Consider the following 143,862-nt stretch of genomic DNA (forward strand, 5'->3'; position numbering starts at 1 on the left):
CTCGTTGCCTGATCAGTAATGCGCCTGGCGCGATGGAGGGACCTAACCTAACCTGGCGCACAACTGATCAGCAATTGAAGAAAGCCTAATGGCTGCAAAAGGGGCCAAGAGGGAGAGCCGGGGCATGGCATAATAGGGACGGCGGTTTGCGCTTCTGCCCGTGGAGTGCGACAGGATTATGCCAGTGCTGCAAATAGCAGGGCAGGTTTAACCCTTTAGCGGGCAAGCATTAAAATATCCAGAAATTAAAATTTCATAAACCATTTCAAGAAAGTAAGAAGTAATATACAATATATTTATTTATACGAATTTTTGCAAATTTTGCCTATTGAAGGTTTAAATTGCACTTGAAGAATTCAATAAATGCGATCAGTACACAAAATTTTTCTTTATAATTAAAATTCAGTTTATGCAAAGATGGTCAGATAATTAGTGATTGACTGAGGCATTATAAGGATGCCTCAAAAACAAACAGGATGCCGTGGTGAGGCTTTTTGTGATGCGATTTCAAGTGATCATATATGGTAACTTACCCGTTAAAGGGTTAAGGTGATGGTGATCCAGCTTGGTCTGCGGCCAGTAAGGCTTACGGCGTGTGTAAGAAGTGATAGTATGGGGTGAAATTCTGTGGATTAGGACTTATTGACAATTAACTATTTGATTCAGCAGGCTGTGGAGTGAGGTTAAAGTGTTGCTTAAAGTTGGTGTGGGGAGATGACTCAGTTACCTACAGCTTCTTGGGTGTGAGGCACTGTGAGCTGAGTTTAGTTATTGCATTACAGGGTAGGCATTGGCGCTACGCACTAGGGCTTGTTTATGAGCTAAATTTGTGGTGTAGGGCTGCGCTCCTGATGTCCGGAGAGATCCAAGGCATTTGATTCAGGGCTTATTGGTGTACAAAATTGGTGGTACTACTGGTACATGGCTGTGCTCCCCAATCCCCATTTGACTTTGGCGTCTTGATAGTCATCTACTGAGGCAAGCATACTTATCTGTGTAGGTGTAGATAGCAGTGGGCAATGGGCATGTAAAGCAACTGTGTGAGCAGAGCATGTTTTCTACAGCCAGGAAGATGCATATCTTCTGTGAATTTTACTCACTGAACCACCCCACTTATGGTCCCAAATTGCAATGCACACTTAACTGACTAAAGTGGTGCTGTGTAGGCAGTGACAAGGCTGCATAGGCTGTGCAAGCTGCACTTTCTTAGCTTGGAGCAATTATTACCCTTTAATGAATCGGTATTATTGCAGATTAACTACATCCAAAAAAAGGGCGATACGTAACCCCCATGTTAGTAAGTCGCGAAAAAAATCGGTTTTCCGATGCCGACCGCCAAAAATGGATTTCAGATTCGTAATCTACACCCCAAAAAACATATAATTAAAAAAAAAAACACCCTTTTTTTTGGATGTAGTTAATCTGCAATAATACCATTAATAGATTAAGGTTCATAATTAGTGCTGGTGTTCCAATTTCATTTTAGGACGCATTCTACATAGTATATCCCCTTGACTGGAATGTCTGGCAAGACTGCAATGTGATGTCAGTTTAGACTAAAAAATATTTCTTCATAAATATAGTTTCCATTATTGTTGTACTATTGAAGAGATATTAGGAAAAAGAGATAAAACCTATCTGTATAATCTGCTTACTTGATAATTTTTTCCAGTTTTAGTGTGAAATTTGAGTACCTAGGTAACCGTTCATCTTTGCTAACATGGCAAGTCGAATTGCTTGGAGCAGCCCTCCTGAAGATGAGTGGACATCAGAAGAGCTTCTAAATCAGTTTACAAAAGCTGTACAGTTAAGTGGCACTTGCCCAGAAGAGTTGCAGCGTGCTAAGGAAGAAGCCAATGAAAATTCAGATAATGAAGATGACGATCACAATAGTGATCTACATGACAAGGAGAATCCCAAAAAATCAGAACCTTACAAGAATAAGTATTCAGCTCGCCTGATGCTCCTTGAAATAAAGACTTTCCTGGTTAAGCAGCTTGATGAGATGTCTGTTGACCAAATTTCACAGGTATCAATTACGGTATAGTATATTCTTTATTACTCAGCTTATCAGTTTTGTGTACGTGAAGGTCCATATTAAATATGCTTATATACGTATATCATTAGTATGCTTGAATTGAAAGTTCATCAAGAATTCAAAAGCAAAGAAAGCACCATGTAAATTCACCCTATCTTCATTGGAAGCGTTTTGAAAACCAGCTCCGTCATAAGTTAAAAGCCTTAACTGATGATGAATCTGGTTGTTGCAATATTTTCAATGAAGATTTGGTAAATTTACTTGGCTTTTTTGATGCTTTTAAATTCCAAATTAATATTTTATAATAATGTAAAATTTGCATTTTCTTGAATATTATAATTTATGCACGCATTTTCTTATCCAAATAATGAAATCATTGTATTTAGTAATTTTTGTCAAAAATTACTTCATATTGCTTTTGTTGTCCTGGATTGTAAGAGATGTTTTTCATTTATATCAGGGCCTGGATAAGCATGTGCTGCAAAGACTTCAAGCTGTGCATTACCAACTGGGTGCAATAGCTGTGGCTGTAGAAGAGTCATCAACTGGAGAGTTACATTTTAACACGATAATTGAAAAATTGAAAGATGATGCAATGAACCCTCGATGCATTAATCTCCTTGTTGCTGCTTACAACCAACTTGGCCTTATATGGGGAGAACGTTATGAGCATGAAAGGGCAAAGACAGAATTGCTCAATGCATGCAAAATTTACAAACAATATAAAGAAAAACATAAAAATTTGGCTCCTATCTCAATCAATGACCTTTTTTTAAAAGTCAAAGTGGAAAATATTTCAAATCAAAATTCCCAAAATGGATCAATTGTGACAGTAGCTGATGAACAAGAACCAAACTTTGATGACCACATGGGCTCGTGGGATGACTTGGAACAATATCACACTTACACCTTGTACTATCTTGCCCAGATTTGTGGCCATCTAGGTAAGTAAATATAAAATCTTGTCATCCATCAATTAGATGCAGAAACAATACAAGATGAGCAACGAAACTTGTTTGACTTGATAGCAGTTTATGTAGCTATGTTTATGAGTAGCATTTCTGTTGTTTTGCAGGAGAAACTGATGATGCTGCACGCTACTGTCACTCCACTCTGCACCGCCAGCTTGCTGATGCTCATGTCTTTGAACCTTTGGAGTGGAGCAAAAATGCTGCTATCTTGTCTCAGTTCTATTCTAAACAGAGCAATTACAAGTTAGTACAACATTTTTATGGGAAGACAATTTTCCACTGAGGTTGAAAATTTTTCAATCTTATTGGGATTCCCTTTTTTACTTCAAATTTAGAAATGACACCTGAAGTATTATAATAATCTATTATACCGTTACAATTCTATATTCTTTCAAATGGAATTTTATGAGCAGACTGGCACGTTATTTGCTCAGTGCAGCATGGGCTGTTCTAACCACAAATTCTCCCACCAATGATTCATCTAAGGCATGGTAAGTGTTGTTTTTAAATCAGTGAAAATTTCTTGAGTCTTCATTATTATTACTAATCAAGTTGCAATGGAGATCATGAATCTAACATTTGCATTTTTGGTAAGTTGTTTGACATTAAAATTTTAACTACCATTTCAGTTGTGTCTTGATTAGTGCTGATGCATAACTCCTAATCTGCATGTAAACTTCCTACTTTATGTAAATATATTTTTAATTTTTTGTTCCTTTTTTTACATTTGGTCTGCAAAACAATAAAGACCTGTATCAAGAAATGAGATAGCAATATAATGCATCAAATGAAGTTATCAATCAATAATTAATAGATATCAATATAATGTATCAATATAATGTATCAAATAAAGTTAATTTAAAAGTGAAATTAATCACTCTATCATCAGGACTGAGCGATATAATACTGCCAAGGCAGAGGTTGGCAGCACTATTGGCAAGTTTTGTGTCAAGGTGCTACAAGACTCAGAGGCTGCTCTAGATGTGAGACTTCTATTTTCTATTATTCACTCAGTAATTATTCATTCATCTGTTATGCACTATTTTAGTATGAATTTCTATAAATTTATAAATTTCTTCAAGAGTGCAGCTTTTGACGATAAAGTTTAGAAATTAAAATCATAATAAATGAAATGTACATTCTTTGTATTCTTCTTAGTTGAAGGTTAAAATTATAATGGATCATTTCATATGCGCAGAACCCTCCTCCAGGCGGGGAGCCTGCTGACAGTGATGAGGCAGCTGAAACTCGGGAAGAGAAGGTACAAAAAAACCTTGATTTTCCTGCCGTTCATTGAATTCTTGTAGCCATTCTTTGATTTTGAATTTTTGCAATCCTATTCTAAACTTTTTTTACTCTATAAGCTTTATTTTTCCTGCAAGAAACTAAACTCAAGCTCATTTAAGTTGAAGTTTGAATAGATTCGTAATGATCAGCCTATCTACCAGTACATGCATATGTACATTACCATGAGCAAAGGAAATTTTTTTACACATTCTAACTTTTGTTCATAAACTTAATACCACTATCAGTGCTGATGAACCAAAGAAGTATTTGAAAAATCAATGCATGACATTGATTTTTTGAAAAGACATGTCAATGAATGCATGTCTTTTTTATATTTATTGACATTCATCATATTGATTTGTTCATTTACTTATAATGAAAGATAATAATATTAAAAAAACTTATTTTATTACAAAAACTTTTTATTAAACCTTCTAATTTAAACACCGCAATTATATACCCAATTACGATCGTGTGACACTATCTTCTTACGCATTGGTCATAAATACTGGTGAATGTTCTAATTCAAAATCAGAGAACCATGTTATGGTACGAAATTTTCATTCTATTTTATAATTTAATTTAGTTAATTTTCTCTATAATAATGCACATAATGATTTTCTCTCTCTGTGCTCAATTTTCCAGATTATGCTACTTGCATCTTGGTTTCCATTTTAAATTAATATTTATGCTGGCTGATGGCAATGATTTCATTTGCTACTGCAGAAGCTTTTTCAAGGCCTTGATGAAGAGACCTTGAATGACATCCAGCAACGGTTGCCCAGTGGACTGGTCCGTGATTACGAAGGGGCTCGTGCTGTCTTCCTGGCCGGTCTTGAGTTCTTGGAGAAAGTTACCAGCTTCTACACATTAGAGGACTACGCTTCACTGCACACAGAAGCTGTACAGAGCATCAGTAGGCTCTACCAGGGACTTGCTGTGTTTGAGCCTCACCCTGACAGGTGTGATGTCTTGTTGTAGTTGTTGTTGTTGTAATTGCCCATCCTGGTAGTGGCAACTAGGTAATGGAGGGGGTGATACCGTAGGTCAGTTTTTCCGGGCACTTGGTGCAACTGGTAATTCCATGACCATCACTGGCTCGCTGACCCGCCAAAACCATTTTATTGCATTACACAACATCCTGGACAAGCCAGGTACTCATTTATCAACCAGAGTTGGATGAATGGCGGAGTTGACCACGAGCTGAGCTTCATGAGCATGAGCTGGGTGCAGTACTTATTATTTTTTTATGGGAATAAGTGCCAATGTTATAGTCCCTAAGCTGTGAAGCTTGTGGAGGCATTTAAAAAGCTTGTTTTATCAAGTAGCTTAAGAAAGTCAACAAGAAAATTCCTTAGAATTACTACCCTTACCCCTAATTTGATAATGAACATCCTTAAATGCGTTCATAGATAGAAGTTTCACACTTACTTTCTGTATATCTAGATGTAAGAAAATTATATAAAGTAGATCTTACATAGTTATTGGCCTAGTAGCAAAACGCAAACGCTTCTGAGTATCTCATGTAGAACCTCTGTTTGTTGATGATTAGGTCATGAAATCTGCTGTATCAGCAGGTACTATTTTTTTTGTGGCACTTTAATTATGTTCTTTACTCACATTTCAGGCAGAGCAAGATGCACAAGAGACGCGTGGACATGCTGACGCACCTTCTGAACGAGCTCAACCCGCAGTATTATCTTCAGGTTAGACTCTAATAAATTCCTGCATATTGCATATGTCTGCTAATATAAGATATATATTAATTAGCCGAAAAATTCTGGTGAACTTGAACAATTTCATTTCCTAAATTACCTGTTGAAGATTTAAAGAAAATATAAAAAGAAGTTATAAATGCTGGGATTAAATTCAATTGAATCACTTCCAAGGCGCTCCGGAAGTACCGTAATACCTACTCACAGACGCTGTTTTCTCCTTTGTTCAACAAAGCGACTCTAGCTGCGGTTTATTAAAAATTAACGTAGAACTAAGGATGAAACTTCTACGCAAGTGGACATTCTCTTGCCTCTACTACTCATCGCTATGAGATCGATTTTAGCCCGTTTCCTGCAAAATTGATTAAGTTGATGTAGATTAATTGTCATATTTTTAATTCTTCAGCCGAGTATATTTATTCCTACAACAAATTACCATGTGTAATTATTTCTAATTATTCAGCAAATTATGTTTAGTAATTACGGGCAGGTGTGTCGCCAGCTGCGCTACGAGCTAGCCGAGACCTACTCCAAGATGGCGGCCTGCAAGGAGCCGTCTTCTGCTGCCGGCCAGGCCTCCCTCACCCCCAGCCAGTGGGCCAAAATAACGTCTCTGAATCTCGAGAGTATTTCATCCTTCAAATTATTCCTCAAATCATTCGAAGACTCCAGGTACTTCATCTCTTGTTCTGCTTAATTTCATGCATGGTTTCCTATGATGCAGACAAAACGCTGTGGTAGTTTTAGCCTCTCAATGTTTTGATTGCATGAACTTTATCCTTAGTTTACTGGAGGTAAATATTTTAATCAGGCTTTACAGTATGAACGACAACAGGTGATCTTCCGATAGAAAAAGCGTTAAATAAACGTGATTATTTCGCGACTTCTTATGAAGGCAACCGAACTTCCCACACCATGCGATACGAAACGCTTTGACGACGGTAGATTTTTCTGCAGACAAAGAAGTAAAGTTCTTAGTAATTTCAGAACCTGATTATTTGACTCCCTTATCCCAATGATTCTAATATACCTAATATTATTTGTGCCAATTGCGTTGCAATTAATTTTTTTATTTCTCACATGACTTTGACAAACCTAAGGTCGTGTGATCGTTATTTATATTGAGTTGCATGATTCAGGCGTGATTTTTTAATGATATACTGAAACATTGACGTACGTAAGTTCACGTTTATTCGTTTTCTATTTTCTTTGGAAGCTTTTGCTTACATCTGATGATAATTATTAAGAGCAAACCTGCTTTTAACTCAAATGATCATTTCGAACATTCGTTTGTTGAATAACGCCCAAAGATTTCGTAATAAAAAAACAATAGTCTGATATTATAAGGTTACACTGGAAATCTACGTTAATTAGCTTCAGAAGATGTAAAATATTCAAAAAGTTACATCAAAGTTTGTGAATGCTTGCTCACCCAGTGATTAACACTAAGTTAATATTAGTCGCGTGGGATGCGTTGTCTTTGAAATTTGCAGGTTTACCTGAATTTTGCTTTACTCCCAGTGTTTATACGGTAGTTATTTCAGCTGACAAGGCCGCTCATACTTTAAATGTACATTTTTTTTCAAACAGTGGCAACGCGCCTTCCCGCTACCCCGAAGAAGCAGAGCGCGCTGCTGTTGTTGCTCTCTTCTACATGGGGCGCTTGTGGAACAAAATGAAAGTCACCAGTCGCCCGCAAGCCATTCAAAACATCAACAATGCCATTGATTGTTTCAAGGTACAATTTTTCATTAATTTGAGACCAAAAATTTATTTCATGCCAGTACTCGTACAATCTTTTGTTTAATGCTTTGAATCAGTACGTTTTTTTTTTTTTGCCTCACTTTGTGGTGGAATTGATGTGTGTCAAACTAATACGGATCAGGCCTTCGATTTGTACGTACAATTTTTTAAGTGATTACTTCTGTCAGATTGTTGGGAAAGTATGGCATTTAATAGCAATTTTGTTTAACTGGAGACAAATATAATTGTGCAGCAAGTGCTGGAGTACGTGGAGCGCAACCCCGAATGTCGTGACAAGCTGACCGACGAACTGGAGCTTTGTGAGGAACTGGTGCAGCTGCTGCCTCACAAGTTAGCTCAGCTGCAGTAATGTTCGGACTGCGGGAACTGGTGCAGCTGCTGCCTCACAAGTTAGCTCAGCTGCAGTAATGTTCGGACTGCGGAAACTGGTGCAGCTGCTGCCTCACAAGTTAGCTCAGCTGCAGTAATGTTCGGACTGCGGAAACTGGTGCAGCTGCTGCCTCACAAGTTAGCCCAGCTGCAGTAATGTTCGGACTGCCGGAACGGGGCTACAGAAGAGCAACCCCTAGCACTTCACAGGCTGGTTTTGGGCCAGTATATAGATTACAATGATGAACAGTTTAAAATATTACAATGTTACGGAATGTGAAGAATTGCGTAATTCACGAATGCCTACTGTACTTGTCATTCCATTTATTCATATATTCAGGATGTATTGATAATTTGCTTTTTCTTTAGAAGTGACTATTTAACCACGAATTCCAATGCTCCAATCAAGCACGTTAAAAACTCTTAAGAATGGCGTTTGCTTTCCTTTTAATATAGGATAATACCGATAAATATATAAACCGGTGTTCCGTTTCTCAGCCACATAGCATGTTGGCAAATTTTAACCAAGGAATGTTACCGACAAGTAACCAGTCATTAGGTACACTGTTTCTGTGATGTCAAGGATACAAAGATCTCAAGTTAACTTAATTAACCAATTATACTTTCAAGTGTAAACCCTTATGATTTAGGCATTATTTTCAGTTTTGTGCTTACTTTTTTGTCATTGATGCACAATTAGTTTAAGATTGAAATAGTTGGAGGAACTATGTCAATGTGTGTCACTAGCACAAGAAAGAGCAAGTAAGCGTATTTAAAGTTATAATGCATCCATCTTGCATCTTCATTCATGCTCCCAGTATTTTACTCGAATGATGGAACGAAAGCCTTATAGAGAAAGTTTATTGCGAATTTATATTAACATATTCATATATCCCCTGACACTTTGAGTATAAATAAAATATGAAGAAATCTGTACAAATCATTCTCAAAAGTCAAATTTCATGTGTTCAATCTGCAATTCTGCATCTTGAAAAATTAATTTCTATTCAATCGATACTTTTCATGCAAGACGATCGATTTTTAAGTTATAAATACGTGCCTATATGAGTGAGTATTATTAATGCACTGATACACTAATCTAAAACCTCCAGCTGAGCATATCCGCCCTCAACAGTAGCTTCGCTCGTTTCTGAAATATTAAGATCATCCAGCACAATATCAAAATCTTTCTCGTTTTCCTGGGGTTTCCAATCTTTTCCTAGCTCGGCGCCAGCAGGACGGCCAGATTCTAACTGAGTGCCTCTACCTCCACGAGAGCCGTCGAACCCTTCGGAGCTATCACTCGCAAGCAGGGCATTGCCAGGCTTGGATTCATTCTTCAAGGAAGTAAAATAAGCTGCACGCAACGTAGACGGAGCCATAAGACGGCGCACCATGTCTTCCAAGTCCGCTGGACGCATCTCTAATAAGGCAAGTCTGGTCTCCACCTCTGCTTCGGCTGCAGCCTGTTCGGTGAAAGCCTCTCTCAACTCCCTGCAGCTCAGTGCAACTCTAGACAGAAAGTAGTCATTACATTAAATCTTGCTGGAGTTTCACGGGACGATGCAATTTTCCAACACATACTCGTTTGTACGGAAATTTTCAAACTTAGTTAACAATTACGTAGATTTTAATGAGAATTCGAAAATTGGGGACTTTTTAAGTAATGAACTTCATTAACGAATCGCTGCACAAGTTTATGTAGAATTAATATTTCATTAACATACGCCTAAGTCATAAACTCCAGCCTGAGCTCGACAAAGGCGACAAACGAACAGGGGCAAAGCTATTGAGCCTTTAGGCATAGGCTAGCAAAATACATAATAGTTAGCCATTATATTAGATACACGCATATACAACTAAGAAAACTATAGAAAAGAAAAATTGGAGTTATAACCCACAATTTAAGCAGGACAAGCGTGACCACCGCCCATTGTGCAGGTCGTAGGTGCAGGTTGTGTTGTGTCAAGTGCAGGGTTTCCACCACAGCGCGCAGCCGATCGCGCACCAGCTCCCTGCTCAGCCGTAGCTCGGACACCAGCGCACGTTCGCTGCAACGAAGATAATCATTAAATCGCTCATGATTATAATTAAATTCACCAGTCCATATCATGAAAAACGTTCCAGAGCTACAGTTACTAGCGGATTTGCAAAGCTCCAGCTTCTAGTAAATTCTCATAGCTCCAGCTCCTTGCAAAGAAGAATAGAACAAGTCGCTAGCAATACGTAAAGCTACATTAATAAGTATTTGCGTAGACTGGTTTGGAAGATGTAAGCTCTGCCACTGACCAGGGTGCAATTTTCTCCATGAATATATTGCGTCGCCAGGAGCAGGCGTTGTGTTGGTCAATGAGGGGCAGGGAAGACAGCTCCTCCTGCCCAGGGTCCTCGTAGCAGTCAGCGCCCTGCAAGAACGCCTCCACCTACCAGGGCAGCCATCACAATGATCACATACGCAGTTATTGGCAGTTTTACTGATCACTCACAAGCGTTCCAGTTGAGATCGATTATAAGCAATCACAATTTTTGCTTAACCCTATACCGCGTGACACGAGTAACCGGAGCAATATTGTCACACGCCTACTTCCCAAAAAGGATACGATCTAGTGAGCGCAAAATGACTTGCACTGATGGTTGCCGCCACGTACGACAACTTTAAAATGTTCTCTGTTGCATACAAACATCCTCAGGTTGCTATACCCAATAGTTTACGTATAATTTAAGCTGAATTTATGTTTCTGGAGAGTGACATAAGGCGGTAGAGGTTTATTATGCAAGTTGTAGTGTCTTACACTCATAGAAGTAAAAAGCTCGTGTATTATAACGCAATTTTTAACAATAGACCAAACAGTATCTCATTTACTAAAGTTCTGTTCACTTCATTGCTTGTATATTCTTTCCAAATCCCTTGTTGTATTTGCATTGACGTAGGTAATCATGACTCACCACTGAGACAAAGTTACTGCCTCCAAGCTAAACTGACACAATTTAAATAACTTCAATGTGTTCAGGAGTAGTTTTTGTTATGGAGAATTAGTTTTGAGCAAAACTTGACGCTTGGTACATTTTCATGGGATGGTTCCTATATCAGCATCATCCTACAGACTGCACTGTAAGTTCACAGGGAAAATATGAAAACAATTTACTCTACAGGAATATTGTTGAGTGATAAGTTTTTGGCGAATAAATTTGGGATTACGAAGCAGTGAGATCATAATTAATGTTTATTACCTTAGCAAGTGCTTCAGCCTGGTGACTGCGAAAACGAGCAGCTCTTTTTAAGAAGGTCAAATCTTCTTCTGAAAAAGAAATTTCATTGACAATCATATTTTCACGTATTTATTATTGCCAGTATGGAAACTCATGAAGTAAATATATTTCCACAGATGGCTTTTTGTGATGATTTGCATTCGAAATGATGCACTGCCTTTGCGAACAAAATTGAGTTCATCTAACAAAATTGTAGCGATGTCAATGGTACATAAACACGTAATACTTCACCTTGTTTGACTGTGGAGTGACTGAGCTTTTTTATAGGAAGCATCTAGTCAACAGTCAAAAATATTTGGAAAACCACGAGAGCACGAAAACACACACAGGCATCGTAGCTACCTGAACCATTGCGTAAAGCTAATCCGCATTTCTGTCTCAAGTTATTCTCTCCCAGCAATAAAATGTATGATGGCCAACACAGCCACTGCCGCAGGTGCTCCTCAACCTGAATAAAAAATTAAATAATTGCATTTCATAGTGTCAACTTAGCCCATCCTACATATACTAACAATAGAAATTCTTAATTATCTTGTTTGATTCATTACCAGAAACAAGTGATGAATACTAAAACATTTATCAATCTTCATAATGTACATTTTTCTAATAAGTATACAATTTAAAAATTTATAAAAACTTTAGTTATTTCAGCAAATGAAAACAAAGTGCATTAACTAAACATCAACTATCTATGCTAAGCTGTAAACCTCTGTAGCAGCATTAACTGACGGCAACTTCTGCAGTTTGGCACGTGACAGTTTGTCGTCCTCCTCCTCTGAAGGGCTGGTAGTTGGCAGGATAGCAGCTGGTGATCCATCAGCATCGGGCTTATTTAAATTCCCTGACACTGAAGTGTCCTTGGTACTCAAGTGAGTGTGGGCTTTTGATAATTTACCACTATTTTTCCCAACTTCAAAGTCTGCAGACAAATCTTTTGTGGATTGGTGGCTGTGTTTGTCTTTTGATTGAGATGAAGCTTGTTTATCTGATTTCCCACTTGACTTGGAGTTTAAATTTGAAGATCGCTTGCTCTGTGTAGAACTTTTTCTGGAACTTGAGTCATTCACTGTGGGTTTCACACCTGAAAAGTACATGAACATCATCTACACTTTTATTGACTTAAAATTTGTTCTCTCATTAAAAAATTTACAATTACAGAAATAAAAATAGCAATTTATTAAGTTCCTCATCAAATAAACTTGATAACCCAAGCTAATTCCTTCTTATTCATTGACCCTAAAATTTTTATTTGCCTGAGCCCTCAAATTTATAACAAATCCACTGCTGCTGAAATGAGACGCTCTTTTGTACCCACTTGCAATTTCAATTCTGTCGCCATGCAAGCCCTTGAGCTGAGACACCTCGGGAAGCTTGATCAGGTTTCTTTCATTAACATCTTTCCATTTGATGTATAGAGGAGAATCAGAAATTTGATTTAACACCAGCAGACTAGCTTGGAAACAAACATTGCTGCAGAAATTCTGAAAAAAATACAGGAGGATAAAGTTTAATACGTAATTAAGTTGTTCATATTTCATGCAAATGTGTAGTTGAAATTTAGATACTTAAACATTTATTAATCAAGAGAATTATGTAAATGAAGATCAAACCCTCAAGTCCCACATAAGATGAGCAAATAAATAAAACTGATGAATATATTTAATTTAATGTAACTATACATTACTTATGGTGAACAAAATACATATCAACTAAAACAAAGAAAAAGTTTTCACACTCACTCTTCTTCTAGAAATATCATAAACAGCTTTACTCCTTATGATGTATTGTCTGGAGCCAAGGTTGTCAGAATACTTGTTGTTGCACAGAGGATAACCACACACGCCTGATATGCAGCGCTCCAAACATACATCCTCAAACTGAGCAGGAGTGATGAAGCAACACTGAAAAAAAGGGCCTATAAGGATTATTAATATTTTAATGGATAACATGCAGTAACTTATTTGATCAAATTGAATTACAAATTATCTATACATCCATAGAGGCTCATATCAGAGTGCATCATTCTAAACAATAACTTCAGCTCATTTAAATCTCATGTTAGAAAATATTGTTCAATATTATGCTCATGTAGGGTATTATTATTATTTTGTATGGTATTTATTATACATCCATATATTTTAAGTGCTTAAACCAGAATATCAAAATTTTGATTGGCATCTCTCAATGATGTGAAACAATATGAATAAATGAACAGCAGCAAAATAAAATATCCATCAACTCAGAACTGGATAAGCATTGATCAAAATAAATAGCAAATTATATTTGATTGATTATTCTAGTTTGTAGTTAAGTGTTCAGTGTCCAAATAAGCTTATCTAGTTTCTTAAAATCAAATAATACTTACCAAGTGCTGTAGGTCCTTGCCAGTAACTGTTGATTCAATGAGCTGCAAGACAATCTTTTGCGACTTCCTGGAACATTCTTGTGCATAATTTCCACTTGAATTCATCATGAAGTTTATACACTTGAATTCACATTAGTTACTCACAATAAAATCTGGAGAATTAAAAAAATTGTAATGCAATTTAAAGGTGCAAACTTCAGTATACTACAATTTGAACTAATTAGAGAAGAGAAAATAATTCATGTTCAACCCATTAATGCCGAGCGGTTCCATTTGGAACCAGCGGAAAAAATGGATTCATAATAAAATTGTATGGTCAAATCAATATACTAGTGGATGCGTAGGTTTGATACACATCTTGGACGTGTTCTGGCAACGTTTGGTTCTGCTGTGCCAACTACTCCCTGCTCAGTTAAAATTTAAAGATTGTAAGTACCGGGTGTCAGACAGAAGGGCTTAACATCATTGCAGAGAAAGGTAAGTAGTTCGTTCTAAGAATATATTATTTATAAGTTAGATGCAGAATTTTATCGATAAAGAGAGTACTTTTAATTCTGTATATGGTATTACGTGATATAATGTTTCTAAAGTCATTTGGATCATGAAATATTTTGTCTGGTTCCAAATGGAACCACTCGGCAGTAGTGTAAGCATTCCGGTCATATCATTTTCCCAGTAGATTACTTTGTGATATAGTTACGCATTGTATTTCAAAAACTTGTCTGTATTTAGAAATTATTTATTTACATCTTAGATCTACAGTTTTTCTGTTATTTGTTAGTGAACTATTATCTTTAGAGCTGTTAAGAGTATATATATCCCGAAAGTTGATATATTTGGAAGTAGGTACACTATAAGATTTTTCATCCGAGGCACTTTTTTCTAGTTGTATTTTTGGCAGATCATCACATGAAATAATTGAGATTTCGAGAGAAGAATAACACGAAGATCAAATATTTGCTACTGAACCTTTCACAGAAGCAGCAACAAACGAAACATACTGAGATTCAGATAACTCAGATGACGCAGCCACTAGCAATTCAGAAGTGCAATACAACAATCAACAACATCGGCCAGTGAAGAGACGTCAGAAGCACTGCAAATGCAGTGCTTCGTAAACAATGTTGACAACGCACCCACAAACATACGTAAAATGGGCAACCTTCCTATTCATTTTGAATGAATAGAAGCATTCTATGCTAAAAATTGAATTGTATTCTGCCATGATTGGTTTATCATCAGTATTGTCCATTATGAATACGTATACTATTACGTATTATCGATTATGAACAACCTTGCTTGATTTACTATTGGAAAAAGTGTTGTTTGAAGAAACGTTATGTTAATGCCGAGCGGTTCCATATGGAACCAAGCTATAATTTTTCACATACAACGAAAAATAAATATATGAACATATTTTTTGCTTATTACCATCACAAATGATAATATTCTCACAATGAACCGAAAAAAAATTCAGAAAATAATTCTCGTCATTAATGGGTTAAATACTACCTAGCAAATAAATTGAAATAGGTAACAATTGCAAAGCAATCTAAGAATGCAAAATTAAATAAATAAAGCTGGTTTGATGTCAATAATTGAAGGCAAAGCTGCTCACTATACTGACTATAGTGACCATAGTCACCATACAAGCTCCACACTTGATTGCTTAATTTGCTCGTCCTTGAGCTCGATCTGAATCTGACCACTGATGCGTGAAGAAGAAACACTTTTAGTTTTCAGTACTTGCCACCACTACTCATTTCTTGGAGGGAAGTCTCTTATAAAATGGAGACCAGGGAACCACAACAACAATTTTAACAGGCTTGAAGTGCTTCTATATTGGCAATTGGCATCAGTTTTTACCAGTGAAATAACACCATAAAAATATTTTGAATAGTTTGGACAGGAGCAGCTTACATAATGTTACATTCCAGGGACCTAAAGTTGTTGCAGATAGTATATTAATATTTTTCATGTTGTTAGAATTCTCTACCTCAATGGCAATCAGGCTTTTCCTCAAATTTACTCTTAACATCCTTGACAATGCTGATGGAGTATGGTGGGGTGGCAAATGCAGTGCAAAGCATAGCTGAAGAGGTCAGCATCTTGTGGGAGCCAGCATCACTCTGCATCAGCAGGTTGGAGTTGGACCAGGACTCTAGTTGTCAATTGTCATTGCTGGTTTGTGTCAGCCCAGGTAGGATATATAGGCGAATAGAATAGCAATTTCCCCAATCCCCATCAGCCCCAGCAGTTTGAGTTGCAGGCTGTCCCTCACAGAGTCAGACACTGACTATGTTACTGCAGGTGCAGGGTCTGTTTGTCTCTGGCTTTGGTCTTTCTGTTGTAATTGTTCTTGCTTCCTGGTTTGTAAATTTTTCTCTTAGAGTTACACTTGCATTGTTTAAATTTTAGCTCCTTTTCTGTTGCAAACCGGAGGCAGGGCCCCAGGAAAAGGGGTCATGTCATCTGAAGCTTTCCTCTTAGCCCTTAGGTAATCTTAGTTCTGTCTGTATTGGTCTTTACTATTTATAATGATGACATGGATAAGTTACACATACACTGTACACAGACCATAGATGACTGTACGGTCACTACGGTGTATGTCAGAGTCAGACTGTCAGTACCAGTGTCAGTGTTGGCACTTGGCAGTGTAAAAGGACACAAGGTTACTCAGCAAAGTTACACATGACATGAGTTAACATGACATGAGTCACATGATAGCTATCATGACCATTGCTCCTCAAAACTAAGATAAGATTTGATAGTTAAATTGGATGGATTAATATGCATACTGCATAGGCCGTAGGATGACATAGATTATCATGATTATGCAATTCAATGATTGCATGTAGGTACACATGCATATACAATATATGTACATAGCATAACAAAGATACACTGATTACACTCATACAAGGCAATAAACTGCATTTCGTTTTTTAGCGCCCATCTAAAGTTGGCTGAGCCTGCCCGATTTCAAAATGTAAACAGTCAAAAATTGAAAGATTTTCCTTTGCACATCATCATTAAAGATCCCTCCCCAAAAAGTTTGCACAGTAAAAATTATAGGTACATCTTAAATTAGTTCCCACTTCTTGTCTGGGCTGCGCATGCCGCTGAAAATGTAGCATATAGTGCTCGATTGCGTCCACTGGGCACTCAGGCACTGTGTACGAGATTTGCAACACACGTCTTCACCATGGTTGAACTACAGCAGTACGTATCACACAGGCCACAGCGAGTGACCAATCGACACTGCAAACGTTTCGTTGCTATTACGGCTACATCGAGGAATCGGTGATGATGATGATGTCTTTTTTCAGGCGTCGTAAAGGACCCCAAACAGGTCAGTTGTCACACCTGGACACGGCAATTTCAACGCTTCTTTTCAAGTTTGCTTAGTCGTCACTGGTTTCTATGATTTCAAGAGCAGTAAACTTGGCAGGGCTTTAGCTTCACAATGTCCCCATCCGGCCGGTACTTGTGAGAAAGGTGATTACGGCCTTGATCACAAGGTGTTGCTCCTGTTTTGTGAGGTCACTCCCTCCCAGCAAGATTTGCACCGTCATGGTCTGTATGCCAATATTTTGCAAAGTCCTTCTCATGAGTTGGCGAGCATTGTTATATTGGGCGCANATGCAGTTCCATCAATCTTTATGCATTCTCTTAGTGTTTCCACACTGGCTTCCACATCAACTGGGGATACTACTCCATATAGGTATTTTGCTTGATTTGGTCTACTGCACGTAACGTTCCAAGGTCCCAGCTTGGTACATGAAATCAAATTTTCAACGCTGCCAGAGTTGGCAAGTTCAATAGCAATCAACCCCTTCCTTAAGTTTACCCTGACATCTTTAATTACCTCAGATGAGTAAGGAGGGGAGGCAAGCGCTGTGCAGAGCTTGCCAGGAGAGGTAAGCATTTTATGAGCAGCATTGTCAGTCGGACGGACAAGTAAAACACAGTCATCATTTTGCTCTCTTCTCGATGTTGGAACATTGTCAACCTGAGCAGGCAGAACAGGTTCCTTAGTACCAGCATCCTTCTGCACGATTGCCACTGGCACCGGCAGAACTCGGTGGGTAGCTTCAACAGCTTTCTTTGGTGCAATTTCAGAGGTCATATCCTTAGATGCCTTCCTTTTCCGATTTCCTTGATTAGCAGACTCGATGTTATCATTTTCTTCCACTGCCCTCAGCTCCTGATCCCATTCTCCATCGGCCAAGATTGAGGCTATTTGTGACGCAGTCAAGTTGCCCTCCGATTGTTGGGAGTTGGCGGGAGGTCCGGGAGCGTCATAGCCTTCTCTAGACGTCATTGCTAGAGAGGTTCTTTCTAGCTTCTTGATTCAAATGATCCAATCGTTAACCTTTTATCAGTTATCACTTTATGTTTCAATTGCATCAAGTAATATTACCGTTACTTGTGTGAAAATTCTTTGTTTCTTTCAAATTTAAGTACAACCACAGGTATGTCTGTCACCGGTCAAAGCTGACGAAATACTTCCCTCGAGGAATCGGCTCCACCGCGGTAGTCCATAGATCAGTTGTTCGCCACTTAAGCCTACTGGGGCGCATGCCGGAGGCCAGCTTTGCCAAGCTTCATACTTTGTTCATATTTTATCCGTTTGTAAGAACATTAAGAGGCATAAAAGCCTATGAAGTAACCTGCTTAGAACCATAGTGTCGGATGTCCACAATCATAACTTAAGCTTGCTAAAGGTATACATGGCTAAACTGCGTCTGGCCGAATCTCTTCCTGCTTAACTTCTTCAGGTTTAACCTACACAAATTGCAACATTTCTCCACCCAAAACAAACCTTATCCGACCTAACCTATTTTTTTGGCCGCAGGAAGTTAGAAAGTCGGTTGGGAGGCGGCTGCAAGAAGGTTGGGAGCCGCGGAAGCGTGAATAGGTTAGGCTTGAGTAGGTGCAGCCCGACGAGGAACTGCGTACTTATATAATAATAATACAGTGGTTGCCGCGTTTATTATGCCGTAGGCCTGTCGACGATTCTTAATATTGCAGAACATCCACAGTTTGTTGCGGTCTCGAACTCGCAACTCGCTGCTCCAATTCTACTTTGCTTAACCCAGTGGTTCCCAAACTTTTTCAGGCTAGCGCCCCCTTTGGCCCCCTAGTGAATTTCTAGCGCCCCCCACAGACATACGCCATTTTCTTGAAATTTAGTACGCTGAAATTTTAAAAGATAAAGGTTAAACACAAATGTCTATTTCACAAATAGAATCCCATTTAGTGAACCAATATGTTTTTCAGCTGTTTTAACTGTTCCCGCACTAGAAACCTAGGACGTCTCGGGCGAATTTACGGCCGGACTCGTGGCCGGTCTCACGACCAATCTCCAAATTCAATTATCAAGAAAATATCTCCCAAACAAATGAACGCAGCTCTACTAAACTTGGAACATGCATTCATCAGAACCTAACGGTGATGTTTAGCTCGTAATTTTTATTTAAATTTCACCTTCATTCGTGAGTTGCGCGTATATTGCGAAACAGGCCAAAATTCGCATTGATCAAAGAATTTCTTCCAAACTATTGAACAGATTTGAACGAAATTTTGAATATACATTCCTAAAATAAAACCATCGCTGGGAGTCATGTGCTGCACGTGTTGTGTACAAATCGTCTAACAAACGTTCGAACTTCTGACATTGACTTCGGACAGCCGCCCTCCATATCGCCCCCCTACCACCCTCTTCTTCCTAATCGCCCCCCAAAATCTTTCCATCGCCCCTAGGGGGGCGATATCGCCCACTTTGGGAACCACTGGCTTAACCGCATGGCCTCCTCGCCGATTCTGACCAGAAGCTGTTGTTGTACTTACCAATCCTGGCAGGGTCGAATAAGGAGGGGGGGGGGTGATAGGTCAGTTTTTCCGGATACATAATGCCACTGGTAGTTCTACGACCATCTCTGGCTCGCTGACCTGCCAGAATAATTATTTTGCATTACACAACACCCTGGACAAGCCAGGTACTCATTTATCAACCAAGGTTGGATGAATGGCTGAGTTGACCATAAGCTGAGCTTCCCGAAAGAACTTGTCGTCAGTGGGACTCGAACCCGGGAGCTGGGTGCGAGAGACAGAGCCTCTCACCACTGCACCAGAAGCTGGCACTCAGGGCTGGTATCGAACCCGCACCTCTGCTCCAATCCTTGTAGGTTGGTTGGTTGGTTGGTTAGTGGCCACATGTTTACTAGCGCTCCAGCCAATTAGCTATCTCGCACTGAAAGTCAAGATGAAAATCGCCAAAGAGGTTCAAAGTCTCAGTTATCGGGCGTTTCTCAAATCAAAAATTATTCATCACTCACAAGGAGCGGAAGGTCTCAATTGTCCAGCCCGCTGAAGCTGGCTCGAAAGAAGCAGAGTTAGCATCTCAAAGAGACGAAGTGACAAGGAGGGACAGGTGAAAAGCAACAGAAACTAAGACACTCGAACAAGAGGTCGCTTACACGGGACGTCGGCCGCCCGCACGAGAGAGACAGAGAAGGGAAATGTAAGGAATCCTACCAACATAATAACTTCATGTAAGGAATCCTACCTACATAATAACTTAATGTAAGGAATCCTACCTACATAATAACTTGATGTAAGGAACCCTATCCGCTATCCTACATAATAACTTGACCCCACAACCGAGACCCGCAGTCAGGCATCGAGAGCTCAGCGGTGGGGGCGCTCAGGAACAATCCCCCTAGACGCGCGAAATCCCATAGGACTTCTGACGAGCACAGACACGCGTCAGAAGCCCCCCCTGAGGGGGTCAATCCTTTTACTGTGAACTGTAACCACTGGGCCACCCTGCCCAGTGGTTATGTGCAAACAACATGCTTCAAGTATCGGTTAAAGACCTACGGCGCTATTATCTTAAGACAGTGTGTCACTGGTCAGGATTACGGTGTTCTAGCCCAGTCAGCGGCTTCAAGTTTTGTGACAGAGTAAACGAAAAGCATGGTGAAGCTAGGCTTTGGCTCCAGGGCTTATTTATGAGTAAAATTTGTGGCCTACGGCTGCGCTTCCTCCCAACTCAGCTTGTGTAGCGTTTAGTAATGCCCTCAAGATCATGAGTGATGGAGTAGCTACGTGATGCAAAACCCTTTATATTCACAACATTATCATTTAACCATAGAATAATAAACTGGATACTGATGATGAAATTAAATTAATTTGGAGAGCTCTAAATTTTAAAATGGCAGTTATAATAAACTTTTGAAGACGATCTTCTCACAAAATCGTTTAAACTCGACGCTAAATATTGCTGTTTACTTTGGAATTGGCTTTAATATTTAAGAACACGCTAAAACAATTAAGCACCACCAGTGAAAAACCTTTACTTTAACTAGGAACACATTTTGACACTCGACATTGGTTCAAAAATGTTATAATAAAAGAAATTGAGATAAACAAATGTGGTTTCAAATGGCAGTTCTGTGATACAATGTAGTAATGTTGTAGTTGAAACACGTTTCAAATCCACTAATGTGACCTCAATAGGATAAGAAAGTGAATCTTGGCAGAATTTCGTGAAGTTTAGTCTTAGAAAAAAATTATGAATATTTTGACAGTTAAGAGTCTATTGGCAAAATAAATAAATAAAATTCTTTGCCAATGTGACTTTCTAGTTAGACTTGTTCTTCCAGAAAATAATCACAATATCGAAGCATCCTACTATAGTTTTAAAGCATAATGCTTCATGAAGCATAATGCTTCAGTATAGAGTCAAACACCGTAGCATCAATTCCTCACATGTAAATCTAGCCAACAGTTTTTGATATAAAAGCTTGATAATTCTGAACATCTTTCATAAATATAAGAATCCACAGGTTACGCTTTATAATTTATCGTGACCGTAGTCGTCAGGCGACTAGGTTCTTACGTCTCTGACACTTTTATGGCCGGTTCCGGACGTTAGTAACGGCAGCTGTCAGAGAGTCCACCAGCGACTCAACCTGAAAATAATGGCACCAAAGTAATATAAATAATGCATGAAGAAAAACGAAATGATAATAGACAAGATCTATTATACATAGCAAATCATTTTAAAAATAAAGTTGACGCAAGTAACAAACAAACGATATACCTATCATGTATGAAGAAGCCTAATCATCGCAGTCTAATTATACGTCATGAAATCCTATAACATCCAATCAGAGCCCATCTAACTACGAATTTAAGATTTAGTCAATATTTTCTGATGTTTTTTCTAAGTAAAGCTAGCAGATTGACAAGATTAGGTTAGGTTAATGTCATGGTTCAACCATGGATTAATGCTGTTACGTTTGCTAGTCGTATAGCTTCGAGTCCCAGCGTAGGAGGAAGATGGGCAGAGACGAGAGTCACGAGACTAGAGGTTTGGGGAACTGTATTTGGTGGAATCTGGTAGTGGTATATAAAAATATAACTGAAGGACAAAGGCTTGCTGGCCTAACATTGACATACTATTGACAATATAGTAGTTCTACTTGAATTTGATGATAATACGTAAACACGTAACACTACTCGTAAAAGTCGTGATGTTTGTGCCTTTGTGGAAGCTGTGAAGTCACTCCACACGAATTATCGCTAATACGTTACAATTTATACATGCTGAAGAAGTAATCCTAATAATGAGATGTAAACGATGAAATATTGAACAATAAAGCTTCACATTTGTTTCCAAACAAGTCATCATATTACCTTAAACGTTGCGTTCTCTTTGAAGTTGGTGACATCTTGTAGTAGCGTCGACAGCATCTGCAGTTGCTGCTGCTCCCGCATCATCACTTCGGCCCACTCCGCAGCTCCCTCACTGGCCACCGCATTAACTTCCTCTTCTAAGCTCCGGCGAAGTTTGATCATAAAATCTGTAACATGCAAGTAATTGATAGCATTTTGTATTAAGTTGAACAAAATAACATTATTAGTAAGATGATAATCTAAGTTAAAAGCAATATCAATTATCAAGTGTTAGACTTTTAGATCACCGAATTACAAGTGATGACTGATAAATAATAGCTACGAAGAGCGGAAGCACTACATCGCAGGAAACTTTCTTACCTTTCCATAAGCCATTCAATTCGTCATGTTCCTGAATGTCAACATTGTTGTCGGAAGACATGTTGCTTGACACAAATTTGTACGATTGAAGAATAATTAAGAGTATAAAGAATGACCGCCACCGCACCACATGCGTGAAGCTCAACTGTCAGGCATAAACTGACGTCGTCAAATTGAGTCTGACGGGTGACATTTTACGGTAAGAAAATACCATCAGAACCCAAAACTCGGTTGCAGTTATTTTTATGAAAACATTTTGCATACGCCCAATTTATCAATTTCAGAAAAGTTACAAAGCAAAAATGAATAATATGTAAATTAATTTGGAATTTTTCACTCAGGTTATTTGAAAAATCTCGTTAGATTCTCATCGCTTGTTAACACGGCAAATGGCATCAGAAGGCATAATTTTATATATTTATTTTTTGTTGATCCATTTATTCGATTCGGATCTTATTATCAGTCTTAATGTATGTAAATATATATTTTAAGCAAAGATAAATAATTTTACAGAAACAGAAAATGAAGTGGATTGGAATGATTTCCAACCCAAATTGTGATGGGATTTTTCCGCTATTTAACATGCAAGAGAATGAAAAAGGAGAAATAATTTTTCGCTTTCTTTAAAGAAGAAGTTTAAAGTTTCAGTTTTTCAAACCTAGTACCAAATACGTCTGATTAATTATATCGTACACCTGTACAGCTTTGAAGTACAAAATCCAAGGCATTTATATGTTTCCATAAATTTTGCATGTCACCATCTTCATTGAACTCCAAGTAGGAACATAACAATTAAGCATGACTCAGCAGGTTTGTCAAAAGTAAAGTATATATCAAAATAAACTTGATTCAAATTGAAAATGTTCAATGAAAAGTCGGCTGAAAGCCGATGCGAGTAATCAATGACTCAAAATAACGACATTTGTGGGACGTTAATCTACTCAACTTTATTAGCATAGTATTTAAATTTATGCAAATATAGTGGGCAATAGTTGTGATATATTTAACAATAACTCCTACGCAGTTATGACTGTGGTCAAGTTACTGTTATCATATCATATACCATATCATAGTGATGTCTGTGCTGAAGAATATTCCTGGTGTGGCCTGTCGCTGATTCTTGTCCTTTTCGCGACACACTATATCTAGAAACAGGGCCTTTGACCGGATCTTTTTCCAAACTGACGATAGTTTGAAATAGCTACTAGACTTCCACCAGGTTCAATATGGTGCTAGGCATTTCAAGTCTGAACATATATTTCTCCATAGCTTTATCTCGTCTGTTCTGGAACGCGTCGGAGCGTCAACGATGTAATCGGGGAGGCTGTTCCACATGTCGGTGACTCGAAGCGAGGAAAAATGTTGTCTCGTGGATGAGTTGCAGCGCAGTTTTTAGCGCATTTTCTCATTTATGAAAAAAATGCACTATTGTGCTCGCCATGTCCGTCCGTCCGTGACTTTACGTTTTCGTCGACGAGAAAATGCGCTCTCTGTCACTCACTGCAGTGGGTACTGAGTTATATATTTTTTAGCTTATAGCCGTGGCCCCTGGTGTTGGTCCTTGTTTCAAATTCTAGTAATCCTTCTGGGACCTTGTATACGCCATGAGTATACATGTATACTTCAATGAGGTCCCCACGCAGACGTCGATTACTGAGGTTTGGAAGCTTCATAATCTTCAATATTTTTAATAAGACTTGCCCTTTAAGTCTAGAATTATCCTTGTTGCATGTCTTTTAACTCTCTGGACTAAATTTTTGTCCTTTTCAAGTTTCGGTGACCACACGGCATTTCCAAACTCTAGGTTTGGGCTCACGGCAGCCACGTACAACTTCATCGCTTCTGTATCAAGGAACTCGTAGGAGCATCTGATCAGTCCATGAGGTTTATTGGATTTATTAGCTTGCGTTTCAACATGTCTAGAAAATTTCAGCTCCTTGTTGACATAAACTCCCGGATCTTTTCCTACCCTCAACTTTTCAATCATGACTCTCTCGTTGCAGCCATGTCTCCTCATACTGTAATCTTGCTGTTCTGCCTGTTCATTGTTCTTCTTTAGTTCTTTACACTTGCCGCTTGTCGGCATTAAAACGTAGCTGCCAAGTATCAGCCCAATTAACTGTCAGGTGACTTGTGCATACGTCACCACACATGCTGTCAGTAGCGACCCTCACGTCACCTTCCGTGACGTCATTGTGGTAAGCGTCTATATAAGCTCTTCAAGCTAACCGCAAGTCAGTCATAGGAAGACAAAGCCATTAGCTGCAGTAATTCGCAGCTAATTCTAGACGCATCCACTACTAGACTCGGCATTCAACTCGTATTGTCGTAACCTTATGCATCTCCTAAACTACCTTGTATAAACTACACCCAGGAGCCTTTATCCTGTAATCCTATCTAGTGTATAATAATTACTACTAGGTACACGTCTTGTCATTTATTCCTTTCCATGCCAATCAAAAGTTATTCGGACATATATATACAGACCTCAAAACCCATCAGATTATTAACTATTGATTAGACGGTCTAGAACTGATTAAACAATCAATAAACATTGAGGTTGCCACCGAAACGGGAACCTGACACTGGCGCCCGAACAGGGACACGAACCCTGGAGCCTCAGGTCCAGTCAGGTGGCCATTTAATCTTGCAATCTGTCTATTTTCTATCAAGATCATCTTGCAGTTTTACTATGTTTGACGCTTCCTGAAATGCATAATGAACTTTTGCGTCGTCGACATACATGGAGCACACTCTTGACACCTCAATATTCCATGACATGGTGAATATATAAACATGAGATTCTTTGCTTTATTGAATTCACTTGGGAAGACTAAAGTCTAAATTGTCTTCGCCTCAAAAAAAAAAAAAAAAACAGATATGCAGGGATTAAGAACTAGTTTAATCTTAGCTTATAGTGGCACCAGCAATAACATTGGTAATATTGTTAGACAATATTCAAGTTGACAAAATCTCCATTTGTAAATTCATAGCTAGAAGCACTATAATCTTCAAAATCACTTAAATCTATGCTGAAATAACGTGCAATTGTGACGAGTACAGCCATGAAGCGCTCCCTCAGAAGCAGCAAAATAAGAAAAACTAAACCAAATAACTTTCAAAATGAAAATTTGTACAAATAAGTCATTTTGTACTATAAAGAAAGTTTGTACCAGTAGAAAAGATTGTACAAGTGCAAAAGTTTGTACCAAGAAGTAAAAAAAAACAATTGGCGCACGTCAAGTCTCCTCAATGGTCGTATAAATACGAAAATGTTACCTTATGAGCTGAATAGCCCATGCCAGCGAGTAGGAAACCCCACAACAATGTCCTTACTGTATAGGTAGACTAAGGTAGTCTACCGTGGAATGACGCTCCGCCCTCTCGAGGAAGCACAACTATACGCAGTGTCTCAGTCTCTCAGAGACAGCCAGTTCTGTCCGCACGAGGACCGCATGCAGTTGTGTGCAGTACATAAAATTCTCTACTTTAATTAAATTCTCACGATGGTGCATTTAAATATCACGCTAAAGAATTCGTAAGGAACTACTTAATGGTTTTATAGCATGTAGTTTAGAAATAGGATAGATATCAGTTTCCATATATGAAGGAGAGTTTTGGGTGCATCGTAAAATTCAATATATATTTCGGAATATAATAACAAAAGCAACAATTATAACATTAGAAAAACAAAGTTGCCGTTAAAAGACATGTGCATTGCTCGCGTGCACTGTAAACTAGGTGGCTGCCAACTGAGGCGCTCCAAGTGAATATGTTAGCATCTGTGCAACTCCTGACTGCTTAATTTCTCGAAAAAGCCATGCATCCGTTCATATATTGATTAAAAGTGCTTCCATCAAGGTGCGAAGTTTTACGGACTCGATTTGGATGTGGGGATGCGTAAAAGATTGCTAGGGGGCTTTGTGTTAAATTACATAGGTACATCGATAAGGAATAGTGCTGGTATGGATATTCGTAGTCAAAAACGTCTTATCATCGTAACAATGGCTTCCAACAACGAATCTAAGATTGCAGAAAATATGTATTGAAATTGGTGAAGGTAAATTTTGCGATTGAAAGATCGTATTTAACATAATAATCTACGATAATTGTGTTTCGCAAGAAATCAGGCTGATTTTACAAATGTACATAGCGTGTGTGTATGGTCATTTTATAATCAGAAAAATATGGCATTATATTCCGGCGACACACCTAACTACAAACTCGTTTTCGACCCGAGTCAAGCAACAACAAGGATCCTAAAAGCAAAGAAAACGCCAAGAAAATTCACCATATCGATATTGAAAACGTTTTCAATATCGATATGGTGAATTTTCTTGGCCTTTTCTTTGCTTTTAGGTTCCTTGTGAACTTGCGATGTAAGCAGACTAATAATATAAGTACTTAAGCAACAACAATCTTTGCCCCGTAGTCGCTTAAACTGTACAGTGATGGCTGGAGCTTACAACGTGTGCCTCAAGGTCAGCTTCTTCTTGCTGGTCCCTCAGCACTGACGGCTGGCGCCGAGTCTCAGGTGCACCATTCATGTATGAAAGTGAATTTAAGTCAATGAATACATTTTCCAACCTTTATTACAATGTATTTTCTTCAAAATATTTTGCACTTTCAATATAGTTTGAAAATAAATTCATTCATTTTATATGCTTTTCTAAACTTAAAAGCAATATTTTTTAAGAAAAAGACTCCAAACAGTTAAGGCTCTCTCTCTACAACAACTTACCTTGAACTAGCCGCAGCATATAGCGAAGTATATATACAGTAATGAAGTGCAATAAAAAAACGAACCAGGAAGTGCACAGCATTTATCGTAGATGTGAGGACAATCGTACGACTGACGAAGAGTGTCGAACAACAAATTTTATTAATGTCTATGTCCTAGGAAAATATATTAGTTTTCAATTGACTGTTCGTTATTCGCTTTTAATTGACAATGCAAAAGATATGGAAGCTCAAGTCGCAAATTAAATTTCAGTTGCATGCACAATAACAATGAAGGTAACTGTACAAATCAATAATGACATGAATGTACTCGAACACCAATAAGCAACTATATGCATTCTCATTGCAGTTCAAGAAGAAACGTTTCATGTGTTCGTACAGCAAATCCAGTTTACGTGATTATACGCGCAGCATATTAAAGTCATAGACACATAGATTGTACAGCAGCCCAACATGGATGACGACGTAGAGAGAAGAGAGTCTCTGGCTGCCTACAGAGCTGCCCGGATGCCTCAATTCGTCGCTGCAATATCAGGCAAGTACCTTAATTATGGTCCAAATATTATGTAGATTTTATAATTACATAATGGAACGAATCATAATGTTTTTGCAATAAACGGGATACCCATGTTATAAACGCCCATAAAAACACTTTCAAAAGGAATTATAATGGTAGCCGGCAGCAGAAATACCTAGTTTGTTTCTTAATTATATTGGTAACATATATAAAAAATAGTCATAACGAAGAATATGCAACAAGGTATCCTGGAAGCATCGAAGTTCCCAAGCCTAAAATAGCAATTTTACTTGTCTCAATAATTTTAATTTTTAAGTTTCAGCAATGATTCACAACATATAGCAAATTCAATTTATCGCTCTGTTCGCAATTTGTTGAAACTTTATTCTCTCCTTTTAGGAGTAAATAAGCATAAAACTATGCTGAAAAGAAGGATGACATCATAACAGCAGACAAAAGGTTTCTCACACTGAACGCCCATACCAGCAGATGAAACCGTAGGCGATAGATATCAATGGTGGACAATTAGAGCATAATTATCAACAAGCGGAAAGTTGCTAAGTTTTAATACTTATTATTGAACTGCTACCGGAATAATTAAAATATTTTGGAGATTTAATCGCTACTGCTGAATTTGACTGCAAAATTCACTTGTATTGTCGACCACACATAAATTGTAACCTAAGTGTCCGCGAAGTATATACCCTTCGGAAGATACGCGTTCTCAAAACATTTTTAATTTACATGCCAGATTGATAAATGTTAAAGTAAATATGATGGAAATTAATTCACGTCATCCTGACTGATTAATGGCAAGGCAAATTTAACCATCCCATACTGTGATGAAAAATAATTCATATCATCCTTAATGATGAATTGTAGAATGAGTATATAATACAACCTCATATTTTAGTAAAAACAAATTCACACTATCCTGATTGATAGTTGATTTGAAAATGCGATTGTGACCACCTCATATTTTTTTGCAAAAAAATAAAAATAAAATAAAGTTCCATCATCCTTCAGCTTGTATTGGCGCCGTGGAGGTGGGCGCCATCTTGGGGTACTCATCGCCTGCGGGTCTCCAGCTCACCTCAAGAATGAACTCCACGACGTTCAACGCTACTGAAGGGATCCACCTCTTCGACGACACGTTCTTCCTCAGGAAGCGGCAGATGGCGTGGGTGTCGTCCGTCGTGAGTCTGGGGGCGCTATGGGGAGGACTCATGGGAGGAACTGCCCTCAACGTCTTCGGCAGGAGAGGGACAATGCTCTTGTCACTCGTACCGGCCGTTATTGGATGGCTTCTGATTGGTGATGAACTTTTTATGTTATCTAAAATTGTCATGAACTAATAACTATAAAAGTTGCAATAATTTAAACTTTTTGCTAGTTTTCAATTTGGCAACTATGTGAATTATTACGCTGTTTAATATCTTACTCTACTATTATTAAAAAAATAAAGTGTTAAGCAACCGGAATAGTAATCGACACTGCAGCATTCACAGAAATAAATAAGTATTAATTTAAGATAAGGAACGGTTTAGGCTGCTTGTCGAATAATAATTATTAGTCGCTTACACTTGATTTTGATACATAATGCAACTTTCAGGTTACGATGAAGTTGCTCGGGCTAAAGAAAATATCTGAAATTTAAGAATCCCGTATTCAAACTGACTTCTCTGCTTTCTAATCATTTTTAGTGAACGGAAAATTCCAGTAAAAACACGGAAAATCCAGTAACCCAGCGTGAAATAAAGAAAGAACTGTTTAACTTCATCTTCAACACAGAACCCCGGGGCCTGGTGTGTCCTGCAGCTCTGGCAGTGAACTTCACGGTGCCTTGTTATATGTCCTGCAGCTCTGGCAGTGAACTTCACGGTGCCTTGTTATATGTCCTGCAGCTCTGGCAGTGAACTTCACGGTGCCTTGTTATATGCCCTGCAGCTCTGGCAGTGAACTTCACGGTGCCTTGTTATATGCCCTGCAGCTCTAGCAGTGAACTTCCCAATGCTGCTGGCTGGCCGGATCGGCACCGGAGTCTTCGTCGGCCTGACGTGTGTGAGCGTCAACACGTACATCGGGGAGATAGCTTCGTCCGACATCAGAGGAACACTGGGTGGGACTGCCTGCCTTCAATTTACTCGTTAATTTTGAATTAAGAGATTCGCAATATTCTCAAAATGCGATGCGATTCAGCACACACATGGAAAAAAGTTTGATTTTTGATGCTATGCTTTATGAAATATCAGGTGATTACTTTAATATGTTTCAAAAAAATATAACTCAGTACTCACTGCAGTGAGTGACAGAGAGCGCATTTTCTCGTCGACGAAAACGTGAAGTCACGGACGGGCAGACAGACGGACGGATATGACGAGCACAAGAGGGAGATGAGAAAATCCAAATCCATTCCATAAATGAGAAAATACTTTAAAAATAATAAGAGATGATGTCAATATCATCAAGAAGTCAATCTTAAGACTTCCTTCTCAAATGTAATAGAAAAAAGCCATTTGAGTTTAATACTGATTATATTAACGTTTATTAAAACTCTTAATTCTCTCGATAGGCTCAGGCTTCCAGTTGATGGTGAACGCTGGTTTCCTGGTAGCCTACTCGTTCGGCATCATCTTGGACTGGTATTACTTGGCGTTCCTGTGCATCTCGATACCGCTGCTGTTCACGGTAGCCATGTTCTTCAATAAAGAGTCGCCGGTCTACCTGCTCAGTAAAGGCAGAGACCAGGAGGCTCTTGAATCTCTCAAGTTCCTAAGAGGTGCTCGCCTTGAAGAGTCGAATAAAATTTTGGCGTATGAAATATTTATCTTGGTTTAAAATTAGCAAGTGCCTAATTAATGTTTTTTCGACTATTTTTACGATTCTATAATTCTCGTGTTTGCAATAATGAGCTTGTTATCGTTACACAATATCGTTCGTTTCAAATTTTGAGGTATGAAATGGCGTCCAGTGATGATGAACAGACTGGAAAAGGTTCTTATGTAAATCGCCAGATTTTGCTTACATTGGATGGGATTCGCGTACTACTGAGTATCAAAATTATTGTATGAATGAAATGAGTACGGTTTCTTGGGGTGAAACCGCATTCCAAGATAATCAAATAATTAAAGAGTGTGGTCTTTTTTGCTGCGGCAACAGGTCCAAATAACCGAAACGACGGTGGTTTCTTTTGCTCTGTACCCCGGTCCGAGTAATAAAGTAAATGAAACGTGTAAAATTTTATTTGCTTGGATCGCAGGTCCCAATAATTAAAATAATCAAACGAGTGCGGTTTCTTTTGCCGCGACAAATGATCCCATTTATTTTGCTGGGATCGCAGGTCCCAATAAATAAAAAAATCAAACGACTGCGCTTTCTTTTGCCGCGACAAATGATCCCATTTATTTTGCTGGGATCGCGGGTCCCAATAAATGAAATAATCAAACGAATGCGGTTTCTTTTGCCGCGACTAGTGATCCCATTTATTAACTAAGTGAAGCGTGAACGATTATTTGTCCGGTACGACAGGTCCCAACTACCCCGTCCAGTCAGAACTGCGCAACATGCGCCTCGCCCTCCACGAGCGCAACACCAAGCAGGTTCACTTCACGGAGCTCTTCCTCACGCCCCACCTCGCGCGCCCCTTCATGGTGTCGGTCACGCTCATGTTCTTCCAGCAGTTCTCGGGGGCCAACGCCGTGCTATTCAACTTATCAACCATATTCAAAGTAAGCACGATTGCCTATGAATCAACGGTAGAAAATTGGCACAGTATTTTGCATGGCTGCAGTCTGCCGCGGAATTGTTCCTCATCCAGTTTCTCCTGAATTTCAATCTTTTCATCTGCGTTTTCATGAACGAATATTGTCCTTTCAATTCGTGAGTGATGCAGTTACAGAACAAGTTTATTACGAATAAAAATCCACTATGCTTAATTATATTTGCAGCGAGTTACTGCGTTGGAATAATATCTCAGAGTGACGAATGCAAATGAAATCATTGACAGTATGATATAGCAACGATTGCAACATTTAATGAAAGGAAAGCGTTCAGAACCTCTAACACTTGAGATGCACCTTTTTGCAAGGTTTTTATATTGCCAGAATTTTCAGCATAGACTAAACATTTTTCGTTTACGCCGTGACACTCTAGTGTGTGTCTGTCAATACCAATACGTTTTAAATGCACTGTATATTGCATTTTTAGAGTGCCGGAACAGACATACCCGAGTCCCTGAGCTCGGTCATCGTCGGCATCGTGTTCATCTTGGGGACGTTCTTAAGCTCCATCGTCATCGACAAAATTGGACGTAAAGTCTTGCTCAGCATCTCTGCTGGCATGATGTGCATCTCTCATGGTCAGTACATCCTAAAAGTTATCTTTATTTTGTATAAATAGTTTCTTAATTGTAAAGTTCGACAGTGGAATTTAACAATTAAAGTTAAATAAAGAGGTCCTTAATAATTAAGTTACTGTCGATTTACTCATAACGGAGGTAACAGAGTTGTTATTAGCCATTACCTTCTTATCTCCAAATGGAAGGCTTCAAAGCAAATTTTACACAAGCATCGTTTTCAGTTCATTACGAAACACTTCTTTAGTTCATCAAGATATGTTGCCCTTACGGTCATGATATAGTTGTGAGTTATTGAAAAATTATTCTCTCTTCCAGTTGGCCTGGGCTACTTCTTCTACCAGTTGGACTACGCAGAAAAATGGACGTTGGAGACAATTCCCTGGCTGCCGCTGTTGGCTCTCGTAGTCTTCATGTTCGGCTTCGCAATCGGCTTCGCGCCCGTGCCCTGGCTGATGATGGGTGAGGGAATAGGTTGTACGCTTGGGAAGTCAGTGATGAGGTACGGGATGTGATTTGCAGTAAGAAAACTTGCCAGATCCGACCATAGACAAAGAAAATAGCGAAAAGATTTGATTGTGGCCTACATACGTACATCATAACAAGTTTCATGGTTTGATAAATTTATTTAAAAAAAATCAACGCTGACTGAGAGTTTTATGATGGTTCATATTTTTTTGTTAATTTGGAGATGATGGCTTCGTTTGAACCAGACACCTTTTTGTGCACGCGACTACACTATTATTATTGGTGCTAATTTCTACATCAGTGTGTCGTTTGAATCCATATGCGTGATAAGTGCCTGGGATTACGATATTCTCATTACATGATAGAGATTACAACTTAATTTGGGGCATGGTGGGAAATATGTGCGTAATTTAATAATTCAATAAATTACATAGCAAATGTTGATCCCAAATAGTAAATTGTCCATAATTGGGGGCAGGGTGGCCCAGTGTTTAGAGTTCACAGAGTACCAAGATTGGCGCAGAGAGGCGCGGGTTCGATCCCAGCTCTGTGCGCCAGTTTCTGGTCAGAATCGGCAAGGAGGCCGGGCGGTTAAGCACAGCAGAATTGGAGCAGTGATTTGCATGTTCGAGACCGCAACAAGCTGTGAATCTTCTGCGCTGTAGAGAAACGGTAGCAGGCCTACGGCCTAATGAAAGCCGAAACCGCTATATTTCTTTCTATTCTAAATCATTAAACAGAAATTCTCAAAATTACCATCATGAGCGGCATTCATAAAAGTTCTCACAGCTCTGCTATGTACACGCTTGCACCGGGTAAGATTAGTCCAAAACCCGCGCATTAATTACGTCATTTTATTATATTATTATTTCACTTCAGGAGAATATTATATTATATTAGAATAATTAGATTCTCCTGTGTAATAAAATATTATATTATTCCACAAACAGGAGAGCTCTTCTCTTCGGAGACCCGAGAGTTAGCCTCCTCGATGGTGACGGCCGCGAACTGGTTCTTCAGCTTCGTCGTCACCGTCACTTTCGAATATATTCAGGTGAGGTGCCAATTAATTATTCACTATTCATTATTTATTCATGTTATTTATGTCAAATATTCATGATTCATCATGAATCAAATTATTCATGATTCAACACTAAAAGATTCAAAACTCAAGGAGGAAGTCAACGCACTCTACTGCACTGAGACTAAGTAACTAAAAACGACTATCACTTACAATAAGTGCGTTGAATTTATTAATAATGAAACATTCGACTTTTTCACGTTACTGAAGGATACGTGTTTTAAACTGACCAATCGAGGCACTAAATTTTAACGGCCAATTGTACGATAATTGCACGTTGATATAATAGTTAGAATAATTTCATTCAATTTTCTGACTTCACACCAGTTTTTGCTTCCAACTCTCATCATCTCATACACAGAACTCAAATGTATTTGAAGATTTCATTGCGATTTTCCTAACAAATAATTTTCGTTTCTTCGTTTAAACATAACATGTCGGATTTATCAATCGGCCAGGCGCGAGTCAATCGTTTGATAATAAGACAGACACTATAGATGACATATGATATATATTTATTCATTTATTTATCCTGCATCTAGATTGTCATCTTGGATTTCGGCGATTGTCATCGGATTTTCTGGCTTCACACCAGTTTTTGCTTCCAGTTTTCATTATCTCATACACTGAATTCAAATGAATTTGAAGTTCTATGAAATAATAAGAGATTTCGTTGCGATTTTCCTAACAATTAATTTTCGTTTCTTCGTTTAAATTTAACATGTTGGATTAATCAATCGGCCAGTCACCAGCCAATCGTTTGATAATAAGAAAGACACTATAGACGACATATGATATCAATTTTTGATAATAAGAAAGACACTATAGGTGACATATGATAGGTATCCATTTATTAATTTATTTATCCTGCGGCCAGATTGTTATCTTGGATTTCGGCGCATATTGGATGTACGCGACCATTTGCATGGCGGCGCTCGTGTTCTCTGCGTGCATCGTGAAGGAGACCAAAGGCAAGGACCTGGAGCAGATCATGGAGATGTTCGGTGGTCCTAAGGTGGTGATGGTGATGCCTCAAACTGCTGAGGCACGCACTGCACAACCTCTCTTGTCGTGAAATATTAAGACATTAGAATGAACTTACACCGCTGAAGGTTAAAATAAAATAAGATTAGAGTTGCAACTTTTCATTTAACCTTCATATACTCGTCCAAGAAATTGTAGCGATTACATTAAACGGTACACGAACAAAATCCCGATTAATTAATTATTCAATGAACTTTCAAAGACTCCAACGAGTAGAATTATAAGCGAATTTTAGATACGACGAATCCAATCCAGGGAGGAAAATAAAGTAATTTGTTGTTACTGTTTATTGAATAGCAATATTTTGATTGTACAAACACTTAAAGTTGTAAGTGTTCATTTCCTGCTAATGGGCAGAAGATAAGATTTAAGATAACCATGAGCTGCAAATAAAGATGTGACTCGGTAATAAAAACCTTAAGCAACGTTTTTCACGGAGCTATTGTTGGATTCATTACATAGAATAATTGTCAGTATATGCCACATAGGACGTACAAAGTGCGGTTAGTAAACTGAGACCAGCTCAAAAAAACATACAGGGATAATTTGAGAAGGCGATCAAGTCAAATATGGCGAGGCATGCAATGATGTATTCATATGGCAATGATGGTATGGCAAATTATGGCAATGATGTATTCATATGGCAATGATGGTATGGCAAATTATGGCAATGATGTATTCATAATACATAAATTTCTCATCACGGCTCTAAGCAACGCGGAGATCAATGCAGGAAACCATCAATTAAAGGATGACTCGTAATTTCTATATCACAGACAATGAGACATTAGTTGCGTTAGCTAAATGAGTGCAGACAAACTTGATCATCATATAGCGTCATACATTAAGATGTTGGAATGATAGGAACGTCTTGAATTCTTAGTCAGAATCGTCGTCGTATGCGACACCCCTCCTGCCTCTAGACGAACTGGCTGGCGCTTTGCTCTGAAATGAGGAAATAATAATGAATACAAGATGTATTGTCAAGCTCATGGTTTTTACTCATGGGTAAGCTCATTGTTTTTACTCTGAAATGAGGAAATAATAATGAATACAATATGTATTGTCAAGCTCATGGTTTGACATTCGGATGATTATCCCTTATTTCAATAATGTTGCTCTATTTAAGTATGCTAGAACTTTTATACCTCAAAATGATTGACAATTGGAAAATGTGTGGCAATTGATGGACATCAAACGAGCCAAATACTACACAAACCGTTTAAGAATGCTTGCTTGCTTGATAGCTCTTGCTTGTATAATATTGGGAACAATCCTAATATTATCCAGAAAGAAATTGTTTATTTTCTTCATTCTACGTGCGAAAAATCAGAACCATTCATTTGGGTACATAGCCCGTCACCGCAGCCCAACTGAGAACAACAAACATACGAAGATTTCATTGATATTAATCCAATTACACACGCATTATCTTGGCTAGCACGCGATAGGTGTCAAAAATTCTAAAAAGGCTGTAACTATGAACTGTTGCAGAGTGAGAACCTAAAGAAGCAAGAACTAAGTTTATCTGTACGCAATAATTGATATAGGTGAAAAACTAGCGTGATCGCTAAGGAAGCAAGAACTAAGTTTATCTGTACGCAATAATTGATATAGGTGAAAAACTAGCGTGATCGATCAAGCTTCAGAAAAATTCACATGTTTGAGTCAATAATAATATACAGAATAGAATTAATAAATTATCTACATAGTTGGGAAATTAATATTTACCGCAGAGCTGCTGAAGCTGGAGCTGACGTTTGGACTTCGAGTGTTCCTACCGAAGTGAAAACGTCAATATCAGGAAAATTTATTAAACCGTGCATAACATGGATAAAATATAATGATTAAACATAGTAATGATCGAGTTAGTCACGAATTTATGGAAGCTGTGTTCCGCTGATACATTATAAAATTGATTAATGAGGCAAATTATAAAGGCTTCTTCTAAATGATGGGCCCAATCAATAAATTCGTATTTATTTAAATTTAAATTCAAAATAAATAATTTCTACACCAATTGAAAGAGAATCATTTAATTTTTTCACAAGTTAATAAATGTTTAATATGTGCTGCACGGCAAACATGTAAACGGTAGCAACATAATTGTTAATATAATATAATATAGTATAATATAACATAATATAATATAATATAATATAATATAATATAATAATATATGTTACTTCCGAGGTCAATGCGTGTACAGCGGGCAACTAATTCTTTAACAACAAATGTTTATTATGTTTCATTACGCACTATGGAATTAATTTATATTAAGCGTCAATACGCATACTAAAATATATAGTGTCACTCACGACGCCAGCCCTCAGCACTCACCACGATGAGGAGCTACTCTGCACGGGGGCGGCGCCCCGCCCCCGGGCGCCCCTCGTACCCCTGGCGCCCCTCGTACCCCTGCTGGCACGGGGGGCGCGGGCCCCTCGGGCGCCCCCTCGTCCCCTGCCCCGAGGAGGGGCGCTGTAATGGTCGTCGTCGCCGCTGCTGCACTCCGCGACGTCGTCTTCATCGTCGTCATCGTCGCGCGATCCTCTGGTGGGCGCGCGACGGCGGCTGGCTGCCCCGAGCACCGCCTCCGCCTGCCGGTAAATGTGGGTAGTGTTGAGGCAGTAAATGAGGGTAGTAGTAGGGAGAGGTTTCTAGCGCTTCAGATCAGTGTCGTCTATTTCGCGCCGAAGGTCCAATATTCGTTTTGCAGGGTCGGCAGGCTTCTTCGTTGGTTTCAGGCTCGTAGCCTGATCCATCTGGTCTAGGGTGTATGCTTCTTTATTTCCAAGGCGCAGGTTCTATCCGTCTTCTGCTATTTCATCTCAACCAGTAATATGATGACGCGAATATGACGTCTTGTCGGAGGTGTGGGTCTTTTCTGACCTCTGTCAAGGTGCCGTGCTAGATATCTGGCAGCAGGTTACACTCGATTAGGTATTGTCTAAGGTTGTCAGTTCTAAAGGTGCTTCGGGGAACTTCCCTGAGCATAAGTGTTGAGGCAGTAAATGAGGGCAGTGTTGAGGCAGTAAATGTTGAGGCAGTAAATGAGGGTAGCAGTGTTGAGGCAGTAAATATTGAGGCAGTAAATGTTGAGGCAGTAAATGAGGGCAGTGTAGAGGCAGTAAATGTTGAGGCAGTAAATGAGGGCAGTGTAGAGGCAGTAAATGTGGGCAGTGTAGAGGCAGTAAATGTTGAGGCAGTAAATGCAGGGTAGCACGGAGGCACATTTCAATGCAATACGTTTAGTTACGAGAGCATGAATGGATGTTAAAAAGCTTGACAATTATTTAAGCTCGCACTGATAGCTTGCATATTACTCAGCATGGCAAGTATGAACGAGATTCGCTATTAAAGGCTTCAAATTTGTTTGTACATAAATCATTAAAATAACATAAATAAAAATGTATTATCATTTTTGTTCAAAAGCATTGCTTTTAGTGTGCGACTTCTGTCAAATTTTTTGTGTGATTTTATAATTTCAAGAACTCGTTCAGTTAGAAACATCGAATGCCACTCAAAGTTGTCCTCACCTCAGCAGCCTCCTGCGCCTCGTTGTCTCGACGCGCCAGCCTCTCGGCCAGTAGGCCACTCAAGTTGTCCTCACCTCAGCAGCCTCCTGCGCCTCGTTGTCTCGACGCGCCAGCCTCTCGGCCAGTAGGCCACTCAAGTTGTCCTCACCTCAGCAGCCTCCTGCGCCTCGTTGTCCCGACGCGCCAGCCTCTCGGCCAGTAGGCCACTCAAGTTGTCCTCACCTCAGCAGCCTCCTGGGCCTCGTTGTCCCGACGCGCCAGCCTCTCGGCCAGTAGGCCACTCAAGTGCCACTCAAAGTTGTCCTCGTTCACGTCCTCAATGGCGGACAGCTTGGCCATTGTTCGTTCCACTTGGTGGCTGAAACAATCAAATTTCGGTATATATACTAAACCTTCCTCGAAAATATATGTAATGCAAAAATACAAAACGAAAGTTTTAATTTTTTAACTGTTAACTAGACCCATGTAAAATTTTAACCCAAAAAATAATCTCTTGCTAAACTCAACCTGAAGGAGCTATAGTCACTTTAACTCATGTCACGGCATTTAATGCAGACCAAGTAATCGTTTTGCTGGAACTATCTGATGCCCATTTATGGAATGTTTTGGTGAATGCGAAACGTATGTGGATTCATAATAAAATGATAATCAAATCCGTCCAAGAACAATTTGTCACCATCACACGGGAATGCGATAAATCACGTACAGAAAGAAAGATACACGAAGCTCAAGAGAAACCGTGAGAGTTCGCGTTGAAAGACCAACTAGCTAAGTTTGAAGTGATCTAAAGGCATCAAAGCAAAAAAATTTCCAGCAGTATTCGATTAAGAGAGGTCTGAAAGAATTGCCTTCGTTGTCTGTCGGGTGGTGAGAGGCCGAAAGAATTACATTTGGTCTCAAAAGAGCCATAAATTATATGTAGAATATCAATTAAGAGCGATTTGAAATCTATAAGAATAAGACAAAATATGACAGAAAATTGAGCTCAAGACAACGAACAAACGCCTCTGCAATATTTCTGTCAGTATTTTTGAATGAGAAATAGCAATATTTTTGATGATAAATACCTAAAGATAATTTGAAAGATACGATGATAATAAATACCAAATAATACTACCGAAAGAAAGCTGTCACGTGACCGGCATAAAAAAAATTCACAAGCCAATAAATAATAAACAATTCAATAAAGAAGCCGCCAAACAACAAACACTAGTTTGGGAGTTAATTCAACCATTGAAGTTTACGGTGCAAAGTGAAGATTCTGAATTAAATTATGAAGTCAATAATTTGGATTTAAATGCATATACTGACTTGAGAAAGATAGAACAAAACAAGATGGAATGGAAGAATACGTTATTTCTTTGACGTACATCAATAATTAACACACTACACGTCACCAACAACCATAAACTACTAAATCTTGAGTAGAGGATTCTGAAGTGTGACAAGCGTAGAAAAAGCAATAGATTGAACTTGAAGACAAACGTGGATAGAACTGTGTTTTATGTGATAAGTATGTCTTAGCTATAAATTCCGTATTAAATACCTTAGTTCTCTAAACACACCAATTAAGTATAAGAAAGATGAATTTACATGTAATAAAAACTGGTGAAGCTGAAGATGAAAAACGTATCTCCCCAATCATCTCGTTAACTATAAATAATAATAATGTATATTACTTGAAAATTTCAGCAATGGCTTCTTTGTCATCTTTCTCGACAAAGCTGGAGAAGGCTTCGGACAGGCCGCGTTCAGTCAGGAGTTGCAGCTGCTGCGAGCTGTCGCTTGACAGCTCCAGGAAATACTGCCGCACCAAGTCTTCAACTTTGCTCTCGCCCACCTGCTCACATATAATAATGTTAGCTCCAGGAAATACTGCCGCACCAAGCCTTCAACTTTGCTCTCGCCCACCTGCTCACATATAATAATATGCAAAAAATATATAACTCAGGACTCACTGCAGTGAGTGACAGAGAGCGCCTTTTCTCGGCGACGAAAACTTGAGGTCACGGACGGACAGACAGACAGACCAACGGACGGACATGGCGAGCACAATAGTGCATTTTTTCCATAAATGAGAAAATGCGCTAAAAATACCTCACACCAGAGGGACGATGCTATTCTAGTCTCATTACTGTTTCTTACTGCTTCACGATAAATATTTTGCAAGATTTCTTTTGAAAGATAATAAATATCCAGTGAAACATTATATACATTTTTTGCACAATACTATTCGTTGAGAGATTCTGATTTATTTTGAGGGATTTCCTTAGAGAGGCTATTATTTTGTAGCATAAAAAAGTTACAACTGAAAAAAGGGAGAAACTGAACAACCATGCAGTTGAATTGTTCTATACATCAATAATTAATCAAAAAGATAAAAGCTTGTCGACATTTCTTAAATTTCTGAAGGAAATATTGAGAAACAATTGTGATAAAGATATGTTTCTGTTCTGTCGCTGTATCAGGGAGCAACATGTCGCTTTGAAGACGTTCAGTCAGCGCTAAGTCTCAAATACAACAGTATTTCTGAAGGATAAATCTCCTTTCAACCCTTTCCTCTAAATGCCGAGTATAAGCTCAAAACTCGTAATCCTCCAAGACTCATTGGTATAAAAAAAGGTCTTTTTTGATACCTCAAAAAATGTATCAAAACTCAGAATCCTCTAAAAGAAGTTACCTTTTTTATTAACAAACGTGATGCTTAGTTGCTTCTTTCCTGGGGCATTAATGCTAGTTTCATCACATGACATCTGGGCCTATACTTTCAAAAAAAGTTAAGAGATCGTAAGTTCATCAGCCAATCATTGACGGCCTTTCAAGCAAAATCCACCAATCATAGACAAGAAAATAGAGCGTAAGTACTTACGTTCACTTAGCGAGTTTTGAAAGTATAGGCCCCTGCAGGGGCCGTATTATCATAACTTCGTAAGTACGCAAAATCGACGTACGAGTGGCGTTGCTATGACAACGTAATACTAGCGGTGGTATTATAAAAACATTTGCGCGGGAAAAATTTGCGCGGGAAAAAAATTTAGGCTTTTAGCTATGACTTGCGTACGAAAGTTTTGATAATGCCAAAATTAGGGTGTATTTACGTACCACAGAACTTTTTTGTCGTAAGTACAAAAAGTTACGAGGTTTTGATAATCCAGCCCCTGTGCAAGAATCAAAAGGTAACTCACGTCTTCGAGAAAGACGGCGTCCATGGCTTCGTTGTCGATGCCTTCCTTGCAGGCTTTCTCGGTCTTGCGTGCCTTGCGGAACAACAGGATCTCGTAGGCGTTGGCAACTTCTTCTTCAAACCTAAAGAACAGACAATTTAGTTTTTATTATGAACAAACAACACAAAACTCTTAACTACATGCATTATGAAATGGCGAACAAAAATATTTGAATAAGCCTTCAACTTTGACACTAATATGAAATTTTTACATGTTTGGCATTGAGCTCAATGATTGTTCAGGATAAGTTTTGTATCACAAAAAACATTAGAAAATATGATAACGGAACAAATAGGTATATGAGGAATTAAAGTATATTAATGAACTTAGGTTATAAAGGTTTGAATTACTACATTACATAAATTGAAACGACCTTTAAAGTGCTTGCTTCACTAGAACGCTCAACAGTTTTTAAAATTTACATGGTATAAAAGAATGCAAACTAATATCCGGTAATCCAAAGACATATAAAATACTATGTTTCTCTCGGTCAACAAGGGAGGACTGAACTATCGGCATGGGCATAGAATATTCAAAGCAGGAAATTGAGAAAAACAATAAAAAATTATGTTTTTCTTTTGAATTTGTTACCCCAGCGAGAAAATTATGTTTGTGTTCAGTAGAATAGAGTAAATACACCGAAAAGACTATTTTAATGGCCAGATTCTTGTTCGCATGGATGCTCACGCTATCAACTCTCAATTCAAGAGTTGAACTGTCATGCATCCAGAAGAGATTTGCTTGTATAGCTAATGAGAAAGGACACAGTCTGGTCAGTAAACACTTTACAAAATAAACAAAATAGGAAGAAAGCAAGTCCTGTGGCCACCTGTGCCCAGATCTGATGACATTGATTAGGTCTCGTTCGTTTGTATAATCTAATAGCAAAGACATAATAAAATAGACATAATATGAGGAACCAAGGAACAGAAAAGAGAGCATAAGCAACCTGTGGCCAAATCTGATGACGTTGATGAGGTCTCGTTCGTCTGTATAATCTAATAGCAAAGACATAATAAAATAGACATAATATGAGGAACCAAGGGTCAGAAAAGAGAGTATAAGCAACCTGTGTCCAAATCTGATGACGTTGATGAGGTCTCGTTCGTCTGTGTAGTCCACCCTGAGTCTGATCAGAGGCTTCTTAGGCTGCCGGGGGTGTCCTGAGCGAGAATATCAGAGTGAACAAGAGGCTATCAACGCATCAGAGAACAGCGATTTATAACAAATTCTTCATCACTTTCTCAACATATTAAATTAATTCACAAAAATTTAAGAATCAATGAATCTATGTATATAAAAAAAAAGAAATTATCCCTTCTTAAATGACAAGAACTTATAAAATAAAAATTTTTGAGCCCTCATTGAGCTAAAAAAAAGAAGAATTATATGCCAAACTTGTTAAAAAAATTTGTTACCAAAGGAAATAATTTCTAAAAACTAGTTCTATGTATAGGACGAAGAGAAGCCACTCTAGCAAGTCTGACCGGTCAACTGCTCAAGCGACTCTGTGATCATTTCCTTCACGGTCTTCTCGAGAAATTCTTCCACCAGCGAAGCTCTCACTTGATCAGTAGTTCTCACATCCATAGGCACGTTGTCAGCTAGGCTCACAGTCTGTAGAGTGTCATACTGGGCATCTTATTTATATCATTACATATACAAGATAATTTTTAATTTTCTTTGCAGTTTTTCTCTTTAGAATGAAGACAGCGTATGTTCTCGTCATGAACTGAGTTGTGGCTTACAACCTAATAAAAATTCAAAGCAGTACATCTTGACATACTAGTATTTTTTGCGCATTTTCTCATTTTAGTCGTTTATGGAAAAAATGCCCTATTGTGCTCGTCATGTCAGTCTGTCTGTCCGTGACTTTACGTTTTCGCCGACGAGAAAATGCGCGCTCTGTCACTCACAGCAGTGAGTACTTAGTTACATTTTTTTGTGCTAATGTGGGAAAAAATGCCCTATTGTGCTCGTCATGTCAGTCTGTCTGTCCGTGACTTCACGTTTTCGCCGACGAGAAAATGCGCTCTCTGTCACTCACTGCAGTGAGTACTTAGTTACATTTTTTTGTGCTAATGTGCGATGAAACATCTCTTTTGAAGCATATTATATAACAATTTTTACCTTAAAAACGAATGGCCGCACAGTCTTGAGTGGCAAGGCTGTAGGTTTAATGCAGTTTTCCTCATTTATTTCTAGGAGCGCCACGTGCTTTTGAACAGCCTCCCCCTCACACAGCGACGTGGCTACCGAGCTGCCTGCGTGTATGTATTACGCTTCATTATTTTTAACTTTTCCGTACATGCGCATAACTTTCTTCATATTAGCTCGCTCATGACATCAAGATTGTAGATCAAAGGAAGTAAATCAAAAGTACATACCAGATGCTCATCCAAAAATTCAATGTAATTCATTTGTGCTTGAAATCATTTATAACGTTTTAGCATAATATGAACAGAATGAAAATGAAGCACTGAATTGGGAATAGGGTTTGGTTAACAGTTCAACTCAGTTATATATAAAATTTGTATCCTAGAAGACTCTTTTTCTAAGTAATATTTTATTTGACATCAAAAAAATCAAGAATGTAAGAGCATATGCAAAGCAGCAGACTTCATACAGAAATTTTAAATGTTGGTAAAATTTCATTCAAGCTCAGAGCCTAAAATTCTTTGCAAGGGTTTAATACGAAATAATCCACGCCAAAAATAGGCAAATATTTCCATTTTCGACAACCTTTCACCCGGATTTGGCATTCATCCAAATGCATGGAAGTAAATCAAGTAATGCAATAAAAGCTGAAGTCTGATAAGCAAATATTTCCATTTTCGACAACATTTCACCAGGATTTAGCAGAATAAAGGCTGTGGCATGACCTGGCTGCATCACATGATACTGCTGCGCAGACTCGCGCGGCAGGATTTTACACTCGTGCTCGTGCCCCCAGATGACCAGGTCCAGGAAGCCATCAAGGAACTCCTCTCTGATGTAGTTATAAGGCGGACGCTCGACATGGTTCTGGTGCAGCACCAGCACGTTGTACCAGTCGTCGGGGAACTCGCGGGGACGCAGCATACGAACCTGAATTAGTAACATAAATTAGAATTTTGAACGTATATAAGTAATAATGTCACTTGTTTGCTTTAATCGCAAATTCACTAAAAACTTAAAAGCAAAGAAAACTCCACAAAAATTCTAGAATTTTCGAACTGACGATGGAGCTAGACTCTGAAACGTTTTCTTTAAAGATACTATGAATTTTTGTGGAGTTTTCTTTGCTTTTAAGTTTTTAGTTAAATTAGAATTTATTGCAGAAGGTAAATGTCATGTTTATAATGTGATTTGAGGAGTATATCAATAACAATGCACAGCGGCAAATATTGATAAAATAAGTATATAAGGTAAGAGACTTGGATCTTCAACAAGCTGTGTATTTTGATGTTAATTCATTCTGAAATTTCTACAGGCATTATAGATACAGAATGCTTAACCTATTTCTAATATACTGAATAGCTAATTAGATCTCACAAACAGTCTGTTTAGAAAAGCGACTACGAAATAAATGTGTATTCTACATATTTAATCGCCATGATACAAAAATGTTAGAGACCCCAAAGGGAAATAAAAACTTTCAAGTCATGGGCCAAACAAAATTTAAATATCACCTTTTCTTCTCGGAAGAGTCTGAAGAGCCTGTCATCCTTGACGGCCGACAGCCCGTACAGAGCAAGTTTAGCTTTACCCTTCACTAACAGAAGCGGCGAAATGTTTATCTCCTGAAGATTGTTTGCTCTTCCAAAATAGTTAACAAGTCCTGCAGTGGATATCATGTCCAGGGCACAAAAGTGTCCCAAACCTGCACAGTAACACCAAATGTTAGATTTTGTTTGTTCATTAACTTGCATAATATCATCTTATATGTATAATAATGAAAATTTTCCTACTCCATGGCACTGAAAGAAATATAAGAAAACAGAAGTGACATTGAACTGTACAATTATTTGCATTGAGAATATAAGACAAAAAAACTTTGTCTTCAGTAGTACAATATTGAGAATGTAAGACAAAAAAACTTTGTCTTCAGTGCAATATCTTTGAAAATATCTCCAACTTTATTCAAGCCATGCAAAATGCACGAGTTAAAATGATGATAATAACTGCTTACCAGGAGATGGCCAACATATTTACTCCTGAACATATTCATAATAAACAGAATAAATATGAATAAGATGAGAATAATATATTAAATTAAGAAAAATATTTAATAAGAAAATATATTACATTTAATGCAGCAGTATTTATGCTAACCATAATAGTATTAAGTGTCACTCAAACACTACCCAAAAAGTAGAATGACATCTGAAAAAAATGCATAACGAGAGAAAGAAAAATATAATTTTTCATAGGAGATGAAATCCAAAACCAAAGGCTAGAGCGAATTTTGCTTGGGCAGAGTTTTAGAATTTTAAGCTATGGATGAAATATTTACACTTTGAAAACCATTACAGCACTGTGAACAGATAACTGTTTGCCTTTAATCATAATTAAATTATCTTTTTAGCAGCATAATTAATTATGTTTTTAGCTGCAGCTAACAACTGGCAGTTTGGCACGCTTTACTAACAGCCAGCCTCAAAATGCTTCCCTCAAGTCTTTCTCAATATCTGTGTCATAAGTCATCTTGAAAATGCTTGTAAGTAGACAAATTGAGAAAACAAACTGCAAGAAACAAGAGATCATAGAATGCCATAATTGTCACCACAGTTTTTCTAGCATTCCCATTCAAACAGAGAGAAACATATACACGAGAGAAAGTGTTACAATCTTAATTACACAAAATTGTCAGTAAGGCAATACACTGCAATCTAACTACCCTATGATAGATATTATACACTGGGTATGCAGCACTAAAGGATGGTGGAGAAAATGGCCACTTATATACCATTTAAAAATGTAACTTCTGGAAAAATAAAAAATATAACTCAGTACTCACTGCCGTGAGTGACAGAGAGTGCCTTTTCTCATAGACAAAAATGTGAAGTCACGGATGGACAGGCAGACAGACGGACAGACAGACAGACGGACGGACAGACAGACAGATATGGCAAGCACAATAATGCAATTTTTTCCATAAATGAGAAAATGCACTAAAAATGATAAAAAATTAGTATAAAGCATTCCCATTCAAAAACAGAGAAACATAAACATAAGAGAAAGTGTTAGTCTTAATTGGTACTCACAATCTTAAGTAATGCAACAGAGTGCAATCTAACTATGACAGACATTATACACTGGGTATGCAGCCCTAAAGGATGATGAAGGAAATGGCCACTTATAAATCATTTAAAAATGTAACTTCTGGAGAAAAAAACATTAAAAAGAACTAGTATAATAAGAAAGTCATCATACCAACAGGGTCGTCGTGATTTCCATGGATGGAGAACACTGGGATGCCAACATTCAAGTTAGGGTTGTGGAAATTCACCATAGGCTCTCTTAGATGAGGGAAATTTTCAGCAGGATCACTCACAAGCTCAAATTCAACTGATCTGAAAACATAGAATAAATTAGCACCAAGATGAAGCAGGCAGAAAAACAAGATTGCATGCATGATACTACTAAGGGACTGTATTTGATTTCATCTTTTACATACATTTTTTCCCAAATGAAAAGCATCCTGTAGAAGGCAAGTCAGATTTAGAAAAATTAAAACTAGTTTCTTGATAAGGAGCCCAGAAAAATCATCTCATTTCATTCACCTTATTTCATAAAAGCGTAATTACTCATTTCAAGAATAAAACTTTTTTCTGACCTCAGAAATTTAATTTATTATTGGAAATTTTCTTCATTATTAATACAATGTAAAATTGCAATATACATACTTGTCGCCAAATGAATAAGTTTTGAGAAGCTCCATGCACTTGACAAGGCACTGAGTGGAGGGCTTGTTGTCATGGAACAGATCTCCACCAAGCAACACAAAATCAACATTCTGCTCCACAGCCAACTCCAGTACCTCTCTGAAAGTGTTGAAACTATCACCACCTGTTGAATGAAGGGAGATGAAAGAATTAATTTATTTATAACATTTTAAATTTTAAATAAAGATTAATTTGCAATGTATAATGATGCAGTTAAATGAAGATGAAATCTCCTACAGTATTTAGACATTTACATTGATTTGTAATGTTATTTTCAATAGAAATAGAATGCAAAACCAACTAAAATATCTGTTCCTCATTTTTAGCAACACATTAAGACTAAATAACTGAATCAAAATGTACATTTTGATGAACCATAAACATCCTTTATAGTAATTCAAAATCACCAATTACCTCTTTCTGCATCCTTCTCAGCATATCCCAGGTGATTGTCTGTTGCGACAAGTATGCGAAAAATATTTTCAGAAGATGTGGGTATCATTATAAATCATAAAGGTTATAAAAAATTCAGTAGTTCAAACTGTCTGTAAACAAATTGAAGAGACAGTTAATCAGATCAATTACTGTAAATGACATACTATATATAAGTTGCCACTCAGCACTCAGCCTCACTCACTTGCATAGCAGCAAACAAAAAATTTTTACGACCTTCCCTATGACTATGAGTGGGTGGGTCACCAATATTGCCATCCATAGGATATCGAACAAAAAATTTGGTCCTAGATCAGTCAATTACAAATGAACTGAGCATGAAAGTTCCCAACACTACATGTTTCAACACAAAACTGATCAAACAAAACTCCTGTGCAAAGCTGGTGGCCCGGCATCCTTAGCATCCTGCATGCACACTTAGTATCCTTAGTATGTGTTCTGGACAGTCCAGCAGTCCCAAGCCATGCTGGAGCACCACCTTTGATGACTGTGCATCAAAAGTGGTGTAACTTGGGCCAACTGATGCTTGATGCAGTGGTTTGTTTCTAGCCCTTGATTGGTGACTGATAGCAGAACAGGGTCAGATGGTGGGAGATTGTGCCCAGGAACACATCCAGTTGTCTCTTGAAGGTGATGGTCTCCAGGGTAAATTCCATTCCTCTTAAATCCTTTGGCAAGACTTTCAACAGCCTCAGCCCTGCAATGGAATGAGATCCTTCCTGCAGACACTGAAACTGCACTGCGACTCAACTGGTAACAAAATTAGTTATATATTTTCTGCTTGCTTCACTTTGTATATCATATTACAATTTTATGAATGCACTTCAAAATGGGTATTATGAAACTGTACGTAATATCAATGAATATACTCAAACAATTGACAATTTCATTAGAAATCTTTTTACATATTGGTTAGAATCTGCATTCTGCAATCAAATTACTATACAATAAAAATTCAATTATTTTGATTTATTAGTTTAGGATATATTATGATAATTTTATCTTCACAATCTTTTGTGTTTCTGATACCAATAAAATAAATCAAAATATTCTATAATTTTTAGGATTCTGATCTTTTTCTTTGTAAACCCCATTGAAAAAAAAATAAAAAGACTAATTAAGATGATTTATTTGACTGCCCAGGTCAATAGTAGAGTTATTTTGCTTTACCTCCTCAACTTTCCACTTTTGAGTTACAATTTTTTTTAAATTGGCCTACAGCTTTTCTGGCTTTGTTGTCATATACTAGTATGATGTAAAAACTTAATAGCAAAGAAAACTCCACACAAATTCATAGTATCTTTAAAGAAAACGTTTCGGAGTCCAGCTCCATCGTCAGTTTGAAAGTTCTAGAACACAGATAAATCAGTGATTAGTACAAGTCAAGAATACAACGAAAATCCTAAGCTGCAAAACCTACCTATTTACAATTTCAAAGGAACTGGAAGCTAAAACTTTGAAGTCACTGTCAGAAACTGGAACATCGCACTGTTCGGCGTGAACCCGAACAGCCGAATGAGGTGGGCGCGACAGTAAGTTACCAGTTCTACAACTCCTGCCCCTATGTTCTGCGACCCGAGAATAAAGATTGCGAGACGTCATCCCGACATACGCAGATGCACATCGTGCACAACTATATTTATAAACTAGGGACGCTCGCATATGCACAGGGAGAGTATCTTTGTACCTAAAAAAAGAACCGATTTTAAAATGGTTGACTAATATGACACGAAATTCGTGTCATATTGGTCAACCGATCAAGCCTGAGCTTTACTGCAGATACGTAGATGACATTTTTGTTGTCATTTGAGACAAAGAGCACTTGATTAAACTGCGAAGAGCTTTGGAACATGAATCAGTCTTGACTTTTACCCATGAAATTGGACAAAATCACAAATTACCATTCCTAGATATATTAGTGCAAATTGAAGATAATTCCTTTGTCACTAATGTTTACCAAAAATCTACCGATGTCGGGAAAGTGCTTAACAAAAAAAGTGAATGCCCGCAGCGCTATAAAACCAACACAGTGCGCGCTCTCATACAAAGAGCATTCAAGGCCTGCACATCTGAGAGTGATTTGAAAACAGAACTCAGATTGTGTAAACAAATTCTAGTGAATAATGGGTTTTCAAATAGAACAGTTCCTTAATTGAGCGATATTTATTTAATATTTTTTATATAATTTATAGATTATATTGTGGTGCAAAGTTGTATTGGGGGACCAATGTGGTTTCCTATTCATGGGACATGCCTACATTTAGGCATGTCCCATGGAATTAAAAAAATTTAGGCGGAAGTCCCATGCCTCTAAAATTTTTTACTGATTTGGCGGCCGAGAGTGAACTACAAGTTGGACGTTCATTTTCCACCCTCGACGCCTATGCTATACGCCAACATGCCAGACGATCTACGGAAGCATTCAAGAAAATTACTGCTCAGACTCATCAAAAGAAACTTCATAACCTCGGCATCCACAATGAAATTCATTCAGCTTTGAAGTTAATTTTTGAATGAATAATAGCAAAGAGTTTTATTATAATGATACATTTTTTCCGTTCAACTCCACTTTAGCATTAATGCTCGAGCCTTCAATCAGCCCAATCTTTAGACAAAAAAATCCCGTGTCGACACTGAAGCAACAAAGACCTTTAGAAAGTGTCGCGTGTTTAAAAGTCTATGGTATACTCTTAGATGACTATATATATACACACACAAAATAATTATTGTAGGCAAAAAATAGACCAATTTCGCGTATATTAAGTGTAGAAAAGATGGTTACTTACTTGGTTACTTGGTTAAGATGAGGCGCGTCACCGACTCAGTCCGACTGAAGTATTGGCGTCCCCATTCAGCATCTTCGTAGATTACTAAATTTTGTCAAGCATGTTGGTGTCTTGGAGTTGGAGGTACTTGATAATTATATCAGCAGGAAATTCAGGGGCTATGAGCGAGGACAGGCTGAAGGAGACTCCGAGGCGGATGCAAGCAGCTTTCAGTTGGTTGCGATGAAGAGACAGTGCAGGGCAGTTAATGAAGAGGTGGTCAAGAGTGAGCCGGCATTGACATGAGGAGCACTGGTATGGGGGTGAGCTTGTGATTTGTGAAGTGATGGCCATGCGTCAGTAGGCAGACTCCCAGTCGAATCCGTGTGATGGCAACTTGATGTGGACGAGGAAGGGAATGTTGGGCTAGTGGGCCCAGTATTTGCTTGAAAGATGTGAGTTCTTGCGGTTGTGCAGACCATGCTCTTTGGGAAAAGATGGAGCTGGAACCTGGAAGTAGGACGATGCCGTCAAAGAACAACATATGAAAGAGAGAATCGGAAACATATTACGGGTAAATTTTTTTATCTGACGTGCATAAAAGTTTTCATCGAGACTCAATGATTTTATTATTCTGAAGATTTTATTGTAACAATTCTATTGCGTATAATTGCTGAAATTCTTTAACGTGAAGATTCCAACCGTCGGTATATGTATTATGTATTGCCTTCTTATGGGCTATAATTATACGTATATATTCAAGTTTGTGATGCACGGCTATCCTCTCCGTGCTCAAGACTTGCACCCACGCATGCCGGAAAGGGGCGGCTTAGGTTGAGGACGTAGAAGGAAGGTTGGAAAAGGGGAAATTTCGGCATAAAATGCGCGAAGAAAGATACGAGAACTGCCCTGAGCTGTCACTTAGCAGCAAAGAGCAGCAGTGAAAAAATATGCAGAAATGGTTGGGAAGGACCGAAGTCCCAAGACCTTCAAATAAATATTAGAGCACGCTTTTCGGCGCAGATGCACGTCTCGGACAAAAACGCGGCCTCTCTCACGGCCGGTCTCGCGGCCGTGATTCCAAATTCAGTGAGCGTGGAATATCTCGCAAAATACTGAACGTAGCTCGATGAAACTTGGTACACATAATCACTACCGTTAGAGCCTAACGGTGATGTTTAGCTCGTGACAATTTTTCAAAATTCGCCTTCATTCCTGAGTTATTTGAATATACGTGGTGAAAATTGCAGTGAGCGTGACATTTCTTCTAAAGTACTGTACAGATTTGAATTAAATTTTGAATATAAATTTCTCAATACCCGACGGTGATGTTTAGCTCGTGATATTTTTTTCACTTTTGCCTTCGTTCGCGAGTATTTTTCACTTTTGTCTCATTCGTGATTTTAACAGCGATATGTGTTGAAATTCACAGTGAGCGTACGATTTCTTCCAAAATACTAAACAAATTCGAACGAAACTTCGTATATTGATACCTTACCTCTCAACGGTGATGTTTAGCTCGGGACAATTTTTTCGAATTGGCCTTCGTTCGTGAGTTATATGGCAATACAGAGAAAACTGCTTACATTTAAACAGCTAACCGTGCATAAATTCGCAGTGAGCGCGAAATTTCTTCGAAAATACTGAACAGATTTGAATGAAATTTCGAATACAAATTTATGAATACCCAACGGTCATGTTTAGCTCGTGTAAAAATTTTCGATTTTGTCTTCATTCATGAGTTATATGGCTATACCCAGCTGAGAAATGTCAATATTTCTCGGTACTGCGGGTGGGCTTCTGCGCTTGGCCCGACCCGTGACGCTCGCATGAAAACCGGATCGCGGTGCAAGTCGGACTATTCCCACGACGCGGACGCGGCAGAGGCTCGGTGGTAGTCCTGACTCCTGACGTAGGCCGGGAGCCGGGGAGGAGACAGGAGAGTACATTCAGCCCATCAGCCGTTAAGGTGCCTGTACACAGAGATAGTACTAGCCGCTAGTTCATCCGGCGCTTGAACTGTCCACGCTACTAGCCTCGTGTATAGGGGTTCAGCCGCTTCAGAGGCATGCGCCGGCAAGTGCCCGAGGGCCGAGAGAGACAACGATGTGTTGATATCTTGGCTGGAGAAGTGGCTAGTAGCGCTGATGCAGCCATGGTGAGAGCATCTGACATCTGTGGTGACATCTGTGCCGCTCCTGTGAACTTAAGTATGTTGGGTCACGTAAATCATGGCTTGTTTGAACGATAATGTTTCTAAGATCCAGACGATATTCAATTATTCTTTGAAATATTCCAAAAATATGAATTAAAGTATAATGTTTTCCATGATGGTTACTCCAACAAAATGAAGAGAGAAACAAGTATTTTGAAACGAAAAGAAGACCTTATTAGTTAGGGACACTCAGGGTTTAGTTGTTCCCGACGCTGTATTTTTAAGGGCAAGAATATGGAGTATAAAAAAGACGTACAGACTCGAGTTGTTGAAGGTGATCACACTATCCATCTTCACAGACCTCACTCGACGGCTTCTAACGACTCACTGGCGGGCGCGAATGAGCAGACAGCGGCACCTTATACTCTCCTCGTGTGTACAGGCTTACTAGCTGGATAGTCACCAAGCGACCAACACTAGCCAGATTTACTAGCCCTCTGCACTATCCCCGTGTACAAGCACCTTTAAGCACAGGTCGTTTGGAAACGCTGTGAAGAGAGACCATTTGTTGGGGTCAACCTTGAAAGCAGGGAAACAGCGAGCATTATCCAGGCCATTTGGAAGTAGTTGCTGTTCCACCTGCAAGCCAATGAAACTCTTCTCAGACTTCTGCTGCAGAGGAAGAGACCCAAGAAACTAGAAAGCCTTTAACACTGCCATGACGCCATCTCCAGATGTGACAGTTGGCCCGCCGCCCGCAGGACTCACGGCAGGAGGTCATGATCTGGTCATCTACACATCTCAAACAAAGCTAACAACAACATTCAGCCATTGACAGAAAGTCAGTTGCGTTCACGGCGATAGCACGTCTGTCATTAATCATTTGAGCTCTCTAAACTAAAGACCGGTGAATTTATTTTTGAAGTATTAGCTTCTGCACTTGCTTAAAATAATAATTTTCAAGTTTATTTCTCTATAAAACATGACTGGCTTTTTCCTCAGAGGTTTGCCAGTCTGCTTCGCTTTATTTTATTATTTTTGTTTATTTATTTTGTTGTTCTTTCAGTTTTGTTTACTAATTACTGTTTCAATATTTACATTTATTTTCATTTTATTGCCTTTATTTTGTTTATATTTTGAGTTTTGTGCCGGAGGTCTTTTCATAAGGGGTTGACTCAGTTAAACTTAACCCTCTAGGGCCTTTACTGCCTGAATTTCTGGGTCAAAAATTGCAAATTTCACTTTTCCAGTTTTTAGTCTCACCTTAAAGCTGACATTCTGGCCTATCCAACGGTACCAAAATCATCTCTGTACGTTGATTTATGCATTGAAAGGCTTGATGACAGTTCATACTTCATGAAAGGGTTAGGGGTGCTGGGGTGGGAGAGTTCTTTCACATTTAGGATAGGCAAAAATTACCGGCTGGTCACAACTCACAAGTCACATAAATAGGCGACCTGAAGACGCTGATCTTTAGTTACCTGGCTGCTGTCATGAGGGATGGTGCTCAATAACTGCTCATACAGTTGTTCCATATTGCTTCCCACCATTCTTGACTGAATTTCAGCTCAAGTAACGTCTAGTCTTGTATCCATGCCAGTAATGTATTTTTTGGGGAATTTTTTCTACTGTTCCTACTTATCTTGCCAATGTATCTATTGATTTTTAAAATTGTAACATTTGTTATTGCTTACTTCAATGCCTCTCCTTTTGTTTAGCTAATTTTTATAACTTTAAAAAAAATTGCTCTCAGAATTTTCGAACATAGATGCAAGTCAGCAATGCACAATAGCCTCTATTATGCTTGTTTTGCTTAAAATTACATTTAGTAGAAACTTCAACTTTATAATTTTAAAAAATGAACTGTTTTTGTTTCATTTGATGCAAAAAAATTTGTTACCCCCTGTTAATTTAATGAATACAGCAAAAGCCAACCTTGGAGTAGTCATCTCATGTATATTGTAGTGGTCCTCATGCAAATAATATTTTTTTCATTGTTTTATTCAGGCTGCTAAAGAGAAATGCATTTATCCAAACCAGTAGTTTTAATGCAGAGATGGAGATTTTCATATCGCTGCATGGCTTCACTTGCTTCACACTACCCCATCAATGACACTTTTTATGGACTTTCAGAAGTGCAACAGCAGGTATGAATGTAGTTTGCTAGAATGTTAAACCTACCTGGTGATAGCTTGTGGTTTAGGTCATCTGCATGATGATTTTTATTCTAATATTTGGAAGGTTTACATTTTTCCTATTTGTTTATTCTGTCTACTTACAGCCCCTTGGCCATGGAATGACAATCAGATATTGTCTTTGGCAAGATCCATGGATTATATTAATGTAGGGCAAATGCAAAATGTAATGTAAAGGGTTATCAAGTATATATAATTTTTGTTTTGCATTGTAAGTGTACAACTGTAAAACATATCAATTTCTAATAATCACTGATACCCATTGTACTGTTTATTTTTGTCATTTCGATTAAAAATTGAATTGATGGATTGAATTAATTTTTAATTTATCTCTCTTTTCAGTTACGGAAAACGGTGTTTGATTTTGCTCAGAAAGAAATAGCTCCAAGAGCAGCTCAAATTGACAAAACTGATGATTTTCCAGAGATGAGAGTGAGTTATTGTCATTGTAATTGATCTTACTGCATAACATAATTGAACTGCCTTAATGCAATACTTATTAACTTGTCTGGAAATAAGTATTAAAACTAGCTCCAGACAACTTAGTGAAGGTCAATCCATTAGCTTGTGCAGCTAAAAACTTGAAATTTTTTCTCAATCTGATCCATATTCTGAGACATAATTTAATTATTTATATGTGTAATTTGATGGAAGAAGGAACTGATGATGATTATAATCTTATAGAGAAGCTGATGATAATATGACTGAAAATGTTACAATGTAATAAAAATTCAATTTTGTAATTGGATCAATTTCAAAAATATCAGCAGTTGTAGCTAGAATGTCTACCTTTTTGTTTCTAATATCTCACCTTTAAATTCAGGAGTTATGGTTGAAGATGGGCTCTCTAGGACTGCTAGGGGCTACGGCTGATGCTGACTTTGGTGGTTCTGGGATGGGCTATTTTGAACATGCTATTATTTGTGAAGAAATTGGCCGGGCCTCAGGTTAGTGTTGGTCACTATTTTATTTTCTGGTTAGAACTTTTATGCTTTGAGTTCTGTGAGTGAGATATTCACTCGTTCATAACATAACTATACTTCCGCCAGTCATGGACATTGTGCATCAACTGTTAAAGCTCCTTGAATGTAAAAATTTTCAGAATTCAGTGTTAAAATTAAGGGCAATTTTGAAAAGTTTGCCTTCAAATATTTTCCAGCCATTTACCATTGATTCCACATTTGTATGTGAATTTTTTCTACAGCTCCAAAGTATTGGAGTGGAAGAGGCTTGAAATGAGGTTGAAAAATATATTTCATTTGTATCTTATGAAACATTTGGAATTTACAGGAAGTGTGGGCCTCTCGTATGGTGCTCATGCCAACTTGTGTGTGAATCAAATCAACAGAAGTGCGTCTGAAGACCAGAAAAGGCGGTACCTGCCCAAGGTAAATTAAAGGTAAATAGTTTTCAATTCATTCTTCTTTTAGTGATATTTCCCCTCACTAATTTCTTCTATTATTGTGGATGCACTCAATGAACTTGGAGCTACTGGTTTGTCTGACATAAACATGCCAATAACAACAAATTTGGAAATAAATGTTACATTTATTTGTTATTGATTGATTGATTGCAACTGTGTTAAGTTTTTATCTATCTTTTTAACACAGCAGAACTCATTTTTACACAGCACACTTTCTTCTGACTCATTTCAATATAGCACAACTTCTCACTAACATCACAAAGTACTTGAATTTTGTTCTTCCCCCCACAGGCATTATTTAAATTTTTCCAAATTCATGCCACTACAAAAGTACTTTAGCTCATTGCCTTGGCAAGAATATCGTTCTGCTTTCTCAATGCCCAGGCTTTGCCACTTCATATTCCCACATATATTTGTTAACATTGTGCTTTGCCACTTCATATTCCCGCATATATTTGTTAACATTATGGTCAGCTGTGCAGTGGTGAGCATGTGGGGGCCATGGCCATGTCAGAGGCAGGCTCTGGCAGTGATGCCTTATCAATGAAACTCAGCGCCGTGCTGGACGGTAACTCCTACGTCCTAAACGGCACCAAGTACTGGATAACCAATGGACCACATGCCGACGTCCTGCTAGTGAGTTTGAGAGGGGGATTTCTTTTTAGCGCATTTTCTCATTAATGAAAAAAAAATTCACTATTGTGCTCGCCATGTCCGTCCGTCTGTCTGTCCGTCCGTCCGTCCGTCTGTGACTTCACGTTTTCCTCGACGAGAAAATGCTCTCTCTGTCACTCACTGCAGTGAGTACTGAGTTATACTTTCTTGTTTTTGTAATGGTACTGAACTTTTCATTCAGTGGTTTCCTGTATTATGAAACTTTCCACATTGATTTCAAAATGCTAATGGTTATTGTTAGAGTTTTACATGTGGAAAAAGCTTGCTGCTGATCTCTGAGATAGAATGTGGAACTGCTGAAAGGCTGTCATGCAGTGAGTGCACACCTGCTACACAGCTCCAGTGAGAGCATCAGGCTCTTGTTAAATCTAACACTGTCCATTAATATTATATAAAGATTCAAACTTATTAATGTGCAGATTGTTTTTTAGTTTGGATCTTCCATGTGTTTCACTTGCTAGGCACTTCTCGTTACATCAAAATGGAAATGTAAGCAGGAGAAACTAATGACGTTAATCTTAGATGCAATTTGAAGGCAAGATACCAAGGCTTGTGGCACTCCAAATTCTACTTTATGTTCTGAAATGCTTCTGGATTACTCTGACTTGAGTTTTGGCTGTATGTCACGTAACAATGAGTGTAACTATTTTGTAGTTCAATGATCATGAAAACAAAAGGAGCTTGACCGAAATCTTTCGATCACTTGGTGTGATATCACATAATTATTCTTTGATTTTTTTACTGGTCAAAATCATCTTCTGGAAAAACAATTGTTCAGCATGTATCATTAACATTAAAGTTATTACTTACAACTGCGCAGGTTTATGCCAAGACTGAACAGGCGCACAAGCAGGGCCTGAGCGCCTTCATAGTAGAGAGGAACTCGCCAGGCTTCAGCAGCGGCCACAAGCTCGACAAGCTCGGCATGCGGGGCTCTGGCACCAGCGAGCTCGTCTTCAATGACTGCAGAGTGTCTGGTGCGGCCTGCAGGGATCAGAAACACTTTCAATATAAACTTAGCATCAAATAAACTTTAGAGCAATGTATGCTCTAAAATAATATGATGTTTTGACATGATTATTACATATGTAACATAATGATGTGTGATGTGTCACAAGTGATGTCTCGTCTGCAGCAGAGAACGTGGTGGGCGGCGTCAACAGAGGCGCTGCGGTGCTCTTCTCTGGCCTCGACCTGGAGAGGCTGATGATCGCGGCAGGAGCTTTGGGGTGATAATGATAGCGTGTTGGGTATTAATGTTATCATCGAGTGATAGTGATAGCGTGTTGGGGATTAATGTCATCATCAAATGAAAGTGATAGCGTGTTGGGATTAATGTTATCATTGAGTGATAGTGATAGCGTGTTGGGGATTAATGCTATCATCGAGTGATAGTGATAGCGTGTTAGGGATTAATGTTATCATTGAGTGATAGTGATAGCGTGTTAGGGATTAATGTCATCATTTAGTGATAGTGATAGCGCGTTAGGGATTAATGTCATCATTTAGTGATAGTGATAGCGTGTTAGGGATTAATGTTATCATTGAGTGAAAGTGATAGCGTGTTGGGGATTAATGTTATCATCGAGTGATAGTGATAGCATGTTAGGGATTAATGTTATCATCGAGTGATAGTGATAGCGTGTTAGGGATTAATGTTATCATCGAGTGATAGTGATAGCATGGTAGGGATTAATGTCATCATTGAATGATAGTGATGGCGTGTTAGAGATTAATGTTATCATCGAGTGATGGTGATGGCGTGTTATGGATTAATGTCATCATTGAATGATAGTGATGGCGTGTTAGAGATTAAAGTTATCATTGAGTGATGGTGATGGCGTGTTAGAGATTAATGCTATTATGAAGTGCTCCTTATGAATTAGGAGCACATTTATTCTAGAGCTTGTCTATCATTAAGTGAATGTAATGACATGTTCTTTATTCATGCTTCCTAAGCTTGTCTGTAATGAACAATTAGCAGTATTAAGAAAATCAGTAAATAATTGTTGGAATAATTTCTGGTGCGTTCCTGTGAAGGATTATGCAGGCAGCTTGTGACGTGGCGTTTGACTACGTGCACTCGAGGAAGCAGTTCGGCAGACCTGTGGGGGAGTTCCAGCTCATGCAGGTGCAGATAAAGTCGGTCACTTATTTGAGTTATATTATATTGACATTAGACTTAGTTTTCCTGTAGGCTGAACTTGTAGCCACCGTTCCCGATATATTAACGGGCTAGATTGTTGACATAATGGCTAACATTCCCGGTATATTAACGGGATAGCTTGTTAATACAACGGCTAACATTCCCGGTATATTAACGGGCTGGTTTGTTAACATAGCGGCTAACATTCTCGGTATATTAACGGGCTAGATTGTTGACATAACGGTTAACATTCCCGGTATATTAACGAGCTAGATTGTTAACATAACGGTTAACATTCCCGGTATATTAACGGGCTGGTTTGTTAATACAACGGCTAACATTCCCGGTATATTCACGGGCTAGATTGTTAACATAACGGCTAACATTCCCTGTATATTAACGGGCTAAATTGTTAAAATAACGGCTAACAATTTACTCGTTTCTCTAATAACGTAAATTTTGTTGCCCAAAGACTAAGTTTTTTATAAGCATCTCGAAGAATTTTTGTTGCATATTTTCGACTTAAATTGCCATCGGGCAGCTTTTGTAATGTTCAGATAAAAATTTTTTTTGCGCAATTAACTTAAAACACAAATTCGAGAATATTGGTTTTGGTACAGTATTAACTTGGTGCTAATAACTCAAACGTTGCGCGTATTATTTAAGTTGAATAAGTTTTGTTGAAACAATTTTCGTGAAACTGTTTCGTAAGAACAATTTTGCTGAAAAATTTTTGTAGAAACAATTCTATTTAAATAATTTTGTTGAAATAATTCTGGTGAAATAATTTTGTAGAAACAATTTTTGTTGACTTGCAGGGCAAGATAGCGGACATGTACACGAAGCTGAACGCGTGTCGGTCTTATGTGTACACGGCCGCCCGGGCCGCGGACGACAGCGGCGTCAGCAGCAAAGACTGCGCGAGTGTCGTGCTCTTCGTCGCCGAGTGCACCACGCAGGTCGCGCTACAAGCCATCCAGTGCTTAGGTTGGTAACTTTTTCTTTTTTGCGGACTCTTATCATGAGTTATGACTAATGTTTTAGTGGATCACTAAATTAAATGGATCACTAAATTAAATGGATCACTAAAAAATTAAGTGGATTTTTTAGTGGATCACTAAAAAATTCTGTCTCTCATTGAATGCTGTAACAGTGTTTACGACTGAATTGAGTAAATTCGTGATTAAAGCAAATAATGTATCGGTTCTCACTGAGTTCAAGCTCCTACCCAAGTGTCAACCTTATTTCTTGTGTAAGACGGCTTTTATAGTCAAGAAACGTAATAGACAATTTAGACGTTTTTGAACTCTTTTTGTTCACATAGCTGTGTTTGTAATAAGTCACGAACCAAGTATAAACGTCTTTATTTAAGAACCTGACATCCAAGTCCTGAAGCCGCTGAACTATGAGCTACTTCCTACTGAGTATGTTTTGTCCATCAGTAGCGGTATAGCAAATTGATAGCATTTCAGGCGGCATTTAGTATAGCATTTCAGGAGGCAACGGTTACGTAAATGATTATGTATATATGGATAAAACTGATTATGATTATGATGGATAAAACTGAGTATGTTTTATCCATCAGTAGCGGTAGAGCAACTTGTGATTCAACTCTTGCCATTTCAGGAGGCAACGGTTACGTAAATGATTATGTATATATGGATAAAACTGATTATGATTATGATGGATAAAACTGATTATGTTTTATTCATGTAGCGGTAGAGCAACTTGATGCTTCAACACTTGCCATTTCAGGAGGCAACGGCTACGTAAATGATTACCCAACGGGCCGACTGCTGCGGGACGCAAAGCTTTTTGAGATCGGCGCCGGCACCAGCGAGATACGGCGGCTGGTGGTGGGCAGAGCCCTAAACGCCGAGTACAAGGACTAGGCAGGAGCTTTCTGTTGACCCGGCAGTCTGTACACTATGACTCCTAACTCCATGTTGACCTTGCACTAAGTCCCTTAAGTACAAGGACTAGGCAGGAGCTTTCTGTCGACCCGGCAGTCTGTACACTTTGACTCTTAACTCCATGTTGACTTTGTACCAAGTCCCTTAAGTACAAGGACTAGGCAGGAGCTTTCTGTCGACCCGGCAGTCTGTACAATGTAACTCTTAACTCCATGTTGACTTTGCACTAAATCCCTTAACACTATTTTTTTTCTATCCACTCTTGCGCTTAAAACTATTATTCTGTACACTTAACACCATTTTGTCTAGCGTGGCCTTTTGTACTCAACAATTAATCCGAAATATTATTTACACGAAGCTGGGCTAATGAGACGGCCCTTAATTTACACTGTGTGCTCTACAACTGAGAAGTTGTAGAGTGCCACAACAACTTAGAAGTTGTAGAGTGCCACAACAACTGCCCCGGGAGTGCAAGCCCCGCCTGTACGAGGAGTTAGCGTCGGAGCTGCAGACAAGGTCCTTGTGGTACTATTGCTCCCTCTTCTTTTGAAATCTTTTGGCTTTTATTTTCTCATTTGCTGAAACTCATTATGTTTTCATTTAGGCGATCTATCATGTTATGTCTATTATTAATTTTTGAGAATTTTAGCGTAGGTCTTCGTTGGGTGTTTTTGTAGCCTAATATTGTTTTTTTATTTGAGATATTTTAGCGCGCATTCGCCTCATATGTGTGGTAATATCCAGTAGCGTTTCATCAAGTAAATACTAAAACTTTGATGCTCTTGAAGCATTCCTAAATATCATTTGAAAGGATTTATTTTTGGCAAACAATAATAATTTGTCAAAAGGAAACTTTCGAAAGGGGTGAGACTTTACAGTTGAATAAAAAATTGGGGGGTCACTGAACGAGGTCTGGCTTAAAAAATTTAATTTCAGCTCATTTTAAAATTCATCCAAACAACATTTTGCCTAATGTGAGAAAAAATAAATATTAATTACACGCGGGCAATGACTCTAGGACAAGCATAACCAACTCTTTGACCGCGGGCAGTGGGGCATGTTCCCATACATGATCTAAAATTAGAGGAATCTTCTGGAGGATCTCGATGACAACGAAAATTTATGTCGTTTGAAACTTGATGTGAAAGTCGATGCAATATGCCTCAAAATATTGCTTGTAAGATATAGTGGGCCATAATTTCCACTTGGTTTCATTTGGTGGTTCTAATTGATACTACTACTATAACACTAGCTTTACTACCGATAGTGATATCTTCGACAGAGTCCTCGTTAAACATAGGTTCTCAATAGAATATGAATTTACGAATGTGAGGCTCCGAAGACGCTTTTGGTGACTAAAAGTCAGTCTTTTGTTTCTCATAACAGTGGAATCGTACTTTTTGGAAACTTTTGCCATGTTCAGTGTTTTATAGATCCTTTTCTAAATACCAAACGGCTTTACGATATATTACTATCTAATTCTTTGCCTGTCATTGCTACGAAAAGTGAAACTTGACACCTCAGAATCTGAATTTGAAGTGCGCTAAGTATGAATGGACGCATGGTTGAATGGGTATCAACCATGAATGGACGTATCATACCAGCGGAATAAAACAAGAGTAGAAATGTGCTCTGTGTGCGGTAGGGCAGAGGTTTGGAACAATCAGGATATCTGAAACAAAAACTAGAAAGGAGGCGAGGAGAAAGAATGAATGGGATACAGGATCAGAAGGGATTTTTCTTATTGTCTCCAATGGCTAAGGCCATGAACAAATTGTTCTACTTTTCGTTATTTTCCGTGCCGTCGTAGCTTTCGATCAATCGATTCAATCAGCAACCGTGTGTCGCTTCATTATATACAATTTCCACTACAGTCACAACAAGGGCCCCTCTGGGGGATAGGCCCTTGTTAGCCTGCCAATGGGAGTCATTACCTTGCACTAGGAATCACCTTTTTGAGCAGTAAATCTTGTTCTAATCGCATTTTATGAGTGGTAAATATGTTAAAAAATTAAAGAAATGGTATTTACTTTACATTCCGTCAATTACTGCTAAATCTATGTGGTAAACCTCATTAAAGTCTAATAAGAACCCAGACATGCAAAAATTGTATGCTGTATGTCCATGAATATCAAATAAGCTCTTGTTATATACTGCGCTCAAGTAATTTAAATACGGTCTGAGGTCGATTGGCTTTCAGCATGCTTTTCAACTATTTTAATGAAATTTTTCATCTCACTTTCCTCCAGGAAATATGTATCATGTATGTCGGGACAAAAATTTAATTCGATAATTACAATAAAAACATTCAGGCTTATGATTTTGGAGCATGGAATTCTAACGTATCGTCAACTGTTTTTAATTTCCGCATTTTCTGTGATTTCTAGATTTGGTCCGACATTGTAGTTCCGGCTTATTGGCTCAATTGGATTATTGTTATCGCAATTACATTGAAACGTAAGTGAACTTCCTGGAGCAGCAGCCAGCAGTAAATAACCAATTTATTTCGTTTTATTTTGCGTCAGTTGACTAATCATTGTCTACAACTGCTAAATCATACTAGGTGACCGCGCAATTATTGCAACATGGGGAAAGGATACAACAATTTCATGTGCAAAAAGTTTTTCCATCCGGCATCACGAGATAACTTGAAAAGAGTAAGTACCTAGGCTACCTTTGCATTTTTTATATTGATGTATGACTTGCAAACTAAGTTCAGTATTCCATTTCTTCTTAAGTTCTCATGTTTATGTAAATGATGATCTGTAACTTGAAAATTTGAAATTGTTGGCTATGGTCATTCTGGATTCTAGAGCAGAACCAAAAGCAACTCATGATTCATGAGTCAAAGTTAATTAGATTGAGTTATGAGGCCTAGTGTAGAATGTGGATAACATTAACATCTAGCTATCTCTCAAGTCAAAATTCAAACCATGACTAGAGCTTTCCTGCAATTTTGAGGACTGCAAAATGCCTGTTGGCCAGGGTGCAGAGGGTGGATGCAGGGGCAGGATTGGAATTTTTCTATTTGTTTCTGAAATCTCGCGGCTTCAACATGACGAATTTTTAATACATTTGGAATCTCGCGGCTCGATATTGCACTTTTGTTAACATTTGGATAGGAGGTAATTCATCTGACGGAAATCTCGCGGTTTCAGAAATGGCGAGAAACCTCTAGTTGCGGCCCTAAAGGCAGATGTTTTCAATGCTTGTGCAGGGGCAGGCATCATGCAGCGTTGCCAATATATGGGTTTTTAAGCCCTAAGCGTTGCCGGGTAATTTTAAGATGTGTCACCAGGTAATTTTTAATGTAATGAAAAACTATTTACAAGCCATGAACTTATTTACAAGGTTGCATGCACGTGTTACCCATGGTCAGGAAGGTGCAGCACTGCAGCGTGTACGTCGGAGGTTCGGTTTGGGATGTACGCCAGTACCCCAGGGAAGAAAGTTGCCAATATGCTTGCTAAAATCGAAAGTGTAACCCTCGCCAATGCTGCATGATTGACACTGGCACCCAGTCTGTAGCTAGTCTGGAAAAGTCCTATTTTTGTCTGAAATATCGCGGCTCTAATATCATATAATTTCAGTATGTATGAAATCTCGCGGCTCGAATGTCATAAATTTTTGTTTGATTAAAAAATCGAGCACTAGATCGTAATAGAACGCACTAGATCGCATTAGAAGGCCCTAAATCGCCTTAAAACGCATTAGTATGCAATAAAATGCTCAAAACCAGATGAGGTTAGACGTCGGGACAAGCCAGATCACCCAGATGTTGACGTACGCCAAGACAAGCCAGATGCGGATGTACAGTATGTCGGGACAAGCCAGATGCGGACGTACGCCGGGCGTGTGCGCCAATAACATTACTTTAGCTCTTTGTACGCTGCGTTGTACGCCAGTAGAAGGGCTTGGAGCCTTGTTTACGCCGGAGTAATCCGCGGAAAACGGCGCCATCCTGGGTATGGTGTGTTACCCCAAAAGGCCCAAATAACTAATTTTCCCCTTAAAACAGTCTGATTGTACAGCAAGTGTAAACTGAACATGTGATAATGCAGTCTGACCGCTCTAATGTGACCGCAACTATGTAATTGTAAACCTGATGTTTACATTTTTTTGGCGGGAACTCATTGCAACTGATTTCCGGACAAGCTTCACTGCATCCTGATCCATCTAACATACCGGAAAGTGGAAACCTTACTTTTTTTCAAATAATTGGCTGAAGACTGACAAATATATTAAATGCAAGAATTTCAATCTAAATGTGTCGGCAAGATCTTCTGAAGGCATAAATTTTGCTACTGAAGCATCGCCAAAGATCTTGCAATATTCATCCACTCTGCACAGTTGCCTGTCGGATCCAAACTGGGCAGAAGTCATCTGTGAATTCTGGATTGGGGCATTGGACCAGAGCTGGAAATGTCCTATTTTTTCTGAAATATTGCAGCTCTAATATCAAATAATTTCAGTAGTTATGAAATCATGTGGCTCTAATGTCATAAATTTTTGTTTGATTGAAAAATTGCGTTTTGCACTTTGCAAACATGTCATTTCATAAAAGTTTCAATTTCTGCAATCCGCAGTATATATACTTCAGTGCTCTGGAGTCCTGCCTCCCGCCAAAATAGTAACATGCAGAACGTAATAACCAGTCAAATCAAAATGTTTCCTCCTTGAAGATCACATAGTTGAGGTCATGTCAGCCAGGTCTCATAGTGTGGCACAAGAGTCATAAAATTATCTCCAGGTCAATCTGGTTGACGAACATCCACATGTCACTTGGTAGCCGAAAGTTTTATCCAGTCGTCAGTTGATAGGTTTCTTCAGTTGTTCAGGACTTTTGGTAACTTAACAATGAAACACAAGTCATTAATAATGAGATAAGCAGATAACCTTTAGTCTATGTGCATTGGATTGTTTATATGCAACAAACCTCACATATAATGCATTAATGGTGTAATTGTTTCAAACCAGCGGTGCCTTTATTTCTCCTGAATTCACCACTTCTTCTCTTATCTGTAAATATCATGTGTAATTAAATGCAAGCTTTCCCTAAAATACAGAGCATACTGCAATACAGAAAAATGATTGAAATCTATTTCTGCTCCTATATATTTGCATTATTCCTTGGTTCTCAACCACATCAAGTCTATCTTGTTCACCATCATTTCATGCAATCACACCCATTCCATGCTAAAGCCTGTTACTGCCACACCTTTCCATAATTTTTTTCCCACTTTATACATATTCATTCTGACTCTCGCAACAATACTGGATTCTTTACGTCACCCAGAATCATAGCTTATGTTTTCTTGCAATAATTTTGGTTTACACTTCTTCATAAGTATATTAAAACATTTCTCATAACAATCACATTTCTTCTTGCTATTTCAGCATAATCTCTTCAATTGTTAAAATATTTTCTCAGCCAGAAAGTCTTGAGTGAAACATAATTCATGTTTGAGACCCCAACTTCTGTAAAAATTATGCCATCAAGCATCAAAAGATGAGGAGATTACTTAGTTTTGTTAGGAAGTTAACATTGGCTGCTTATAGATTGTTCAGTATCAACTCCAAAAGCTTTTGCTTGGCCTAGTTCTACAGGCTCAATATCAAATTATTTGACCTAATTTTGTAGCAAAATATTGATTCTAGTTTCTTAAACCTCACTGACATGGTATTATTCTATACTGTTTCAATTGTTGTTTCCTGTGCCATACAAGGAATTGACCACATTAATATTGTGGATAAAATTAAAAACAACTTGAATGCTGTTGCTTTATTCTGTGCTTCTGTTATATAGAGGTGATAATTTTAATGATTGTTTTTGTTTACATGATGAAATTAAATGTCACCTCACTAACACCCTAACATTTTATATTGCAGGTTTGGATAGCTGAACAAAAAGCTGAGGCTAACCGTAAGAAGCAAGAAGAGCTGCGTATACAGTATGAGAAGGAGCAAGATGTCTATACCAACAAAGCTCTGGTTTCTCGGAGTCAGGCTGACAGAGATAAGCTTTCTTTGGGCTTTATGTACGACCCTCCTGCTGGAGTCAAGATGAGGCAAGAGAAAGAAGAAGGCGAACCTGAGTACAAGTTTGAATGGCAAAGAAAATTCAATGCCCCTCGTGAAAGGTAACTTTCGGCCTAGTGGTTGATTGCATTGAAAAGAATATTTGGTTTTTCACAACTCTCAAAATTCATTATGACATAAGTTGTGTGTTTCATCTCAGTCTCAGTTCAGATTTCTTGTAATTGAATAGAGATGCCCATTACTATCAAAAATTTATTGTTTTAGTTTGTTAATAATGCATTCTCATACAGACTGTATCTTGAAGTAGTTATATGTGATGATTGCACTCCATATTATGGGCACTTTGATTTTCAGTATAAAGTTATAATTTTACCGATTTATTTAAATCCATCAGATAAATGTTACAATCTGAAGTAAAGCTATTTTCTGCTATTAATTGCTCTAGAGTTAAACAACCACTCATTTGCCCACTGCGGTCCTTTGTTTTTAACTGCCTTTATCAATGTTTTTAAGTAATATGCGTCTTTGACATAAATATATTGTTATCCTAAATATTTTATCTTTTGATTAAAGCAACAACTAATATTTTCAGCTACTGCAAGAACGATTCAAGCATCAGAGATCAGCCTTTTGGTATTGCAGTCCGCAATGTACGGTGCATCAAATGCCGCACCTGGGGACACATCAACACTGATAAGGAGTGCCCTCTTTATGGAAAAGTGATTGAGCCTTCCAAGGTAAATATTATACATTAATTTATTCACCATTAATTGATTTATTAAATATTCATATTTATCTTCTCACTTATTTTCTTTCATGAACATTTTTCTGTGAGGCTGCAAGCCTCACTGAATAATAAGGGCCTAACTCACTAGGCTGCTTCTCTATTTGAAATTCATAGGAATGATAGCCAAAATGAGTTAACCTTCCGGTATATTTTCAGGAGGAAATGGAGAAAGAAGTGGACCATCAGACCCTGAAGTCAGGCATGCGTGAGAACGGACTGCACTTGAAGACCTTGGCGTCCATGGCAACGGGCATTTACGGGCGTAATCAAGATCCCTCTGCCTCCAACCAGCAGCTGCTGCCTGACGAGGAAGACCATAGACCTAGCACTTCAGGGCGCTCGGATGACGATGTCGAGGAGATGAGGTTACTGGCGAGCCTCACCACCAAGCAGAAGGAAAAATTACTTAAGAAACTTGAAAAAATGGACAAAAAGATGCTGAGCAAGAAAAATAAAGCGAAAAAGAAAACTGCTGAGATTAGTTCAGATGAAGATTCCGATTCTAGTGATTCAGAGATAACAACCAAAAGAAAGAAGAAGAAGTCGTCCAAAGATAAATGCAAGAAAAGGAAACGTGACTCCTCCAGTTCTGAGAGCAGTTCTTCAGATTCTGAAGAAGAAAGGCCAAAGAAAAAACAAAAGAAGAAAAGTAAGACTAAAGATAAGCGAGAATATTCCAGTTCTAGCTTAAAATGTGAAGATACACGGACGAAAAAACACAAGAAGAGTAAATCCAAGAGCAAGAGTAAGGATAAAAAAATCGACACCCAAGAGTTATTAAGGGAGATCACTCGCGGACTCAACGTTGATTTTGTTGGCGCTGGTGATGTTTTTGCCTCCCGTAAAAACTGAGACGATTGTGGTTGTGATTAAAGAGCAACCATGGTTGATAGTTTCACGCATTGCTTGGTTGCAAGAGTTTCAGTGAAGGCTGAGGAATTCGATGTAAGATGATGTGTATATACTAAATCCATTAATCAAAAAATTATAGAATGTAGCTGTATATTGGCAATTTATGGTTTTAAAATGATTTAGATGTAGGTATCGATTTAAATTAATTTCCTCATTTTGCAGAATCATGTGTTACACTTTGTCATTTATTGTTCATGTGTACAAATTTCAGTTTCGTTTTTTGTAATAATATTCTGTACATACATGTAGATAATCAAGCACATTTCATTAACCTGTAAGACCTGCTAATTGAAAGCTATTTTGATGCGTCCGAACCGTCGAGGATCGAGTTCGAGTCACTTATTCCCACCGCAACATATATGGTAAAAGACGCTGGCTTGTTAAATCTGTATAGTGTCGAAATTTCTTATGCCCGCTAGCCGTTCCCGTCCATTTCCTCAGATACTAATAAGTAGAATGTGTTGACTGCTGATTATGTGTAGCGTACTGACGGCCGTGTTGATTGCATTCAATTTACTCGATAAAGCACATCATAAACACTGCCATCTTGAACCAAGTTCGGATGTGGCAATCTCTTATTTGTTATACTAATGAACCGTGGTTATCGTGTGTAAGCAAAATGCAATCATGATGTTCAAGTTCAATGTGGAGAGCAATAAAATCAGTCCAGGCTAAATTATCTCAAAGATCTAGTAAGTAAAGGAATGTAGGCTTTCCTAACAAAAATAGGAAATTCAAAGGACGAGAATTGTGTGAATGATTCATTATACGCGGACATTCACCCATTTGCGAACGCAAATGTTTACTGAAGGCACGATGCTCAAAACTTATAAAGTTATGAGCAAATTAGTGACATTTTTAATTTATAACTTGAAATTTATGTAACGAAATAGATTTACCACTTGGATGGCAGCTCAGCTGGAAAGAAAAAAAAACTACCATCGAGCAATGCAAGCAAGGCTATCAGTGAAATATACCGTATGCTAAGACTTAAATCAGGTACCTTATCAAGGCAGACCCTAAGTAATAATATTATGAAAAAGTACAACGTAAGCTCCAAATTGACTCTTCTCGTACACTGGCACAAAATAGGATAGCTAGACTTGCACTTGGAGCCCCCAGATGGACTGCGGTGGAGGCTTTGAGAGGAAATATGGGATTGAGCACGTTTAGAGAGTGAAGAACGAAAGCAGCTTTGAGATACGAAGTACGACTGGAAAGAATGGATGATGAACGTTCGTCGCGAAAGATGTACCTGTGGAACTTAAGAGTGAGCAAATAGGAACGTAAGTGTCGTGCAATAGCACGCAAGTGTGAGTTACAGGAAGACCAATCCTGGGCATAACAGACCACGAGAGGAATGATTGATGACAGTACAGGGTATAATAGGGACCGAAATGGGATGTCAAAGAATGGAAGAAAGAAATAGAAAGAGCGTAAAATTATGTTCTGTAAGAGTATGGAATTAATGAATGACAGAAGGGACAGTGCGAGATTGTACAAGATAAGAGCTGTCAAAGTACAAATATATATATGAGGGCAGTAAAGGTGGGGACATAGGTAATGTTCTGTGTGAGAGCAAATGCTTTGAGTGTGAATGCACGGACATACAGGTGAAATGAGAGAAGAGAGAATAGTTGTTTTATGTGTGACAGGACTCACAGGAGAGAGAAAACCGTGGAGCATCTGATGATGGAGTGTGATGCATATGAGAGGGAGGGACTGAGAATGATGAGAGCTATACTTGATAAGGATGATGGTGTGATGTATGAGCGAACGAGAGACGAATGGATTGCGATGATAGTGGGTCTGTCAACAGGGGTAACTGCAGCTATGACTGAGAGTGGTAAGCGATATTTGGAGAGTGCATGGAGAATGAGGGAGAGGAAGAGGTTGGCAAGAATGGAGGCCTGAAGAGTGTGATGAAAAAAAGCCTTTTTATTCCCTGATTTCATCCTACTCTTAACACGAACTTTCCCACCTCTTTACCATCTGTACCAATGTTGCTCCTACCTCAATCTCCTTTCCTCTCCTCTTATATACACTCATGAATATGTGACGCGTGGCAGTTAGCCGATATAAAATCCCGGCCATTGAAAGTCGTTTTTTTTTTGTGAAAGTTTGAAATGCAGGTGAAAGTTTCATCGAGCTGCATTCATCAGTTAGGGAGATATTTCATATTCACTGCAAATTTTACAATCGGCCGCAGATTAACAAGTCGTTCCTCCGTATAGGCGTATAACTCGCAAATTGAACCTTAATTGAATATTTTTGCACGCGCTTTACAGCACTGATAGGTGATTGGGAATGTATATTCAAAGTTCTGTTCAAATCTGTTCAATAGTTTAGAAATATATATAACTTCATTGCAAATATTGGAGAACGGCTGGAAAAGTATCCGAGAGGTAAAATTGAAGTCTTCGCGATCGAGATGACGGTGGAGGTATTATATTACTGGGGCACACGGGAAATGCATACAGAAGAAGAGGGCAGGGCGGTCCAGTTGTTAAGGTTCCAAGGAGTACCAAGATTGGAACAGAGAGGTGCGGGTTCGATCCCAGCTCTGTGCTCCAGTTTCTAGTCAGAATCGGCAAAGAGAGCGGGCGGTAAAGCAAAAAAAAAAAAATGGAGCAGTGAGTTGCGAGTTCAAGCCCGCAACATGCTGTGGATGTTCTGCACGGTTAGTAATCGGCACCAGGCCTACGGCCAAATAAACGACGTCTCGGACAAAAACGCGGCCTGTCTCACGGCCGGTCTCGCGGCCGCGCTCCAGATTCAGTGTACATCGAATATCTCCCAAAGTACTGAATGTAGCTCGATGAAACTTGGTACACGTATTCATTATGGCCTGACGGTGATGTCAAGCTCGTGACAATTTTTTGAATTTCGCCTTCATTCGTGAGTTATATGACGAAACGTGCCGAAATTTACAGTGTACACGAGATTTCTTCCAAAATACTGAACAGATTCGAATGAAATTTTAAATATAAATTTAAACGCTGAAACCGTTATATTATAAGACATTTGCCGATTTGCTAACAGCTATTTCAATGTTATGCCACTTCTTTCTAATGAATAGTACTTAAAGTTTGATGAGTAAAATTCACTATATTTCTTTCTCTTCAGTTGTAGTTCCAGTAATTATGAAACATTCAGAATTATCTTCTATTTGCGAAAAACTCGTTAGCGCTAACAATTTACAATGCAAATCTTATATATTGTAATTTAAAATAAATCATCCCTGCAATTTTGATTGAACTAAAATTCAATTATTAACTGAAATGTTTAAATTGTGCGAATGCATTCATCAGCTCTAGCCATAAAAAGTAGTTGAGACGCTACCGAATGAATTTGAACCTAACCTGTTGCTTCATAAGTTCATTCACGCGCTCTGTGAATGGGCGCGGCCGATGATGCACAGTTACAGAACGTAAACAAAATATTTGAAACGTGATATAAAATATTTGAACATGTTGTTCCGTAATATATTGGCAGGAGTTTCTATAAATTATTGGCAAAAAAATTTTCAAGGGTGATTTTAAAACATTGTGGGTGAATAATGGCTGTTCATCCCATTTAGATTTTAGGCTAGGCCATAGTGGCAAACCAGTGGTTTTTTAGAATCAGTTCATTTTTAATTTCCTCATTTACTCAAGGTTTTAACAGATTTCTTATGTATGATGATTCTGGTATCCAAGATACTTTACTGTTCTACTTATAGGACTCAAAAATGAACTTGAGGAAGAGTCTAAAAAACTCTCTGCTTTGCCACTATGGGCTAGGCTACAATTACATTAAACCAGTGGTTTCCAAAGTGGGCGATATCGCCCCCCTAGGGGCGGTGGAAAGATTTTGGGGGGCGATAAGGAAGAAGAGGTCAGTAGGGGGGCGATATGGGGGGCGGGTGTCAAAAGTCAATGTCAGAAGTTCGAACGTTTGTTAGAGTTAGACGATTTGTACACAACACGTGCAGCACATGACTCCCAGGCCCCAGCGATGGTTTTTTCTGTTTTTTTTTTAACCTAGCTCTCCTGGCCGGGTTTACGTCTCGGACAAATTAACGGCCGGACTCGAGGCCGGTCTCACGGCCAACTTTCAAATTCAATGATCAAGGAATATCTCTCAAACTAATGAACTTAAGGGGACTGCCCTAGCTAAAATTTGAAAATTTTGAGTTTTTCTGTTTCTTATTTCATCTTAAAGGTTGTTTTCTTGCGCATCAAACGGTATAAGTATTGTCCCTGTACGTCGAAAAATGACTTTGTGACAGCTCCTCAAAGGGAGGCGGGCCTTAAGTAATTCCTAAGGCACTAATTACGGGGTGTGACTACTAAAACTGCAAGCTGAAGCCAAACCTCTCAGTGCCCATCATGACAGCGACGTGAAAGGTGTGCAGCCAGTTGCTCCTTCACGTTTTCTATCAATTTTTTGAAAAATTCATAGGAGCAAAATGTTTTTTTTTTACATTTTACGTATGTATGTGAAGTTTCATGACAATCGGATAATAACTGTAGAAGTTTTCGTATGCTAGGGCGGTCCCCTTAACTCGATGAAACTTGGTACACGTATTCATTAGGACCTAACGGTAATGTTTTGCTCGTGAAAATTGTTTGAATTTTGCCATCGTTCGTTTTTGCCATAGTTATATGCCAATACGGACCAAAATTCACAGTGATCGAGTAATTTATTCCAAACTACTGAGCTGATTTGAACAAAATTTTGAATTTACAGTTCTAACTAAAAATTTTTCGATTGTGCCTTCGTTTGCAAGTTTTTTTTTTCATTTCACCTTCATTCGCGATTTAAACAACAATTTGTGCTTAAATTCGCAGTAATCAAGAATTTTTTTTCCGAACTACTGAACAGATTATTATTAACTCGCGAACAAAAGCAAAATGGAAAAATTGTCACGTGCTAAACATCACTGTTGAGAGGTTATATATTTTTGTACAAAGTTTCGTTGAAATCTGTTCTGTATTTTAGAAGAAATTTCTTGATCGCCGCGAATTTAAGCGACAAATTACCCGGCGATACGGGCCGAATATCAGGAAGTGTGAAATCAAGAATGACGGTGAAATGAAAAAAACTCGCAAACGAAGGTAAAATAAAAAAAAATTATAATCTAAAAAATCACCGTTTGGTAGTTAGGAATGTATATTCAAAATTTCTTTCAAATCTGTTCAATAGTTTGAAGAAATTCTTTGATCAATGCGAATTTTGGCCTGTTTCGCAATATACGCGCAACTCACGATTCACGAATGAAGGTGAAATTTAAAAAAATTTACTAGCTAAACATCACCGTTAGATTCTGAAGAATGCGTGTTCCAAGTTTCATAGAGCTGCGTTCATTTGTTTGGGAGATATTTTCTTGATAATTGAATTTGGAGATTGGTCGTGAGACCGGCCATGAGTCCGGGCCATAAATTCGCCCGCGACGTCCTTGGCTTCTAGTGCTGAAACAGTTAAAACAGCTGAAAAACATATTGGTTCACTAAATGGGGTTCTATTTGTGAAATACACATTTGTGTTTAACCTTCATCTTTTAAAATTTCAGCGTACTAAATTTCAAGAGAGTGGCGTATGTCTGTGGGGGGCGCTAGAAATTCACTAGGGGGCCAAAGGGGGCGCCAGCCTGAAAAAGTTTGGGAACCACTGCATTAAATGATTAAAGAAATTGTGAAAAGCCTTGGCCCTTGGGAATGCGTGAAATTGGCCAATGTCCAGGGTCACCATCATTTTTATTCAATTTACTGCAGGCCACTGCCTAATTTTCAATTTAGAGGTCATAGTTTTAAAGTTTGAAATTTTAACTTTTGAACTAGCTACTTTTAACCCAATTTAGCTAGATTATTGGGCAGAATTTTCTAAAAATCTTGTAAAAAAATTATGGATTTACACTTGACTGACAATTTTTATGACTCACAAGTCACAGGTAAAAATGTTTCATTTTTTATAAAAAAATTAGGCATGAGCTATAAAAGAATGACGAGATATTTGCTGGAAGGCTGGAACCATCATAGCTACCATGGACATTTAGGCCTATGTCCTATTCACATTCACAGATGAAGGCGTCTCACATCTGGCCAATTTTCCAAAATTGCTTTTACATTTTATCCAAAGCTAACCAATAAATTTTGTCCTTCTAACAACATAGGGTAAACGCGTGATATTCCGACACATTAAGGATGCATCGAGAAATGAAAAACTATAAAAAAAAATGTATGCGTTACGTAAGTTCTGTTGCCTTCACTGGCTTCACATGACTCTCAAAACACTTCACTACTCATCAGCAATGATGAAACGTCACAAAATGTTGCCGTATTTATTAAAAAGCCTTTAGAATGGAAACCTACCAAATCCCTATATTCCGTCACTTTGTGTGGCAACATCCTAACGCATGGAACTAAAACAAAGCTTAATATAAAGGAAAAGCTGGAGAGGTGACGGAATTACCTACGATGTCGGAATATACCACGTTTACCCTACTGACATAGGCCTACTAGCAAAATAGTTTATTTAGTTTGTTATTTTTGAAGCTGGACCTGAAAGCCTGTAGGCTAAGTGGAATCATGATTTAGCCAATCACCATTTTGAAAAATTTGGGTAGAAAAAACTTGTAAATAAGACAATAATGGCTTTTTTTTGGTCAATTTCACTCATATTTTGATCTTTGCCTTATATATTTTATAATATATCAATGATAAATGGCACATTTTTTACTGCAAATTAAAAAAAATTGTCCTAAAGCAATATTTTTCTGCCCTTAATTTTCCAGAAATTGTGGTGGTGCTCCAATAACTGCTATAAACTTGCCACCAATTGTGTTGTCCGTTATTATACAGTCCAGATACTGGAGAATCCTTTTGGCTGTGACCTTCTTGGACACCTTGATCACCTGCATGGTCAAGGTCATTAGTCTGTAATTTTAGGATGTCTCACAGTACTCATTTGTGAATTTGCATTATCAGTTCCCCTTTGAGGCCTTCAGGAATAGTTCCCTCCGTCAATGAGGCTTACAGAGCATTGTGAGCGTGGCCTTCAGCACTCTTGACACACTTCTTCCTTGACACTTTACCAACATTATCAATACTTTTTGTGGCAACAAGTTGCCCCAACAGCAACAATGCTGGAACACTAATGGATCCTAGAGCTGGAAACCTTGGCAGCTCTTTGATGCTTCTATCCATATCTTTTTGTCAAACTTAATGTTTTCCAACCTTTTCTCCTTGCCTTCTTCATTAAAGCTTCTCAAGGACTTCAAATTCATTTCCTTATCTTCAATAGCCTGGGTTATTGAATATTGATGCCAACTGCACTCCCAGCAACTCATATGTGCCCTGGTCATCTCCAGCAAGGACATCATTATCCAGCAGTGGGCCCACTGTTGTTTATTTTTGCCTTGAGGACATTTGAATATATCATTTTTGTTTTCTGATGATCCTAATTACTTACTCCTTACAGCTGGTTCCTCTGTCAAATGTAAATCCCATAATCTGCATTTGATTTCTTTGTGAAGATCTACTGTTCTCTGTCTCCTCCAATCAGTAAAAGATTTGGCATTTGGTTGTTGATTTTCCCACAATTTCTCATCAGAATTTGTTGGTCTCTCTAAATGCTACAAACTTGAGAACCAATTCTTCTTGGGGTTTGATCTACACACACCTGTGCTGTTTTCTCACTTATTTATGATTAAATTTCCCCTGCATTCCTCTCTCTCAAAACTCTTATCTTGTCAATTTTGATGCACTCATCATCAATTTTGTGGGCATCTTGGTGTGTGAACATAGTTTGATGCACTCATCTTCCATAGATCCAGATCTATGCAGCTCTCGGTGGACTGTCTTTATGGAAACTGGGTTCTGTATGTGTCCATTAAAGTCTGCAGTAATTTTAATAGCTGTTTTTAATTGATTAATCCTCACAATTCGACTTAGGTAATGACGGCCTCTCTCCAACAACTTTAACTTTTGGCCAAACCTATGCTTTGCTGAGGACGTTTTTCCTCCTCTTTCAAAAGCAGTCATTAAGTTTCTGATGTAAGAAATGTCAAACATTTGGGAAGTTTCTGTCACACTAGCATCTGCCATATATGGGCACCTACAATTTGGCCCTTTGAAAGTCAAGGAGGCTTGCTATAGGTTATAAGTTAGGTATAGATAGAAAAATTTATTAAAAATATCTGCAAGGATAAAATATCAATTAACAGCAGCAATAAACAATAAACCATGAAAATATGTTGCATTTCATTGATGATAACTTATTCAAAAATTATGTTGTAAAAATTCAGGTGTTTTTCTTATTATATAGGTATGGTATATATGTGTATTAAGCATGGTTATCAGCAAGAAATAATTATTTCAGTTTGATGAACAGTCACTGTTTTATATTCCAGGCATATTCTACAGATTACTAAACCAAACAGTTATGAGTAAACATTTATAGTACTTAAGAGAGCTTAAGTAAGTTATTTTATGTTAATTTTTACAATACTTAAGCACTGAAAGTTGTAGTCATGTCTGACTGCTGCATCAAGTGGTGGGGAGTATTATTATGGTTTGTCTGGGTTCTCATGGTGGCAGCGCAGTTCAAACACCATGAGCTTGATGAGTTTGATCAAGTGGAGGCTCTATACCACAGCATTACTCCTGAAAACTGCCACATTAAACCAAGAGTAAGTAATAATTGCACTTATAATATCAAATTTTGAAGTTATTTTGTAAGTGAAATAGCTTTATTGAGGATTCATTTCCATTTTGATAACATACTTTTTTATATTTCTCAACAATTTACATTCTCCTGGAAATTATCTGGTGAAAATTCATAAATTTTGTTGCTTAGATTCAAGGAAGCACAACTGTTTGATTTTGGTTCCAATACATGTGTATGTGTGGTTGTATTAAGGAAATATAATAGATGATTGTAATTACATTGATGTAGGTATTGGGGTGAATACTAGCAAATCTTTACTATTCATTGTAAAATTTTAGTTCCTAACTCTTGCAAAACTGGTTAGCTACTCTTGACAGAACATTGTTCCTTGAGTGGAATTTTTTATTTATTTATATATTATTGTGAAGCCTTTGAATGGAATGATAAGCAGGCTCACTCATGACCATATTATGATATTTAATTCAATACCAATTTATTCATTGATTTCAAAATTCTTTTTTCTGATGCCCACAACCAACTGGTAGTACAGAAGATTTGCTAGTTATGACTCTGAATTATTAACATTATTGCTTGACAATTTTATATGATAGATCATAATTAATATTCATGCTACATATTTCGTTTTATGTCATGCATATTTGTAAAGCGTTTTTCAATAAGTGACTTACATTAGTTTCTAAACTTTGATCAATTTGGTTTAATATACAATACATTATATATGGTAATGAAGAAAACGTGTTACAAAAATAATGCTCAGGATTTTATGCCTTTGGATATATTTTATTTATGATATGCCAATTTTTATGTCTGAAACTAATTGGAACTTTCACAGAGCAACTTGTTCCTGCCGGTGGACACAGTCTCTCACATCCCCGACATCCAGGATGTGAACATCAACCCAGTCTTCCCTAACAGGACAGGACTCCTGCACCTGCACAACATGGCCCATGCCAGAGCTTTCTTTTACTCCTATATCCTGCAGACCAGATTCAAGAGACCTCCTCCTGGTAAATATCCTGTATACCAGTTTCAAATTCCATTAATTTTTCTTGTTTAGGAATTGAAATAAGTTTCTGCAAGAGATTTCCGGTGGACGTCAATTTCATTTTGTCAAGGACTATTCTTCCTTCCAAGTTAAGGGTAAATCTGAAGGCTCTCAAGGTGATGATAAATATCAACTGGATATAGCTATAAAATTATATTTATATATCTGATGAAAATATAATTTCCTGGAATTATAATGATGAAATACCTTGCATCTCATAATGATTGATTGAATTTTGCCTTAATAAATGGAAAAATTATTTGCATATTAAACTTCCTTTAAATATTCTTAACGGCTTCATGGTTGGCTTAAGCACTCATTTATGCATAGTAGAGAAATGGTAAAATGAACCTCAAATGCACACAAAACTTTTAAAATCTCATCCATGTTCTTCTTGAAATGGATTTAACTACAGAAACGTAGTTTTATTACTTGTTTAATTTGTGTTGTGAACGATGGAAAACTGCCATTCCCAAAGTTACATTCTATTTTCATTTTGCTTTGTAGGATTTTGAATTCATCACCCTGTGAATAACTTCTAATTACAAGGTAGCACACATTTTTTTGTCGCGTCATATACATTGCGTTAGGACCTTTGAACTGCCAACTGCTGTTGGTCTTGTTGTTGTTGTAGTACTTGTTGTTGTTGTAGTAGTGCTGGTCTTGATTGGCGCTAGCGGTGGCGGCAGCAGCCAGTTGATTGCCTGCTGTCAGCCTGAATGTTCGCGTTTGGAGACCTGTCTGTACCTAAGCTGTCTAGTTCGGAGAGCTGTCTGTACCTGAATGGTCTAGTTCAGAGAGCTGTCTGTACCTAAGCTGTCTAGTTCGGAGAGCTGTCTGTTCCTGAACGTTCTAGTTTGGAGAGCTGTCTGTACCTGAATGGTCTAGTTCAGAGAGCTGTCTGTACCTAAGCAGCACTGTTGCAGCCAAGTCTGCCAGTGGCGACCGTTAATTAATGCTGACAATTGTTACTGTGTGCAACACTTCACTTCATGCAATTCAAAGTGTCTTGTGACTTGCCGAGCTCATCAATTTCAACCGGTGAATGTCATTTTAATTGAAGTTTGTTGAAATATTTTACCAAGTGCATATTACAATTTTAACAAAAGTTATATAAATTTAACTATTTTAAGCATTGTCTATTTTGATTTTAATCATTCGTCATTGAAACCGCCAAGGACACGTGAGCCGTTGAATAGGTTTCTCTCAGATTTTGACTAGTGGGTATAAATGAGACATAGCTTAAATTAAGTAGCACAATCGCCTCAAATTTTCATACTTGTCCTGTTGATTTAACTGTAAATGTTCGATCGTATCCTGGCCCAAAGCTGTAGTAGGTAAACTAAGAGACTTTCCTTTTTATTCAACTGGGTGATTTATCACCCGTTTTATTCAACAGTGTGATAAATCTTGCTTAACTGCAAGAGTTCTGCATGGTTTAATTTTTTCAATAAAAATTTGCCTCATTATTCTTCTCCACAGCAAATGAGTCCGAAAATGCATACGAGTTGGACCCTGGGTTCATGTACTACTTCCTAAGCTGCGTGGCTGACGTTGCTGCAAACCCCAAAATCAACTCATCAGCCATATACTTCCAGCCTAACATGGCCTACACATCGTCGTACTCTGGCTTCTACAACAAAACTATGCCACTGTTTGCTCCCAGAGCTTTCAGGTCAGTGGATTCTTTTTGATTCCACCCAAGATTCCAACTATTTGTGATCAATTATTTTGTGCTCTACAGTTGGCTAGATTTTGATTCTATATAAATTTTTTAGTGGTTTTACATAAATTTTCAAAATGTGTTCTTCAGTAATGATGTTATTGAATCATTTGAAGTTTTTTATGTCGTCCCTCTTGTATTTGGGTACCTATTAAAAATAAAAATGGGCTGCAATGTTGTTTTTCAAAGATTTTTTTTTTATTTTCAGGATGGACGACTTCAATGATCCAGTACACATGGAAAGAACTTCTACGTTGAATTTCTTTCAAGTAAGATTTTCCTTTATTAAACATGGTACATTAATTAGAAATTCTGTGTTGTTTCTAGAAAGGCACATTTGTTTTGACAAAACCTACCTAATGAATGTGATGAACAATTGTACTATCTATTTTTTTTAGAAGAAGATTGTAGCACGTTACTAATATTGATTTAATATTTAGTATTTTTCTTCTACATTTTAATTTTGGATAGTAATCTAGCTACCTCAATATTGCCGTGTTATTAACACAAGTGTTGCTTTGAAACTTAGGTCGATGACTTGGGCGCCATCTTGCCATCAGGAGAGACTAGTAAGAACTACACACTGGAGGACTACTTCATTAATGAGTGGTTAGTGGATACTTCATTAATGAGTGGTTAGTGGATACTTCATTAATGAGTGGTTAGTGGTAATGCTGGTCATGCAAGTATGAGTTGTTTGTTGAGTGTTGCTAGCCTTTGAAATGCACTTAATAGTTCTATATGTATATTCCAATTATAGTTAAATCAACTTTATTTTGGTACAATAGAAGATAATAGATTTGTTCAATAATTCTATTATAATGAAAAGTAGGTTTGATACAGGGGCTTGTTTTGACCCTAGAATTATTGTCTTTTGATATTATGACTGAATATTCAGTTGGAAGACTTAGCAAATTTATTATTATTATTAGCCATGCTAGTAATGCGCCTCATCAACAAATTTCAGGTATTACTCCTGGCTCCCTCACACCAACCAGCGGCAGGACGGCATCACCACTTTCCAGGTTTGCTGCTGTGATCTTTAATTAGAAATGTTAATTACAGTAATTATGATGCTGAGAAATATTCATCTTTTTGAGATATGTTTTACTTACATGGCAGATTTGCAGACTGTAATTTCTGTATATTGATACGAGATACATGGCTGGATACTGCTGAGGTCTTTTTCATGTTCTCTATGCCTCAGTCTTAGTAATGAGTGTGACAAAATTCTTTGTTATGGGTTACGTTTTCACTTGTTGGTGCAAATTGGTATCTGCGTTCATTGATCCAAATTCTATAATTTTTTTCATGACACCAACCCCATGTCTTCTCTATCTATCGAGTTTTAATGTTGCTCCATCTGTCAAACATTCACCTATTAGCATTTTCAATTTGGTTGAACTTCAATCCTAAGTAGGAAGGACATCAATTTAATGAGAAATCGATGTTGCCATGTATGTTCACTAGACTAATTAGTCTCAGATTTGTCCTACTGGGTCTGATATATTTAGTTAAATATATTTTTAACTTGAGAATAATGCTATACTTACTAGTAATGATAAAAAAATATTACTTACACTCACAAACATTGCTTTGTATAGTGAAGGCTGGAAATACAATACCGTATCCAGGGTATTTTCAAGGCACATGTTTTCACAGAAGTTAAACATATTAAATTATACCATATGGTCATTATATTTTCTTTTCTATAAAATTATAATTCTACAGGAATGAACATGTGTGCTTTATCAACCTAATGCTAAAGCCTCCACAATGTTGTGATTCAGGTGAAGATTCGCTACGCAAACAACACAAATGAGACGTACGTGTTCCATGGCCCCAATGCTGCTGATGAAAAACCTGGCCCCGTGAAGTTCAACCGTCCGTATTACGACTGTGGCCGCAGCAACAAGTGGAGCGTGCCTGCCGTGTCACCTATTGGTTAGTTCTGCTAATAATGTGACTCCAGGTCCATCTAATAATGCAACTCGAAGATGAACCTGGAACGGTTATTTTTACACTGTAATATGTTTAGTAAATTGTAAAATCTCCAACGAGTGTTAAATTAAATTTCACAGACCTAATAGATATTGAATATGGATTAACTGTTAAGTTTCTGATCTTGGAAATTTTTACTCCTTGCCATCGTGTAGCTAAATGGACTAATCTGCTGTATTTCGCCATTATGCTGAATTATTGACCTGTGAATCTCTTTATTCAGCCGACCTGTACCACCGACACACCGCTTTCCGGCACATCGAGTATCCGACCTTCACGGCCATCTCCGTCATGGAGACGGACTTCGAGAGAATAGACGTGAACCAGTGCCCGCCCTCAAAAGGCAATGACGGGCCCAACAGGTTCTCTGACACTGCACGGTGCAGGAAAGACACTACAGAGGTTGGTACTGCTGCTCTAACACTGCACGGTGCAGGATAGATACCACAGAGGTTGGTACTGCTACAGTACCGCTGCTCTGACACTGCACGGTGCAGGAAAGACACTACAGAGGTTGGTACTGCTACAGTACTGTACTGCTGCTCTGACACTGCACGGTGCAGGAAAGATACCACAGAGGTTGGTACTGCTGCTCTGACACTGCACGGTGCAGGAAAGATACTACAGAGGTTGGTACTGCTACAGTACCGCTGCTCTGACACTGCACGGTGCAGGAAAGACACTACAGAGGTTGGTAGGTACTCCTACAGTACTGCTGCAATACAGGCTTACTCGTGCTCGTTATCGAACAGTAATGTTGTTTTTACCAGCGTCATGTACGGTTAAAACGTGTATTTCTCACAAGTTGTAGTGAGGTATGAAGTGGATGCTTGTAAATACCATAAAGGTTTTAATATTTTTACTAGTTTCAAATTTTTCCATGCTTAGCAAGCATGAAGTTATCAGGTATCGCTTTAAAAAATGGCCACGTCATCAGAACATGAGCACTCGGTGTTTGGAATAGCAACCTAATTGAGGTAACACAGCTAATACGCAAAAAGAGTCCCTAAAATTGGAGCTATCAGGAAGGATTCTGGATTGTTTTCAGAAGATTAACTGAAAAGGTTATGGAATAAATTGGTTGCAGTGCGAGCCACTAGATGGCTACGGGTTCAGACGAGGTGGCTACCAGTGCCGCTGCAAGCCAGGCTACCGCCTCCCCAACGTGGTGCGGCGTCCCTACCTTGGGGAGCTCGTCGAGCGCGCCACCTGGCAGCAATACGAGGAGAGCTTCTCCTGCCAGAGGATCGGATGTGAGCCTCCACTGTTTGTTGATCATATATTTGAACTTGCTTATCTATTATGAATGCGTGTTCATTTCTTCATTACGGTTATACATTATATATGTACGTCTTTAATCAGATGAATCTTTAAGATATGTGTCATTATTACTGTCATATGGATTTATTTTATTGTACCTTCCTCCCAGGGATTCACAAGCTCCCGGTGACATACAATCGCCTAACGCAGGAAGAGCGCAACTGGTATGTCACGAGTCGCTTCAACAACGCTACGGGCATCAACTCCACGTTAGGCCATAACCTGAACGTCAACAACTTCATCTGGTTCCTAAAGTCCGTCACTCCAGAGACATGCCAGAGCTACACCAAGGCCGAGCTCACGCTCAACGGCGACGTCGCGTATGGCGCCGATAAACAGTTTGAAAACGAGGCGAGGATGGCGATACGGTTAGCCAATTTTGCCAGCGCATTTCTTCAGGTGAGCCGTTTAGAATTGTAGAATAAGTTGATATTTGTTTATATTATCAGTTTGTATTATCTGAAACCTTGGTTTCATCCAAAACGCTGCCGCAGCGTTGGCTTTTTCTTGCTCTACATGCAATTTTTCAAATGTAAAACTTGTCTTGAAACTTCAACTCTGACGCTGCTGGGGTTTGGTGTGTAAACCTTTTAAACAATAAAGTTGAAATTTATTTTAAAAGGTTGGTTGTCATTTTCAATTTTGTTTACTTGTTCGTGTACTTGTGCACGACGCCAATTGATATAAGTAGTTGCTTCTAAGTAGTGCTGCTCTAATGACATCACTGTTGTCTCCTGCTCTCCAGATTGTTGACCACGACGAAATCTTCGCCGGAGTTCGTGTGGTGGACCGTCCCTTTACTGAGGACCAGATGATGGGCGAGGTGCTGAGCATTCTGCTTGGCAATAACAGGGTATGTCCATTTGTCAACTTCACCACTTTTGTTATATATCAGGTCAAGTACAAAAGCTTTACGGCTCCCACACTCAGTGCTTCTTTGAACTTTTGTGGTTATTGGAGTGCGTGTAGTGTTTGAATCTCCTTAATTGTAATTGTTTGTGTAGGTACGTGGGCTGCCCCCTTGGAACATAATTCCTTCGAGCATCCTTGCCTGCAGAATCTTGATCATTTTCTGACTATTCCTTCTACAAAAAATCGTTCTTACTGAACATATGATTTTGTTAGATTTGTCACGCGAATATTAAATAGGAGTAACTTGTAGCCCTGTAGGAATCTAATTTTTTATATATGTTAAGCTTTATTTGTCTCTCAGGTTTGGTCGGCTGGGATGTACTGGGACCGAAATAAATTCCCAAACCGTACGCTCTTCGCTCCATTTGCTTTCAAAACGCAAGAAAACACCCGGAAGTTCTCGATGGAAGACTTGGCTCGTATCAACAACACGAGACTAGCATACAACAACCAACCCTTCTTCAGAGAGCTCAAGTCTAGGTCAGAACTGTGTATATAGCCACAGTCTGAGATACGTACGAAATTATTTATTACATTTAAAATTATTAAATTCCCACTACTGCATTGACTTGCACTGAGTTGCACCTTACCCATTTCATGAAAACTTTCTTAAGATGTTTTTTTACAAAGAAATTGCAATTAGGTTCTGAAATTTGTTCAGATGGTCTACAAACTTTGATGAGCTGGAGAAGTATTGGGTTAAACTAAAACTTCGCTTCAACGAGACCGGCATGCAGCCGATCCGTTACGAGCGCTACCCGACCTTCTACAAAGCGGCTGACCTTCGCCACGGCATGTGGTCTGAGCCTTACTATGACTGCTCAGGCCCCGTCAAGAAGTGGCTCGTCAAGTATGCTGCTCCCTTCTTTGGATGGGATTCACTCCGACAGAAACTAGAATTCAAGTGAGTTCGTGAGCCATGTTCAGAACATTCAACTTAGCTATATTGCCTCGTCACCTGACAGCATTAATGGATCATCCAACTGCAATCAGCCGTGTTGTGCAGCGTGCCTGTACTATGTCACGTTATTTCACTAAAATTACGGAAATACATTATTATCGCCTCAAAATCCGTGTGTTATTTATTTTAACTGCAATTTTAAGTGCTGGGGCACCGTTCGTAAACTTGGTTACTTCGTTATTCAACAATTTGTTACAAGTGTGTGTCATGTCTTGTAAAAATTGTTCGATGATGTTGCCCTGATGACCGCTCAGAAGTTGGGTTCTGCCCGTACAACGCCGAGCTATAATAGCGGAAATCCTTCATTAATTATTTTGCGATAAATAATTATTTCGATTGAATTGCCTTACATCGTTAGCTTAGTAGTGCCAGGTACCATGAATAAATGCCTGGTTTGTCCACAACTAAGATTTATTAATTCATTTTGCATGTTTATTCTGCCAGTATGTTTCTTAAATCATTTGTAATCTTAGTTGAATTTGCCTGTTGAAATTGTTTCAGGGGAGCCGTGCAGGTCGCGGTAGATCTTCTGAGAATGGACATCAATCAATGTCCTGCTGAGTACTTCGTCCAGAACGTGTTTAAGGACACCCACCGCTGCGACAGAAAGACGTCTTATGTAAGCAGCCTTATCGTTACGAATTTCTTTTAAATTTCTATTTACTTTAAATAAATACTTTGCTTCATGACAAATTGAATATATTTTTCCTGCAGGTTTTCAAGAACCTATCTCATAGCATCGTTAATTACCCTTTGTTTATTTGTAAAACGGTTTGCAGTCGGTTAAGTTTATTACATTCTGCTATGATGACAGCAGCAACTAAGAAGATAAATTGTGTACTGCTTATGAATAATATGAAACGCATCCAATAACTGCGCCACTCTTGGTGATATTATCAATACCTACTGACTCAGTCACAAGCCATTAATAAAATCCAAGTTTCTCACAATGAACCAAGATACTGATCCTACGAGTTCACGATTGCCTGCCTCTACAATTTATACATCTTTGTTTGATATCTGATTTAGATTGTTCATTGCGAGGATAAGTTTGATATTTCAGTATCGAAATCCATTTTTGTTGAGATTGCAATGAAATTGACAGGCTTGCATATGTTCTGAGTTATGTTATTAACGGCTGATGACCGCATGTTCAGTGCGTACCCATCCAAGGCCGGAGGTTTGAGACGGGCGGCTACAAGTGCGAGTGCATCCAAGGCTACGAGTATCAGTACGAAGATCCAATCACTTACTTCGATGGCCAGCTCATGGAGGCCGAGTTTAACAACATCATCAAGGATACAAACTCAAGGTACCATGTCCAACTCATGGTTACAAATATGAAACTCATATCGGACAATTTGAGACATGATTCCACGTACAGTTTCTTCTCATTGGTTCGTTTGCTGCTATTGCCGGACCAATCTTCTGTCCTAGATATCGTTTTAGTCTATTTTTTCCAAGAATATTTCTGATCTGATGAAATCAGGAGACCACATTTAATGCAAATGTGGTGTTTAATTTATTACAATCATTTCAGAAGTTTTTATCTTCGTTCAACAGAAATATCCAAAACAAAAGCATTCAAGCTAACGGGAGTATTCATGACAATTTTCTGTCAAACAAACAATAGTGTAAATCGATTTGCCACAGGTTCGACTTCTTGAAGTGCCGGTTGGCGGGAGCTGTGAGCACCTCGTCGAGCTCGCTGTTGTTGCTGTTCGTGGTGCTGGTGCAGCAGGTGTTCAGGAAAGCTGCGCGCCATTGATGCCTGGCCTAATTTCTCACATGCGGTCTAAATACTTCGCTTCACGGAATATGCCTGCTTGATCTGTAACGGGCACAATGAAGGACTTTGTCTTGTTTCGGGATTTACCTGTAACCGTAATGTTCTGAATGGTTGTGATTCTTTGATGAACACAGTGGAAAAACAGCATTTCGTATTAGCAAAACGTTAGCTCCAAAGCTGTTTTTTTCAGCACTGCATTGATTAGTTGAATAGAATTAGCCTTTCACAGTCATGCCTCAAAGCAGTAGGTGATTCGGTCATTCGTGCATCCCTCAGGTGCTCCTGGTCGCCATGAGTGCCTTATATTGCTGGCCATTTATGTTCTAAAGAGATAAAAGTCTTATTTCGTCAGAATTTTCCAGTTGAATTTATTATCTGTTATAATTTATATAGGTACTCAATGATCAAAATATTAGGTGATTCGAATTAGGTTTGTGAGCTAATTTAACTGGTTGCTTAATTTATGTACCTATTAAGTTTTGATCTATCCGTCCCTTGAGCAGAATTTACTCTGCTTTAGATACTTAGTATTTTTAGATACCATAGTTTTATTATATTTTTTATCGTTGATGACGTCTAATGAGAAATATTTCATTGAGTTGGCTTGTGCTGATAAAATCGGAACTGAATTTAAATAACTTCGATTCAACTTTTAGATCTCAAGTTCTTTATTTCTTTCAAGGACAACTTTGAATTTTTTTAGTCCTAGAACAAGCGCTAAGTTTGTGATAATCATTGAGGAATCATCTGAATGAATTATTCCGTCCTTCGCTGATGATATCTTATAATGATTTATAGTGAGTCTTGCGCAAGTTTTCCGAACAACCCGTGGGTTCTTGAAGATTCAATTTATTATGTATGCTTCTATTATTAGTGATTTGAATCTTCGGTTCAAAGACAATTTCAAGCAATTCTGTCTAGAAAACTGAAACGGAAAACCCTTGTTAATTTCGTAATGTTTTTTCCTTCCTGCTATTGTTATGACCTTTATTAGGAGTATTCTTTATATGGTATTATCTGATCAACTACTCCGTCCTGTGAAATGTCTTCCATTAAATAGGTAATTGTTGTGGCAAGCTTTACATTCGCGCCGTTTGTGACAGCTTTAGAACGTTCAACTCGGTGCCTTTGAACAAAGATATCTTTTTTTTACTGATGCAATCTTTTTGCTCAGTGGCATTTTTACGCCTTTGGCATTTTTAGTATCGGCATTTCTTGGTTACCCATAGTGCACTTCTTCACAGTGCACGGATCAAAATTAAAAGATCATTCCGATATTTAGCAGTAGTGTTATAAATTTATTTTCATCCATGGTCATGAATAACTTTATTTATGCCACTTTTAATTATATGTAAATGATGTTATGAAATTTCCTCGTTCTCACATTAGGCTAGTAAGTTTTCACAATGTAAGTTTATCTTATATCTTTAGTTAAAGGTTGAGCATAAGAATAAAGGTTGAGCATATTTTGAATAAAGAAGTGTAAGTTAAATGTATACGAAGGCCCAACTGTATGGTTTCACAACAATGTTTCCGCCATGTCAAAATAGAATGATTTAGTGTCACGAGTGTTGAAGATCTCTGCGCACCTATGGAACAAAAGGCAATAATTTCTTCTTTTTCTTAATGGTTTTTTCGTAATCTAGATAGGGTGCGCTGCCAGCAAATTTCTCACACACGGAAAGATGTAAAAAAAATTTTACCATCTAGGATTTTTTAATGCATTTTTTATGGTAACTCCTAATAAAGGCAGTTTGTCGGAAGATTGATCATGCGGCCTTCTAGCACTTAATTGTCTCGTTCATTAACTGTAAGTACTCAAAGTGTAGTTACGCTTTGAATCTCAGATTGAAATCCAATCCGTCCTAATTGAGTATTGTTTAAGATCCCATGAAAGTTTAGTTCATATTTCTAACATTTATGTCTTCGTACAATTTTGTTGTTCAGTATGCTTTTTTCAACAGCGATGTTCCCGTTTAAAACCTGGCTAAACTACCGAAGTTTAAGATATTTCCTCTCATTTTGTCCATTGTTTATTGAATGATCACTGCGTAAATACCTCAGGCATTGTGGAGTGCGCGAAGCATCTCAAGTTTTTTAATTCCTCCTCTTTCTATTTCTTCTAGATTATTACACTTATCTGGAAGCCGTGTTTTTTCTTAGAATGTTTGGTTGTGTTGATGCTTTAAACTGTTCATCTCAATTGAATAATAGCTTTCCTCACCTTAATGAACTAAAAATGTAATGGAGTATTGGAAGATATCATCGTAACTCCACGTAGCTGAGACGTAATCTCAACGCCCAGCAGGGATGCGTTGCGAGTTCTAGCATCCAACATGTTATCCAATTATATTCGTTAAGTAAAATTTAGTTGGCTGACCGCTTCGGTTTAAAAATGTATCATTATTGATGACAAATTAGCAAATTTTCTTATTTGTAACTGTTAAAAGCCACCACACTTCTAGCCCTCATTTTTTTCGCGTTATGTTTGCTCGGAGGCACGTTTATTCGCCTCCAAACTTTGCATATTTCTACCTGAGCTGGAGGACAGTGATTCGTTGATAAGTTCGTGAGGGATAACCGAGTCACCAGCTGCCTATAGAACTCACAGTATCTTGATACGGGCTGGTAATACACGAGTTATATTAGTGTTACAAGGCTAAGGCTTCGACGGCTGGGTTGGTGTAGCTCTAACGCGATTTACATGGCGGCGTTCTTGTCAGTTACTGGGAGCCTCACTAAGGTTTTTTTTTTTCACGACCTCCGCCCACTTCTAGGGCCTTGATCACGTGATTTCCTTGCTGACTCAGGTTCGGGTGGAATTTTATACAAAGTATTTCAAAAAGTGAAAGTATTGATGAGTTGTACAGTTTGGCTCAATTTAGTATATTCTGTATGAATATTAATTGTATTCTTTACGGTTTAATTTTACAGTCACATGTGCCAGCGTGCGGTGCACATGCTATTCCACGAACTTGTATGAAAGATTTTCAGGCATAGAATCTGAGCAATGAACTTATTGAATAATATTTCTACATTAGAACAATGCTAACAAGTTTTCATAGTTACATAAGTGCATAAAGCTTCAAACCCTCATTCTAAATCATTCTCCCCTACTACTAGTCAACGCGCTGAAAAAAAAGGAATTTCGGTATGACAAATTCCGCCCAATTGGGGCGGAAACTGGGATTACATTTTTTTCGTTACCTTGTAAGTTCTTGTGTAATAGTGTGTCTTGAAAACGACGCATAATTGCTTCTCCTCCTCTCGCCATCCGGTTTAGTCAGTTATGTCTTAATGCTCCAATTGATAACCTATCATCGACTTTCCCCACTTGATGCCACTGAACAATACTCCCAAAAAAAGGAATGGATATTTTTAATTACTAAATTATAGTAGCCCGAGCTTCGCAAAGCGCCCATCTCACTGTAATTTGTTCTTCCACCTGCTGACCTTTCACGTAGTTTCGTAATTTGTCGGCAAATTGCTAATATTGATTTATTCACAATTTATAGGTTATGCGCCAATTTATTGGTGAACTGCATTTTTAACGTTTATCCGTGCAGGCATTCAAAACTGAATATTAATGAAGAGTAGTAATTCTTGTGTTTTATCGATCAGTATCTTCTGCGATTCGGTAGTAAGTCATCTAAACCACCAATCTGCCTTGAATGGAACATTTGATCTTTCCCCGTCCTATGGGATTTCGCGTTCCTAAGGGGAGTGTTCCTGAGCACCCCACCGCTGAGCTCGCGGTGTCTGACTGCAGGTCTCAGTTGTGGGGTTAAGTTATTATGTAGGTAGGATTCCTTACATTAAGTTATTATGTAGGTAGGATTCCTTACATTAAGTTANTTCGAGTGTCTTCGTTTCTATTGCTTTTCACCTGTCCCTCCTTGTCACTTCGTCTCTTTGAGATGCTAACGCTGCTTCTTTCGAGCCAGCTTCAGCGGGCTAGACATGTGAGACCTTCCACCTCTATGGTGATGTTCATCTTGACTTTCGGTGCGAGATAGCTAAATTGCTGAAGCGCTAGTAAACATTTGGCCACTAAACTAACTAACTTAATCTTTCCCTTAAGCCACCAATCAGTCAAGGAGAAAGGCCGGGTTCACACCATACTGCCAAACACATGCTAGTGACGGTCCAGCAGTCCAATATTTTTTAATGCATTTCTATAAAGCATTCTAACCAGTCGCGCAAGGCACTTGACATGCCCATGGCGTGAATGCCATTATAGAAATGCATTAAAGGATATTGGACTGAACCGTGCCTGGCAGTATGGTGCGAACTCGGCCTATGCCTGCTGTCAGTAACTAGACGACTAAACAGTCTGATTTTGAATATTGGGAGCTTAACACATCAAATAGCGAATAACCTTCAATGTAATGACAGAGCAACACTGAACATTACATCGAAACCTCACTTCGTACTCTTCCTAGCGCTTGAACTGCGACAAATCATGGCCTTCGTGATGAGTTGTATTAAACCTATCGAGCACCATCAATCCGCTGAACAAATCCTAGAAAAACTGCTATACATTTTAAATATTCGTCAGAGAACAGTGACGTCGTCAAAATTGCGTTCCTGTGAATCAAGCTAGTCAATGTTAAGCTGGGCAATGTTGTCTCTTATAGGCCGCCGTATTGTTTTTCTAGATTAGCATCATTCATTCTGTTTGTTACTTCAAATTCAATGAGCGTAGAGTGCGCGTATTCACAATAGGATAAAACTTTCTATAACCAATTATATTAATTGTGTGAAATCTATTGAAAAAGCAAATGAATATCTGCATCATGGACCGTCTAAGTCATGGTTGAACCATGGTCTAAGTTTTATTTCCTACTCAACTTTTTTACCTGGACTAGTACAGTAGCATGTATAGACGAAGACTTTATACACATATGCCTATTAGAAAATTTAGGTTGAAAACTTATTAATAGGGATGGATGAATCGTATATAATTTTGACATAATCGTATTTCATTTTGGCTAATCATATATTTTTCGAATCACATGTGATTCATATCCGGTGAGTTTAGCGGTTTGACTGTCAGAAACCTCGGAGTCGGATGACTGCATATATTTCTTGACAGAACTTACGTGGAACTTGGCCGAATACCCCGTCTAACCGTTGAGGCAGGAGGTTGTTTGTGCTGAGCTCCCGTGACAGTAGTCGGCTTCGGCCGGCTGCTACGTCATCTTTCTGGAACTATCCTCCTCAAACTTTGAAAATGCCGTGCTGTCCCGCTCCGAGGCGTTGAGCCGGCGAATGGTACGTGGTGTGGTCTCCACTTTGGTGGCCCCGTTCTGCAACCCTTCAGCCATTGAGAAATCTCGATTTTTTTCAAGACACCCAATATTGTACCTTAAAACAAAATTCAGTCAAATTCCTTGAACGGTTCTGACGTGGGGCCGCATTGAACAAGTCTTCAGAGGCTCCCATAAATTCCAACTAAAGAAGAAAAAGGCCGAATACCCCGACTTGCTGGAGTCAGGCGGAGTGCGTTGAATTCAGGCAGGGATTCTGTGGCATGTTATCTGTTCTCCTGCTAAATTGAAAGTAAATAACAAATTGTCAACCTATATGTTATGTTACATACTGTGCAAAAGGTTTAGGCCTATTTTGCTGTCGTGCAAATAGAATGCACATCGTCGAAATCGAATAGGCCTATGTTATGCTTCGTAATCGTAGTTTCTAGCCATAGCGGCCTAGTTGAGGGCTGACTGCTGGGGCCTAGGCTACCTAATCTGCCTCACTAAATTTTATGGTACCTTAACTGGCATAACATTATAACATAACATACGTCTTTCAGGTTTTGACCAAATTGCCAAAACCAATGAGTATTATTGGGCAAACGCTAAAAAAACAATAGCAAGTTAATTTTTTATAATGGTGTAAATTTGTGTTTGTACAGAAAATTGTACCTACCTACCTACTACCTAGTTTTCACCACAGAATCATGAATATTGGACTGAATTTTTCTTTGGACTGCCTAATTTAACTGCCTAGCTACCTAGTTTCTTTTGATAATAATGTTGTTAAGTGCAATTTATCAAAATTGGTGGTAAAATGATTGTTTTTAGAATTTACCTTTGATATTTCAAGAATCATTTCTAAAATTTTATTGTTAATAAGAACTGGAGATTTGAGAATTTTGTTTCATTTAGTTTTTCACAGTTCCTTGACTTCCTTCCTACTTTCAAACTTTCAGTACTTTGCAAATTTTAAATTTTGGAAAAGGTATTTGAAATTGAAAGTACTACAAATTATGTAATAGGAACAGAAGAAATTGTCCATAATTGTAGAGGTTTGTCTCATTTACTTTTGGCTTTTTCCTGATTTCTGAGTCTGGGAGTCTGACGGTCTGACCTGACCAGTGACCAATGACCATTTAATGTAGGTAGCCTGTTTTCTGTCCTCCATAGGGCATAGAATACTGGTAGTCTGATACGTATATAAATACATAAATTGCTCATTTTTATTCTTAATTAAAAAAAACATCTGTATGTGTTATAAGATTGTTGGAAGCAATTATATTTGAAAATTTGATTATTATAAGATTTTCCATATGAACTTACTTTTGAAATACGTAATTTTGTCAGCCAATTACTGAATTATGAATATCGAAAATCAGGCAGAATTTCCTAAAAATCATGGATACAATCTTTTGTTTTACCAGTAATTTTTTAAAATTGCTTATAAAAATGTGCCATTTACATTATTTTTAACAAAAGAAATTGGCAAGGGCCACTTAGATGGACAGAATTGACTGCTAGCATGGCATTAATATTGGTTATTACTGGGGCTGATTGCCCCAATACGTACAAACAATGATTGCTGGCCAATGTGGCCAATTATTTCCAGCTATCTGTTTGCAAACTACCAAATTGTCTAAACTTTGAGATAGTTTTCAAAGTCATTTTCTATTTAAAATTTCCTTGTTGTATCCTATTTAGATGTATTAGGTACTTATGTCCATCAAAATTTCATTCTTCAATGCTTCTATTAACTCAAAAATGAATGTTGATAAATTTGAAATGTTAAATATATTATGAATCCTTGGTGAGACCTGCCTTTCAATCTATTAAAATCATCTAAAGAATTTTGATTCCCTGCAAATTGGAATATTATGCAATATGCATTCTCTGGTCATTATTCATATGTATTTCAATAAAAAAAATTCTGCTATCCATTGCTAATATATTATAATACATATAATATTATATTAACACATAATAAATATAGATTTCGCTGAGTGGTAAGTATGGTTAGTTTTTTTGACTGTTTACATTTTCTATTCACCAAAACCTCTTGTTCTTGCAGGTTTTACATCATGTATCAACAATACCAAAATCCAGCTGCTACAACCTATGGCCAACAACCACAGCAGCAGCAACCTCAACAGCAACAGCCTCAGCAATTTGGTCAAATGCAATATAATGGGCAGCAATTCCAGCAGCCTCAGCAACAACAACAATTTCAGCAGCCTCAGCAACAGCAGCAATTTCAACCTCAGCCACAACAGGCCCAGTTTGGGCAACCACAACAATTTGGCCAACCGCAACAACAGCAGCAGCAGTTTGGACAACCGCAACAGCAGCAGTTTGGACAACAACAGTTCAGTCAAGATGCCATGCTACAGCAGCATCAAGCACAACCTGCTGGCCCATCAATGGCTGAATTCATTGAAAACCAGGAGAACAATGAGGCAAGCTCTCTATTTTTGATCTATAGTCCAAAAAACATTTTGTATTGATTTGTATGCTCAGTGCATCAAGTTTTTTTATAGACTAATCAAATCAGGAGGCATATGACTCTTGATTTACATTTTTAACCCATTACGCCCTGGCGTGACGAATTCGTCACATAGAAAAAAACATCGGTTTTCCAACAATTTTACGTTTTCTGTCATTTTTTCGAAAAATTCACATGAATAAAAAAGTCTTAGATTTATTTTTTACATATGTGTACCAAGTTTCGAAGTTATCTGTCAGTAAGTAACCAAAATAAAATTTCCAATTTCCAATGGCAATGTCCAATTTCTTATGGAAATTCTTTCATTGCTGTAGCTTAAAAACTCTGGGAGGAGATAGGTTTGCAGTGACAATAAGTGTGAATGTTCAGTAGGGCGCGACAAAGTCCCGAGCCCCTCAAAATAGGCATTCAAGGTGACATAGATGCAAGACTAGACATTACTGGAGCCGAAATTCAGTCGAGGATGGTGGGAACGACTGCATGAGCACCATCCCACATGACAGCAGCCGGGTAACTAAAGAGCAGCGTCTTCAGGTTGTCTATTTATGTGCCCGACCAGTAATTTTCACCCTTATTAAATGTTAAAGAACTCCCCCACCCCTAACCCTTTCACGAACTGTCGTCAAGGCATAAATCAACGCACAGAGACGATTTTGGTACTGTTGGATAGGTCAGAATGTCAGCTTTGAAGTGAGACTTAAAACCGAAAAAGTGAATTTTACGACTTTCATCCCAGAAATTCAGGGCGTAAAGGGTTAATGTAAGTACTGTAAAAATTGTAATAATTTGTTCTGGGACGGGGGCTGACTTGTCTAGAAATTTTGCCAATTTCTTGACAAGTTGGCATTTATATGAGAAGAATAGTAGCAAATGAGAGGTTTTTGTTGACCTACATTAATGTTGCTAGCATCACCATTAATTATATAATCCTATAGGATAGTGACCGAAATTTTGAACTAGATCAGCAAATTTGAACTGAAATGAGTGTAAAAATCCCACATTTGCTACTATGGTCAGAAGGGTAAGCAAAAATGATCTCTGCTACCATGTTTCTTGGTGTTTTAATGGGAAAGATTTTAGGATGAAATTGGTTTTGTAACTCTTTGGAACTCTTTAGGAGAGTTGGGAAATTTGTTTTGAAACTCTTTTGAGTAAAAAGATTATCACTGTAATTGAATTAGTGATTCAATAAGGAATATTATTTAATCGTTGGATCTTTGAGTACTTTGTTGATTTAACATCATAGATTAATATCAGGCAAGTAAGACTATCAAATTTATTATTATACCAGTGGGTTAATTCATATTTATTATCAGGGTGTGAGGTTCTCATGGAACGTTTGGCCAACAACAAGAGTGGAGGCAACAAGGATGGTAGTGCCTGTGGGCTGCCTCTTCACTCCTCTCAAGAAACGCACGGCTGATGTATGCCCTCCTCTTCTCTATGATCCATTGCGCTGCACGAGACAGCAGTGCCAGGCTATACTCAACCCACTCTGTCAGGTGAGACTGAAGCCTCCAAACATGGGCTTTGTTTTATCAACTGTGTTTGGCAGCTGAGATCAGAGGTTCCAACTAAGAGTTTTTTGTTATTTACCCTAACTGTCAGGTGAGATTTACAACTCCCAATAAGAGTTCTTGTTATTTACCATAACCAGGGTTCGTACGGTACCAGTCATGGAAAACCTGTAAAATCATGGAATTTTATTTTTAATTTTCCATGCCTGGAAAGTCATTGGATTTCATTTCAGGTTATGGAAAGTCATGGAATGTGCAAATAAAAGAAAAAAGAAAGTGTTTTTTCTGTGCTGTGTGTGCTTATTGTTTGTGCAGTCTCTCGTTTCCTGTGTATTTGGTATGCATGATACAAGAGGCAGTGCCACAGTCTCTTCGTTTGTGTGTTCTGATTGGTTCTCCAATCACATGACCATTGGTTACGTGACTGGAGAACCAATAACATGAGCTCAGTCACCAAGCTCAGCACAACAACTTTTTTATTTGCAGTGGCAGCATTTCATCTTCAGCATGCAATTTCTACATCACCATGCCTGGAAAGTGTAAATTTCATGACTTGTGGTTAAGAATAGAAGCTTATTGTAACTGGCTTGCTCGCCATCCAAAGCATGAAGGTATGGCGATATGTACATTGTGCTCGAAAGACTTGGATGTGTCAAATATGGGGGAGGCAGCTTTGACGAGCCATGCCACCATTGGAGAGACATGAAGAGCTAGGTATGCATTTACACGTTAGCTATTTATCAACTGTAGTAGATTATAGAATATGCATGGTTAGTCCGTCAGTCATGCTAAACCTGTTGTATACGATTTTTGGAAAATTATATTGCTAGTCACGGAGAGTCATGGAATTTTTTTCTAAATACCAGTATGAACCCTGCCTAACTGTAAGGTGAGATTTAAAGCTCCAAATAAGAGTTTTGTTATTTATCCCATGTCAGGTGAGATTTAGTGCTCCAAATAAGTTTTGTTATTTACCCTAACTGTCAGGTGAGATTTGATGCGCCAAATAAGAGTTTTTATCAACCATCTCTATCTGCTGAGACTAAAATCCAATATGAGCTATTTTTTCCAAACTATCTCTGTGCTGTTAGACTAACATCCAAAAATAAACTTTTTACACTGTAAGGTAACCATTTACTGACTTTTTTAAATAAGGCACTATGATTAAACTAAAATTCTGTTTATCCATGGTAATTGAATGTAATGAATCACATTTGTGATGCGTAATGTGTGAGGCTATTGATACATACTCATTTATTATGTCCAAGGTATTGACATTGTTGATGTTAGTTTTGTCTTCGCCTTAAAATATTGTTCATGCTGAAGCTATAAAATGACATGGAATTAAAGTATTGGTGAAATATAATTTTTTTCTTGTGATTCAAAGCATACTGCACAGAAATCGCACTATGACACATCCCTATGACATTCAACATGCTTACAACTAAAAGTTTGATTCCTTACTAGTCTCGATATATGCATGTGATTTTCAGGTTGACTTTCGGTCCAAGCTGTGGGTGTGCTGCTTTTGTTTCCAGCGCAACCAGTTTCCCAGCAACTACACCAACATGAGCGAGAGCAACCAACCTGCTGAACTTTTCCCAAAGTTCTCAACCATTGAGTACACCTTAGCTGTGAGTCTGCTGTGGCCTTCGATTCTTCAGTGCGGCTCAAAATCTTGACTTTTTACAGAACCAATTCCATTCATTATAGTGTCTGAAAGCCTGAGAAACCTCATAATTTTGTATACTTTCATTTTCTAATTACATTTTTCCATCAATGTCCCCAGTGTACGGTATGTTTTTCTCAATGGAAGAATATATTTTCAGCCCTATACTAGGTATGTTTTGTGGCATGAATGAAAGACAAATGAATCCTTCCATTTCAAAAAAATATAATGAAACTAAAATCCATTTAATAAAAGATGTGTTAATATTTTGTGTTGTGTTCATAGTTTATGTGATGTGTTCACAGTCTGTGATGTATTCAAACTATTATTTCATGACTCAGCGCAAGCCCGTGGTGCCTCCGATCTTCGTGTTTGTGATGGACTTGTGCGTGGACGAGGAGGAACTCAACGCCCTCAAGGAGAGCATCAGCCTGAGCCTGAGTCTCTTGCCGCCCACGGCACTCGTGGCGCTCATCACCTTCGGCCGCCATGTCCAGGTGAGGGATGGTTATACGTGCTGGTCGTTACAGCTTCTAGGGATTGCTCATTAATTCACTTTCCTTAAAGATGTAAATGAAAAAAATTTTCTATCTTCATGTATGTGTAATTGTTATTGTTTATTTTAGTCAAATCTTGATGATTCTACAGCATGATTCATTAGTGATTCAAATGTTCTAATATTTTATGTATCTACTATGCAAATTTTTATTTAATAAATTTTTAAATAAGCGTCGGTCTTTTTGAATCAGCTGTAATCATTTCAACGATGTCTTTCTATTGCCCTACGACTGAGTTAGGAATTGGACGAGTCCTTATAATGTTGTTCGTCATTCACTCACATTGTTATATGAATATGCTTGATGTTTCACCAATTTGATTTCAGTTTGTTACTTTTCTTATTAAAGTTCCACAATTTTACATTTTACTTAACCAATATGTGCTTTTTGTAAAAGCTATAAACGTGTGATATGATTTGAAATAATGCATACTTGGCTCACTTTGATGTGTTCAGGTACACGTGTTGGCATCAGAAGGCATGCGCAAGCAGTTTGTGTTCCCAGGCAACAAGGACCAGACTGCCAAGAGCGTGCAGGAGTACCTCGGTGTTGGCATGAAGGCTCAGCAAGGACAGGTTCGTTTATCTTTCCACCATAATGATCTGGACAAAAGTTTGTACAGGATATGAGTTACCTAGAGGAGTACATTGTTGGATGATGCGATGCATGAAATTAATTTTGCCAATGAATGGATGCTATATTGCAATTAGGCAATCACGGTTCAAAAATAAGTCTTATTAAGCTTTCCTAATAAATAATATTTGCTGTAATTTGCTATTGGTAACCTAATGAATCTGCATTCACAATACCTCCATTGCTTATCTTGACGAATCCGCCGTTAAAATATCGCCATTGCTACCTTGATGAATCCGCCTTCATAATATTGCTATTGCATACTCAACTAATCTGCCTTCAAAATATTGCCATAATCAACTGCATTAATAACTTCTCAGGGAGGCTTGCCATCAGCCCAGCCCAACAGGTTCGTGCAGACCGCGTCAGGGTGCGAGCTCCTGCTGCAGGACATCATCGGAGACCTCAGGAGGGATCCTTGGCCCACCCAGTCGGGGCACCGCTCGCTCAGAGCCACTGGAGCCGCCTGGACCAGACTGCCAAGAGCGTGCAGGAGTACCTTGGTGTTGACATCAGTGGCATCAGAAGGAATGCGCAAGCAGTTTGTGTTCCCAGGCAACAAGCGAGCTCCTGCTGCAGGACATCATCGGAGACCTCAGGAGGGATCCTTGGCCCACCCAGTCGGGGCACCGCTCGCTCAGAGCCACTGGAGCCGCCATCACCATCGCCGTGGGGCTCCTCGAGGTGAGCTCAATTTTTTCGCTGTATATTCGATGGTTACACTTGGGCATGGACGTCTGGACAGACTATTCTCTGAACGAGCTTTTGTTGATCTTTGTTTTTGAATTTCTTTTGGTACCATGTGCATGCTAATCAAGTAATATTGCATATTTCATTAGTGCTAAGTAGACATTTTAGCTGTAGCACCTGAAAATTATCCAACTGAATGTCCATTGAATAAGAGGACTCAAAATCTGAAATCCTGACGCAGACGTACATATTGCATCATTTGTAAATCCTATTTATAGCTTGATGAGAATACCGTTCGAATATTTATCTAACGATTATCAACTTATTCTATCAGTCATAATGGAGACTCACTATGAATATGAAAGTAACAATCTGGCAGGCCTGCTACCCGAACAGTGGTGGTCGCATCATGACGTTCGTAGGCGGCGCCTGCCTGTACGGTCCTGGCATGGTGGTGGATGACGAACTCAAGAATCCCATCAGAAGCCATCACGACATAGAAAAGGTTGATATAATAAAGGTTTTGGCTCCCTATTATGTTCACCTAGTTCTCCTTGAGTAGTTCCTTTGAATTATGATATTATTGCATCTGCGAGTCGGTGCGCTGACTCTTGGGATGTGCTACATCTTGTCCACGATATAGACGTTACTTCGTAGGAATATGTATTGTATCTATGTTTATTTGTGGCGGTTGTATCATAAACTAGGATAGTTTCACAGAGAAAACATGCAGAAAACATTACTTGGATTTATTCTTATGTCCTCAGGATTCGGCCAAGTTCGTGAAGAAAGCCAACATATTTTAGAAAGGAGTGGCAAAGAGAGCAGCTGCCAACGGCCATGCGGTGGACCTGACGCCTGTACGTACGCGCTGGGCCAGGTCGCCCTGTACGAGATGAAGCATCTGTGCAACCTCACTGGGTCAGTCCCTGTACAGCATCATTGCCTCTCGCTTCTCTTAATTATTGATGTCATTGTTAGGGACCGCCTTTAAATATAATAATTTCGTAGATAATTAGGTTACGTGTTTTGTCATTTTGTTTTTGAGTTAACTATTACATCACCTCGTGTAGACCCGCCCTGTATCTTGTCATTGCTATGTGATCCACCACGGAGGTTAGTCCTTGTATTGTTTATCATGGGTTAATCTTCCTTGTTGTTATAGTGGTGGCCTTGCTGATGATATTGAATATTACTATTTATGTTAGTTTTTTATTTATGTGTGCTATAATCATTTAATAGCGTTCCGTTAGTTCAAGTCCTTAATTTGTCTTTATTCTTTCTTTTTCAGCGAGGTTCCGAACCTAGGACATGATTAGGAATTAATAAGGGCTAGGAAGACACACGGTTTATAGTTTTGTAATTAGTTTTCTTGTATTTATCGTTCGTTTATTATTATGGGTTTTCATTCCTCATTTTTATTCGTCCTTTAAAAACGATCACTGGTCAATTATTTGGGGTCAAAGAAAACATATTTATTAATTAGTCCCCAACTTCATGACTATTAAAAGATCTTGTTTACAACTTCAAATTGTTTTACAGTGTGGGAAATTTCCCACCGTTAATCAGATTTCTATTCTTCAAACTGAATTTAGTTATAATTTATGTTTGGGTAATATTAAGATTATTTTAGGGTAAGTTTAATGTTAGGGTAATTTAGGTCAGACCCGGGTTTCCGCAAAGAGTTAGCACTGATACACCGCCGTAGCCACACGCAATTTTCATTATCTCCAGCCTGCCTGTCGTCGGCCGCCGCTACTTCACCTGCACTCTCAACCATAAGTCTTAAATTCTTCCTTGTTCTGTAATGTATCTATTCCTTGGTTTGTGTGCTAGAGTTTCTTTCGTTTTGTTTAGTTGCTAACTGCTTTGCTTTATTTTCAACTGGATGCTACAGTTTCAATTAATTATATTAATGGTGATCTTAATCACGTTCAACTATAAAAATTCAATTTACTTAAAGTTCAAGATGGCGGCACTGAAAATAGCTGTGTTGTCAACAGCGTAAGTCGTCACTTGTTCATTAATCTTCTTTCAAATCAAACTCTTTTACACCCTTATTTTTATTTTCAGTATCACTCCATCTGTTCAAGACCAGCTGCAACCCTTTGGTGCCGATGACGGTAGCATGCCGCATTTTCTGAATTCCTTGATTCAATGCCGAGACCATTGCCGACTCCATCAAGTCTACCGACAATTGTTTGATCAACATTCATCTTCAAACAGTTCCATCTATATAAATTAAATAAATCTCTGAAGCTTTCATTCTACTTACTACCATTTGCCTTAAGAACGATTGTGTGAAATTATTCATAACAGTAGAGTTGCACCTTTGTTTTCGGACGCTTCCTATGTCAACTAAAAAGTTATTTGGCCAAGAAATATTCCAAAGTTGTGCCGTAATAACAAATTATTGCCAATTATGTATAAGCCAGACACGCATTTCTCCAATGTCTCTGCCCAGTATGACGTGCTCTAGTACACGATCTTGATTTTTCTAACGAAAAAGATGTTAAAAACCGTCTAAATTGCAGAAGTTATAGCACAAAACAAACTCAGAACTCTGATAACAGAAATAGAGCAGTCCCGCGTAGTTACATTGAAGAAAAATGTTTTGCTAGTAAATTTTAAGTGCGGCAGGGATAAAAAAGTACTTCAAACATATTGTTTTTAGAGAAGAATTTTGTTCACTTCATTTATTAGTTATAGGAAATGTTTTGTATTGTAATCAAGGAATAACATAAAAAAATTACCAAATCTACTGCTACTCTCATTATATTCTCTAAAATTGTGCGGAAACTGTTTTATATGAAATATTTACACCATATAAAGGTGTTTAGATGGAAATGTAAAAAATCAAAAATTTGGGCGTTAATGGGTTAAGTTCCAGCCAAAAAGCCAGAACAATCTGCCTAGAAAAACAGTAATAATAGTAGGTACTACGAGTCTTTCTACGAGCGGTTCAATGATGAACCACCCAACAGCTCGTCGCACTGGCGCTTGCTCCAACCATCTCGTGACACGCAACCAGCAGATAGAGTCGCTCACGGCGCTGTCATGCCTGAAAAACAAACATCATTCAGATATACAAGAAAACAATAGTAAAATCTGAAAAATTAGCTGAAAGGAAAAATTAATTTCGCTTACGACGCTGTCATTCCTGTAACACATACACCATTCAGGTTTACAGGAAAAGAATTAAAAAATAAATCGAAAAAAATGAAAAAATTAGTTTTAGGAACCTGACCGTTTATTCTCTGCTACAATTAAACTATTTCAGGACTAAGAATGTATCCAATGAACATTTCAGCAGACATTTTTATACATTTATGGTGCGAGATAGCTGAAGCGCTAGTAAAAATTTGGCCCAATTGACTAAAATTACGCATTCATCACCACAAGATTTTAATTATGGGTCATTTGAAAAAACTCTTATACTGCATGCAAGATCGTTTACTAATCACCTGGAGAGTTGGGATTCCTAGACGTCACTCGTCGGAATCTTCATCGTCCTGTGCTTCCTTCATCTTGTCCAGTGCTTCCCTCATCGTGCGCTGTGCATGAAAATTAATTAACTATAGAGGTAGCAAGGTTGACTTAAAGGCATATATTCATATTAATAAAGAATAGAATAGAAGTGTCGTCACTAAAGAAATAGGCCCATGGCCTGTTGCCATGTTGTCAATATTTCTAGTTCATTAATGTAAGACAATGCATGTTATTATTAGAAGTTGCTAAATGCGGTATACATCAGTAACTGTTTACCTCGAACTGCGCCCGGCTGGCCTGCTCGCGCCGCAGTTCTTCACGTAGTGCTCGTCTTTCGGCAAGGTACCTCTCCAGGCTCTCCGCGTCCTCGCCCTGTGTGTGTGCACGATGGAAGAACGCGGATATTATCAACATCTAATTATTTAATTTTATTAATTTAATTAAAATTTGTTATTTTCTACTTTTATTTTATTGCCTACTCAACTGTACTGTAAGGTGCCTACTTACTGTAAGATGCAACTAATAATAATACATTACCTTGAACTGCTCCACTGCAGCAGAAAGTTGTTCCTCCAGTGCAGAAAGTTGTTCTCGTAGGCTTGCTATTTCAGCATTAGACTCTTCCACTTTTTGGCGTAGGCTCGCCACTGCATGGCGTAGGCTCGCTATTTCTTCGTCGGCTTCCGCGAGTTTCTTCGCCTAAACGAGACAAAAGACATCAATGTTTTGCAGAACTAAGATATCAATGACAGACATAGAAATTTTAATTAATTTTTAGCGTCAAATAATTTAAAATTCACGTCACACTCAGCAGTTTACATAAAGTACAATTAACAAGTATTCACAACAATCCTAGAAAAGACTAAAGAATTCCCTTGTACATGACTACATTCTAAAAAATCCTTGAGCATCAACATCATGTCAACATCCTGTGAGAAGTATGTATTCACATACATACTTCTCACAAGACTCACACATTTTTCACTCTTTCCAATTTTTCCCAGTGTTTGATACAGAAGCTCTCTGTCCATCCTGTCATACGCTTTTTCTATGTCTAGAAAAGCCAAGTACGCTTTCTTTCCATCTCTTTTCATTCTCCCGATCAGTTCATTCACAATTTTCTGCTCTTCATTTCACAATTTTCTGCTCAACATCTAAAACCATTTTGCTTTTTACTAAACACTCTTCCGTTCCTCATACATCTTTGCATTCAGGCATTTATAATTACAAAAAATTATAAAATCTCAAACTCAAAAAGTCAAAAAATCGAAAAGAGGTCAAACTCAACGGTCAAGGTCAAAAAATCGAACTGACCTCTTCCAAGATTTCTCTACATTCAGAGCAGACGACGTTCTCCTGGAAATGAAAGAACAGGCGTCAAAATCAAAAAGACATTACTGTACCATAGTTTGTAAATGTTTTAGATGAAGAAAACATTTGCATAGACAAATCAAATAATTTTACACCTATAACATATTTTCATAAATATATGTCTTATTATTTTTTTGTTCAAAAAGCAAGTTGTTAGTGACGCTCCGACTTAACGCAACGTTCAAAAAATTATTTTTACAATTTTTTAATATTAAACAAAATTTTTTTAATTATTTATTCTATCAATTGATAATGCATTGTCTCTAACTTTACGCAAGTGTGCAAAATTTCAGATCGATGGGAAAGGTAGAAGTGTGTTAAAGAGAAGTGTTGTAAAATGGAATTATTTTAATCAATCTAAACCTCTCAATGTACTTTGCCTAGAAACATTTCAAACCCTACAACCTCAACCCCTCAAACTTCAATGTACTTAATTTGACACCATTATTTGGGTAGAGAAATATTGATGCTAGTTTGGTTTCATTGTTAATACAAAACTGACCTGAGACGAAGGGCTCCGAGACACACCACAACTCTTGCATTGGTTGCGTGTCCGAGTCGACATCTTCAAAAGAAAGAACAGGCGTCAAAATTAAGATGGTGGTTGCTGCCCACAATAGGTTACGGCAATATTTTACAGAGCGGGAAGGCCGGGTGGTATCACCAGATTTGTTTTAATAAGTCGTCTATTGATGAAAAGGACGAATCAACTCTTACTTCTGTCCGTTGTGTGATTTAATGACTTTTCGCCTGTAATTAAACCGGTCAATATAGTATGTATATGTCGTGCTAAAATCGCGGAATTGCCGATTCTATGGAATTGGCAGCCAGTTTGCCGAATTTATAGAATCAGCATTTCGTTGCCTGTTCAGAAAATCGGACGTTAGTGTTAGAACATATATAGACAGTTATAATTAAATAAAGGTTAGGTCAAGTTCGGTCAAGTTCCTTTATATTTAAATACTAAAAAAAACTTTGCTGACTGATCTAACCCCAGATTCCTATAGTATAGAATCAGCAAACTTGCTGCCGCTTTCATAGTATCTGCAATTCCGCGATTCCGGCGTGACATATAGGGCAACATGGGGCAGCGCGCCCCCTCCTTTTTTTAAACTACATTTTTGACGGACTTTTAATTGATACGAGGTGGATCATTGTTTTGTTTAAACGTACAACTAATGAGGAATGTATGATGTGAATTAGACGCCTATAGAGTTAATTAATTTTTAATGAAACACTATTTCGTAAAAAGTGTCAAAATGGGCCCTGGGGCAATGGACCTCACCCCATGGGCTTGGGGCAAGGCGCCCACCCTTGGTCCCTTTACCACAATTGCATATTTTTCGTTTACAAATGATAAAACAACACTTTACAGTTGAAAATAAAAAAAATGTAATAAAAAATGACATTAATTCATTTATTAACAACTCAAAAAATCATATCCTTAACATGAAAAATATACTATTGGCTTAAAAAATCTATCACTGACGTGAAGAAAAATATTTCATTGACATAAAAATATAAATCATTGATTATATACATGCAATATGAAGTGTAATTTGTAATTCAAAAAGCTAGTCATAGTTTTGAAATGGTCATTGAGACAAATCTAATGATGTATATCACAAGACTTCACCATGGGCGCTTTGCCCCGTGACACGCGTGGGCCCGTTGCCTCATTAGGTATCATTTCAATCTATATCGTATCAATATTTTATTTTGAAAGCTAATAGTCTAAACTTGATCTCAAAATTATCCCTATAAATATTATTTTCAAAATATAATTCACAGTAATTTCAAAAGCTTCATCTACAGTAATCGAAAACAATTTTATTTAGCAGCAAAAAAAATGTTTATCTGTGCTAAAACAGTTATTCACAAATAACTTAACAACGCAAACACTTAGCAAAATGTAAATCTGTACACTTCATCCCAGTGAAACTGTCGACCGGCGGTAGAGAACACGTACCAATATCTGCCATGCTTAGCGAGAAACCCGCTATGGGCCCATGACCCGCAGTGGGCTCGCTGCCACATGTTACCCTACATGTGTTGTTAAAAAAATCCCTTCACGTATTTTTTCACACATTGATTCGCTTAAATGAATAAACCTTCAGATATTCACTGTCATCAGGTTTTAAGAAAGGAGTACACAGTAATTGAACACAGTAATTGATCTGATCACTATCCTTAGTCTTAGCACAAACCTGACCATACTATATACCTGATCAAAATAAAAATTTAAAAATTACAACTAAAAAAGTAGAATAATAAGCACTCACCACTTAGTTTTATTGAAGATTGCAGAAGACAATGAAGATTGCAAGAAGACGACCACACTGCTCGATTATGACTGACGCGTATCGTTCAGTCGAGAGAGCTATATACCTTTCAGTGAGTGACGTCGCTCAATAGACTCCTGCGTCTTGGAATAATTTTCTCGAAATGAACCGGGACAAACGGGACGAGACGAGAAATTGCCGGGACAAAAATAACGGGACAGAGAATATGATTCTGGAATATCATTCGAAACCTTATCCTCGTACTCATTTATTCCGTCGTTCTTCAAGGAAGACATTCTAAAAACGCATGAGGTGCCTAATAACGGAATATATTGTTCATTCCTCATATAAAAAAAATAAAATCCATTATCTACGTAAAATTTGTAACAGTCACGTGACAATAGATCGTGCATATAGCGTCCAGTTAAACAATTAAGCCTTCCAAGATACTATACAATGCTTCGACAATGCAAATAACAAATATTGATGTTAAAAAAATACGTTTATCAAGCAATGAATCACACAAAAGGAGGTGTCGCTGCTTTTTGGGAAAGTCATCTTCTTAATTGTTAATTATCTTGAGTAATTTTTTATTGACATTCCTCAAAAAATATTCATTTCGTTTCATGGTTTCCAATAGATATTAAAGCATAGCATGGCAATCTCTGATGAACATGTTTTTTTTTTCGATTTCACTGTCACTTTCTCGCTAGAAGGAAAACAGCAAAAGCGGTATGTCAACCTCGTGTGTCAGCAAGTTGCAGACAACGTCGTCCTGTGCCGGTAGTCCAAGTGAATAAACACATACAACTCCAGTGGCTGCAATTACACGTTAAATGCTAAAGCTGAGCTTGTCAGAGCTTCCCAGACTCTCGCTATTAATATATCTGGGGCGCGAGTCATGCAAGACGTGCTTTAAAGTTAAAGCTAAACTAAAGGTTCCACAGAATTTCTACCATACAGCAAAAAGCGCGAACGTCTGCCTAAAAGTCGACATGTTTGGTGAGGGCTTATTACTAGGAATGTATTTTTTATTACAAAAAAATCACTTATTCTGATTAATTACCTATTTTTCACTTCTCGGGGTCGAGTTTTAGTCACTTTGTCCGTAGTTCCCAAAATCTGACAACTTTATTTGGTACTATGAAACAAAATTCGATAAAATTTTTTTATGTTTTCTGGACGTTTCAGAACATTTTCTATCGAATTTTTTCTTATATTTTATTATTAAAATTAAATAAAAATTATTATTAAAACTATTATTGAAATTCCTATTGATAGTATTATAGAAATTATTGAAATTATTATTAAAATTATTAATAGAATTAAGATATTGAAATTAATATTTAAAGTATCAGCAAAATTATTAGATAAATTATTATTAAAATCATTATTTAAAATATTATTAAAATTATTAGCAAAATTATTATTAAAATTATTTTAAATAATATTATTTAAATAATTTCAATAAAAAGTTTAATAGCATGTTTTATAATAATATTGATGATAATCTTAATAATATTCAATATAATAAATTACAGTAATATTTTGAATAATAAATTCAATAATACTTTGAACAATAATTTTAACAATACTTTTTCAACATTTTAATAATATTGATGATAATCTTAATAATATATTTAATAATAATTTTAATAATATTCAATATAATAAATTTCAATAATATTTTGAATAATAAATTCAATAATACTTTGAACAATAATTTTAACAATATTTTTTCAACATTTTTTTTTAATGATATCACCTCATCTTTATATATGAATCTGTGACTGCATCCTGGAATCTGTGACTGCAGTCATCGTTATGTACGCAGATTTGAGAGTTTTGACCAGCTGTTCCAAGCTGTGACGTCAGCGTGGTCAGGCGTACGGTAGGTCAATGACTCGCCTAGTAGCTGGCGTCTTCAATGCCAAGGATAGAGACAGCATATGTCGCCGGTCCTCGTGACGTGGCGTAAGAACCAAGGTCTCGCTCGGAAAAACACGGGCATTAGATAGATAAATATACGATAAAACTAGAGAAACTATTAGAGTATATCTAATAAAAGAAAACGAGAACCCAAAATGCAAGAGGATCGTTTCTTTTTATTTACGTTAACGTTATTGAAACTCGTTAGATCATAAGTTCAGTTGACTTTACGTTAAGTTGAGCATTTAAGACAAGCTTGACCATTGCAACAATGAGATGGTTTACAACGGTGTCCAAACACGCAATACATAATAAAGCAGTCAATATGAAAATGTGCATAAATGAAAGTATACTCTGTATATATAACATAAGAAAGCTAAACCAGGAAAAGGTGAATCATAGCTGACATCGATAGCAAATCAAGCTCATCGGAAAATTTGTAGAGATTATTACAATCGCTATAATTCAGCATAATCTTAAGAAATCATTTCCCAACGTTCGTGGAACAATGTCTATAGAATTCACAAAAAAATTGATACACAATAAATTAAAACGTAACTCAAAATAATAGAGCAGGCTGGTAAATCGACATTGTAATGTCGTAGTGGGAAATTACCCAAGTGGTCGTTGACGCCTGTACGTGTTAGTATTTAAGCGCCGCCAGGTCAACAAGGCCCGCAATATTATTGCTGTCTAATAGACGCAGATTTAATTGAAGATAAGTGCTCACTGATACGAGACAAACGCCTCTGGTAATCATGGACTCGATTACGTCAACAGAATAACTTTAATGTTGTATGGTTATAAATTATAATAATAATGAGAATAACGAGCACACTCGTTACTTTAGCTTTACGAGCCAACTTTAACTAAAGTTCGAGGAGGAAGTAAATTTAGTGAGTTTTATGTCGGTTCACCTAATGGTTACAACCTATCCTGTCAAGGAATAAATAATCATCTTATAATATTATTGGACTCACCACTCCATTAGTTACAGTGATCAAGTTTATCGCTGATGTTAGATAAAAAACTTATGGCTTGCGTCATTAGTATTAACGAACAATACGATCCACTTACAATGTTGTAATGGTTAAAGATGCTCGACGACCAGACCATTGTGAGGTAATGGATCAGGTGTTCACCGCACACCCAAAACCGTTGTGGTTCCGAGGCGTCAAAGGTCATAGCGGTCATGGTCTCTGAAAAACACCACATGAATATATACAACTGCAATAAATTTAATATAATGCAAGACCATACATTGTCGTGGCAATAATTGAAAATTAACATAGTATTACGAAGATCGCGTTACAATATGCATCGGTATAGACCATTAAATTCACATACATCAGAATGAAAACGACGAAAGATTAAAATCGTATCGATTATTTCATAAAAAATAGTCTCGAATTGAAAGGCGACATATCGTCAGCAATATTGAGCCAGATCACATGATCCGATTGATTAAAAGATTTAGACTTCGTCTGTTGTCTTGTAAAATAGAGACACCAAGAAAAAGGCGATATATCGTGTCAGCGAAAAAATTAATTCAATGAATATACGTGCAATAAATTCTCCTGCGTGCGAGGCGGGCAAATTGTGTCGATGAAGCAACAAAATATATCAATAAATATGATGTTCATTATTAACGTCAACTCAGTAATAGAACAATGGATCTCTGTTCCGCGCATACAACGCATACATTATTAATTGATGAACAAAATTAGAGAAAGGTAGCTCATCTCGGTATCCGATCATCAATCTGCATTTAAATGCATTCGATTTGCTTGGTAGTCTGTTGCAATCAATGATAAAACGGGACATCGTCAATCGCTATGTGTCCTCATCTTTATATTGAACTAAAATGTTTTAAAATATAAAATTCCGTGATTTCATCCTTAGCAAGTATTAATTTGATTCCGATTGTTATGCAAGTTTTAAACATTTTGTCTAGATGTTTGCAGTTGTACCCTGTTTTACTCAGTGTGATGGTGATATTGCCTCTTGTATGCGTTTTTTCATTATGATATGCAGTTATTAGTTCCCTTAAGGCTTTTGACAATGGGTTTGATTATTTAAAAAATTTATTACTTATATGTTCCCATCGTCATCTTATTATCATTAGAATAGAGTTTTAAACCTATTATGTTGCCTGCGAAGATTTTTTAGCTTATGTGGGCATTCTTTCACTTAGAAGCATTGCTATTCTATTTCACGGTTCTTATATATTTCTTTGTAATGTGTGCTCCTGTGTGAACAAATAAATCAAATTAAATCAAATCAACAATTTAAAAATAATTTCATTAATTGCAATAATAATTGTAATAAAAAGTTTAATAATAATTGCAATATTAATTTTATGAATAATTTTAATGATGATTTAAATAATAATTATAGGAATATTTTAATAACAATTTCAATAATAATTTTAATAATAATCTCAATAATCATTTTAATAGTAATTTAAATATTATTTCTTTTTAGACAAATACATCCAATGCATGTATTTATTCACGCTAAATGAATTTGAACATAAGCTAATCCTACTCATAAAGCTTCGCGTTTGTAGTAAAGCATATTTTTCTCTCTAAAGAAGTTTGCAGGCTTTGCCGATTTGTCGGTTGATTGTCGTGAGTCACGGCGCTGCGTCACGACGAGCTCATAGGTTTCGCGCCACTCAAGAACAGCATAGCGACGAGTTATCGGACTTTGTTATTGAGCTTGACGCATCGTGTGAACAAGTTCATCAAACTCTCTCTTGATTTCATTTCGTCATCCACGCATTCCTCACATTTAACTCGAAACAATGCGTCGGCAACTGCATTTCGTTTGCCTGGAATGTATTTTAAAACCGCATTATTCTTGGTATTGGAAATGCCATCTTCCTTCCCGGCACAACATATTTCGGCATTGTTCTAGAAAACAAAGACACCAAAGGTTTGAGATGAGTAAAAATTGTGATTTTGTTGATAACGATGAGTATTGCCACGGTGGATAAATATCGCTTTAATATTCCTCATCTGCCTTGAAAAAATACGAGCTCATTGGCTTCAATTTTTTGCAACGTCAGCACGTCTCGCGAGCTTAACTCTTTGCTTAACTAACTGCACACAATCTACCGTGCTTCTAGGACTGAATCTACTCTGACTGTTTAAACAGGTAATATTGTTTAACTTTATTCTACTGATAGAGATTATCGCTACAGTCTGAAAACATATGCACATTTTTAGGTATCAATTCTTTACATTCACGGCTCATGCAATTGCATATACATAATTTATCTTCATCGATACCTTCGTAGAAAATAAATTAGTAGAAGCACAATCTACTGCAATAAGAATGTGAACAGACATTGGTTTCATGATTAACTCAACACCACACAGTTGAAAATAATACTGTTACACAAACACTATCGCTTATAATCTTTGCGTTAATAATCTAAAAAAAAAATTGACAAAACTTCGAAGCAGCGCGTCCTTCTCAGTCTCGACCGATGGAAACTGTCGCTGCAAATGGAAACTAACTCGTAAACTAACTCAAACATAGAAACAATCTGAAAAAATTACAGTATGAATTGGAACATCTACTTACATTCAGTTAATATCAGTAGCAGGTTTGATCGTGTATCAAAGCGTAATAATATAAGTTTGTTCTAATAAACGCCGCACGAATTAACTGGCACTCGAGCAGCTTCGGTGCAACCTGCACTGCAAGCGATGCAAACACGATTTTGCCACATGCATGGTGACAACAATTGGTTCTATGCGCTAACTACATATACGCTAACAAACTAATGCAACAAAACCCTCGATGCAGACAATTTTCTATTTTTTGAAATCGACTGCCACAATATTCGCCACATTAATCTTGCAGCATGATTGACTGAATGTAAAATAGCAGTCTCACTTATTTTCTCAGCTTCACTCGTGCGCCAAGATCAAATATTTTTGTATACGATTTTTGCTATTTAATCAAATTTATAAAGATGAGATTATATATGAGGAAGGCTTGTGATTATGTAACTGAATTAAGTGTCTTAGAAAATCTATAAAGAAAGGTTCATCAAGCAAATACTGCTTCAGCAAATTTAATTACACTTTTTTCTAAATACGAGAAAACTATGAATGTTATCATAGAATTGACTTTTAAGGACATATTAATCTACCCGCTTCACCTTTATTTTACAAGTTTGACGAGGTTCTAAAACTATGGCTAAGATCAGCACCATTCTATGGCTGAAATTTTTCTATCGTTTTAAGAAAGACGAATCGAATTATTACTGTAAGCTACTTTCTTGGTGCCTTCTTAATGTTTTTTCTATTACAGTGGCTTCTCCGCCGAGACAAAAATATCGTCAAATCTTATCGCTCTTCTCGTATCTGGGCTTCCCCTTTTATTTTCATTTGTATCGACAGTTACCGTCGATTGACGAAATTCATGCTTCAGAAACATCGATCAAATAATTTAGGTAGCTCAGTTAGTTCTATGCTATTGCATCTTAGTTTTCTGAAATTAGGTGCCCTGTTTATGCATCAAGTTGCTTTATTGATACATCCTGCGTTAAGGCTTCGTTTGAGCTGAGTTCAGCACCGCTGGTGGTGCGTAGCGTTCTAGCAAAGTCAAGGTAAAAAAAATATAAGTCAGTGCTCACTGCAGTGAGTGACAGAGAGCGCATTTTCTCGTCGACGAAAACGTGAAGTCACGGACGGACGGACAGACAGACATGGCGAGCACAATAGTGCATTTTTCATAAATGAGAAAATGCGCTAAAAATGCAGCGTCGCGATCTCAAGGCGTTCCTCTTACAATACTTTATTGCACGACTGGAGGCATAAAAAATGTAGGATATTGAGCTTCCGACCTAGTTTTCACGTGTACGCTTAAAGTACCACTTTTGATTAGATGAGATCATCGTTATGCATTCGCAGTTCAATTTATGAAGCTATGACATCGTGAACCTGTAGCTCCAGTACTGACAAGAACCTTGCCGTGTTCCTGCTGGTAGCGTTGTATCCAAGGGCTCTGGTTTGTATCATTTTCATGTGTGATTCTTTGGCAGTAGTTAGAGCCTTGTTCCTTATCTTGAGTTTCAGAATTTTTTCTAGGTCAAGCACTGTTTAAATTTCTGTATGCCGACCTATTCTTTCTTTTTACAGCTTTTTAACATGTAGCCAATTATGACTATTTAAATTTTGTACTAACAATGTTGATGATTCTTAACATGTACTATTTAATTTTGAACTCTCATTTGATTCTTCGAATTGTTCGTGTTGAGTTTCGACACGTGGCCTATCTACATCTTAATGCCGACCCGCGTAGACTGTCAGTTGAAGATCAATTTCCAGAAGCTTGTTTCTTTTATTTGTAGAAGACAAATAAAAGATTGTAGATTATACATTGTATAATCTACAAATATTGTAGATTATACGAATATTGTAGAGTATATACAAATATTGTATATACAAATATTTTGTTTGTACAAATATTGTAGATTATAAGATTTGTAGAAGACAAAATAATTTTTTGTTGTCCAGGCATTCTCTCACGTCGTATTATGACTTCAATGCTTTTTACATACAAATAATACTTACCATTTTACCCTACGTTAAATTACATTATAGCGTATTTATAGATTCAAGTCTCGTAACACATAGCGATTGACGATGTCCCGTTATATCCTTGAATGTGACAGACTACCAGGCAAATCGAATGCATTTAAATGCAGATCGGATACCAATATTAGCTACCTTTCTATAATTTTGTTCACACTTAATAATGTATGTGATGTATGCGTGAAACTGTGCTCCATTGTTTTATTACCGAGTTTCCGTTAATAATGATCATCATGTTTATTGATATATTTTGTTGCTTCATCGGCACTACTTAAATCCGACTAGCACGCAGGAGCATTTTCTTTAACTATATTCATTGAATTTTCTTGCCGACACGATATGTCGCGTCTTTTTTTCGTGTCTGTATTTTGCAACACAGCAGACAACGTCTCAATCTTTCGCTCAATCATATCAAGTGATCTGGCTAAATATTGCTGACGATATGTCGCCTTTCAATGCGAGACTATATTTTGAGAAACAATCGATAAGATAGCTGCAGCTTTTATCGCTGGCAGAACATGTTTCAAGCTGCATGTTTTGACCTTCCTATCAACTGAGATTTTGACACCCTTCATTGCTTTCCTTCTGTTATTGCTCTGTTATACTTCCTTTTGAAGTCCTAATTTCCGAATTTTCATGGTAATTCTCAGTTACTTGGACTCATTAATTTGACCTTCTTTTAACATCAGTGTTTCTAATTCTTGAAAGATGTCAGCCCAATCCTCCTTTCTAGGATCTGTTTCGGCTCCTTCCTCTGTTGCTCAGGTTTTATCCAGTGATGCTAGTTACTGCGGTCGGACGACCGAGTTGCTTCCTACAATTTTTTTCCTGCTTTTGTCTCTAGAATCTGCCATTCCCTTGGTAATATTGATTTCTTTCTTAGAATAGGTCTCGTATACCTGGCGCAGTGGCGCTGAATCGTTTCAGAGGTCATTCTCCCCCCAATTTTATTCTTAGGTCTGCTTTGTTTAGCCTCCTTAATCCAATACTTGTGTGGTTCTACGGACCTTTTTTCTGAATTTTAGCAATGCCTTCTGTCACTGAAGTGCTTTGAACAAGCTTGAGCTTTGCTTGCATTACTGGTAAAATATGTACCTGCCCATTTTACTGTTTACCAAAGACAGCTATAATCGAGAGTGTAGAAACTGTCGAATTTGCAGAGCTAAATGGTGTAGGCAGCCCTGAGCTTCACTTGCTTTTTCACTGTGAAAAACTTTTCAGCTATCTAATTAGAGCCTAGGTGTGCGGCTGAGAAAGATTTTTTTACAATCGAGACAATAAAGGCAAGGATGTATATATGTGCAGAGAAGCATGAGTGGTGGGTCGTCGAGTTCACCCGACAAGGTCACTGTGAGCAGTCGAGGTCTAGCAACTCCCGCCCGCCCGCCGCTCTCATCTTCCCCACACGCCAGCCAGGCTGAGCCAGCATCAAGCGAAACTCATCAGGGGCAAGAGGCCCTGCAAGAAACTTACTGATGCTAGCGAGGTATTTTTGTTTCCTAATTTAGCATGAGTTTCTTGAGATAACTCATTCGTACAAATAATTGCTAAATACGTTATGTTTGCTTTTACAATATAACAATAGATTCACAAATGTAGTTATATATACAACGCGTGGCAGACGTTGAATGGTTGAGTGCTGGTCATGAGGCGCCACGACCACCACCTACACCTTCAACTTTCATTCATGCTACATAATTTATAAAATAATAATTGATATATCATATTTGGAGAGCACTAACAGAAAGACATGTACAAATGCAAGACAAAATGTATCCAGGTCAAAAGTCTACATAAAATATTGTTAAGATTAGCAGTACAGGCCTGACGGGACTCACGGCAACGTCACGACCGAGTCGCTCGATGAAGTTTTTTCATTTTTTATGATCTTTGGCAGTAGAAATTAGTAACCACCATATAATTCCTGTCAGAACATTTATTTAAATGTTAGGCGCCTACGAGAGAGATATGTCACTGAATATTAACCAGATATAACAAATTGTAGAAAATATAAGCACATCCACGCCGGACTAACAAACTAAAGAAATAGATGTTTGCATGGACATGCAAAATAAGCCACAGCAATACACAATGTAAAATGGTTCGTCCTAACATTGCTTTTCATTTCAAGTGAGCAGCTTCACGCCTACGCGGTCTAGATGAAGTTAACCGAGTAGTTGCATTTTACTCGAATTCGGAGCACTTGAATCTCAGGGGCAACTATACGATGAACTGACGGGCATCATAATCACTGGGTTGTTACATGTGTGTTGTGTCAAGGCTTTGAAACCAAGTACAAATTGTTGCAGCTCTGTCTTCATTAAGAGAGAAATTTTGTCGCTTGAAAGCATCATCGAGTAACGCGTAGTAGAAGATCTACCAAGAAAATAAAAGATGTTTTGGTTTTCAGACGAGATCTGATCTCGCGCCACCGAGATGCCGTGTGTGCTTCCTTGTATCGGCCGCGTGAGCGAGACTGCCGCCGCGCATAGCACTGAATAATGCGTGCTAATTCATTAACTATGTTCAATTTATACATTAGCATACGGGCTGCCGGCACTCATACACTTTTTATGACGCTCTTTTTAAACATAGACAAGAGAAAACGTCCATCTTGTTGAGGTGCAACCAATTTAGAAGCGTTTATACTCCACCTTTTTCAAGAATTATATCGAGACAAGATAAACAATTGAAATAAGCTAAACAATGAGGAAAATATAAGAAAAAATTCACAAATTCGACTTATTCTAAAACAAGGAGCTAGACAAGTTTGGATAAATCTTTCTAAAACACTTTAGTAATAGGCAATTTAAAAAAAATTCACTAAATTCGAAGGAATATAAATGAAGTATTAGCTTCATACAGAAGCACACCACAACGCAAATATGTCCCAGTTTTTAACAATGTCTTTTCATATGTTGGACGATGGCTAAAATCTGATATTTAAATTTGGCTCATTCATTGACACACAAAATGGCAAAAATTTTCACAATAACTAATGGAAAGTGATTAGTGCAACTAAGTCTATCCTTTTATTTACGGCACTCGGCGTATAAGAATATTGTTATGTAACCCTTTATTTATTGGTATATCTGACAAATGCTAATACTTGTCATATCTAAAGTCGTGAAAGCTAAAGTTACCGTCAGTAGCCGAACGGTACCTTAAGCTTTATCTCCATGATATTAATTTATAATAGCCATCTTGCTGGAGCGACAGGTGTTCTCCATGGCGTAGCAATATTTGTGGCATTCTATATCCTAATGTAATTACCGAATGATATTTAAGGGAAATTCGATTTACTAAGTCAAGTTTTCTCTCAAAAAGAAATTCTTTTAACAAGCAATGAACAGATAACTTTGAGTGACTGGATAGAAACATGTAAAATGTATAGCAAATATGTGAGCCCAATGCATAGATATCATTAGGAACATATGTAGAAACAACACAACATCACTCATAGAAACACAGATATTATCGCAATAAACATATTCCCACAATATTATTAATAAATGAATAAACAAAATAGAAATGACACATGTTTAGACCACCTCCATGTCACATCAAATTATGGGGTACTGAATTAGCCAACACAATATATATATATTATATAACATAATGTACGTATTTCCTATATATAATAGGAAATCTTCAACTAATCAACTAATCATTGGGATATTCATTTGTAAAAGTGCGCACACTTAACAGGTCCCGGGCTGCCAAGGCGTATAGTTCATGACTTGTTAACAGTCAGAATAAAATCATATATGAAGATATAAATAATTTAATTAAGGCTTGCAATGAATAGAGTTTAAATATTTCAACACACTCTTTAACATTTTATATTTTACTAGAGGAAGAGAGGTGAGAGGGAGAGGAATAGAGAGGAGGGAGGGGGAGACGAGAGGAGAGGGGGAAGTGAAGAGGAAGAGAGGTGAGAGGAATAGAGAGGATGGAGGGGGAGAAGAGATGAATGGGGTGAAGAGGAAGAGAGGTAGAGGATAAGAGAGGATGGAGGGGGAGAAGAGAGGAATGGGGTGAAAGATTGGAGAAAATAAAGTAGTGAAAGCTGGAGAAAATGTATCGGATTGTTACACCAGAAGATCGAGACTTTTCTAGCAGAGCTGAAGTCTTGTAATTTCTTAGTATTGCTAGAGGACTCAAGTGCATATATTACCACGAATCGAAATGCAGGTTTGTAATGGCAAGACACATACTTGCTGCTTAATTACAAAAATTATATGGACATAAAGTTCAGTTCATGAGTCTTGTCACACGTAATTGGGTGGCATGGAGTTGCCGGAATAAAATAGCTCTGTCAAGACATGGCAATATGGTTGACGTTTACCACTTTTGCAGAACAATTCTCAAGCAAACATTAACTTGGAAAAAACTTTTATACATACACTCCTAAAACTTGCAATAATAGGTTCAACACAGTTGCACAACACAGTACGCCACCATTTCTCCGGTGGACATATAGCCACTGCTTGAGCGCACTCGAACTAGCCATCATGTCGACCATTGATATCAATATATAAATACAGAAAATCTTTCAGTTTTGAGCCAACACTTCCACTTTGTCTAAACACTTGAAATATAAATGTTTAGCTCAGCCGATCATTTACAAAAAAAAAAAAAAATGAGCTAGAACATGACAAAAGAATTTGAATTTGTTGTTTAGCGCAATAAAATTAATGTAAAATCTCCGGTAAATAGTGCAACCCTTGGTAAAGGTCGTCCCAGAATAACGACATTTGAAGTGATAAACGCACTGCGCAAATTGACATAGCAGTTAAAATTGTCGTAGTTCTCGGCGCTGAATTGAATTACGTTGTTACGTATGACGTGATCACTCCTGGCCGAATCCCTCTGTTTCCTCGATGGCGAAGGTAAGCTTCTCCATCACTCCTGGCCGAATCCCTCTGTATCCTCGATGGCGAAGGTAAGCATCTCCATCACTCCTGACCGAATCCCTCTGTATCCTCGATGGCGAAGGTAAGCTTCTCCATCACTTTGTAATGCAGTGTGTTGATTAATGGTGCATATTCCATTTGGAACCAGCGCTGGTTCCATTTGGAACCAGCGGAAAAAAATGGATTCATAATAAAATTGTATGGTCAAATCAGAATACTAGTGGATGCTTAGGTTTGATACACATCTTGGACGTGTTTTGACAACGTTTGGTTGTGCTGCGCCAACTAATTCCTGCTCAGTTAACATTAAAAAATTGTAAGTACCGGGTGTCGGACTGCAGGGCTTGACATCGTTGCAGAGAACGGTAAGTAGTTCGTTCTAAAAATATATTATTTATAAGTTAAATGCAGAATTTTATCGATAAAGAGTTTACTTTTAATTCTGTATATGGTATCACGTGATATAATGTTTCTAAAGTCATTTAGATCGTGAAATATTTTGCCTGGTTCCAAATGGAACCGCTCGGCAGTAGTGTAAGCATTCCGATCATCTCATTTTCCCAGTTGATTACTTTGTGATATAGTTACGCATTGTATTTCAAAAATTTGTTTGTATTTAGAAGTTATTTATTTAGACCTTAGATCAACAGTTTTCTGTTATTTATTAGTGAACTATTATTTAGAGCTGTTAGGTGTATATAACCCGAAAGTTGAAATATTAGGAAGTAGGTACGTTGAACACTATACGATTTTTCATCCCGAGTTACTTCTTTTCTAATTGTATTTTTGGCAAATCATGACATGAAATAATTGAGATTTCGAGAGAAGAATAACACGAAGATCAAATATTTTCTACTGAGCCTTTTACAGAAGCAGCAACAAATGAAACAGACAGATTCAGATAGCTCAGATGACGCAGCCACTTGCAATTCCGCTCGCCTATCGAGAAAAATCATTGTAGCAACAGTAATCATCAAATGTGAAAACAATGACTATCAACAGAGAAGAAAGTCAACTGTGGTCGACATGGCCAACTTATGCTACGACATATACGTGGCTAGCCCGTGAGATTTAGTTATAAACTTTTAGCAGCAGGTAAATTAGATGATATTTTTCTGAAATTGAAGCCAATCGACGGATCTAATAGAAAAAGAAACTTATTCATGGGCTGGAACGTGGATTGGTCCCATAAACATGCTACAATTGGTCGCAGGCAACATATTATATGTGATATGTATGTTGGTTTAGTTTGGCTTCTCAAAAAACTTTTGAAAAAAGGGAGGCTATTGCAATGAATTTTCGAAATAATCGGTTAGGAAAAGCAATAATGCAGGAAACCCAAAATAAAATAATCAGGGTCTATAGTGCACCCTTCTACTTCAATCCTTGATCAAGTGCAATACAACAATCAACAACATCGGCCAGCAAAGAGACATCAGAAGCACCTCATATGCAAACAATGTGGACAACGCGCCCACAAACATTCGTAAAATGGGCAACATTCCCATTCATTCTGAATGAATGGAAGCATTCCATGCTAAAAATTAAATTGTATTCTAGCATGATTGGTTTATCATCCGTATTTATGAATATGTATATTACGTTTTATCCATTACAAATAACCTTGCTTGATTTACTATCGGAAAAAGTGTTGTTTGAAGAAACGTTATGTTAATGCCGAGCGGTTCCATATGGAACCAAGCTATAATTTTTCACATACAAGATCCCTTGTGAATCAAGTCACGAAAAGTTCAAGAATCGGCAACAGGCCATGGGCCTATTTCTTCAGCGCCGACACTTCTATTCTATTCTATTCAAAAAATTCAGAAAATAATTCTCGTCATTAATGGGTATTAAGCTCGAAGACATAAACACTTTCTTTTTATACCGAGAGTTCTATAAGATAATTTATAGTTTGAATAGATTGCATTTTGTATTTTATAGTTATTGACGTGAGAGTTTATTAAAGTTCTTATCCGATTCTTTTTCGTCCGACCGCCTCCGACGGTCACTCCGACCAGTGTCATCGTAGAGTTTAGACCTTGATTGACGTGCCGCCGCTGGTGCTGGTGATCTTGTGCAAAGATGGTAAGAAATCTCTTTATCTGTTGTATTTTTAAGTTTCTTAGATCGTTTTTAGAGTTCTAGGTACTACTTTTACTTTAGGTAGAAAACGTAGAATGTCTATCACTATCGAGTATCGTATCTATTCAGACTATTGTAGCCTAATTGAACCAACACTGATTGTTATGGACAGAATCAGACAGATCCAATCATCCAGTACCCATCTGGATTGTGGAGTTGTCACTAGTTAGTACTTGACCCTTCCAAAATTACGATAATTTGATATTTTTTTTTCAATTCCAGTACATAATTTGAATTTACTAGTTTTTTTGCACGGAATGAACTGATTAATGTTTATGAAATTATCTATGTTAATTGTTAACTGTAGGCTATACAAACAGAATTTGATCACATGCTTCATAAAATGGGCAATAGGTACGTACATTTGTAAACAAAAATGGTTAGGTATCAAATGATAGGTATAAAGATTGGCAAGACATGCATTTTAATCACTGTTACACAGGATTGGAATTTTCCTAATTAGTCCAGAAATCTTGCAGCCAGAAGAGGATAAATTTTTATTATAGAACTGGAAACTTGTGCCAGATCATTCATTTCATTAATAAACATGTAGGTTATAGCTACTAGAGTACTAAGTAAATGTAATTCATTCATAAACTGGCAAGATACTCATGTTTTTTTTTCAGCAATTTTTCACTTTTTCACTTATCACTTTTTTTCAGCAATTTTTTAGAGATGGTAAACGTTTGATTACAAACGTTTGATTTATCGATGGTTTGATTGACTAGCTATATACCTACTAATAGATAGTAAAAATGTTGAAGTTTATGCCACTATTTTTAGTTTTGAAATATTTTGGTTAGTTTAGCTGCTACATTTCTACAAAATGTGGAAAACGTGTCCCGATTTACCCCGCCCGCCACCTGTCCCTTTTTACCCAGTTTAACAGTAGGGTAAACGCGGTATATTCCGACATCGTAGGTAATTCCGTCACCTCTCCAGCTTTTCCTTTATATTAAGCTTTGTTTTAGTTCCATGCGTTCATTGATGGTTGAAATGGTGACGTCATACATTTGCTTCACCACGTGTCAAATATTGCCACACAAAGTGACGGAATATAGGGATTTGGTAGGTTTCCATTCTAAAGGCTTTTTAATAAATATGGCAACATTTTGTGACGTTTCATTGTTGCTGACGCGTAGTGAAGTGTTTTGAGAGTCATGTGAAGGCAACAGAACTTACGTAACACATACGTTTTTTTATAGTTTTTCATTTCTCGATGCGTCCTTAATGTGTCGGAATATGCCGCGTTTACCCTAGTAATGGAAATATTGCAGAAGTAAAAAGTAAAAATAGTGGCTTAAAGTTCAATATTTTTCGTATCTATTTTGCGTAAAGTAAATTAATAAATCATACATTTACTACCTCTAAAAATCCTTGAAGAAAGTGTGAGAAGTGATATTTTGAAAAAGTACCTTTGCCAAGGTCTGTACTTGTATGAAGAAAAATATTTGCTGTATTAAAAGTTTTTACTTGCATAAAAGTTTCACATGGGTGTTGGCTTGAAAACGTAATTGATGGAATTTGCATAAATCATTATAAAAAAATGGCAATCTTTTCCACATGATGGGGCAATAAGGGACATCCCTAAAAAAGCATTTACAGTAGAACCAGAGGTGGGCAGTAGCGCGCTACATGTAGCGGCCGCTACATTTTCAGTAGCGGTAGCGGTAGCGGCTCTACATTTAAGACAATGTAGCGGTAGCGCCCGCTACATATTTAAGTAGCAATACGAGGTTTTGCCGCTACAGCGCTACCGCTACATTTATAGATAAACCCTTTAGATTGTACTTAAGGGGCCGGCTACCCTCCAACAAAATTTTTTTTTTACTGACGGATCGTTTTGAAACTTGGTACACATATGTAAAACCGAAATCTAAGACTTTTTTGTCCATGTAAATTAAAAAAAAATATTGAAGAAAACGTGGAATTAATAGAAAACGGCAAATAAGGGGTACTCTAAAAAAGTTTATAACTTTTGCAAATCACATGCTACAATGTCGAGACACATATCATTCGATTTGTAACAACAATATCTAGCGACAGTAGAGCCTCGATTTTTTATTTTCCTCATCGTTTTTTTTCATGTTCTTCCCATTTTTTCACATTTTTACCCCCCCCCACCTTCCTCCCCCTCCCATATATAAGTCAAACCATGCACATATTAAAAAAGAGCTTCTAGAGTCACTAGGTATTGTTTTTAAAAATCGAATGGTATGTCTCTCATTGCCGTACCTTGGAAACTGTTGGAGTTATAATTTTTTCAAGACGGCGTTTTTTTGTTAAAAAAACGAAAAGTGGTCTAAGTTACCGTACCCCGCCGGTCTAAGTTACCCCATTTTACGGTACATAATAATTACATACTCGGGAAACCCTAGGTCTTCACCGATCTTCGTTTTCGTTTCACCATTATCAAAATGCTTAATTATTTCAAGCTTAGTCTCCAAAGTGATATTTTTATGTTTAAGCGTTCCCTTTTTGTCCATAATTATGATGGTAATTTATCAAGGAAAATTATGTAGTTTGATAAAAGTGAGCAGTAGATATGGCAGCAATCTTGACCAGTTGAAGGCTGACGAGTAACTAGAGCATGGGCATGGCGCACTTACCGGCAAACGTTGCTGAACTCTACCATTCGAGTTATGAACAAGACAAGGCGCGGTTAAACTGACTCTGTAGTCAGCACGAGTGCCTACGGAACGGGACCTTATTTAAAGAATTATTGGCTGAAATTCATAAAGTAACAATATATGGCTAATTTTTCCAAAAGTCGAAACAAAAGTAACAACATAAGATCTAATAAGCAAAAAGTAACACTTTTATTATGAACGTAACACCTCTGGCTAGAGGCGGGAAAATGATGCGTTGTGAAAAAAAAGTCGCGCTAATCAAAACTGGCACCGCGTAGATTAAGGGTAGGTCACAAATTTTTTTTCCGCGTTAATCAAAACCGCGGTATTCAAAACTGTGCTAATCAAGGGATTGCTGTATATATACGAAAAAGACTGATTTTTATATGTATATGTGGATTATTTCTTAGATTGGTAGATTAAAGTTCACATCCATGTAGGGAAGGTAAAACATAAAAATAGCTGTAACTTCTATTTACTGTATCTAACCCTGGGGTAACCCATACTAGTTCGGTTAGGTTAATTGCAATAAAGTTGCATTGATATGTTTTAAAAATGTTTTATTATCATTAAATGTTAATGAGTAAATCCCAATAGCAGAACAGTAAATATTAAGAGATTTCTAATAATTTTGTCCATTGGAGCGGCTAATGTAGCGCGCTACATTTTACTGTAGTGGTAGCGGTAGCGCCCGTTACAATCTAGTGGGTGTAGCGGTAGCGGTAGCGCCCGCTACATTTAGAGCATGTAGCGGTAGCGGTAGCGCTGCTGCATTTCCAAGTAACGCTGCCCAGCTCTGAGTAGAACCTTGGTTAGCAAAGGCTTCAGTTGACAAAAAAAAATCAATTAACAACAAAGATATTTTATTACATTACCTCACTCAACAAGAGTTCACTTAACAAAAAATTAATGCATCATTGGTTATCAGAAAATTGTGCATAGGATGTCATAGATAAAATTGTGTGCTGGGCAACATAGAATGAAAAGTAGTTGACTTAACTATGATTTATTTCTCAAAAAAATATAATAGTTATTAGTAAAACATTCCTTTCTGTTTTAGGTAAGTTTTTTTATGGTATTTTTTTGTTAGAGTGAGTTCACTTGACTCAATTAAAATGGTGCAAAATTACAAGCCATCCTGTAAGCTTACAAATATAGAAGAAATGGTATACAGCTGCTGTTGTGAATGTGCAGTCAACAAGGTCGTTGTCAATGCTCAATGGCATGTCCATGGATATGTTAATATCACATCAATAAAATAGTAGGTAATGTATGGATAAGGTAATATCACATCAATTAGGGAAAACGAGTAAAAATGAGCAAAAATGTGGTTTATTATACATCTACATCATCTACAAAGGAAGAGGATGACTTTGGAGTACTGTTAGTAATGTATGAGTACACTCTAGATGCTTAAACAGTTTTAAAATTAAATTTTATTTCAAGTGTCCCTTATTACCCCATTACCAGGGGTAATTTGGAAGGCTTTTATTTTGCATCTGGCACCTTACAAAAAGCATACATAATTTTTTCAGAGATGCCTTACAATAGCCCTTGCAAAAAGCTATAAAATGAGCCCAAACTTGTTTATGAAATGTTCCATGTTAAAAAAGTTATTACCAAAAAACACTCTAAACTGTCCCCTATTACCTCATTTTAAGGTATGCACCATAACTAAAATAGTTTATACATACGTGTGCAATAACACCAGAATGCAGCAATGTACATATCCCAGTCGTATCGTATTAATAACGACATATAGTTATATACCTGCTGGCGGCTGCTGGCAGCATCTGCAGCTATGCAATGATGCAATATATTCTCACAATTCTGCCATCTATCAGGGAAATTCTAGGGTTTTGCATACAACTTCTGTCATTTTTGGGCAGATGTGAGTCTGATTTCTATCTCCAGACTGTGATTTACTTGACATCATCCACTCCAGACTGTGATTGGGTTTGTGATGGCCTTGACCTTCCCAATATGCTATGTGTACTGGTTAATACCCCCATAGAGTTCCACCCTGCAAGTTGTAGCATATCAATAACAGTGTATAGTTCAAAGCCTGCTGCTGTCAGCAGTTGCAGCTCTGCAATGATTGATGATGTGATCATATCCATGTGCCTCATGTATGCATATTAGTGACCAATGAGCTACATTCAATAGTGGCTGCTGTGACACCGCTTCAGACTTTGCAATGACATTGCTCAAACTTATCTTATTGAAAATGTCCTGCTCAAACTGAGAAGATCATTACTTTTGAGAGCTCATTTTTCACAGGAAAATTCCCCTAAAACGTATATCTGCTCCAGACTGAGAAAGATCTAGTTGTGGCTCAAAAGGTAGATAAATTCAATGCCTACATTTATCCCATGTCTATTCAAGTTATTGAATATGGGCAACAAATTACTATCAATTCCACTAATTTTTCTGCAGCCTTTTTCACCAGCCTTCTGAACAGGTTGCTGAGAGTGGGTGACTACTTCAAGATTTTTTGTATCTTTAGTGACAGCATCTTAGTTATCTTTCAAGACAGAGCAGGATCAAAATCTATCTTCTGAAGATTTGCTAACATATTTTTTGTTAATTACCTATTTACATGTGTTTTTGGTAAGAAATTTTGAAGATTTAGGCAGTTCTGGTAAGAAATCCTCAGTAATACTGGCAACACTAAATCCTGATCTTTGTACACAATTGCCAAACTGTGCATTGTGGGACCTTAAAAAGAGATGATCTATTTTGTTAAGGGGAGCGACTGGGTCCAAAATCAACATTTTTGGGCTTTTCCTGTTTCTAGTCTCGTCTTGAAGGTGACATTCTGGCCTATCCAACGGTACCAAACCATCTCTGTACGTTGATGTATGCATTCACGACAGATCCTGAAAGAGTTACCTTTTGTCAAGTCCTTCACAAAACCCTACCAAGAAAATTAATGTAACCTGCATATAGGTATAAGCCTGGTCTAAGTAAGGGCTTTGACTTTTGAGCTCAGTTATCCCAGAACTGTCATGTGGGAAGGTGTCATGCAGTCATTCTCTACATTGCTGACTTGCTTCTAAGTGAAAGTACACATAACTTTGCTATCATAGCTACGTGAAATGGCTATATTTAGCGCGTAGTGACCAGCCGGCCATTTGTTGGCTCTCCTGGACATTCCTGAACATTGCACTACCTCTCGCTGCAAACATATCTCCTACAGTTTTGAAGCTACAGAATTGAGACATATGTACATCATTTGATTTGCAAAAAAAAAAAACCTAGAAATTCTTCATTCATTTTTTATAATTTTGTTATAGTTTGGATTCTATTTAGAAAAAATATAACTCAGTACTCGCTGCAGTGAGTGACATGGAGCACATTTTCTCGTCAACAAAAAATTGAGGTCACGGACAGACAGATAGACAGGCAGACAGACAGACATTGCGAGCACAATAGTGCATTTTTCCCATAAATGAGAAAATGTGATAAAAAGGAGAGGCAGGGGGAGTGAAAATTTAAAAATTTACGAAAAATGCTCCTTCACCCACAAAAATTAGAATTTAAAAAAGAATGAACGACCAATCATTAGATATGGGTGGTCTTTACACATCAAATGATATGCGTCTCGATGTTGTAGCTTGAAAACCTTAGGAGATAATTTGCTTTGGTATCCCCTTTTTGGCTAAGAATTTCAAGTTTCCTTTAATTTTTTTGAAAAATTTACATGAAAAAAAGACTTAGAATTCTGTTTTACACATGTGTACCAAGTTTCAAAGTGATCTGTCTGTAAATAAAAAGTTTTTCTGGGACCCAGACACTCCCCTTAACAAAACTGAGCCCCAACTTTATAGCACTATAAAAAAATATTTATTATTTAGCAACCAAACCCTACAAATTGTAATTTTGACCAGTATTTTATGGTTTTATTGACAAGCAGCAAGTTAGGTGCTGTAGCTGCTGGGTGGCAAATTATGCATCATTAAAGGTTGATTATATTTTAGGAATGCTAATTTAAAAATAAAATGTTTCTACACTTAGGTGGAGTAGTGGGCCTAGTGGCAAAGCATGGAAGCAGAGACTTGTTAGACTCTTCCTTCTTGAATGAAATTTTGAACAATATTAGAGAATTAAAAATTGCTGATAAATGATCATTTCAACTTGATAACTAAGCTTGATTATTATTTGAAATCTATCAATCTGCTTGGTAAATTTTGGTTTAAAATTGTGTAAAATTTTGTTATTAAACTGTTAACTGTTGAACTTTTGTTAAAAATGTGTTTTTTTTTATTGTCTGCTCTATATCATGATTGGACAAGATCTCTCTTTTTAGCGCATATTCTCATTTATGGAAAGAATGTACTATTGTGCTCGCCATGTCCGTCCATCCGTCTGTCTGTCCGTCCATCTGTCCGTGACCTCAAGTTTTCATCAATGAGAAAATGCGCTCTCTGTCACTCACTGCAGTGAGTACTAAGTTATATATTTTTTATCTTTTGGAACATTTTGCCCCAAGAGTTCAATGTTATTCAGATTGCAGCTAAGTTGAAGTACTTTTTGGCTTGAATCAAACTAACTGATCTGCCAATCAATAAAAAATTTTATACAAATTTCAAATAAATATTTTGCTTCAAATTAGGATTTCCCTTACCTTTTCTGATTCAATGCCAATTCTTGAGTGTACACTAACTTATACGGTATGTATTATCATTAAATTGCTTCATGGCGCCAATATACTAAGTAGGTTAAATTATCAAGTTCATGATTTCCATTTATGTTTATCAGAGATTTGTCACAGGGAATAAAATGCAAATATTGGTCACTGGTTTTGTTGGACCCTAAGATTTGTCTAAACTTTAATAAAAAATTTAGGAATGCCTAATGTAATGTTATGAATGAACAATTTATTTGAATGAAATGTTATTTAGAAAGCTTTATTCCATATATATGTTGCCATATTACTTCTTTATCATGATGGAACATTGTAGTTATCATGTTAAATAATACTGTGTATTTCTTTGCAGGGAAATGATTCTTCACTGCCAATGGAGATGTGCTCCAACTGTGAGTGTGACGTCTGTAGCCAAGGCTCAATATTTTCTGCAGTAATGGAAATGAAAGCTGGGAATTGTACCAATTTTTATTGTTATTGGAGATTATGTGAAATACATATTCAATATAGATTTAAGGACAAAATTATTTGTACACCACTTTTTTTTAATGTTTTCTTGCATAACTCAAAAATTGATGAATGTGCGGTATGAGCCTCCAATTTAATTGAACTAAGCAGTGTGTAATATGGAAAATAATGCAACATTTTCAGAACAAAATGCAATTTCGAAACTTATAACATGCAAAAATTCCCAAAACCTTCAGACACAATCATTCGTGCAGTTGGAAAAAAGTAACATTGTTGTAATATTAATAATCAATGGCATGTCCTACATCTTCATAACCTCTAGCAGTCTCTTTCTATAGTTTTTGATGAGATTTGCAGTGGCATCTGGTTCATGCTATTTGACTGCAAACAACATGATGGGCAAGATGAAGGAGCGCAGTGTGGATTTTATAAACAAAATTATTGACCTACACAAATCTGGCAGTGGTTATGGGTGGATCTCAAAATGCCTGTATATTCCAAGATCCACAGTAGTTGGTGATAAAGAAATATGTAGAGTTTGGTACTGCACATACATTATACCTGGACAAGGTGGGAAGCCCAAACTATCAGAATGATCAGTTCAAAAACTTTTGTGGGGTAAATATGAATACAAAAGTGGTGTCGAAGGACATTGCCAATAGATTGGCCAGTGAGGGAACAAGCGTGAGTCAGCATACCATACAGCGTTGTCTCAACATAGATGTCCTGCATGGATGATGCCCACTTCACACACGACATCCTGTTGATGTTGATGCTCATTTGGCATTTGTAAGATCTTACGTGGACAAGGGGAAGTCTTTTGGAACCAATCATTATGGAGTGCCAAAACAAAAATTGAATGATATGGACATAATAGTAGGAAAAAGATTTGGTGCAAAAAATGGGATGCTTCCCTTCCAAAGAACACAATCCCAACAGTCAGCCATGGAAGTGGGTCAATGATGTATTGGGGTTGTTTGTCCTTAAGAGGCACTGGTTAGCTCAAATTGATGGAATAATGAACTTGGATATTTATATAACACTGCAAGTCTTGTCAAGAACTATAAAAAGTGACTGCTGGAGATTATCAATATGAAATGACATGCCATTGATTATTAATATTGCAACTATGTTAGTATTTTCAAACTAAGAACAACTGTGTCTGGAGTTATTGGAAAATTTTTGTTTGTTAAAATGTTTTGATGTTAGATTTTGTTCTGAAAATGTAGTGCTATTTTCAATATTAAATACTGCTGGGTTCAATCCAATCATGAGCTCATAGGGTACACTTGTTAATTTTTTAGTTATTTCAAAAAACATTGAAAAGAAAGGGTTGTACAAATAATTTTGTCACTAACTGTATGAGTGATTTTAGTTATGTTGCTCAGATTAGTCTTTCATTTGCCAAGGAAAGCAATTGTTTGGAAGTTAATTAGAAATATTCTCTGTCTGTACAGTTACAAATTTATGTTTGTTTATCATTGCCTAAATTGGCCAATTTTTTTATGGTGAACATTGTAATCTTTGATAGGATTTTATCGCATAGTTTGTATATTATTGCATTAATACCAGTTAAATAAACTAAAGAAGTCTTGCTGGCAATAAGTTGATGGTAGGCATTATAAATATCAAGTTGATTATGTACTACATGATTGAATAAGAACTGAATTTAAGGTTTTGTATTGTGATGTAAGGTAAATGGAGAGGGATAAATATTAGTGTGTTCCAAGTCCTTCATTGATGAAGGTTGTTGGATTTGCCTTCCTGTGATATCTTAAGTCATATAATTAAATTTTATCTGATCAAGCATGAAATATTTTCTAATCATCTCTTTGTAACAATAATTATTAACCCACATCATGGCTCCTTGAACTGTGCTATAAACTGTCCCTAGATCAGTTCTAATATAGTTTTAGTCCTGTTATCTTGACATACCTGATATACTGCAACTGTCACTAAGTCAGATAGCATTTCAAATGATGTGATGAATAACCTGTCACAACAAAATGATTTATTTCCATCACACTATTTCTTGTTGTAAATTAATCTAAGTTCATTGTTAATTAAATAACCTCATTCATTGAGCTCTGCATTTCTCAAAACTGATTTTTGTTCTCACTCCCCATGTTTTGCTGTCACTACCATTGCTGGTGGAACCTACTTCTGCTGCACCTGGTAATGGATTATTGCCTGGCGACACCACTGCCACGTCCTTCTATGACATCACATCTACTGATTACTGCAACTACTTGACTGATGTAATGCTGCCTCTACCTCACTGATGTGAGGCTGCCTCTACCTCTCTGGTGTAGCGCTGCCACTACATACCTGATGGTGTTGTGGTCTCTTCATTACGGCTCCTGCAGTTGATGCGGATGAGATCCGGCGGCTGGGCAAGAGGTTCCGTAAGCTGGACTTGGACAACTCTGGGTTGCTGAGTGTTGAGGAGTTCAAGTCCTTACCTGAGCTACAACAAAATCCACTTGTCCAAAGGGTCATCGATATATTTGATGCCGATGGCAATGGAGAAGTTGACTTTAAAGGTAAGGAATGTGGCACAAGGCTAAGGTAACAAACTAGAGCCTAAGTCTCCAACCTTTTCCTACTATCCCTGCAAATGAGAATACTTTCAGAACTCGTGTAGCTTCTACTGCCAATTTTAGAGTTATAAAGTTAGTTTTGAAGGCAACGTTAGGGGTCTGGTTGAAGTTCTCAAGCCCATTTTCTTAGTTTGGCTGTGTTATCCAGTCTGCCTCAAAACTCTGAATTTTACTTACCCGTTAATTTCTTCATGAAAACTTCAGAAAACGTATGCAGCAATGTGTGGAATGTGAAGGTCGACATTTGCCAGATACACTATTTAAACCATGTAATTTATAAATTCCATTATCGAAACTTTGTGTCAACAAGTATTGATTTGTGATACAAATTGTATGAATTATTGCAGAGTTCATACAAGGCATGTCACAGTTCAGCGTCAAAGGTGACAAAGAGAGCAAGATGCGGTTTGCGTTCCGCATCTACGACATGGACAACGATGGGTACATCACCAATGGCGAGCTCTTCCAGGTCAATACAGCTCTACTCACATTAAACTCTAGTCTACTGATGTATATTTCTGTTATCAGGAAGGCTGTACTTCCATTAATATTTGTGAAATCAGAACTCCTTCAGCCAATCTCTGACGGCTTAATAAGCTAGACCTACCAATCACAGACAGAAAAATGGCTGCTGTGTAGGCTTAGGCAAGTTTTGATAGTATGACCTCTGTACTTTTAATGCGACGTAGTTTAATGTTTTCATATAAAATTGATTAATTTATTTGAAGAGCAAAGCAATTTGAGTGCCTTATAACAATTTTTCTTTTGTTAAGTACTATATATGGTACTTCCTCATATTTAGATACCATGAACTACAGCTGGTAGATGTTCTGTATCGCCATTCGCCAATAATGTTTCAGGCTGTGTTTTATTGCTTTAATTATTAAAACCAAAGCACATGCAACTTTGCTTTGAGCTTCTCCATAATTTTCTTTTCTGCATCTCAACTTACAGAATTTTTCAACTTATATCATGATGTGGGATTTCTGGATTAAACCTTTATCTCTACTCGCAAGCCACTGGTGAGCACATCGTTTATTTCTAATTATGATGTGCAGGTTCTGAAGATGATGGTGGGCAACAACCTGGAGGACACGCAACTTCAGCTGATCGTCGACAAAACTGTGCTCTTTGCCGACAAGGACGAAGATGGCAAGATCAGTTTCGAGGAGTTCTGCACTGTCGTTGAAAACATAGACGTTCATAAAAAGATGGTAGTTGACGTCTAGATGGAGGACTTGTTCTCAATGCAGCAAAATTCTTCATCTTGACTTCCTTTCATTTTTATTCATCTTTTCTCTGATCCGAACAGATCAAGTCTTCGACCATCCCTGATCCTATCCTGATGCCAGGACATCAATCCGAAAAATTCATTCTCCAAAGTGTCCATTTCTAAAAATGTATATATTTTTGAATAACGCAGCGAAATGAAACATGTTTTATTACACTACCATATATTACCAGCAATTCAAATTTATTGTTACTCATTGTAGTCTTCAGTGTTTGGGATTTTTATTGCCTCGCGACTTACGAATATTTTTTATCTTATAGAACTTTCTTCCTCGTTCAAACTTCAATTGATGCAAAAGTGGCCCAAAAAATGCCGATATTGCAATCATTTCGCCTATCAAGCGCACATTTTCTGTTAAGAGTCAGGTGGAGCGGTCGCTGAACGCCGCATCGAGCCCACACGGCCTCACGCGGTTAAAATTTCTCAGCCAGGCTCTGCCTTCTAACGTCTGGCTGCACATTCCCCTCCTCCACTCCCCCTCCTCTACATTTTTAATCAGCGAGCGACATACTACTAATTTTTCTACGAAATTGAACTCTATTATCAAATTGGTTGTTTTCTCACTAATAACCTTTCTGACAATACGTATCCATAATTTACGGCAATGCCTTGTTGTGATAAAACAACCAAGTTAAGTTAGGCCGTTTCATAAAAGCACGGGGGCGGGGAAAGCGATTTATTGGTGAACGAATTAATTGTTAAAGTAATTGTGCTGGATATTATACCTATGTGTGTGACATAATATTTTCGGCATGCAGGTCTTTCATTGGCATGTGTGTAACTTTCATAGCCTCAAAGTTACGTAGATAATTTTCGGGTTGTGTTCTCACCTATCTTCTATAACTATAATGTGATGAGTTGTTTCTAGGAATTCTGCGTAGATGAATGAAGATTATAAGTATCTATCCTGAAACGAAAATTTATAAACGGTATACTCGCGCAACGCGTGCCGAGAATGTGATCGTCAAACGGATGACTTGGTTTGTGCCGGTGGCGTGCGTTCATGTGAGAGTCTTTATCAATTGATCGGCTTATGACGAGTGCGATGGCTCATCAATCAATGTGTTAAGTAGTCCTATCCATTCAGTTGGCAGTCAATATCTGCAGTAAACAGTTCCTCATAATGCGCTATCCCTGCTGCTCGTTAAACGAAAGCCTTCTTAAATATGGCCGTGCCACCACACGTTGTCTTCATAATGCCACTCAATAGTATTCTTAAGCTCATTTACGTCATTATATTGGACTTATTCCTGGGAATTGACGCGATGGCTCTGTATTTATCTGATGCCAAGTTATGGCCCTCATCCGCTCTTAATTCTCTCGCATGTCCGCCCTCACGAAGCCAGGTGGGCGTGTTTGGATGCCGCATCGGAAGCTCGCTTCGTTGTTTGCCTCTGCTCCATTTGGGGAATTGCCAACTTCCTATTTTTATTCAGGTTAAACTCATTCATGTGAAGAAATCGTACGTTTTTACTAGTTGTTTCATGTTAATTATGTAAATGAATGGAATTGATTAACTTTATTGATATATAGACAAACGTTTTTTTTGTGGATTCGTTAGTATATCTTGCAATTGTATTTTGAAGCTGTCCATCATCCTAGCTTTCATCATAATTTATTTTTTCAAAATGAAGTTGAGGAAACATGCGAAAACCATGGATTTCTTTGCTATTGCCTCCTGAATTTTTGGGAAACTGCGATGTAATGTGCAATTTGCGTGATCACCAATGCATACCTTGATGACTTGCAACGTAACATTCCCAATTTGTGTGAGATTCGTTTTTAGTACTTTTTTTGCTTACTCTCAATGCAAAAGTTATATGTGAAATGTGTTCGCAAACCAGCGGAATGGAAACTATTTAATAATGTGATGAGTTGTTTTTTAGGAATTCTGCGGAGATGAATGAAGATTATAAGTAAAGTAGGGATGAATTATAGGGGATAAGGAATAGGGATGAATGAATTATAAGTAAAGTAGGGATGGAGGGATGAATAACAATTAATCCCTCTGGACTTGGCGTCATCGAGTTACGACGCTCTGCCTCCTTAGTGGCTCTAAATAACCTGCCGATGATGCCGTGTGTGCGTATGGAAACTAATGGCCTCTACATTATCATCATCTCCCCTAACCTTGAGATTGATAGACTTGTTATAGTCTCGTTTTACGAGCTTCTGCTTAGGCTTCTTTTTTTGACAGCAATCTCTCTGAATACCGCGACTGGTTGCCGTCTGAAGCTCAGGCAAACGCACTTCTTTCGCCAATTGTATGAACAGTTTGAAGATAATTTTCCATGTTTTTAAAATTATTTTTCCTTTTTTACATTCTTCTGTAATTTCAATTTGTATTCCTCCTTTGTGATAGAATATTTAAATAAGTATTCGTGACTTTGTATCCCTACAAAACGTAAAAAATATCCCTTAGTGCTATAAATTTAATTACGACGCACCTATTTGGTTTTGAATTCAGCAATTTGTTCTGAAAACATAGAAATATATCAACATCGTGTACTGACAACTGTTCATGACATCAAGCATGTTATAGAATAACACTCCAGTTCAGTTTTAATTCCCGACTAATATTTTTCTCGCGACCGACGTTATCTTTTCATCCTCATTCATTATATCCAATCCATAACTTGCTGGAGAGACGCTTATCCGAGCATTCTTTAATGCCTATAAGGTCAATCTATTAAGAATCGGATCTTGACCTATAAGCTCATGTGTGTGTTGATTTAGAAGCATATTTACGAGTGTTGTAGGTAATCTATTGCAGCGTAAATCAGGCTTTCTATATGGGCCGCTGTCGCTGCCCCTGCTGTGCTCGGAAGCTCTTTGATAAGTACATTCGAAACCATCCACATCGTATGAACGTTACTCTGTGCTGCCATTAACTTCCGTCTAAACAGACTATAATAATCAGGAATCGTACCAATAATATATGAAATCGTTCTGGTGGTGGTAATGGGTTTATGTATTGTTTGATGACCGTATTGACGCATAGAGTTTCCGATGAATATCACTCGGTCGGTAATTATTGCTGAAGAATTTTCAGTTCAAAGCACTCAATCTTTTATTTGGGTATAATCGAAAATTTTTGTTATGATATTTTACACAATCCTTGAATTTTAAGTCCATTCCTAATGTTGACTAATAACACGTCAACTTTCTAAGTTATCTATATAATTATTTCATGTCAAATATATATGTATATCACTGTCGTATTTTTCTGAAAATTTTACTTGGTGAGATATGATATTGTTAAGAAACAACCAGAGCCTGGCACCTAAAAATCAGAAGAGAAATAGTCCAACCGATGAGCGGCTTGCAAACGAGCTTCATCACTGCTGTGAAAATGGCTCTAAATGTCCATTGTTTCACGGACCCAACATACATTGTTTGGGACCTTTGTATGACCTTTGAGGTGGCATAAAGTAGGCTTTTCTACAATTAAATAATGGACGACTATGTATCTAAATTTCTAAATGTTTATGACTATATCAATGGATTTTTTTGTTTCATAATTTATTCATTATTGTTTGTGAAATTGACCTGTAATTCACATCAAAAATCTGACTTGATATTTCAATAAACTGGCAACAAAATGTTGAGTGTGTCTACATGACAAGCATGATTTCACAAATGTTAGAAATATGATATTTTGTTCATATATTAAAAGCAACATCCGTGTCACTGATAATATCATCTCTTTACATGATGAAACCATTAAGAATGAACGCTGCTTACACCGGCGGATCGAGTGGAGATTTAGAGAACACCTCCGACAGTCTACGGAGATCGCTCGCACCTTGTCAGTCACCTTTTTCTAGCCGGGTTTTAGCTTCAGCTCCTGTGTTAAATATAAATTTTATGCTAATCGTCAGTCATTATTATATTCCTTACTATTTTCATACTTTATCAAACGTTTTCCTTAATTTTTCGGGAGTTGTCCAACTTGAATTTTCCTGAAATTTCATTCACAATTTTATTTTTTTAGAGAGAAAAGTCGAAGGTTTTCTGTATATTTTTTGCTTGGCGCGCGAAGACTAAAATTTATGCCGTCAGATTTTTTCAACTTTCTGATTCATGATGTAATTTGAGAAGGGCAAACAAATGTGGATTTACTATTGTAAGACTCTACATTCAAGCAGTTTTAAGGTTGAAAGTTTATTAAATTGTTTAATTATTTGTACTCACTTATTTCGTTCTCACGCATATCCCGATAGCAGTTCAGTGACACCGTAAATTGACGATAAGTGTTATCGTTTGCTTGCTGTGCTTCTTAAAAAAATATGCTGTTGTTAGAGTGAGCTTTCTTTGTTCCGAGAAACTATTTGACATTAGGAGATACATAACCTCAGCTCGGATTATCCGAATTTATCTGCTGTATTTATCCGATCTGTAACAAATTGTACATTCACTCTTTCTAAGACTACATTCACTCTTTCTAAGACTGCATTCACTCTTTCTAAGACTGCATTCACTCTTTCTAAGACTACATTCACTCTGAACAATGTTTTAGAAAGGAATAAGTTTGTGAGGTTTTATGAGATAATAAGATTCATCAAGAAAAATTACATCTTGATTAGCGGAATTGAACAGCGTAGGTACGTTTTTAATTTGTTCACAAAGCATATCTGAAGCAGGCATAGGAATTGCCTTCACTGCATGCTTGTTTGCTCGTTTCTTGATTCACTCTTGGGGCTCTTCTTACTTCACCGACCTAATGACAGGTGGATGGCCGTGCACGGGATATGTACTGCACTTCGATTAACCCATAATTCTGGCAGGAACAGGTCGCCGTCGCTCCGAGTGTTGATAATCTACGGCCGCTCTGATTGTTTTTGACCATAAAGGACGCGAGCAGTTCTCTGCACGGGCGAAGTTTCCATCACTTCTAGCTAATTAAATCCTAATTACTCTCCAAATATATCCTTCTGTGATATCAATGTCTCGTTAATTACAGGTGGTTATTAAATTCTTTCGCTGGAATTTGTTTGGATTAATTAATTTGGACTTATTGAAGGCTGCATTGCGGACATTCCCTCGTGACATTCTAAGATTTGAAATCAGGAGAGCTTGTATTGCTCCACGCTGCAAATATTTCAATGTATAAGGTTACATGTAGTATGTTATTTGTAGTCGGCACTGACAATCATATGCATGTGACGGCCCTATATGGAAATGTTCGCCAAATTTATTGAATTACAATAAATTTGTAGACATTTCATATTAAAACGAAACTGTTTTACTTCCTTTGTGCTTCTATACGTGGTGCATTCAATGTCTTCTAAAATTAATAATGAAACATTCCACTCGTTTGACGTCGTAAATGTTTACTTATGCTTCTTCTATGATCGTAGAAGTTCTTTATTTGGTAGGTACTTTTTAATTATAAAAAACAACAATTTCTCTACAGAACGACGTTATTGTTATCGATTTTTCCGTTGACATTCAGTTTGGAAGGCAAGACTTCCGTTGCTTGAGGCTACCTTTGTTCTTTGAGACTTTGTTCTATTGTGGCCGCACTGCCTCATTGTGACGAGAATTTGAAGGCAGCGCATTGCCGCCGCTGCTGCATGCTTATTCACTGCTGAGCCTAACTTGTGATCACAACCTTGCGTCGCACTCTACGTACTCTAACAAAATTTAGAGTCGCCCCAGCTTCTGGTAATCCAAATCAGAAGCTTAATCAGAAGCTGCCGCGTCTGTAAATTTTCACTGGGTAGCGTCTTTGGGTCCGTAGCTTACGACGAACCAGCTACTCTTTTGGAACTCCACACAAACTAGTTGCAGGCTCTAATATATCAACACTCTGGCACACCAGCTTTCAATTTAAGACTCTGATGATTTGAGAAGTGCTAACAAAATGTGGACTTACCATTGATACCTATACTTTTTCTGTGAAATTTATTTCATAAATAGCCGATCTTCATCGATAAGGCGTCATGCAATAAAAAATGTATAAACCTTGCCCCTAAAATTTCACTTGAATGCCCCATCCTGAATTATAGAATATATGCACATAATAGTGAGGTGAAATGTATGTTATTTTTTATATCTTGGAAGGCAGCATACTCTGGTAAACAATGCAATTTTATTTTCCTCTATAAATTGCTTAATGATCTCAATGAAATATAACTGTACAGGAATTTAATGCTGCTGCGTAAAATGTTATTAAAGTAGAATTTTTAATGTAGTAACTGAAGGATATTCAACTGTATGATTCGTAAAACGTTATTGAAAACAATGGATTAATCTAATTCATGTAGGCCGAACCACGAACTTGAGAAGTCGTTTATTGATGCGGAAAGTGAAAGTTATGGATAGACCCCAGTAATAATTGTCTAAAATGTAATACAATGTAAAGATATTTTTTCATAATGCTTGTATGGGGTGAGGGGCGCAAGTGGGCAGGAGGGGGGAGGGTCTAGCCCCACGTATGGGGGGGGGGTGTGAGCGTGTTTGCAAATGTGAGGCAGGCCTAGACTGAACACAGGCGAATCTGAAAAGAATAGGCTCGTATTGACTCGGAATGAGACGCCGTTGTTTTCGGTACCTGAGTCTGATATTGCAGTTCTCCGAGGCTTTTGAGAGGCATGCTTCACTGCGTTTAAATATCGCACTCTCTTCTGGCCTCTCTCCCCTCACTATTTTCTTTTGTAACTTTCTTGAAAGTCTTGAAGGAGCTCGGAAATATTCTTGTATCATTAGTACCTAAATACTGGTAAATGCTCTGATATGAAAACTTGTCCATTGTTCGGTTAACTTATAATATCGATATTCTAGGAAGCTCGCTACGAAGAAAGGCTCGGTCGGTCTCATATCAGTTCATCATTGTCAGTTAATACAATGGGCAAAAAGTGAAATGGTCCAAGGAAAATAACTCCCATATTGACGCTCTGTGTATACTGTATACTACTAAACATGTCGGTGACTACTTATAAATTAACGTCAATCTTATAAATAAATCAACGTCAATAACGTAATAAATTAACGTCTTGTATCATTTTGACACCTATAAATATTTGTCCTCAGTTTTTTTTTCTTAAAATTGAAAAAAAATTAACGCAACACTTCGAAATATTTTCCAAAACATGATCCTATCACTACTGCATATGCTCTACTGCATGTTTTCTATTCCATTTGCTCAAAAATTATCATCATCGGATAGTTAGTCACTTCAAAACATCTAGCGAAAATCTACAACGAAACACGTTCTATACTCCAGCTAAGAAAATCTGTGTACATGAGAAAGATAAGATTAATAAAGAAATATAAAATAATGATAAACCTACAGTCTATATATATTGTACATGATATAGTTTGATCGATTTTTGTTCTAGTTTATTTTATAGGAAATTAATTATGTAACATAAATGTAAACTAAAATTGCCCCGAAAATTTAATGAAAATCTCATAAATCTTTATGGACTGGGTTATCTAGTGTTTGCATTTTTTTATTTCACATCATTTTATCACGTCCTATCGAGCAAGTTAAAGCACTTAGTACCAATTAAAAATGTTATTAAAACACTATTTTATGAATGGTTTTTTTCCATACGTGTGTTTTTAGAAGAGTAGCCCTATACCCATGATTGATCTGATCTACTACATAAGTCTGATATTATCTGATATCTAAATTAATGTTAGATTAATCTGACGTAGGTCAGGTGATAGTAATGCTCAAGTAGCGCGTAACTTGGAGGTTATNCTGTCTCTTATACACATCTAGATGTGTATAAGAGACAGGGCCTAGACTGAACACAGGCGAATCTGAGAAGAATAGGCTCGTATTGACTCGGAATGAGACGCCGTTGTTTTCGGTACCTGAGTCTGATATTGCAGTTCTCCGAGGCTTTTGAGAGGCATGCTTCACTGCGTTTAAATATCGCACTCTCTTCTAGCCTCTCTCCCCTCACTACTCTTTTCTTTTGTAACTTTCTTGAAAGTCTTGAAGGAGCTCGGAAATATTCCTGTATCATTAGTACCTAGGTACGGGTAAATGCTCTGATATAAAAACTTGTCCATTGTTCGGTTAACTTATAATACCTATATTCCAGGAAGCTCGCAACGAAGTAAGGCTCGGTCGGGCTCATATCAGTTCTTCATTGTCTGTTAATACAATGGGCAATAAGTGAAATGGTCCAAGGAAAATAACTTTCACATTGACGCTTTGTGTATACTGTATACAACTTTACATGTCCTTTTCTTCACAAAAGGCTAGCATCGAGCAGTACCTAAGCTCTTCTTTGGATGTAGCTTTGAGTCGGTGACCATTTATAATTAACGTCAATGGTCTGTCTTGCACAATTTTGACACCTATGGTAACTATTTGTCCTCAGTTTTTTCTTAAATTTAAGAGAAATTAACTCAACACTTGAAAATATTTTTAAAACATGAACATATTATTACTGTTTATGCTCAAAAATTATCATCATTGGATATCTATTGTCACTTTGAAACAGCAAGCGAAATTCTATAAAGAAACACATTCTATACACCAGCTAAGAAAATCTGTGTACATGAGACAGATCAGATTAATAAAGAAGTAAAAAATAATGATAAACCTACAGTCTATATATATTGTACATAATATAGTTTGATCGATTTTTGTTCTGAAGTTTATTTTATAGGAAATCAAATATGTAACATAAATGTAAACCTAAATGGCCCTGAAAATCACAAATCTTTAGGGACTGGGTTATCGAGTGTTTGCATTTTTTTATTTCACATCATTTCATCACGTTAAATCGAGCAAGTTAGAGGACCTAGTACCAATTAAAAATGTTATTAAAACACTATGTTATGAATGTTTTTTTTTCATGCATGTGTTTCTAGAAGAGTAGCACTATAGTACTCATTATCTGATCTGATCTACTACATAAGTCTGATTTAATCTGAAATAATAACAAGTAATAATAATCTAAATTAATGTTGGATTAATCTGACGTAGGTCACGTGATAGTAATGCTTAAGTAACGCGTATAACTTGGAGGTTATCTCTGCGTTTCTCCTGGAGGATGCACTTCTGTGCATACTATTCTATATTATACTAATTGGCACCAATCTGTATCATCCTAATGGACACCACTCTAATGGACACCATTCTATTGAATATTACTTTAATCGGCTCGATTTTTTGAATACCATTGTAATGGACTCCATTGATTGGACACAATGTAATGAACGCTACCTGCTTGATACCGTTCTTACCATTGTCTTGTATAAGGAATCCTATTGGTGCTTATAAGGAACAAATACCTTACACATTTTTGATAGGGTGTTCGTCTGTTTCTTGGGTATATTAGCAACCTTGCTCTGTCATTAAGGATAACTAATTCAGGCGCGTACCATGGGTACATCTATATGCCGGCGGGCTACTTCCTGGTTCCAAAGTACTTTTTAGTGTAGAAATTATGATACATCAAAAAACCGGGTAGGTTTGTTAAATTGAAATAATATATTTTTGGAATGGGTTAAATTCTGTACTTTGAATTTTATTTTAAAAACTCCCTGCTTAGCAGAGCGGTTGATTCATGAACTTTTTTTTTAAATTGATAAATGGAACTAACACAGTACAGTTTTGAACCTAGCTATTGTCTTTCTAGCCCAGCATTTTGTGGTTGTTAACGCAGCCCGCGCATGTCCGCATGGCGGTGTCCCTCACAAGTCCCCTCGAGTTACCTGATCGTGCGTGATGCTCGGTCGAGTACCGCGGCCTCCGACGCTCTTTATCTGGACCGACCGACGCCTCGAGCACGCCTCGGCTCGTCCCAGTCTGTCCGTGGCTGCGTGCTGGTCGCAATCTTCCAGGGCCTATACTTTCAAAAACGTTAAGAGATCGTAAATTCATCAGCCAATCATTGACGTTTAAAGAAAAATCCACCAATCGTAGACAAGAAACTAGAGCGTAAGTACTTATGTTCACTTAGCGAATTTTAAAAGTATGGCCCCAGGCAAATTGAAGCGGCAAATGGCTTGTCCGCATCATCTTCTCAGATTATAAACTTTCCTTGAACATTAACTTGAGTTAG

General features: G+C 37.6%; 10 protein-coding genes across 11 annotated transcripts; 7 read left to right on the top strand and 3 right to left on the bottom strand.

Moving 5' to 3' along the window:
- Window positions 1-1,642: 1,642 nt before the first annotated feature.
- On the top strand, window positions 1,643-9,076 carry LOC108676161 (KIF-binding protein). Of its 2 annotated transcripts, XM_047880011.1 has the most exons (12): window positions 1,643-2,029; window positions 2,499-2,982; window positions 3,114-3,252; window positions 3,423-3,500; window positions 3,899-3,992; window positions 4,208-4,270; window positions 5,023-5,258; window positions 5,924-6,002; window positions 6,502-6,683; window positions 7,602-7,749; window positions 8,008-8,085; window positions 8,145-9,076. In XM_047880011.1, exons 1-12 carry the CDS (start codon window positions 1,721-1,723, stop codon window positions 8,181-8,183), a joined length of 1,929 nt encoding a protein of 642 aa, XP_047735967.1. In that variant the 5' UTR covers window positions 1,643-1,720; the 3' UTR covers window positions 8,184-9,076. The 2 variants fall into 2 exon arrangements, with proteins under 2 accessions (XP_047735967.1, XP_018019696.1); XM_018164207.2 differs by having other exon boundaries at window positions 8,008-9,076.
- On the bottom strand, window positions 8,745-13,933 carry LOC108676162 (putative RNA polymerase II subunit B1 CTD phosphatase RPAP2). The gene is made up of 9 exons (XM_018164208.1): window positions 13,780-13,933; window positions 13,154-13,315; window positions 12,730-12,895; window positions 12,122-12,495; window positions 11,757-11,862; window positions 11,376-11,443; window positions 10,434-10,567; window positions 10,046-10,195; window positions 8,745-9,656 (listed from the first exon to the last, which is right to left on the bottom strand). The coding sequence occupies exons 1-9, from the start codon at window positions 13,885-13,887 to the stop codon at window positions 9,239-9,241; spliced, it is 1,686 nt and encodes a 561-aa protein (XP_018019697.1). The 5' UTR covers window positions 13,888-13,933; the 3' UTR covers window positions 8,745-9,238.
- Window positions 13,934-27,863: 13,930 nt separating this feature from the next.
- On the top strand, window positions 27,864-35,134 carry LOC108676160 (facilitated trehalose transporter Tret1). The gene is made up of 9 exons (XM_018164206.2): window positions 27,864-28,120; window positions 29,129-29,416; window positions 30,093-30,221; window positions 30,675-30,881; window positions 31,631-31,830; window positions 32,309-32,459; window positions 32,775-32,918; window positions 33,875-33,978; window positions 34,883-35,134. Exons 1-9 carry the CDS (start codon window positions 28,039-28,041, stop codon window positions 35,078-35,080), a joined length of 1,503 nt encoding a protein of 500 aa, XP_018019695.1. The 5' UTR covers window positions 27,864-28,038; the 3' UTR covers window positions 35,081-35,134.
- LOC108676159 (double-strand break repair protein MRE11) lies at window positions 35,135-48,952 on the bottom strand. The gene is made up of 14 exons (XM_018164205.2): window positions 48,154-48,952; window positions 47,701-47,863; window positions 47,228-47,367; window positions 45,484-45,674; window positions 44,695-44,899; window positions 43,943-44,076; window positions 43,300-43,429; window positions 42,882-42,975; window positions 41,774-41,894; window positions 40,268-40,428; window positions 38,811-38,946; window positions 37,390-37,649; window positions 36,781-36,826; window positions 35,135-35,994 (listed from the first exon to the last, which is right to left on the bottom strand). Exons 1-14 carry the CDS (start codon window positions 48,239-48,241, stop codon window positions 35,929-35,931), a joined length of 1,935 nt encoding a protein of 644 aa, XP_018019694.1. The 5' UTR covers window positions 48,242-48,952; the 3' UTR covers window positions 35,135-35,928.
- A 6,129-nt stretch (window positions 48,953-55,081) lies between these two features.
- On the top strand, window positions 55,082-62,239 carry LOC108676151 (isovaleryl-CoA dehydrogenase, mitochondrial). The gene is made up of 10 exons (XM_018164194.2): window positions 55,082-55,259; window positions 55,650-55,739; window positions 56,131-56,254; window positions 56,598-56,695; window positions 57,205-57,366; window positions 58,226-58,382; window positions 58,541-58,634; window positions 59,446-59,536; window positions 60,370-60,538; window positions 61,307-62,239. Exons 1-10 carry the CDS (start codon window positions 55,134-55,136, stop codon window positions 61,441-61,443), a joined length of 1,248 nt encoding a protein of 415 aa, XP_018019683.1. The 5' UTR covers window positions 55,082-55,133; the 3' UTR covers window positions 61,444-62,239.
- A 1,547-nt stretch (window positions 62,240-63,786) lies between these two features.
- On the top strand, window positions 63,787-69,456 carry LOC108676166 (corepressor interacting with RBPJ 1). The gene is made up of 4 exons (XM_018164211.2): window positions 63,787-64,121; window positions 67,354-67,604; window positions 68,096-68,240; window positions 68,447-69,456. Exons 1-4 carry the CDS (start codon window positions 64,050-64,052, stop codon window positions 69,140-69,142), a joined length of 1,164 nt encoding a protein of 387 aa, XP_018019700.1. The 5' UTR covers window positions 63,787-64,049; the 3' UTR covers window positions 69,143-69,456.
- Window positions 69,457-77,599: 8,143 nt separating this feature from the next.
- Window positions 77,600-90,719, top strand: LOC108676156. The gene is made up of 16 exons (XM_018164199.1): window positions 77,600-77,873; window positions 78,705-78,879; window positions 80,400-80,592; window positions 80,849-80,909; window positions 81,170-81,249; window positions 81,608-81,665; window positions 82,431-82,584; window positions 82,865-83,043; window positions 83,729-83,894; window positions 84,071-84,360; window positions 84,707-84,814; window positions 85,175-85,353; window positions 85,535-85,777; window positions 86,336-86,453; window positions 86,992-87,146; window positions 87,488-90,719. The coding sequence occupies exons 1-16, from the start codon at window positions 77,715-77,717 to the stop codon at window positions 87,600-87,602; spliced, it is 2,433 nt and encodes an 810-aa protein (XP_018019688.1). The 5' UTR covers window positions 77,600-77,714; the 3' UTR covers window positions 87,603-90,719.
- Window positions 90,720-93,096: 2,377 nt separating this feature from the next.
- Window positions 93,097-102,001, top strand: LOC108676167 (protein transport protein Sec23A). Its single transcript, XM_018164213.2, has 11 exons — window positions 93,097-93,185; window positions 94,950-95,334; window positions 96,698-96,883; window positions 98,392-98,532; window positions 98,909-99,064; window positions 99,580-99,699; window positions 100,078-100,146; window positions 100,337-100,441; window positions 100,827-100,952; window positions 101,215-101,368; window positions 101,739-102,001. Exons 2-10 carry the CDS (start codon window positions 94,960-94,962, stop codon window positions 101,251-101,253), a joined length of 1,317 nt encoding a protein of 438 aa, XP_018019702.1. The 5' UTR covers window positions 93,097-93,185; window positions 94,950-94,959; the 3' UTR covers window positions 101,254-101,368; window positions 101,739-102,001.
- A 1,152-nt stretch (window positions 102,002-103,153) lies between these two features.
- Window positions 103,154-107,939, bottom strand: LOC108676154 (ribonuclease Y). The gene is made up of 7 exons (XM_018164197.2): window positions 107,590-107,939; window positions 105,810-105,872; window positions 105,251-105,292; window positions 104,474-104,635; window positions 104,213-104,308; window positions 103,912-104,001; window positions 103,154-103,508 (listed from the first exon to the last, which is right to left on the bottom strand). The coding sequence occupies exons 2-6, from the start codon at window positions 105,870-105,872 to the stop codon at window positions 103,936-103,938; spliced, it is 429 nt and encodes a 142-aa protein (XP_018019686.1). The 5' UTR covers window positions 107,590-107,939; the 3' UTR covers window positions 103,154-103,508; window positions 103,912-103,935.
- Window positions 107,940-122,044: 14,105 nt separating this feature from the next.
- On the top strand, window positions 122,045-136,154 carry LOC108676155 (calcineurin subunit B type 2). The gene is made up of 5 exons (XM_018164198.2): window positions 122,045-122,134; window positions 129,822-129,861; window positions 132,304-132,480; window positions 132,885-133,006; window positions 133,596-136,154. Exons 1-5 carry the CDS (start codon window positions 122,132-122,134, stop codon window positions 133,764-133,766), a joined length of 513 nt encoding a protein of 170 aa, XP_018019687.1. The 5' UTR covers window positions 122,045-122,131; the 3' UTR covers window positions 133,767-136,154.
- The last annotated feature ends 7,708 nt before the right edge of the window (window positions 136,155-143,862 follow it).

Source organism: Hyalella azteca, unplaced genomic scaffold (genome assembly GCF_000764305.2).
Source record: "Hyalella azteca isolate HAZT.00-mixed unplaced genomic scaffold, Hazt_2.0.2 contig4411, whole genome shotgun sequence".
Lineage (NCBI taxonomy): Eukaryota > Metazoa > Arthropoda > Malacostraca > Amphipoda > Hyalellidae > Hyalella > Hyalella azteca.

Bases quoted from the DNA above. Each gene is read 5' to 3' on its own strand.
- LOC108676161 (XM_018164207.2), top strand. From the start codon at position 1,721: ATGGCAAGTCGAATTGCTTGGAGCAGCCCTCCTGAAGATGAGTGGACA. The intron at 2,983-3,113 runs GTAAGTAAATAT...GTTGTTTTGCAG, and splicing joins CCAGATTTGTGGCCATCTAG to GAGAAACTGATGATGCTGCA. The intron at 6,003-6,501 runs GTTAGACTCTAA...AATTACGGGCAG, and splicing joins ACCCGCAGTATTATCTTCAG to GTGTGTCGCCAGCTGCGCTA.
- LOC108676162 (XM_018164208.1), bottom strand. From the start codon at position 13,887: ATGATGAATTCAAGTGGAAATTATGCACAAGAATGTTCCAGGAAGTCG. The intron at 11,444-11,756 runs GTAGCTACGATG...TTTCTTTTTCAG, and splicing joins AGCTTTACGCAATGGTTCAG to AAGAAGATTTGACCTTCTTA. The intron at 10,568-11,375 runs GTAATAAACATT...CTGCCCTGGTAG, and splicing joins AGGCTGAAGCACTTGCTAAG to GTGGAGGCGTTCTTGCAGGG.
- LOC108676160 (XM_018164206.2), top strand. From the start codon at position 28,039: ATGGATGACGACGTAGAGAGAAGAGAGTCTCTGGCTGCCTACAGAGCT. The intron at 29,417-30,092 runs GTGATGAACTTT...TATGCCCTGCAG, and splicing joins TATTGGATGGCTTCTGATTG to CTCTAGCAGTGAACTTCCCA. The intron at 32,919-33,874 runs GTGAGGGAATAG...TTCCACAAACAG, and splicing joins CGTGCCCTGGCTGATGATGG to GAGAGCTCTTCTCTTCGGAG.
- LOC108676159 (XM_018164205.2), bottom strand. From the start codon at position 48,241: ATGATACCCACATCTTCTGAAAATATTTTTCGCATACTTGTCGCAACA. The intron at 47,864-48,153 runs GTAATTGGTGAT...TTCATTCAACAG, and splicing joins TGAGAAGGATGCAGAAAGAG to GTGGTGATAGTTTCAACACT. The intron at 35,995-36,780 runs GTAAATATTAAT...TCCTCATTTCAG, and splicing joins CCAGCTTCAGCAGCTCTGCG to AGCAAAGCGCCAGCCAGTTC.
- LOC108676151 (XM_018164194.2), top strand. From the start codon at position 55,134: ATGCATTTATCCAAACCAGTAGTTTTAATGCAGAGATGGAGATTTTCA. The intron at 55,740-56,130 runs GTGAGTTATTGT...CTTTAAATTCAG, and splicing joins ATGATTTTCCAGAGATGAGA to GAGTTATGGTTGAAGATGGG. The intron at 58,383-58,540 runs GTGCGGCCTGCA...TCTCGTCTGCAG, and splicing joins CAATGACTGCAGAGTGTCTG to CAGAGAACGTGGTGGGCGGC.
- LOC108676166 (XM_018164211.2), top strand. From the start codon at position 64,050: ATGGGGAAAGGATACAACAATTTCATGTGCAAAAAGTTTTTCCATCCG. The intron at 67,605-68,095 runs GTAACTTTCGGC...TAATATTTTCAG, and splicing joins TTCAATGCCCCTCGTGAAAG to CTACTGCAAGAACGATTCAA. The intron at 68,241-68,446 runs GTAAATATTATA...GTATATTTTCAG, and splicing joins AAGTGATTGAGCCTTCCAAG to GAGGAAATGGAGAAAGAAGT.
- LOC108676156 (XM_018164199.1), top strand. From the start codon at position 77,715: ATGTCTGACTGCTGCATCAAGTGGTGGGGAGTATTATTATGGTTTGTC. The intron at 85,354-85,534 runs GTCAGAACTGTG...AAATTTGTTCAG, and splicing joins TTCAGAGAGCTCAAGTCTAG to ATGGTCTACAAACTTTGATG. The intron at 85,778-86,335 runs GTGAGTTCGTGA...AAATTGTTTCAG, and splicing joins CGACAGAAACTAGAATTCAA to GGGAGCCGTGCAGGTCGCGG.
- LOC108676167 (XM_018164213.2), top strand. From the start codon at position 94,960: ATGTATCAACAATACCAAAATCCAGCTGCTACAACCTATGGCCAACAA. The intron at 99,700-100,077 runs GTTCGTTTATCT...ATAACTTCTCAG, and splicing joins TGAAGGCTCAGCAAGGACAG to GGAGGCTTGCCATCAGCCCA. The intron at 100,953-101,214 runs GTTGATATAATA...TTATGTCCTCAG, and splicing joins GCCATCACGACATAGAAAAG to GATTCGGCCAAGTTCGTGAA.
- LOC108676154 (XM_018164197.2), bottom strand. From the start codon at position 105,872: ATGTCGACTCGGACACGCAACCAATGCAAGAGTTGTGGTGTGTCTCGG. The intron at 104,309-104,473 runs GTAATGTATTAT...GCACACACACAG, and splicing joins CTGCAGTGGAGCAGTTCAAG to GGCGAGGACGCGGAGAGCCT. The intron at 104,002-104,212 runs GTAAACAGTTAC...TTTCATGCACAG, and splicing joins CCAGCCGGGCGCAGTTCGAG to CGCACGATGAGGGAAGCACT.
- LOC108676155 (XM_018164198.2), top strand. The intron at 132,481-132,884 runs GTAAGGAATGTG...GAATTATTGCAG, and splicing joins TGGAGAAGTTGACTTTAAAG to AGTTCATACAAGGCATGTCA. The intron at 133,007-133,595 runs GTCAATACAGCT...TATGATGTGCAG, and splicing joins CCAATGGCGAGCTCTTCCAG to GTTCTGAAGATGATGGTGGG.